This window comes from Micromesistius poutassou (assembly GCF_964030765.1).
Source record: "Micromesistius poutassou genome assembly, chromosome: 2".
NCBI lineage: Eukaryota > Metazoa > Chordata > Actinopteri > Gadiformes > Gadidae > Micromesistius > Micromesistius poutassou.
In genome coordinates, this window is record NC_140272.1 from 19,183,651 (window position 1) to 19,322,098 (window position 138,448).

General features: G+C 44.1%; 8 protein-coding genes across 11 annotated transcripts; 5 read left to right on the top strand and 3 right to left on the bottom strand.

Moving 5' to 3' along the window:
- Window positions 1–2,254: 2,254 nt before the first annotated feature.
- On the top strand, window positions 2,255–17,085 carry LOC311338495 (SRSF protein kinase 3-like). The gene is made up of 15 exons (XM_084463775.1): window positions 2,255–2,379; window positions 3,047–3,358; window positions 3,526–3,634; window positions 4,479–4,566; window positions 6,594–6,684; window positions 6,946–7,052; window positions 7,144–7,309; window positions 7,533–7,558; window positions 7,665–7,721; window positions 9,690–10,122; window positions 10,347–10,477; window positions 11,675–11,782; window positions 13,258–13,327; window positions 14,611–14,703; window positions 16,612–17,085. The coding sequence occupies exons 2-15, from the start codon at window positions 3,118–3,120 to the stop codon at window positions 16,800–16,802; spliced, it is 1,911 nt and encodes a 636-aa protein (XP_084319901.1). The 5' UTR covers window positions 2,255–2,379; window positions 3,047–3,117; the 3' UTR covers window positions 16,803–17,085.
- A 1,230-nt stretch (window positions 17,086–18,315) lies between these two features.
- Window positions 18,316–28,056, bottom strand: LOC311339011 (GDP-L-fucose synthase-like; the record flags this gene model as incomplete). Its single annotated transcript, XM_084464364.1, has 10 exons — window positions 18,316–18,371; window positions 18,795–18,894; window positions 19,063–19,142; window positions 21,143–21,209; window positions 21,399–21,463; window positions 22,169–22,302; window positions 22,480–22,553; window positions 23,791–23,919; window positions 27,638–27,752; window positions 27,902–28,056. 10 exons carry the CDS (start codon window positions 28,054–28,056, stop codon window positions 18,316–18,318), a joined length of 975 nt encoding a protein of 324 aa, XP_084320490.1.
- Window positions 28,057–49,736: 21,680 nt separating this feature from the next.
- Window positions 49,737–51,011, bottom strand: LOC311338411 (interferon alpha-inducible protein 27-like protein 2A). Its single transcript, XM_084463684.1, has 4 exons — window positions 50,914–51,011; window positions 50,764–50,796; window positions 50,472–50,633; window positions 49,737–49,957 (listed from the first exon to the last, which is right to left on the bottom strand). Exons 1-4 carry the CDS (start codon window positions 50,921–50,923, stop codon window positions 49,872–49,874), a joined length of 291 nt encoding a protein of 96 aa, XP_084319810.1. The 5' UTR covers window positions 50,924–51,011; the 3' UTR covers window positions 49,737–49,871.
- Window positions 51,012–60,661: 9,650 nt separating this feature from the next.
- On the top strand, window positions 60,662–68,264 carry comtb (catechol-O-methyltransferase b). Its single transcript, XM_084464086.1, has 6 exons — window positions 60,662–60,781; window positions 63,163–63,334; window positions 64,203–64,320; window positions 65,435–65,628; window positions 66,044–66,175; window positions 66,746–68,264. Exons 2-6 carry the CDS (start codon window positions 63,164–63,166, stop codon window positions 66,923–66,925), a joined length of 795 nt encoding a protein of 264 aa, XP_084320212.1. The 5' UTR covers window positions 60,662–60,781; window position 63,163; the 3' UTR covers window positions 66,926–68,264.
- A 2,398-nt stretch (window positions 68,265–70,662) lies between these two features.
- On the top strand, window positions 70,663–84,241 carry grm6b (glutamate receptor, metabotropic 6b). 2 transcript variants are annotated; one of them, XM_084463909.1, is made up of 10 exons: window positions 70,663–70,962; window positions 74,959–75,175; window positions 75,510–75,645; window positions 75,897–76,051; window positions 76,371–76,511; window positions 77,077–77,277; window positions 78,573–78,712; window positions 79,632–80,255; window positions 80,898–81,209; window positions 83,954–84,241. In XM_084463909.1, the coding sequence occupies exons 1-10, from the start codon at window positions 70,678–70,680 to the stop codon at window positions 84,179–84,181; spliced, it is 2,439 nt and encodes an 812-aa protein (XP_084320035.1). In that variant the 5' UTR covers window positions 70,663–70,677; the 3' UTR covers window positions 84,182–84,241. The 2 variants fall into 2 exon arrangements, with proteins under 2 accessions (XP_084320035.1, XP_084320036.1); XM_084463910.1 differs by having other exon boundaries at window positions 79,635–80,255.
- A 1,366-nt stretch (window positions 84,242–85,607) lies between these two features.
- On the bottom strand, window positions 85,608–91,451 carry traip (TRAF-interacting protein). Its single transcript, XM_084463760.1, has 16 exons — window positions 91,313–91,451; window positions 90,986–91,117; window positions 90,833–90,890; window positions 90,570–90,656; window positions 90,423–90,462; window positions 90,148–90,275; window positions 89,625–89,719; window positions 89,131–89,244; window positions 88,936–89,023; window positions 88,735–88,824; window positions 88,537–88,625; window positions 87,924–88,079; window positions 87,278–87,323; window positions 87,063–87,170; window positions 86,371–86,421; window positions 85,608–86,003 (listed from the first exon to the last, which is right to left on the bottom strand). The coding sequence occupies exons 1-16, from the start codon at window positions 91,339–91,341 to the stop codon at window positions 85,893–85,895; spliced, it is 1,422 nt and encodes a 473-aa protein (XP_084319886.1). The 5' UTR covers window positions 91,342–91,451; the 3' UTR covers window positions 85,608–85,892.
- A 501-nt stretch (window positions 91,452–91,952) lies between these two features.
- Window positions 91,953–97,674, top strand: mon1a (MON1 secretory trafficking family member A). Of its 2 annotated transcripts, none has more exons than XM_084463748.1 (6): window positions 91,953–92,090; window positions 92,471–92,631; window positions 93,381–93,815; window positions 94,468–95,236; window positions 95,527–95,674; window positions 96,675–97,674. In XM_084463748.1, the coding sequence occupies exons 2-6, from the start codon at window positions 92,502–92,504 to the stop codon at window positions 96,813–96,815; spliced, it is 1,623 nt and encodes a 540-aa protein (XP_084319874.1). In that variant the 5' UTR covers window positions 91,953–92,090; window positions 92,471–92,501; the 3' UTR covers window positions 96,816–97,674. The 2 variants fall into 2 exon arrangements, with proteins under 2 accessions (XP_084319874.1, XP_084319873.1); XM_084463747.1 differs by having other exon boundaries at window positions 91,965–92,125.
- Window positions 97,675–101,382: 3,708 nt separating this feature from the next.
- Window positions 101,383–121,400, top strand: mst1rb (macrophage stimulating 1 receptor b; the record flags this gene model as incomplete). Of its 2 annotated transcripts, none has more annotated exons than XM_084464078.1 (20): window positions 101,383–102,612; window positions 105,729–105,908; window positions 107,103–107,225; window positions 107,880–108,059; window positions 108,768–108,928; window positions 109,428–109,563; window positions 109,995–110,131; window positions 111,015–111,194; window positions 111,967–112,066; window positions 113,334–113,552; window positions 114,190–114,336; window positions 115,312–115,465; window positions 115,972–116,061; window positions 116,536–116,772; window positions 117,521–117,601; window positions 118,334–118,515; window positions 119,255–119,364; window positions 119,647–119,812; window positions 120,237–120,373; window positions 121,157–121,400. In XM_084464078.1, the coding sequence occupies 20 exons, from the start codon at window positions 101,383–101,385 to the stop codon at window positions 121,386–121,388; spliced, it is 4,182 nt and encodes a 1,393-aa protein (XP_084320204.1). In that variant the 3' UTR covers window positions 121,389–121,400. The 2 variants fall into 2 exon arrangements, with proteins under 2 accessions (XP_084320204.1, XP_084320205.1); XM_084464079.1 differs by having other exon boundaries at window positions 105,732–105,908.
- Between the last annotated feature and the right edge of the window lie 17,048 nt (window positions 121,401–138,448).

A 138,448-nucleotide genomic window follows, 5' to 3' on the forward strand; every position in this document is an offset into this window, starting at 1 on the left:
CATGAGCAGGTCTCCTGCCGAACTACAAACATTTTACGTATGAATGTTACCGATTCTGTTATTGTGATGCATACACACATATTATTCAAGTTACTGAGCTAGGTCGTTTAATGTCTCGGTTAGATTTGTTGTTGCAGTGGACATCTGATTACTGATACCAATGCGGAAATATTAACACGTCATAAGGTATCTGCCAAAAAGCCATTCACCTCTGTTCTTCTGTCTGGTCCCCCCGCTCGTTGCTATTTCTTCGCTCTCTCTGGGCATCTTGATCTCATCTGAATGTATTTGTTTTAGATGTGTTCAAAGTATCAAATGCAAACAATTTTCATTATTTTTTTTGTTTGAACTGGAAGTAGTGACTGTAGCGCCCAGTTGATTGTGGCGCAGACGCCATGTGTTCATTCTGTAGCCGAGCGTTGAATGACTCCTGATATCAATGACCAAACTGCTGTGCACTGGGGACCCGACTACTTGTATTTTTCATATAATGTACTCTGTAAGTTGAGAATAAATGACATGCATTTAGCTATGAAGCAAAAAAGTATCCAAACTATATTGTCTATTTATGAACCTGTAACATTTTGTAGTTATCTAGCTCTTTCACTTTCGCGTCGAGATGATTAACAAACGGATATTAAAAGCTTTTTTGTTTAGTTGTATAAATTGTATTATTTGTATTTTTGATTTTGAGATATTTATTCCTAGTTGTTTCTTTATTTCTGCCTTTCTTCTTCATAAGTAGGCCTAGCTAAAGGGTGGGCCTGTATATGTGATTGTGCATTGATTCTACTAAATAAAGTGTCATGTTATAAACACAAATAAACATAAACTGTAGCCTAATTATTTCCAAAACAAAACGGATTTCAAGTGTCTTCATGTTACTAAAATGTGTTTTAAATTATGTGTGCATGATGTATGTTGCTGTTTGACACATTATTGATATATAAATTGACTTTTAAAATCAATGTATATACAGAATATAAAGTATATATACTGTACACAACACAATTTTATATTAAACTAGAAAATGTAATCCCATGCATAAGGGATATGTGCATAGAAATGCCTGTTATCTGTTTTCTGTAGGTAAGATGAGGGAGGTAGTCAGATATGCTTCTTAAAATGTAAATCACAGTCATACTAGAAAACGCATTTCCTGCAGAAAATACGGTGAGTGCTGTAGTACAAAGTGAGGTTGAAAATATGTTTTAATAAAGCCACATAGATTAGACGTAAAGAAACGTTAAATGGCTTAAATCAAGTGAAGGGATTTGAACAGAGTTCAAAAGTCTCAATTGAGTAAACAATGTAAACATGCACACGATTTAAAAAAAACAAATAAACAAATAAAACAAATAAAGTGACAGCTGCATGAAAAGCGCAAAGCATTGCTAAAAAAAAATGCAGAAATGCAAATGGAATACCTCAAAAAGTATAAAGTTTACAAATCTGAAAAGTCATTGCCCAAATGTATGGGCATAGACCTTTGTGACAGATGTTGAATGGAATCGATTGGTTCGGTAGTTTTGGCCACATTAATTGCAAAAGTGAATAGGGATATCAAGATCGTGCATTCCTGTGCACAATAACTAACATGGGGTTTGAGATTAATGTGTTTCAGAGTCATTCATCGTCGTCACTTGAGCTGTCTAGTGCCGGAAGGTTCAAGCGTCGACGCGGATCCAGCGGCTTCTTCTTCAGTTTCAGTTATCAGTCGAGAACAGTTGGCTCAACTCCGAGCGCTCGCTCTTAACCACAGAGGTTTTACTTAACTTTGGATCTTTTGAAAAAAAAAAAAAAAAAAAAATGGATGAATTTATATTAAAATATTCATATAAAATAGAAGAGGCACTAAATCCAATAAAACGATTTATATATATTTTTTTTTATTTGTCACGTGGACTCGATGAACTCGATGGGTCGCATGACATGGGGCTATGGACAATTAAAAATGAATTTTCCATTTAAATATTCATATAAATAAGATTAGGTGTTTTTCATCCATCTGTATTGATGTATATTGATGACGGTCCTCCGTGACACCCCTGCGGTTGGGATCGAGCGCTGGGAGCCGGAGGAGGTGAGCTCTCTAACTCATAACTTATATCTCATGAGACAGCTGATCCGTTCAAATGAACTACAGTACAAGGTCTGGGACTGAATAATGTCTTCGGTGTGAACTTGAAGGACGCGGGACAGTCCAGCTTCCCTTTCCGCTCTACGCGTCAACTCCGCTCCTTTGGCGCAGTGTGTTTTTTTTCCCAGCGCACGCCACGCGGGCCATCAAATCAAACTGAGGCGAGAACGCAGCGCCAATATCTGCGGGTAAAGTTTCAAAGTTACCAAAGAGTAGGACTAGACATCTTTTCCACCAACGTAAGTCGATTATTGGGACGGTAACAGCATGAGGTGTCAAGTATTTCAGCATGACTGTCTGGTTTAGTGTAGAGGCAAATTAGTTGTCGGAGTTAAACCCGCCACAAGTGTTGAGGATTAACGGGTCGCTCTGGGTCTTCGGTGTTTCCATGGAACTTAACCCCCATTGAAGAACACAACACAGGCCTATTAGTTACGGATACGGGAGTTCAATTATATTGGAAATACTTTTGGGTGACTCAATTTGTAGGATTCGTGGTCACAACTAATCGTGTTACTAAGTGTCAGAGCTCTAGGTAATATGTAAGGATAGCCCTTAATGAGACGTGTAACATGGCGAAGAGACATATGCCTATAAAGCATAACGTTAGCAGATAACGCAAAAAGTGTTTAGTTCAGCGTTCAGTTGCGACACATGCCAGTTGCAGGGGCTATTTACGTTGACATACCACTCACTGTAACCCATCTAAAAATAAACCCACGGCCACCCCTTCAAATGTCATCGCCAACAGCCTATCGGGAGTCACTTGTAAAATGTATGGCTATCGACTCACGACTGCCGGTTCAACCCCTGCTGACCCTTACCCACCCACTACAAGCACCCGAGGGACACTGACTGCCCAGCGCTTGTGTTTGCAAGTATCCCGAATACCCTCTTTTGTTGTAGGTTAGGAGTTGAGAACCACACAGCCCCCACTAGAGCCGCCTTCGTCTCCTTGACTTGGGTCTTTTTTGACCATGTCCTCATATGCTGCCGCGTTTTCAGCCCTGTCCCTTAAGCCACAGGAAAATACACAGCCCCCTCCCAGCCCCCCGCCTCCCTCAGACACAGTGGTTAGTGTTGTTGTTAACGAGCCCCCCAGCAAGCCCGACCATCCCACAGTTCACCCACCACCTGTGGTAGATCCCCGAACGACCTCCCCGGAGCTTTTAGGACTCGAGGATGAACAGCAGGAGAGTTCAGAGGATTACTGCGTAGGTAAGTAAGTTGTACTCTTTTTGACAAATGGAACAGTTTAAAAACCCAGACCATTTCATTACATTTATTTAGCTGAGGCTTGGGTCCAAAGCGACTTACAGGCCATGTGGCAGAGTGATGGTGACGGTGATGGTGATGGTGGTGGTGGGTGGACATTGTGTTTGTAGGTGGCTACTACGCTGTGGACATTGGGGAGATCTTCATCGACCGCTACCAAGTGGTGAGGAAGCTGGGATGGGGCCATTTCTCCACAGTGTGGCTCTGCTGGGACATGGAGTAAGTCAGCCACCCACACAGTTGTATCATTCATTCGTTCATTCATTCATTCATTCGTATTATTAAAGTCGCAATGTGTCGCACGCAGTTCAACTAGCTCGTAGCCGAAAGTAACCTGGACATATCTGTAGTTGATGCCAATAGATCAATAATGTAATCAATAGGAAAATAGGAGAAATGCTGGCGAGGGCCGTACCATTCTTTGTTTACAAGAATCGTACTATCGTACTGCGCTTGCGTCACACAATTGCACAGCCAGTTTGAGTGTGCTGAACACTTATTGAGGGTTTTTTGATTCTGAAAGTCTCCTGCCTACTTAATCTGAGGTGCTCAATCTAACACATTGCGACTTTGATCTTAAAGACACAGTGTGTAGAATTTAGTGGCATCTAGCACAACCCACTTGGCAGAAATGTAATATATCAAAGACGTTTTAATGAGTTTATGATATCATGAAAAGAACATGATAAGAATGGTGTTTCGGTTCCCTTGGAACGAGCCCTTTATATCTACATTGGGGAGCGGGTCCTCTTCCGTCCTCTTTCCTCTTTGTAAGCTATGATCTATACTTTTACAGACAAAATTACTTTAAAAGTTTAAAAAATCTATCAAGGAACCTCGTCACTCTATGCTGTGGTAGACGATGACATCATGTTGGAACAGTAGAGGCCACCGTAGGTTCTCCTGCGTCGTTGGAGCGGGAGAGGTGTGTGTGTGTGGGGGGGGGGGAGTATTCAGTGGGTTGTATGCAACCTCACCGCTAGATGCCACTAAATCCTACAAAATGCACCAGTTAATGTGACTCAACACTGAAGGTGTCGTTCTTTAAATGATTTGTGTTTAGGAAGAGCCACTTCGTTGCTCTGAAGGTGGTGAAGAGTGCGACAATATTCACAGAGACGGCTCTCGATGAGATCAAACTGCTGAAATGTGTCAGTTGGCCTTCTTTCTTCCTTGGTTATTCATATCAAATCATATATATATATATATATTATTCTAATCAAAGTCAACAACATTTTGCTAAGTTATTTTATTTGTATACATTTTGTATCTGCCATTAGTAAGCTTGTTAAATCCTGTATTGTCTTGCAACAACATGGTAGGAAAATTGTTATTATTAATACATTCTTCTACTATTAATGCTACTAACTTCCACTATTATTGCTAATAATAATAAACAGGAAAATAGTTAATATAACTATTCATAAAATGTATGAGTCTAAATAACAAAATATATATTTTTGGATTACATCCCTACCAAAATGCATAATAGCAAAACTCGCAAAGTTCGAAAACAAATCTTCTAATTAGGACTCCTTAGAAGTGACAGCGACGTTGCAGTATAGGAACAGATAATGTCCAAACAAAGGACCTACAAAGTGGAATAAACCTCTGAATCCCTCAGTCTCTTCAGGGGCTGTTAATCAACAACAGTGATCATTGCGATGCTGATAACACAATGTCATTATTTACACCACTTGAGAAGTGGTTTCTAATTAAGAAGCTGCTATACAGAGGATGTAGAAACAGCTGCTGTCCTCGTGACATGATCTTTATCTCGGGAACGTGATGAACAGGCCATATGAAGCTGTCTCCGTGCTGCAATATGAAAAATCCCAATAATTATAATGTTAGATGTATTTTAGGGGTGTGCATCTCTCCTTTATAGGACGGTCCGATACGTCTCTAGATACATGCGCTACAATACGATTCAGGGACGATACACTTTAATATGGAATGATTAGATGCGATTCGATTCAACGCTCTAACGATCTGATGCGATCTGATTTAATCTGATAGATACAGTAAATATTTGTTGAATTTTAGCACAAAATATTTATTTTTTCGACTCTTTTGCTCTCGATTGCTAGAATATATATATTTTTCAACCAATCTGATTCTTTTCGAGGGATCTGATTGGTCCTAAAAAATAATATTTAATGCACAGCACTAATAAATACCAATTGAACACTTGATGGCGTTTTTTTTGTTTAAGTCAGTGACTTTCGATGTTCGCCTTGTTGAAAATAAAGAGTACATTAAAATGTCCTTTAATTTGATTGCTAATAGTTTCTGATTAGTCAAAAAATAAAACGCAAAGGACTTCCACACGTTTGATCAGATTCATATTCGCTGGTGCACTGAAAATAGTTTTAACCGTTTTTGGACATGTTGTATTTAAGCAATCTTACACTCGATGGCGTTCTTGAATGTCATTATTGGTACGCGAAGCACAGCCGTAGGAACAAGTTACGAAGTCCGGTGCTTCAAGTACCAATAATGACATTCAAGAACGCCATCGAGTGTAAGATTGCGATTCAATAACACAAACCATCTTCATTATCAACAATATTGTAAAATATTTTCATATTGTGGGTTAATTTGCCCTCAAATTCAAGCTGAAATTCAACCCGAGTTCATCTCCATCAAAAAATAATTCCTATAGTAACGATAGCCGACTCTTGGTCAGTTGAACGTTGTTATGGAAACTAGGCTCATGAAAGTAGTTTCGGCTAGTTAGCGTAGCGATACTTTCTGTAATTAGGCACGCTCCTTTTGTCCGTTCTTTCACCAGGCATTTAAACACGCTTGAGAATGGGAATTGACCAATCGGAGTGCTTGCTTAAACTTGCGTGTTATTGAATGTTCTATTTTTAATATGGTTGTTTTTCGCACGCTCACAAATCCAGTAGTCGCATCTGTGTTAATCCAACCGGTTACCGATTTGTATCCGTGAATCATTACACCCCTAATGTATTTAGTATTATTAATATTATATAACTAACGTGATTCTGATTCTTTGATATAATTAGGCCTACTATCATCATTTATAACACTACAAATGCAATCGGTGTTTCATTAAAGTTCAATCCCCTTTTTAGTCCAAAATCATATCATGTATTTGACTCTGAATCACTTGTTTAGCGGTATTTTGTTAAGTTTTCTGTTATACTTTAAGGTGAGAGACAGCGACCCTAAGGACCCTACGAGAGGCAATGTGGTACAGCTCATTGATGACTTCAGGGTCAGCGGAGTGAACGGAGAGCAACGTATCCTGTACTGATTGAATATGTTACACATCATGAACATTTCATAGGTCCATGATATATTACAGATCATAACTATGTCGAATACTTTGTTGTTTTCAAACAGTAGTGCTAAATATGTAGCGCTTGTAATGTATCTGCTTCCATTGCTGCCATTGTCAGGGGTTGGCTATTAGGAACTGTGTGTGTGTGTGTGTGTGTGTGTGTGTGTGTGTGTGTGTGTGTAACTCTGAGAGTGCTTCCTTGATTTGATTGGTTGGCCAGACGTGTGCATGGTTCTGGAAGTGCTGGGCCACCAGCTCCTGAAGTGGATCATAAAGTCAAACTACCACGGCCTCCCGCTGCCCTGCGTCAGGAGCATCATCAAACAGGTGCCCCCGTGCGCTCTCATGACAAACTTGGATTTCAGTGTGAAACTGAAACTGAAAGTGATACTGAGTCCAATTGTTGTTCCTTCTGCAGGTTCTGCAGGGCTTGGATTATTTGCACACAAAATGCAAGATCATACACACGGACATCAAGCCAGAGAACATCCTTTTGAGGGTGGATGAGGTTTACATTCAGAGACTAGCGGCCAACACCAAACTGTGGCAGCTGCCCAAATCCCCAGCGTCATCCAGCTCCTCACGTGAGTGACGCCTGATCTCTCATTTATTGATGAATCTGCTGATGGTCTGTTTCTTTGGTATTACTCTGTTCATGCAAATTGATGCAAGAAATACTGAAACATTATAAAAAAAAAAAAAAAGACTTGAATATAACATAAAATGTAATATAAGCATTCATGTTTGTTTTAAGCATATATTTTTTTTTTTAACATTGCGCATATGTTGACTCTACTTCCTTACTAGAAAATACCAGCACAGGAGAGAAACAGGTGGGTATCTGAAAACAAATATTAGGAGTTTATGAGTGACAGAGGCTTGAATTGGTATGTGAAGGTGAAGGTGTGTCTTGTTAATCACGGCGCATGCCCTCCACAGAGCCTCTTCAACCTGCTGGGGAAGCTCAACGGGGTTTTCCACTCATTGGGAACGTGGGTAAGATGTCTTCCGAGCGTTAACCCAGATCTGTCAACTCTATTGAGTTTCTGAATTGGTCTAATGAGGGCTTTCCGACCTCGTGTGCCTTATTCATACATGGTTGTTATTAGGCCTGGGGCGATATGGCTGAAAGACATATCACGATATAACTTGATCACATTGATCGATATCGATAGCTATTGATAATTGTAATGACCTAAAAAGACTAGGAATTAGCATGCTGGATTTAAACACTTCTGGTTAACACTTAATACGACCTTCCACTGTTCTTCACTGATAAATACTCCAATGTCGACACAACAATGAAAAACACTCAAATATTTTAAATAAGTACGGAACCGTGTTTGTGTAACAAACCCAGCTGCTAGATTCTGTGGTCCAGTCTCTTATCGATATATATATATGGAACATGTTTTATATTGATATTGATCAAAAGTCTATCACGATACGATAATTTATTGTTTTATTGCCCAGGCCTAGAAACTCTAGGTTGAGAAACTAGAGTTTCTCAACCTCTAGTTGTAATTAAACCCAAAGCTATAATGTGGAAACCCTGGTCGATAATGTAACAAATTTCTGAGCGTATAATTAAATAATATTTTGCCTATATTGTATAACATTTTGGTTCACCTATTACGTAATGAAGCAAGCGTAATAATATTCTCCTTACTTATGCAGGCATAATTATTTTATTTTGCATTGCATTTGATCACATTATAAAATGAGTCAATTTATGGGTACAACATGGGTAATTGTTCAATGGAAAGTGTACTATGCATGCAAATCAATTATTCAGTAACTTTTACTTATTTATTCAGGGCTCAAAGTGCATTGACATTTTTTGAGTGCATGGCAACGACTATTGGTTGGTTGAAAATAATAATAACAAACAGCTTCTTCTGAAACATAAAAATTGTGTTCATCTACAGAAGCACTTTAGTGAAAGATTGCGGATTGTACATTGGCTACCAGACGTGAGAGTTTACAATGGCATTTTATTTAGATTTTTAACCAGAAAAATAAAAAGTCATTGAGATTAAAAAGTGTCCTGGCCGAGACAGGCAGCAGGAGCCTACAGTCGCACATAGCCAACACACAAAACATTAGAAAATAGACATTAAACACAAACATTAGACTAAAAAAACTAAAACAGTCGGCAGGGGGAGGGGGGATATCAATATCGCAAGACATTTCGGGATGCTCAAGGAGGCAAGTAATAATAAAAAAATTAATAAAGTTGAGCAAAAAAGTGTAGTAGTGTAGTGTATAGTAGTAAGATGTTATTGTGTTAAACCTTATTTCATCCATTTGGCTTAAATCGACTGCACTCCACTGCACAAATACATGCAAAGAAAAGGTTTCCGAAAAGGGGTGACCTGTACAGTGTGACCTTCCTGCATCCAATTATATTCACACATAATGAGCAGGCCTTTTTCAAGATCGAATGGGCCAATTAAAGTGTTTCCCCTGGATTGTTTTGTAGCAGCGGTGCTGTGAGTTGGGTCACAGCACCTGGGTCCGGGGGCATGCCCCCCCCCCCCCGGAAGGAAAATAACCCTTTAAATGGTTACATCTGGTGAGATTTCTTTGGGAACAATTTACAGATTGAGCTTCCAAATATGACTTAACAACCAACAGAGTCAAGGTATCTGCTGAGACCAGATCATTGTGCAAATGTGCCTTGCACTTGGCAGAAACTAAGTTAATCTTTTATGTTCATTTTCAGCTATTTCTTTGATATTTATCATAAGCCTTAGAAAAAAATAGATGAACGTAAAATAGATTTTTTTTTTTTTGCAATATATATTTTTTTGCAGTGGCGCTGACAATCCAGCAGCGGCGGTGCGCCACTGCTGGATGCATATAGGAGGAAAACACAGAATTATTCTTAATGTTATGAAATGCATTCATATAACAACACATTCTCCGTGGCCGTCTGCCCCCGTCCCGTCCCTCGGCCCTCAGACGGGCAGGGTCTCCCGGCGCCAGATGACCAGACTGAGCAGGAAGGAAAACCGGAAGCGCGACGGCGGCGGCGATGGCGGCGGCGACGGCGGCGGCGGACGGGAGGGCGGCGGCGGGGAGGAGAGCGCGGCCGGCCGCGGCCGTGGGTTCAAACGCCACGTGTCGTTCGTCGATGACCTCACGCCGCCCGGCACCCCTAGCGACGACCGCCCCCCGGAGCAGCAGCGACGCCGGCCGCAGGACAAACCCTTTCACAGGCGGAGCATGACGCTGTTGGAGGACCTCGACGACACGGAGCGGAGCTACCCTGACACGCTGCCCTCCCCCTGCCCGCTGACAGCAGCACGCCGCCCCAAGGCCTGCCCCCGATCGCTGTTGCTGCACCAGACTGCAGAGAGCCAGCTACAAACGCCGCTGTCTTCGTCGTTACAAGGTCAGAATGCTACGATATACAACGATACCTTTGTCTGTTTTGAGTCATTTGTAGCTTTAAGGCCACGTCCACACTAACACAGGTGTATTTTGATTGAATAGATTTATTTGAGCAGTTTTTGGCCTTTTATCCAATTTATATGGCTTATCTTTTTTTAATTTTTTTATAAATGTTTGTTATACTAGTTTGCTGAATGTCTAATTCAACAAGCCTTTGTTATACAGGTCTGGCTGGGGTGGGCGCGGTAACAGGTGGAGACACTGTTGACTCTGACATGCTTGTGAACCTGCTAAAGCCACAGAATGCTGACAAAATCTTAATTAAGATCGCCGACTTGGGGAACGCCTGCTGGGTGGTGAGTGACACAGTCCCAACACAAAGATTTCCAAAGGACACTGACAAGTTGTTGAAACTTGTCAGTGACCCAAAACATTTTACGTAAAATACAAAAGATAATGTTGGGTTAGGAGTAGGCATGTTAGCACACGAAAGATATTTCTAAACGGACTCAAACTCAGAAACTCATGTTACGTCGTTTTTTTGTGTTCAGTTTAACAGCTGTATGTAAAAGCTTTTCCTCTCAGTGAGGAATAGCTAAATAACAATAATATTGTACAGGGGGATGTGTCTACTACACACCTGCCGACTGTCTTGTCAGGAAAATGTCAAAAGGTATATAAATATACCTGCAAGTTGTGTGATCTGAATCAGTGCTTGTGTAGTTTGTACTGGGGGAGTGTAAGCCAGGAGGAGAAATAGACTCGAGAGATTGCAATGGATTTCATGGAACGTCATTTTTTGATGCTTAACGCAAACCTAGCTGGGGGGTGCTGTCGGCGGCCTATGACATTAGACTGCATAACCCGTAATAAAAGATTTTCAAACCTGAACCAAACGTATTTTTATTCAAAGATCAACAGTCTGTCATTAGTCTTTAGTCTGCCACAAAAAAACAACATTAAAATCATGAACTCAAGTGTCACTGTGGGAAAAAAACACAAGCACTGTTGTAACAGTGCGGATAGAATAAATCGGACCTTACAGGCTATAGCCCTAACGCTAATAATAAGCCTTGCCAAAATTATTATTACAACTAAATTATCGAAATAATTGTGTTGATGATTCGCTTTGTGTAAGTTAACCCGACGTCACACAGAGCCACGACCAGTCAATCACTGCTGGCTGCTGCAACTTGCGCTCTCCTCATCTAGGGCCTACTGTCTTAATTGTAGAACGTCAAAAAAAAAGAAACAAAATAGATACAGCGTAGCTGTAGGGCTGATGCAGCCAGACTCAAACCTCTCTACGGTCAGTTTTAATGTTTATCAGACAATAACTACTCAACATTCTGCTTTAGTATAATTTTCAGGACTATTAGGGCCGCGGATTTGGGATTCGGGACAACAGCTTAGATTTTTTGTCGGGACGTCTGGTCACACCTACACGCAGGCCGTACGATCCCATCTCAATCCCATTCTGCTTGGCTAGAGCCTTTGGTCGGGGCTAAAGGAATCCTGAATAGCCCCCTCATCCTCCTCCTCTCCTCCCTCAGAACAAGCACTTCAGCGAGGACATCCAGACGTGTCAGTACCGCTCGGTGGAGGTGCTGATCGGCGCAGACTACGGCCCGCCCGCCGACATCTGGAGCACCGCCTGCATGGTTCGCCCCCCCCGGCCGCCTTGACTTGAAATGCGTGTGATTCCCCTGGGCCGTCACACGCATTTCCACGCATTTCACACGCATTTCCACACGCAGAACCACGCCTAAAGCACAGGCACCTGTCTCAAGGGCCTCAAACACTTCACTTAAGACATATTACTGCCAAGTATCATGCCTTCTCACCCTTTCTTCTGTAGCGTGATTAAGAGACTTAAAGTGATATAACATAACCTTTATTATTCTACGTCTCGTTTAAGAATGCTTGATTCTGATTGGCTGTGAGGAGGCAATTAACCCGGCAGGTTGCCCGCTGACTGAGCACAGCGTCGTCAAATAGTAGATCAATACGCCGCTTGTAATTTTTTTTCTATCACAGAAAAGTCAAACATGAGGTCCATTGTAAAGATAAACCTTGTTTTAAAAAGTTTCTAAAATGTGTCGGAAATCTATCGGAGGGTCAGTCGATACATGTTTCGCAAGCGAGATACAATGTAGCAACTATGTCATTAAACTAGTGATCCGATGCAGCCTTGTGTTGTTGCTATAGAAACTAATAAGCTACAGCTGAGCTAACGGGGAGCGTACCTATGTTCCCCGGGTCCTATGTTCCCCGGTCGCGACTGTGTTTTTTCGTAGGCGGAATCCGGGAAAGGTTCCGCCTCAAGCGCTAGGATTGGACAGGCAAACTCACACGCTGACTCCTAACCCTAACCCTAAACATAACCGTAACCCTCACCCTAACCATAACCGTAACCGTAACCCTCACCCTAACCATAACCATAACCGTAACCCTAATATTCATGATTCTTCCGGATTCCACCTACGAAAAATTCGCTAACGTTATTCACCGTGGTTCTAAAGGGGACTACTTTTTGAGGGAGATGAACTCAAACAAAGTATACATTTATTAAGCATGCAATTTGAATAAGAAAAAGCTGAATTCTTAAAGTATTTGAATTCTTTTATTATGTTGGCAAGCAAGAAGTAGAATAAACGGGATAATCACCTCAAGGCAGGGCAATAAACAGTTTGATCCGGCTAGAATAAACAGTTTGATCCGGCTAGTGGACGGTTACCGTCCACTTGAATTGAACTTGCCCGAAACGAAGTCGAGGGCGGTAACCGTCCACTAGCCGGGCCACTAAACAAACTGTTTATTGCCCTGCCTTGAGGTGATTATCCTTTACTTATTTACATATTCGTTTATCGGCCAAACCAGTTAACGTATAGTCGTTTCTTGGCACCAACGCGAACATTTAACTTTTGGCAAAACCAGTTAATGTATAGTCGTTTCTTGGCACCAACACAAACATTTAACTTTCGGCCAAACCAGTTAACGTGCAGTCGTTTCTTGGCACCAACACGAACATTTAACTTTCGGCCAAACCAGTTAACGTGCAGTCGTTTCTTGGCACCAACACGAACATTTAACTTTCAAAATGTTCGTGTGTGTGTGTGTGTGTTCTGATTGACAGGCCTTTGAACTGGCCACGGGGGAGTATCTGTTCGAGCCTCAAGCAGCTGATGCCTTCTCACGAGATGAAGGTGTGTGTGTTTGGATGTGGCGGGGGGGGGGGGGGGGTTACTCTTCATTTCAGGGGTTTTCTCCGCTGCTGCTCCCATGATATTTACTACCACTATTTACTATTGAGTCATGTAGTAGACGCTGTAGTAGAGTTGGTTTTCACATACAAGGAATTTGTTTTGGTCTCGGCGGTGCATCACAATATACGTGTGGATTCATGGCGCGTTTCCAGCGGCGGGTACGCTTCGGCCCAGCACGCCTTGGCCCAGCACGCCTTGGCCCAGCACGCCTTGGCCCAGCACTCCTTGGCCCAGCACGCCTTGGCCCAGCACGCCTTGGCCCAGCACGCTTCGGCCCAGCACGCCTTGGCCCAGTAGTGAAGGTGCGGTTTGGCCCAGCTCAGTTACGGCTCCCGTTTCCTCCACCGCCAGTCAGTACCCTTACGGTAGGGCGGGGTTTAAGCCGGACGGCGATAGCCCCCGGCAGCTACGTAAGCATCGTGACCTCACAGCAGCCCGACACAGCGTAGACGGCTAATAAATCTAATAAAGGAAAAAGAAGAACACAATGCGACACAATGAACAAAGAGCAACAATGTAGGACGTCCAAGAAGGACGGCAAACTTTTGCCCAACATTTTCTTCAATAAACAAAGCTTTCGGCGTTGTCCAGAAATACTTTGCGGGTAGTACTGTGTTTGTTTGTTATTATCCCCCTGTCGCACGGGAGTGACGATTCTGTCGTCCAATCAACGGACGGCGTGTGTAGCTCGAACTTGTCGGCACCCTTTCAGGCGTCTCAGTACCCCGACGGGAGGAGTACTGCGTGATGAGTACGGCTCATCACGGCTCAGTCCGGACCCCGCCCACTTTTGGCGGTGGAAACGCGAACCGTGCCGCTACCTTTGAAAGACCGAACCGACCCGCACCCGCCGGTGGAAACGCACCATAAGTGAATGTGACTAAATGGACTGAATTCATACAGCTCTTGTACCAAAAGGGCTTTACGATATTGCCTAACACTCACCCATTCATGCACACATTCACGGAGGTGTCAGCCACGCAGGGCGACAGCCAGCTCGACCGGAGCAGTTAGGGTGAGGGCGTCTCGCTCAGGGACACCTCGACACTCACAGCTAGGAGGAGGAGGAGCCGGGGATCGAACCAGCAACTTTGCGGTCACCAGCCAACCTGCTCTACCTCCTGAGCTACTGCTGCTCAAGTCCTCACATGTTGAAGTGAATGTGATGAAGTTAATGTGTCAGCCCGACAATGCTCACAGACCCTTACTCCGTCTCCCCCCAGATCACATCGCCCACATCATGGAGCTGCTCGGACCACTTCCCATACAGTTTGCCCTCTCTGGGACCAGATCCAAGCACTACTTCAACCGTAAAGGTGATTTTGTACATCCTAACGAGTCATTCAGAAGGAGTTCTTCCACATAGTATTTTGCATTACCATTATGTGTAAGTAACATTGATCCCTTTGACAATTCCTTTGATATTTTAAATAACAATCCCTAAATCCCTTAATTGTAAAAAATTGTATTGCCTTCAATTATTTATTAATCATTAGGTACGTTTTTTTCCGCCAAATTGGGCTACTTTTGATCACGTTTTAATCACGGCTGGAAAAATTTGCATTGGGCTGGTTTTTAAAAAAAACTGGAAGGATTATTATAATTATTTTTACAAACATCAATCAATACCAATAGACGTGAGGTTGATGTTTCGATTTTACCCAATAACGTTAGTATTAAGGGGTGGGAGCTGAGCTCCTGTCCAATAGGGGCGGGGGAGGGCCATCAGACCTGTCACTATGTACATTGCCTGTACATAGTTCTCCGGTTGATGTTCTTTAAGTTCTTGTAGGATTATTTCAAGTTGAAGTTCTACATAATTGTAAGATCATTTTATGTTTGACTATTTGACTACTACTATATGTCACAGCCACAGTTAAATAAATTGAACTCTGGCTCTCAGAAGAGGAAGGTGAAGAAAGACAGGGAGAGAAGACAAAATCTAGGAAGTCAGGTTCTGACTAACTTATTTTCTAAGAAAGGTGAGCACAAACGTTTAAACACACAAGATGAAACCCCATTCTTAACTACCTCTGTTATCGTTGCTAAACAAACAGAGACAACCCAAAGCAAGAGCAGACAATAGGCTACACTTTCAAATGATGAGGCCTTGGTTATTAAGGTAAAGGATAGATAAAGTGTACGGTAGGCTAATATTGCAACAGCAGGCTACTGATTTGAAGCAAGCTAATATTAAATTAATACTAAGCGATTATTAGGCTACATGATAAATAATTAAGCAATCTTACACGAGATGGCGTTCTTGAATGTCATTATTGGTACGCAAATTTTAATTATTCCCATTAAATTACTTTTAAATTACTCTTAACTTATTGTAACAGATACTTTTAACCATTTCGCTTATTTATGTTTTTTAAAAATTAATAATTCATTCTTATTGTATCATCTTAATGTGGGTTACAAATGCTTATTTGTACATTACTTAATTCAATCAATGCAACCACCAGCAGCTCACTCGTAATGATATGTAAATTGTATACTTAAGCAATAGAGCACGACAAATACTGATAAAACGGTTACGTAAGTATGGCGAAATGAAAGTCATAGACACCCTCAATTTTGAAAAAGCTAGAAAGTTGGAAAAGCATTTTTTTTAACGAATACAAAAAAGTAGTCCCTCCTGGCTGTCGGCAAAGTGTACGGTGGTTGCTATGCAACACACCGTAGCGTCCTTCAGAGAGAAGGCTAAAGACAGTAGCTTGGTTCGCCGGCAATTTAGCCTACTATCGAGTTCACTCACTGTGAACTCTGTGTATTGTACTGTGTACTGTGTACTGTACTGTGTACTGTGTACTGTGTACTGTGTATTGCTTTACAACATTTCCACCCTCTCCATCAATCAATGTTTTTAGGCTTCAGTGAACTATGCTATCGCTTTTATATATAAACAAACAACAGTTCAAGTTAGGCGCGGAGTGATACTGAACTCTGTAAACTGAACGGGCGTCATAGCTGTGTGTATACGCTCAATATACAACAGTTAGGAACCAATCAGATTGCTTGATTTAAGTTTTATAATAGTTTTATAAAGTTTTATAATTTTATAATTTTTTGTTATATTATTTAATTGCATTACGCTCCCCATCTATTTATTCTGCCGTGACTTTCACGTGTGTGTGTGTGTGTGCGTATTCATCAAAGCTCTGGCGTAGCCCGGGAATTTGCCTCACGGGACAAATGAAGTGTTACCTTTATCTCTTCAGGACAACTGCGGCGCATCTCCAAGCTGAAGCCCTGGAGCCTGTGTGAGATCCTCCAGGATAAGTTCGAGTGGCGCCGCGAGCAGGCCGCCCAGTTCAGCTCCTTCCTGCTCACCATGCTGGAGCCCCAGCCGGGGCGGAGGGCCACGGCGGCACAGTGTTTACGACACCCCTGGCTGGTGGCCGCCTCGTAGACGTAACTTCTCACTATGCACACACTTGTTTTGCGTTGTGGTGGAATCATCGATTCGCTGTTTCCCTGCTTCCGCCATGTTGCGACTTCCGGCAATTTACAAAATATTGGATAGGGTTAGCCAGAAGCTCGGGAAAAGTTGTTTGCCGAACGGTGCGCTTTCTCTATCATTTAGTTCCCAAAACCTTGTAGTTTACCGCAACTGCGATGCATGAATTATGCTGACTGCTTTAATATAAGCCTGATGACATGACCCATGACGCTGGTTTCGTAATTTGCAATAAATCGACTCATTATGAACAGTGTGTTTATTTTTTCTCCTGCTTATTCTTCTTAGAACGACTAAAGACAAAAATAAGATAATATCTAGAATGACGGAAGTGAAGTGATAATAGCGCTGTTACTCCATAACTGCAAAAATAAGACCTTGCTGATCAACAGTAGCCGTGTAGTGAAAATCAGAGAGTGTCTAAATATATATGGTAAGAATACAAATTGGAATAACTATATATCTGGCCAATCAGGGCATCTCTTTCGTGATTGACTTGCGGAATCCATCTGGCCTGTCAATCCCATTTCCAGTCGGTAATTTTACTACCAAGTACTAATATAGTATTACTATTATAGCTACGCACATAGCCTACTGTTTGAGTGTTTATCTGCATATGGAGAATAAAGCAGATGACAGCAGAAATCAGAGTCCTCTGGAGTCTCCTCACTCGCTGCACGGTCGGAGCAGATAGCTTCAAATGCACAAAGGAAGGAACCGATATTAAGGTCATCAAAGCCAGAAATCACTTGGCTTTTCATGCCCTTCATGCGGCCTGTTCTGAACAAGCCACTTCGCCAATGCTGCTGATTCTGTTCACAAAGTGACAGGCCCGATGAGTGAGAACAATTAAAATGCAGGCCTTTGTAATGTGTGTGTCATTCCGATTCATAAAGTAATAACACATGCATCATGTACACTTGAGGGGGAAATTGTTTTCATTGAATGTCATTTATTTTCTTGTCAAACGTTTCTGTAACATTTTACAACTCCAGAAGTGTGTACTTAAGAAGCGGGTTGGAGGATGTCAAGCTCATCAATCACTGCAGTGATTCAAGTTATCACGTGACTGGAGAAGATGGAGGAAGTGGATAACTTGGGGGAGGAGCTTCAAGGTTATAAATATCTTAATCTATGTAAAAATATTGACTCAAGGTTGGAGGCAAGAACAGCAGTGAGTGCTCAAAAAAGATCTTGGCCAGGTATGCCCTTTTGCGTAAATACACACCACACACATCAAACCACAAGCAGTCATTCCTTGTTTTTTCAAGTAACAAGTTACTTGTTACATCCCCCCAGCGTTAGCATGACTTGCCCAACTGCATGCTTGATATTTGACACTAAAATGACACCATAGTATCATCCGTTTACCCCAGCTTTGGTGTCTTATTGATGAACCACCACACCATTACCGAAGAAAACGACAACAATGTTGACCTGCTGCGTGACACAGTTCACCGGTCGGCTATGTCCGAGCGTGGTCATAGTTCTTCACAAACCAGTCACAGGTCAATTTGACGCCTGCAAGGAGGGAGGGGAGGAAACGAGACAATAAGGAGGGAGGAAACGAGACAAAATCATGATGAGGCACCTGACACTGCACACAATGCAAACACCTAGTCTAAAGACTTTGTTTTGATAGGATGAAGGATGCAGACGTTTTTTTAACGCACCATCTGACACAGTTGGAAACTGTAAAAGCACTGTACGATGTTTATAGACGACTGATGATATAGGAAACAGATGAGTTTATAATCCATCTTCCATGTAACGTTGAATAACACTTTAACGCTAACCCGCTGTTTAAGCTTTGGGTGGGACATTTTTAACCACCATAATCATCATGTTAATTACTGGTCAGTGTACCACAACGTCATTGCTAGATTTAATCTCTAACAGGACCCTGTTGTCTGGTGAGGAAGAGTGGAAGTCTTGATCTCTGACCTTCTCTGAACGGTGTGAAGGTGAAGTCTGGAAGGTAGCGTCTCAGCTTGGCATTGTTGGCTGTCTTCTTCAACTGGCCATCAGACAGGCTGGTGTCATACTGGTGTCACGGGTCAAGGTGACTGGGCAGGATACTGTGGAATGAGGTTGACCTAAAATCTGCACTTTTTCTAGACCCTTTTTTTTTGTGGTCTCTTGTCTCTGCAAAATTGGATGAGAGATTGGAGGGAAGGGGTTGCTTACCCTTTAAGAGTTTTTTAAAGGATACCTCTATCTGGCCCTTGAATTCCAGTGCCTCTGCAATCATTTCCACAGCCTGTCGAATCGACACCTCATCCTCTTCGCCCACTGGATGAAAAAGTGAACGTTTGTGTTTAAGGAATGTTAAGAAGAAGCATATACGTCCAATCAGGGACCCCTCGACAATTGGAGCATCAAACACTTAATTTCCTGCCTTCTAGGCAAGGCAAGGCAAGGCAACTTTATTTATATACCACTTTTCATACACAAGGCAGACTCAAAGTGCTTCACGTATAAACAGTGTCGTACAGTAAAAGAAAATAATAGATAAGTAAAAAGTAAAATAGATAGAAAATAAAGGCAAAGTTAAAAAAAAACATTTTAGAAAGGCAGAGTTTAAAAAAAATGCATTTTAGAAAGTGAGAAAATAAAGGCAAAGTTACTAATAAAAAAAAAATAGAAGCATTGCAGATTTAAGATTTAGCAGAAAGCTAAAGCAAGCATAAAAGTCTTCAGTCTTGTTTTAAAAGCTGTCAGAGTTGGGGCAAGTCTTAAAGTCTTAAATCCTCAGGGAGTTCTAGGTTATTTTATGCACCAAGTTGTGCCTTTTCTGCATGGAAATGCCTTTATATTTATGGCGAAGGAAAACAACAAGATCTGATTCCTTCCTACGCCATGTCACAACCAATTTCACCACCAATCATTGTGTTCATACACTCTTAGATACTGCATGGCTCTGTCTTTGAGATTTGCTTCATTTTAGAAACAAATTAAAATCAGTATTAAAGTGACGTAAAGTAAATAATAAATACAATATAAATAATGTATTGCGCAAAAAAATTATATTCACGAAACCAGTGCATTCGGAAACGATGTAAATAGGGCCTATTCAATAGGCTATTCATGTAGTTATATTCTTGTGGGCTTTTTTGCAATGCTGCAAAAATATTGGCAGTGCAATAGTATTTGTGTTTCTTTTTTCGTAGCCACCACTAAGGATGGGCCGCGCCCCTAGCATTTGCAAAGCTAAGCCATGGGCTGGGCCCCGAAACTCACCCTTGACTTGAGGAGAAGGGGCCGTGAATCACTAGACAAACATGAAGGTCCAGGAGATTATCAGCCTAAGTCCGTCCAACCCCCCCATACGGACAGGGCAGTATGTTCAGTGGAATCGGCTTGTTTAATTTTGGGCCCTAAGCCATGCATAGTTTTTATTTATATGTACACCAGTATTCCTTTATTCTGGGTGAAAGCAACTTCCTCTTTTAAAACAAAACCAACCACAGAGATAGACACAGGCAGGGGCATTCTCCACTAAAGCAAACCAACAAAGGGACGATTGAAAACCTCTTACCAGAGAGGATAATGAAAACTCTTACCAGAGAGGATAATGACAACTCTTACCAGAGAGGATAATGAACTCTTACCAGAGATGATAATGAAAACTCTTACCAGAGAGGATAATGACAACTCTTACCAGAGAGGATAATGAAAACTCTTACCAGAGAGGATAATGAAAGCTCTTACCAGAGAGGATAATGAAACCTCTTACCAGAGAGGATAATGAAAACTCTTACCAGAGAGGATAATGAAAACCTCTTACCAGAGAGGATAATGAAAACTCTTACCAGAGAGGATAATGAAACATCTTACCAGAGAGGATAATGAAAGCTCTTACCAGAGAGGATAATGAAAACTCTTACCAGAGAGGATAATGAAAACTCTTACCAGAGAGGATAATGAAAACCTCTTACCAGAGAGGATAATGACAACTCTTACCAGAGAGGATAATGAAAACTCTTACCAGAGAGGATAATGAAAACCTCTTACCAGAGAGGATAATGAAAACTCTTACCAGAGAGGATAATGAAAACTCTTACCAGAGAGGATAATGAAAACCTCTTACCAGAGAGGATAATGAAAACTCTTACCAGAGAGGATAATGAAACATCTTACCAGAGAGGATAATGAAAGCTCTTACCAGAGAGGATAATGAAAACTCTTACCAGAGAGGATAATGAAAACTCTTACCAGAGAGGATAATGAAAACTCTTACCAGAGAGGATAATGAAAACCTCTTACCAGAGAGGATAATGAAAACCTCTTACCAGAGAGGATAATGGGATCCACTTCATCGTATTCCCTCAACACCCAGACCATCAGTCGGCCTATGTCCTAAAACATATTAAAACACGCACACACCACGCAACCCACACGCATGAACGAATACACACACACACACACACACGCAAGGACGGACACGCATACACACAGGCGCACAGATATGTTACTACATGAATCCTACATATATATGTCATTATTTCTGTATTGTCCAAGTCCTGGCATAATGATGGCGTTCCTTACCATGGAGTAGATGAACTGTCTCAGGGGTTTTCCAGAGCCCCACACATTCAGGGTTGTGTTATTCCCTTCAATGTATGGAATATAAGGTAGAGGTGTGAAGACACATTGGGACATCACTGTTGCATTGATGATTAGAGTAAAAGTAACTCCACACTTACATAAAAAAAAACATATAGCTAAAATGAAACATGCCTGCATTGATCAGGAGGATTGACGCCTCTGACACCATTTACTCATCTCTTTCCCTCAAGGTTTGACCCAGTGTCAACTAGGTTGCTCGCTTGGGAACCAGATGAATCGTTTTATTTGCTCTGGCATATGCCTGCTATAGGAGCATGGTGGAGGGATTTTCATACACAATCAAGTGTATGGCTGCCACCTATGTGTCACACGTTTCGTTGCTCTGATTGGTTGCAGGTCCATCTAATTGCGTCCCTAAGCCTTTTGACCTGCGTCCGTTTATAACGCCCCTTGGAAATCTAAAACGAGGTTCCGGACTAATATGCATTTTTCGAATCGTCCGTTTAATAGTTTGTAGCAGTCATTACTGATATTACTGTGTTGTTCACAATAAATGACAGTAAAAAAAAATGAATCGAAACGTTACCAACGACTGGAATTGAAATCTGCCCATCGTAATACTCTGTTTCAGATTGAAGATTGAAGATTGCATTGTCATCCAGATTGTAGAGCACGGTGTGGCCATTTGAGAGATGTTTTCAAGGTGTGTGTGTGTGTATGTGTGTGTGTGTGGGTACTGTTTCACTCACGCTTGGCTTTGTACATCTTATTCATAATAGCTGTGAGCACGTGTCCTTCTTCCTCATTGAAGTTGTCATGTGGCCCAAACACGTTGGTGGGGATGACTGCCGTGTATCTATGACCATACTGGGCAAAGTACGCTCTGTGAAAACCAACAACAACACACACACACACACACACACACACACAGACACACAGACACACACACCGTAAGGTATCAAAGGCTTACTATTGCTGTCAAAAGAGACAAAAGCTCAGTTTAGTGGAAATGGGTTCCGCTTTCACACAAACTACTTTGCATTTCTTTCAAAAGAGATACCTGTTCTGTACATCAATCATCCTCTTGGCGTAGGAGTAGCCGTAGTTGGACTCATGCGGAGGGCCACAGTGGATCTGATGAAAGTATTTGAATTGTAATCGTAGCAAGAATCCCAGAAACTCTGAAACACGCATTCAGTTGTTATTCAGCCTGAGGTATCAGAACATGTGTGCGGAATGTTTCATGTGACCTTCATCCCAAACGGCGATACATTAAGTAAAAACCAGTTTCACAGGTCATGATTCGGCCTTTGTCTCGTGAAATCTGTGTGAATACAATTTCCATAGTGACAGTTGACACGCAACCCCTTTCTGGGTTGTCTAGGATGAAATAGAGTGGTTGACACTGACATTTGACTATTGGTCCTGTCTCGGGTATTTGGCTCATTTAGAATCGTCCTGCCTGCTTCAGAATGGCTGGCTAGGTGCATGCACAAACCTGTCCTTAAAACAACCCTAAATGTTCGTTTTCAGAAATGTGCAACTCACCGAGTGGTTAGTGGTGTTAGTTGATGTTCCAAGTCAAGTATCGTAGCGAAGTTTCTGTCGTGTTTTATTTGGCATTTTGTAAATTCATTGATTTCTGTTGGGAGACTCATTGCTCGTTGATCGGAAAGGGGGGCTGTTTACGTTTGGTTGTTGTCTTTTAGCTTGGTTCTCTGTCTCAACAGTAGGACTAGAACCGAACGAAAAGACTACAACCAGCCCCCCTTACCGTTTCCGGTCAACGAGCAATGGGTCTTCCAACAGAAGTCAATGGATTTACAAAATGCCAAATAAAACACGACAGAAACTGTATTTCGCTATGATTCTTGATTTGGAACATCAACCAACACCACTAAGTTTTAAGGACAGGTTTGTGCATGCACATAGCCAGCCATTATGAAGCAGGCAAGGCGATTCTAAATGAGGCAAATACCCGAGACAGGACCAATAGTCTAAATGTTGGTGTCAACCAATCTATTTCATCCTAGACAACCAAGAAAGGGGCCTGAATGTTCAAAATACCGGAATTGTCCTTTAACAATGAATTACCAAAGAACGAACAAATAAATAATACCTCGAACATAATAACTAACATTCAATGCTTACAGAAATGAGGGGTGATGTGACGTTGCGATGTACAAGCCCTTTAAGAAAAGTTGGCAAATGTAGGATTTTCACCAACGTGTCCGATTATAGATGTCAAAAACATGTGCTGGTTCATGTGCTGGAGCAGAGCGAGTGCTTTGAGATCATTTAAGAAACCTTTTCGTTATTTAAAGAAGCGGGTGCAGGGGCCGAATCTCAATCCACCGGTGGCTAAACTCACCATGCTCTCGTCGATGGGGTAGGTGGTTTTGTCGGGGAAGATGCAGCTGGACAGGCAGGACACGACCTTGGTGACCCCCGTCTCGTGGGCGGTCTGCAGCACGTTGTCGTTTATCCGGAGGTTGTCTCTCTGTCGGACGGTCGACGCGGTCACGTGTTACTTAATGGTCAAGCACAGTTGACAACAACAACAATAACAACAACTAACAACAATGCGCGCTACAAGACTTTTGCATAGACGAAAAGTCTTGTCACCCCTCATTGTAGGGGCTGCTAGATTATGGAAAAAAATCATAATCACGATTATTTTGGTCAATATTGAAATCTCGATTATTCATTTTGAATTTGAAAACATGATGCATTTATTCATAATTTCTCTCCAGAAAAAACACTTTGTAAATGAGAACTTTGAAATTTCCCCTTAAAAAATATACGCAAAATGGTCAAATAGAAAATAATGTCCAGATATGAATCCAGCTGTTCTGCAAAAAAAAAAAAAAATCTTTTTTTATTTTTATTAAATCGTTTCAACTCGATTATATTCGTTTGGTGATCGTTTCACTCTGAAATCGAAATCGCGATCAAAATTCGATTAATCGCCCAGCCCTACCTCATTGTCTGTCAAAATTTAATTCTGCCCGATGATATTACACAGGAGGGTTGCCAGGTTGTGAGGATACTCGGGGGCATCCTCCCCTGTATTTCTGTTTATTTTTTTAAACAAGCTTTTCTATACTAGTGGTGGCTTGTTCGCGAACGAATCAGTTCGAACGAACGACTCTTTAAAACGAACGAACCGACCTGATTCGCCGCTCTCGTTCGTCGTCGTTCGTCTCGTTCGTTCGCCGAGACTCGACTCCCAGCTCCACCCACTAGTCGCTGACTCGCGAGTCGCCGTTCGTTCGCTGACTGTGTTTAGCGGTGAAGACTCGAGGACTGAGACGTCACGAGAGCCAACCGGGCAACAATATCCAGATTCCGAACATGAAGCACTCCTCAGCTAAAAGGAACTTAAAAGGAACTGTCTATTTCAAACGAGTTTGAAATAGACAGCCATGAAGTCGAAAAAACGGTGTGCATTATAACAAAAACATAAATAAACATAAGATCTACCCCCACCCTTCACCTTGTTATTAAATGTGCTTAATAAATAGATTTGATTTGATTAGCATTTTACAGACCCACACAAAGGATAGGGCGTTTAGTACGGTCCATCACCGTTGCTTCTTTCCCCATTAAAAGCTACAGTCAGTCTTTAATTACGTAGATTTACCTTTGGGCATTTCCTATTATAGGCTACTGTGTAAAAGGCTGTTTAGAATTAACGTTTGTATCAAGAAAACAAAGACCCGCCCCCTGGGGGTCACACTTTTCGGTGGGTCGCAGAATTCGGTGTAACACCGGTAGCGCTGTAGTTCAAGAGGTGGCAGGTTCAAGACCAGCGAGCGGTCGAACCGGCCTCTGCTACACTATCATGGATTTATGTTTACATAAGTATATGCGATTATTAAATTTTCACACAGACACACACACACACACGCACACAGAATTTTTTTTTTGATTTTCATGTTCCCCTGAAGCCACATTGGGAGTCGTACAGAGAAGTAATTTAATGGGCTCTCAGAAGAGGAAGGTGAAGACAGACAGGGAGAGAAGACAAAATCGAGGAAGTCAGGTTCTGACTAACTTATTTTCTAAGAAAGGTGAGCACAAACGTTTAAACACACAAGATGAAACCCCATTCTTAACTACCTCCGTTATCGTTGCTAAAACAAACAGAGACAACCCAAAGCAAGAGCAGACAATAGGCTACACTTTCAAATGATGAGGCCTTACATAGACCAACAGAGGCGTAGCCACGGGCGGGCCAGGGCGGGCCTAGGCCCGCATAATTGTCAGTCTTGCCCGTCCAATCAGAGTGCCTTCCTTCATTTACGTTCACCATCTAAAAAAGGCGAGCAAGTCAGCGCTCAAGAATCAGAGCTCAAGAATCAGTCAAATCGCGAACAACCGGCAGCTCCTCCCCCCTCCCCTCCTGAACGTTTCTGTGAGATCAGAGCCCTCACACTTTACAAATATAAGAAATAAAGAAATATAGCCATTATGCATTTGGCCCACCTGTCTGTCGGTCGAGGAGGACTCTCTCTCTCTCTCTCTCTCTCTCTCTCTCTCTCTCTCTCTCTCTCTCTCTCTCTCTCTCTCTCTCTCTCTCTCTCTCTCTCTCTCTCGCTCTCTCTCTGCGTGTGTGTGTGTGATAAGTTTTCATCTTTGCAGTAGGCTTGTCTTATATGGCCAATCTGTTTCAATTTGATGTTGTGATGCACACCAAATCTACGTTCATGCAGTTTTGCGCAGGTTTAAAATGTTTAGCCTAACGGCGAATTGTCAGCTGTGACCGAAAGCGTTGAAGCGTTCAATAAATGTGACGCGCCGATGCATGGGTTCATGCAGTTTTGCGCAAGTTTAAAATGTTTCCGCGTAATTTGTCAGCTGTGATCAAATAGGCCTACCTTTAATAAATCCCACCTTTATGTCATAAATATAACATGCCTTTGATTAATGTTTGTATGGCGCATCTAATCTAGGCCTATCTTATGTTCAATCCAATTGGCTTTGCCCGTCAGTTTTTTTTCTGTGCCCACCTATATGGACATTTCTGGCTACGCCACTGTAGACCAATTTGTGGCGCAGCGCCACAGATTCAACAACGAGCGCCACAAATTGATTCCGCTTTTTAAATTTTTTTTATTTTAACGCGATTTTTAAATATAAATAGCTCACGCTCTCACGCACACGCAACAAATGTCACGCCAAAAAAAGAAAAATACCCGTACCAACCCCGCCCCCCCCACCCATAATTAGTCTAGTTTATTTTGTTAAGCCATATGACGAATCACAAATATCATTTGTGAAAATCAACATGTCTAAACTCCAGCATGATCCGTGTAAGTTAGCCCAAGCAATAAAGTAACCGCTTCTATTTTTTGTAGCATCATAAGCCAGTCCGACGCTGAAGAGGCAAACTGGACAACATATTTCATGTGGGCTAACATATAAAAGACAAGAACAAACGTGATAGATCATAGTCAATTAATTTAAATATAAAATATTTGGTAGCCTCAGAGCAGCAGTTCAGCCGGTCTGATGCTGCTGGTGAACCCGATAGACAGGTAGAGAGGACAGTAAAAAATGTATTTAAATTATTTGATATAACCCACACAACTGACATGATTCATTAAAAATGATCCCATATATATATATATATATATATATATATATATATATATATATATATATCCCAAATTGATAGTTAAAGTAAGTTTTTTCTTATAAACTGATCCTTGAGGTGGATTTTTCATTTGCCAAACGTTGATCCAATATATAATATATATTAAAAAGGGGATAGTAGCCTAAGTGTTTTGCGCTGTTCATTTATTCAAATTCTTCCACCTGAACCTCCCGCGCTGAAAAGGGATCACTCCGGCCGTGCTTATGACTTAGGCCTACAGCAAATATAATGCACAAAAGAAATGCAAATTTGAAAAATTAAAATTTATAATTTACTGCACAATGCCAACCAAAGGCACACCTGGGTATACAATTAGGCACCGCATAAAACAATAGCAGGAACGTATGCATAGACTGGGACTGGACCTTTTGAGCAACACGTTTTTTTGATTCAATTTAGAAATTTGTAAATTTAGTCATCTGGCAACTAGACTAAAAGGACTATATAGTCACGCACACGCACTGCGCTTCCCTTTTTAAGTGCATTCTGCCAACATCAAATGTTTTGGCCTGTATTTACCTATAGTAGGCCTATGTATAATATTGTCAGGTTTTCTTACCAGGAAATGCAGATTCTCCCGCATGTGTAGATAGAGCCCCCCGACTTTGGCAGCGAGGTGGATGACGTGAGTGGGCCGATGCTTCTCAAACACAGCCCTGGTCTGCTCAACATCCCTGCAAGTGTAGGTCGCGCGACATGCTTTGATGGTCTTTATTCCGATTTGAGTAATTATGATATTACTAACCTATAGCTATCTAACGCGCACCCAGTTGATACTGACAGCTTAGCTTCCAGTCGAACAAAGGGGCGCCATGAAACTTACAAGAGATTGGCGTCCTTAGACGAAATGAAAATCCACTCTTCTCCCTCGTTTTTCTCGCCGTCTCTCGTCACCACCTGCTCGATGGCCTTGCCGATCAAACCCGAGCCTCCGGTAACCAGCACGCGCATTGGAGCGCTCCCGTTCTGCGAATCCATCCCGTGTTTCTGCATCATCAGCTCCTAATTACGGAGGTGCTGCGCGAAAAAAAAATTGAGCTCGATCTTTAATTCAACTTATTCTGTATGATATAAGTAAATGTTGATCGCATAGTCGGTTAATTATAATAGGCCTATACAAACCAGGGTATCAACAGAGAGAGTTGTATAAGAGAGCCTACTGGACGATAATTAATGAAGTAATTCATTAATTCAGACTTAATTCCTTTATTCCCACTAGTCTGTTACTAAATGTGATGAAATAATAAACAAAATGCAGTAGTAGCCTATACTACTCCTTATTCCTTAAATCCATTCTAAAGAGAAGTGCGTGGGCCTCTTACCTGTAGTCCTTTGGTATATGATTGAAGTGCCTGCCTAGTGTGTCAGCTGTGAAGTTATACCTGAGCTCAGCTTGTGGGCTGGGACTACAGGCCAGGTGAGCGGCAGACCAGCGAGGGCCGCTGCCCCCCGCCCCGCCCCGCCCCTCGTCTGCTGGCTGAACACAGACCCCTTGTCTGCAGCGCATGATAACCGGTCTGGTGCTGCCACATCCATCCTACTGAAGCCTTCTTGAGATCGCGGCACGCTAGTCCCTGCCCCGCAGCCAGCACCCCCTCCTGCACCTCCCCTCTCAGGGTCTTCCACCAGTGAAGCTCAAACACACGGAATCGCTATTCTCTGTTCCTATTGGTAACACGATACCAAACAGAGCTAGAACCATGTAGTTATTGTTATTATTTTTTGCATTGTTATGCTTTATGATAGAGTGAGATTGACAGGAAGGTATGGGAGCTAGAGGGGAGGACGTGCAGCAAAGGACCACGTGGGGCAGGAATCTAAGAGTCGCTGCGATCAGGACTGTGCCTAAATGGCACACTCTCTACCCGGTGAGCCACTGGGACGCCACAGAACCATGTTTTTTTTAAAAATATTTAGGTGTGCCAGGACAACGCTTGGGTGTCCCAGGCACACCCGTGGGTTACACTTTAATTATAAAACGGGTGGCATAAATCAAGCGATCTGATTGGTTCCCAACTGTTGTATCTTGAGCCTATACACACGGTCAGCTATGGCTAGTTCAGTATCACTCCGCGCCTAACTTGAACTGTTGTTTATTTATATATAAAAGCAATAGCATAGTTCATTGAAGCCTAAAAATATGTTGATTGCTGGTGAGGGTGGAAATGTTGTAAAGCAATGTGAGTGAACGCGGTGAGTGAACTCGATAGTAGCAACCGCTGTACACTTTGCAGGCAGCCAGGAGGGACTACTTTTTTTTATTCGTTAAAAAAAATGCTTTTCTGACTTTCTCGCTTTTTCAAAATGGAGGGTGTCTATGACTTTCATTTCGCTATACTTACGTAACCGTTTTATAAAAGCAATAGATCACTTCAGTCAGTGGTATACTCTCATTATACCACAGTTAAGGGGCGTTGTCCGTCCCGATGCGCAGCGGAGGGATGGCTTAAATATCAGTGAAACGCAAGCGAAATCCCAACTGGTCCGACTCCCAGGACCCATTGCTACTGAGCTGATTATAAAATAAATACAATAAATCATCTTACAATAAATGATTAGATAGTAGGCATAATCATAAGTAAGAGTAGTTATGTTATTTTTTTACTTCAAACCATTTATTCCTATTATTATTTGAAATAAATAATGATGATTAAAGTGTTGTAGGGGAGAGTGGGGTGAGTAGTGGGGTGAGTAGTGCCACTTTTTACCACTTTTTACCTTACCGTCACTTTTAAAGTGACTTTAAAGTGAGGCCATGACAGTAATGTCTCCAAATGAAATATGTATATATTTCAGGATGTGGTGCATCCCTGGCAACAATAACTATGGATCTGAAATAAACTGTTTAAGAAATAGCTTTCAGAAAAAAAGTGGTCTCGTGGCACAACTTGTCCCCGGTGCAGGGTAAGTTGTGCCTTTGGAGAGAATACGTTGGGGTAAATTGTGCCATTGATACATATCTCATAAACTGTAATGCTATATAAAAGCAAGACAAATCCATTAGAAAATGACTAATTTAAGGTTTATTTAAAGTAAATATAGGGTTCCAACCAGGATAATGCTGAACATCCTTTCTTCTACACCAAGAAGAAGACAAGAACACAAGAACAAAATGAGAAAGAAAACAAGAACAAAATTAAATTCAAAATCAGGCCTTAATTGACTGAAAACCATAGATCCGGCCTACTACTTAACATTCCCCTTGTCGATGCTGCAGGGGAATATGAACTTCTCCCTTCTGGCTGTACCACCAAGTTTTTTTGGTGTTGGTAGTTTTCGGAGCACATCACCTCTAGGGATTGTCTTTAAATGTGAAGGGCTTTCCATCCACAGACCTCTTACAACTTTGTCTTAGAAATTTTGCACTGATGTCGGCATCATCAACCTTCTCCACCAATCCAATAATTATAGGTTGTAGTTTTATCTGCAAAGCTCACAATGACAAAGTCACTGGCAGACAGATCTTTGACCTGTGGCATGGGTTGGCTCCTTATGTGATGGTACAGGCAGGTCAGCAGCAGCACTGGTGGAGGACTCTTCTGGGTTTGGTTTGGGTGTTGTCTGTTACCATTGATGGGGCATAATCTTCATCTGGGAAGATATCCCTGTTCAACGGAAATATGCCTGTTGCTCTGAAACCTGATGTGATGTGTGTGGCATTGCAGGCATAAATGCTTGCTTAACAAGTTCTGCAACCTCGTAAATCAATACGGTTCGACCAGGATGTGTGCGCATCCAACCATCTGTCGCTCTGTTGTAGTAGGTTTTCAAAAGGTTGGCAAAACTCACCCCAACCCTACCATTTTGCAAAACTAGCATGATTCAGCAGTTTAGGGATAACATTGTGCTAACTGTATAGACTCATAGTGTAGCATACTAAAGCACTAAAACATGTGTCAAATGTTTTCAAACTTGTCTATAATTGTTCAGATGCAACAATCAAAAAACCTTGAAATTTTACTTTGAAAGGCAAAAAAACGTTTTTTGAGCTTAAATGTGCAAACCTCTCATTCCATGTGTCTTCCTTCTTTGCAGGATGAGTCCAATGGATGGCTCTTCAAAAGAATGTGGTCACATGACCAATTTTTTCTATGGTTTTCTAGAAACAAGGGGTGGCACTACTTCCCCACTGGCACAACTTACCCCACTCTCCCCTATTACTATTAATACATGAGACAAATAATGATGGTTTAAGTGATTTATTTAAATTGATATATAAAATAATTAAGGATGATTAAAGTGTTATTCACTAATTCAACCACAAGTTTTTTTACCCTCACGATTTTGCCTATATCTCCTTATCAATTCGCAGTCCTTCATTGTCTCCAAAGCATTCGGTCACGTTGCAGCCATTTACATATTCTCTGTGAATAGGTCTTAGTGAGTTAGGAGTCCTCTCGAGGACTTTTAAGCTCTCCTAGACTTAGGACTAAATTAATTGCTCCTAGGCCTAAATTAATTGCTCTTTAAAAAAGAAAATAGGAGTCCTAGATGCCCATTATTTTTAGGAGTTACTCATAAATTCGCCACTTATGACCTACTTCACTAACTAGCAGAGTTGTAAAAGCACTTTCCACCCTTTTCAGTGGAGGAATTGGACTCCCCAAGTAATGTTATACTTGAAAGGAGCAAGTAAGTTACATATTAATTGAGTCTTTCGGCCTGTTGCATAGAATGTGAAAAAATGGACCCTATATAGGACATGATTTGCATCAATATCAGAAGAACAACCATGTGTCAAATAGCAATGGCTGGTGGGATGGCCATAAAGTACAGTTCAGTTCAGTTCAGTTTAACTTTATTGTCCCAGAAGGGAAGTTTTTCTTGCAGTCAGTTACACCTAAATAGCACAAGATACACAAGGACACACAACAACAAGATAGACACAGGCTAATATAAGTTAAAAAAAAGAAACTGCCATACTTATCTAGTCATCAGATTCAAATACATTTACAGGTATGTGCAAAGAATTGTGCAAATTGAGCAAACATATTGTGCTAGGAATAAAATAGTTCTTTGTCCTATTGGACTTATAAAAAGGGACTCTTTTAGTATCCGGGCTGAGGGAAGGGCCTCAAATGAACAATGAAGGGGGTGATTTTTACAGTCAATATAGACATTGCTTTCTGAATAACCTGCTTCTCATAAATGTTCAGCAAGGATAGGTAGGTAGGTAGGTAGGATAAGTAGGTGGAGGGGAACAAGATTGGTTTCTTCTAAAATCAATGGCCATATCGTTTGTCTATGAGTTGTTAAGCTGAAGAAAAGACTTGTCACACCAACTGACAAACTCATCAACCACTGGCCCATGCTGAGATTCATGTCCATGCAGTAAACTAATGGTGACGATGAAGTGTGGCGTCTGCGCCTTTAGTCTAGTATTGAGGTGTCGCCCGGTGCGTATAGTCTCCAAAAAACGTAATACTCAAGTGAAGAAAGGGGAGATCGCACACAAGGTTTATGTGGCCTGTAATTGTTGTTTCGGCTTTTAAAATACACTTTTGGAACTTCTCAGCCCTTGTGTGCGATCTCCCCTTTCTTCACTTGAGTATGCAGTAAACTAACAATAACTGTGTAATATCAGCACATTTCAGGATGTCTATTAATATGCTGACTTCCATTAGTGTAGAGGATGTACAGTAGAGGGGAAAGTAAACAACCCTGGGGAGAGCCAGTGGAAGAGACACGCCTTTCTGAGAGACAACCATTTAATCGTTGTGTGTTCTGTTGTAAAAAAAAAAAAGCATAATCCAGCTCACAAGATTACTCTCAAGATTAAATTCTGAAAGTAGTTTACTGACTAAAACATGTGGCTGGTTAGTATTAAAAGCAGAAGAAAAATCTAAGAAGAAGAGCCTGGCGTGTGTGCCGAGATTTAGTTGTGTAATGTGGGCAACATCCCTCTGTTAGCCCTGTATGCAAATTGCCTTGGGTCCAGGGCCATTCATCTGAACATCAATATCAAATATTCAAGTCATGAATATCAAAACGTGAAAAAAAAAGTGTTAAATGCTTCAGATAAATCGCTATCACTCTTATACATTGGGATATGGACTGGCTTGTTTTGTGTTTTATACAAACCTGTCATTCTTTTAACACCATCCCATGCTGCCTTCAAGTTGTTACTGCCCAGTCTCTCCTCTGTCTTATTTTTATATTGTAATTTAGCCCTTGATTTCTGCTCTGACCTCCTTTGTTGCCTCTCTATTTGCACCCTCATCCCCATTGTGAAAAGCACTGTTTTTTCATTAGCACTTGTTTCAGGGAACTAGTGACCCATGGCTTATTATTTGCATACACTTTTACATGTTTTTTTTTTTAGGAATAACAGAATCCTCACAAAAAGAGATATAACAGCATACAGTGTCAGTCAGCTCATCAATATCTGAAGCAGAGTCAGTGAAGACAGTCCAAAATGTGAAATCAAAACAACCTTGTAATTGAGAAACAGACTCATCATTCCAATCCAATCCAACTTTATTCGTTAAGCCCTTTAAAACAACCACTGTTGACCAAAGTGCTTTACAGAGAATAAGTGAAAGCATCACAAATACAAGACAAGAAAAACAGCTCAACAGGACAACATAATTAGTAAGGTGAAATACAAATAAAATAAGAAAATAAGAAAAGATAAGTTTAAGATAAAAGATAAAAAGATTTAAAAAATAAAGAAAAGATAAGTTAATGTCAATGTCTTCCTAAGTGTCAAAAGCCAAGGAAAGGTGGGTTTTGACGAGGCATTTAAACCCAGACAGAGAAGAGGCCCCTCTGTGATGTGCTGGGGCAGAGTGTTCCATAGTTTTGGAGCCACAACCGCAAAAGCACGATCGATCCCCTCTGAGCTTCCGTGTAGTTCTGGGCACATTCAGGAGCAGCTGATCAGGGGGGGGGGGGGGGGGGGCAGAAGGGAGGCCTTGTAAGCCTCCTTAATATAGCACATGCCCAAAGTCTTATTTTTCCTAGTTGGGCATGTGACGTATTGATAGAGGTTGAGACTTTTACTCAGTTTGCAGTTATTAAACTCTCCCATAAGGAGACACGGGGCATCCGGGGAAAGAGATTGAAGTCTTTGAGTCACCTTGTGAATAGTATCGGCAGCAGTTTGTGTGTTAGCTTTGGGGTGCATGTACAGTCACAAATATCTGGGGGAATTCTCTTGGGAGATAGAACGGGCGAACAGAGATAGAAAGCAATTCGATGTCAGCTGTGCATATTGATTCCCTGACGGTGATGTTGCTACCCCACCACTGGTTTGTGTATACGCACACACCACCACCCTGAGATTTCCATAAAGTTTCCATAAAGTCCATAAAATGACAGCGTAAAATATCTCCATGGCGACTGCTTGAATGAACAATCGCATTTAGTCCATTTTCAAGTCAAGCCCTGCAAGTCAGGATGTAGGCTATAAATCTGAATGAATTTTTAGATAGTGGCCATCTCCAAAATGCAGTAGAATACAGGAAATCAAATCTACCAAATACATTTTTATTTTTTAATTTAGTTTCAATGCATGTTCCCGTAAAAGGGGTGTAGGCCTATATCACGTCATTTTACTCACCTTTACAAAAAGGATAGTTCAAGAGCAGTATATTTTACTCAAGAGGAACAGAGAAGTCATAATGAACTCCTATGAGGAGTTCAATAATCAGATTACAGCTAGGGGCAGCTGCTGGCAAAAAATAGCCGATCGTGTAAATTCGTAAGTGAAAAGATTCTGCATGTTTTCTATGAAATAACTATGCCAAATGCAGAATTGTTCGCCATTAATTTCATTTAATTTAATTTCATTTCAAACCTTTATTTACACTCGTAAGGCATTGAGGTTTCCCTCATTTTCAATGACGACGAGTTTGCATCAAAAGGCCAAACATAAAAAACACATAAATAAACTAAAAACAGTTGCAATTTGACGAGCAGAGATTCAATAGTAAGCATTTAAAAATAGTAGCAGATGGGAGTACCTCTACTTTTAGTGTTTGTTGCAGAGCGTTCCATGTGCTAGGGGCATCAATGAAGAAAGCAGTTTTGCCAAGATCAGAACGCGCATTAGGAACCCTGAGAGTGAGCCAATTGTTGGATCTGGTTTGGTAAGAACCAAGATTCCACTGCAATAGGGAGGAGATATAGGGGGGAAGTATACCACTAACAGCTTTAAAAACAAACAAGTGCCAGTGGTAACTGCGCCTAAGAGATAGAGAGGGCCAATAGAGTGATGATGATTTCAAAATGCAAAAACAACGTCCAACCTGCTTTATTCTATCATTTAGGGAATACACTTTAAATACACCCTAGGCCTATGTAAAAAATGAATAGCATATGTTTTCAACTGCTGAGACGTTTCGGGGGTGGCGTAGTGGATAAGTATGAGACCCGAACGCCAGTGACCGGGGTTCAAATCTTGCCTGTCCATTATCATTCATTATCAATCAACATTACGCCTCATCTAGATGTGGTGCCGGCACGGCCTTGGGAACATGGGTTAAAGTTCGAAATAAGCGCAAAAATATAATTCCATAACCTTTAGTGAATAAGTATTCCATATGACATAATCATTGGGACTTTTAAAGCTTCACTTTAATGCACATCACTTGGGAGACGAACCCCGCATGCAGAAATTCAAAACTTCCTCCACTACCTCCACTCTACCACAAACACATTTAACATTGTATTGAGCGCAGCTACAACATTGCGAATAGCACGGCACACCATATTTTTTATGCTTACAGGCCTGGCTTTTCCCCCATTATTCTATGTTGTTGACACACTGGCATCAAGTGTCATGTGTCAACATGGGGGATGGGGAGTCCACTACAACAACGTGGGGTTTACAAAAGTAAACCAAAGTAAATAATTACTCGGAACACTTTTGTTCACGGTTCGTTGTGTGTGTTCAGTGTACCGTACCGTAGGCTGACTGGAGCAACCAATAACCATTCAATCACCTAAGAATAGAGTTTAGAGAATTGTCACCGGCAGAGGAGCCCCAAAAGGACCACTGGAAGGAAGCCCGACGACGACAACCGCTCTAATCCAAAAGCAACACTACATAACGCACAATACAGACTGTCATTCAATGTAACAGAGTTACAATGAGAGACATCATGAAGGACAATGGGAAAGAGAAGAAGACTACAGTGTCCGTTTTGATACTGTACTGTGTCTTATTAATACTGGGTGGAGTGACATTTAATGTTTAAAGTAGTAAATGTTAAGTATTTGGCCAACTATTCATGTGTTTGTAACACGGAAGCAGTCTTATGGACACATCAAATGTTTTGATGACTGTTGAATGTATTGTAACAGATGATTTCATTGGGATGATTATGTGTATAATTATCAAAAGGGGGGAATGTAATGGGAAAAATCAGTTTTCACATTCTGTGTATCTGTTGGTAATGTGGCTGTTTTCGTGACACCTTCGGGGGAATGTGTTCAAAGGTTGTATTTGACCCCCTAGGGCACGGCCTGCCAAAGCCTTTCGTTCAGCCCGCGGAGGCAAGGGCAAAAAATAAAAATAAAATAAAAAATAAAATAAAAAAATAAATTATTTATTTATTTAATAAAAAATAAAATAAATATAAATAATAAATAAAATGTTAACAAAGCATATAGACTAGCCTACAATATAGTTATACAAGCATAAGTGACACATTTTGAAACAAAATGAATTAAGGAGAAAAAGGTTAATTTCCTTTTTGTTTACTTTGGAATGTTGAGGGTCACAATGGGGTAGCCTAACCATTGACGGCTAGCATGGCATCCGCCAAGAAACAAAAAGGTTGATAATGAATGTCGTGTTTGCCAAGAAAAATGGACTGATGATTACTTCTTTGTTGTAAGTAAAGGGCAGGCCAGTTTGCCCTGTGTGTGGAGAATCGCTCGCTGTAATGAAAAAGACCAACCTGGAACGTCATTACAATACTAAACATGCTAGGCTAAGTGAATTGCAGGGGCAGTTACGCAAGGACAAAATAAACGCACTTAAGCAAAGTTTGGGTGCCCAACAACAAGCAGCTTTCGCCAGACCAAATTTAGAGAGAAAATGTTGTGCATGCAAGTTATGTGGTGAGGGAGTTGTTTTTATAAGTCAGATGTAGTTATGACACTGCATACTTATGAATAATTATGTTATCAGAGCTTCCAACTCTCACCGTGTGACACACGCTTTTGCCTGCTTAGCCACGCTCACACGCCACACATCCAATTTCTCACAGCAACAAAAATCTGAGACGCGTTCGCCCCCCCCCACACACATTTCAGTACATATAATAGCTAGGAAGTAATATCCTCACATAGCCACAGGGAGCAGTACAGAATAGGGTGGATTGCCCTAATGTGGGACACTGCCTAATGTGGGACACCTAAGCTCCAGTGGGTGTGGCTCTTCCCCAAACAAATGAGTGTTATGAAATGTTTGTTCATAAAAAAAAATAGTATAGCATGGTGTATATTTAAACTATATCTTTGTCCTAAAGTGGAACAGTATAATGTGGGACAGTTGTAAAACATCAACCCAGTCAAGAATGTGTGGTGGAGCATGCTTTATGCAACAGTCATGGTTATTTACATGTTCTTAGTGATCTTTTGCAGTATTAAAATACTTTATTACTACAGATATTTAAGGGCAAGGGACATTTTTTTACGGCAGGTGTGTGTGTGTGTGTGTGTGTGTGTGTGTGAAGGGAGTAGGGAGTAGTCTTAAAGAAAATAGCAGAAATAGCAACTCAATAAGGCATTTTATTCCATAAATATAGAGTTAACTTTAATAAAAATGTATTTCAGATCACAACGGCGAAAAGCGAGAAAGACACAGGGAGAGAGGCAGGCAAAGGATAAGACAGGGAAATTAAATCTGCGGAAGCAGGACAGGATGAAAGGAGCAATAGAGGAGTACAGGCAGGTCATTGAGAACGGTGTTGTCCCTAACCTGAGACTGCCGGCTACAGGGCATGGAACGTGCCCAAGTCTACTCTCCATCGCAGGGCAAAAGGTAATGGTCACTCTGAGCACACAATAGGGAGAAAGCCGTCATCATCGTCAGCAGTGAGGATGAGGTAGAGCTTGGGGAGATGATAGTCACATTAGCAAAACGAGGATTCCCCCTGAGGATGAGTGATACACAACAACTGGCCTACCAGTTTTGGCACAAAGAAAGGAATCAGGGGATTCAGTGAAGTAAAGGAAAAGGCTGGTTACAAATGGTTTAGGTTTTTTTTTTTTGAGACGCAACCAGAAACTCAGGATCAGGAAACCAGAGGCTCTCTCAGCCCAAAGAGCTGCTGGATTCAACCCCACCGTTGTGAATACGTGGTTCAAAAAAATATCAGGACACAATTAACAGACTGGGGTTGGAGAATGTTCCAGATCATATCTGGAATTGTGATGAGACCGGGCTCCAAGATCACTTCCTCTCCACCAGGGTGGTTGCCGAGGCTGGGTCACCTTGTTTTGAGATCACTGCTGGGGAGAAAGGAGAAACCTCAACCTGCCTTTCCAGCATCAACGCTGGTGGTGGGTATGGGCCAATCCTGATCATCTTCAAGGGCAAGAGGATGAAGGCAGATTGGCTTGTAACAATCACCCTGATTTCTCTTTCAGGGAGATTACCACTTTTTGTTCGGAAAACGACAATATATTTCAGTTACATATGTAAACTTCCACCAAATCACATTCCCATCAGCCATCCAGTATATTCCAAAACAAAATACCCCCTAAACACACTGTTTCTCAAAAACTTTTGTATTTGATTTTGCAATTGTATCAGTACATCAAATTGTCCAACAACTTTTATACACCATACGGTTTTTCTTTCTTCACCCTTCCCCAAGTCTCCCAAAGTCCAACACCCAAACCCTGAAAGTCCAAAACCCCAAAAAAGTATTCCACCAAAAACACGTAAAAAGTTTTAAAACTTTATGTTAACTGGGCACTGTTTTTTCCATACAATTTGTACCATTTCTTTCAAACACTTCATGTGGCTGTGTCACAGATCCCCCCCCCCCCAGCCGGAGGTGTGAGGGGCTGAGCCCCGAAATAAGATTTCAGATTACCCACATGTACCGTGTCCGTATTGTCAGTGTCTTGCCATTTAAGCCTATAATTGAGAGGCCCTAATATTTTCATCACTTGTGCTGGCCCTGACCACTTGGGTGCTAGCTTTGATGAAAATTTTTCAGAGGCCTTAGACTGAGGGTGTGTTCGGACCCAGACCAGATCTCCCACAAGAAATTGCGCAACTCTCCTATGGGCATCATAGTATCTGGCTTGTCTGTGTCTGGCTACTCCCACTCTCTGTCTGACCTCCTGTCTCATTTGGTGTTGTCGTTCCAGTAAGGAGTATTGGGATTCCTGTGGATGCGGAGCTGGAGCTTGATGTATAAGCCTCTCCAAAGGTCCTTTCAGGTGTCTCCCAAGGGCAAGTTCTGCAGGAGTCCGTCCTGTGGTTTCATGCTGGTTGTTGTTCAGGGCGAACCGGAACTCCGACAACCACTTATCCCAATCCTCATGATGTTCTCCTACATAGGAAGCAATCATAGTCTTCAGATTCCGATTGACCCGTTCAGTTAAGTTTGTCTGTGGATGGTAGCTTGTGGTCAGTTTCTGGATGATTCCCCACTTCTTGCAAAGGGCTTGGAGAAGCTGACTAGTGAATTGTGGCCCTCGGTCTGAAACGATGTATTTAGGCACACCCCACCTGGTTAGGATCTCATCTCTTAGCAGCTGGCATAGGCGAGGTGTTTTACTATCCCGCATGGGGAATAGTTCAACCCATCGGGTATAGTAATCCACTACTACGAGGAGGTAAAGGTTCCCTTTCTTGCTCCGTGGTAATGGTCCCATGAAGTCCATTCCCAGCATGTAACCGGGTTCTTCCACTTTAGTTGACTGTAACAATCCAGCAGGTTTTTTGTTGTCTGGTTTGTACTGCTGACAGGTTGTGCATTGTTTGACATGTTGCCACACATCTTTCCTAACGGTAGGCCACCAGGCCACTTCTAGGATACGAAGTAAGGTCTTGAGTCTTCCCAAGTGTGCCCCCAATGGACTGTCGTGGAAGTATTGCAGGAAAAGAGATTTCAACTCCTCGGGCACTACCAATTGATATTTCAGTCCCACTCCTTTGGTCGGAATTGTTCTATAGAGGACATCTTGGATCACTTCCCATCCAATACGGTCTGTCCGCCTGACATTGGCTATCACTCCCGCTCGCATCTCTCTGACCTCTGGATCTTGATGTTGTGCCTGTGCTACTTCAGCCAGAGAGGATGGTAAGTCAGCCGCACAGGAGGATGACTGGGTTGCCACATAGGAAGCCACCACAGGAGGTGACTGGGGCTCCACTGCCCGGGATAGGGCATCTGGCACAATGTTCGTATATCCCTTCCTGTAATGGACTTCAAAGTCAAACTGCTGCAACCTCAAGGTCCAACGGGTCAACCTGGAACTGGTTTTGGGACAGTTGAAAGCCCAGGTTAAGGCGCTATGGTCGGTGAAGACATCAAACTTGCCCCCTTCCAGGTAGTGGCGCCATTTCTCTACTGCCCACACGACTGCTAGGCACTCCTTCTCAGCCGTAGAGTAATTGTTTTCTGCCCCACGCAGTCCCCTAGAGGCATACGCAATCACTCTTTCGCCCTCTGGCGTCTGTTGAGCAAGGACGGCTCCCAGCCCCACATCGCTTGCATCTGTCTGAACCTGAAAAGGTATTGTGGAGTCTGGTTGTGCAAGGACGGGTGAAGTCTTCAGTGCTTGCTTGAGTTGGTCAACACTGCTCTGACATTCTTCCGTCCATAACCACTTGACGTCTTTTCGCTTCAAGTTGTTCAGAGGTGCAGCATGTTCCGCGAAGTGTGGGATAAATTTATGATACCACCCCACTAGGCCCAGGAACCTCTGCAGGGACTTCACATCCTGTGGGGTTGGATAATTGGCCACTGCTGTCGTTTTTTCCGGGTCAATTTCCACTCCCATACCAGACACAATGTGTCCCAGAAACTTGAGCTGAGTTTTAAAGAAGTGGCATTTTTTCAAATTGAGGGTAAGGTTAGCTGCTTGCAGCTTGGAAAACACAGCATGAAGATCTTTAAGGTGCTGTTGGTGATTGGGGGAATATATGATGATGTCATCAATGTACACCAGACAGACACGCCCTCTTTCCATCAACCGCTGAAATGTAGCAGCAGCATTCTTCAATCCAAAGGGCATGACTTTGAAATGATATAGACCCATAGGTGTGATGACGGCGGTCTTAGCCTTGCTTTCAGGACTCATAGCCACTTGCCAATACCCAGACTGGAGATCCAAAGTGCTGAAGCAACTCGCCCCATGCAAAGACTCCAGGATCTCATGGATAATTGGCATTGGATAAGCGTCCAATGGGGTCTTTATATTTAATCTCCTGTAATCTATACAGAAGCGATGAGAACCATCAGGTTTCCCTACCAGTACCACAGGAGATGCCCATGGCGACTGAGATGGTTCAATGACATCGTCTGCCAGCATCTGCTTTACGTGTTGCTCAATGATGTTTTTCTTGAGTGGAGACACCCGGTAGGCCTTTGCACGTACCGGTATCTCGTCGCAAGTGTAAATATGATGCTGGGTAACGTTGGTCTTCCTAATTTTAGCTGCACATACTCCCGCTACGGACTGGAACAACTCCTGCATCTCTGGTGAATGGGACTGCAACAGCGCTCTGTGTGCCTCTAATGCATCAACTGCTCTCGACTGAGGGGATTCAGCAGATGAACACACCGCCATGTACAGGTAAGCTTTCCCCTTGAGCTCTTCAATGGAGTGCCAGCTGCGACTATCAGGTGGGTGATTTAAAAATGGAAAGTGAGAACATTTCCCCCTGATAGGCACACCGTAAGTATGATCTCCTAAGTTGAGTTGGGCCTGGGTTTTGGTCAGGAAGTCTAGCCCTAAAATTAGCGGAAAAGCTAGATTTTCATCCTTCATGATGTACGTCCCAATTGTCCAGACAGCCCCATGCCAGGTGTAGGCCAGGTGTGTCTTCCCCTTGGCTTGGTGTGATTTTCCATCGGCCAACACAAAATGCAAAAGATCTTCCGTGATCAGTGAATCTCCAGGCCTGGCCATCTTCTGCCAAAGGCTTCTCTGCATCAAGGTGAATGTGCAGCCCGTGTCTAGCACTGCTTCTCCTTGGAGTCCCCGGGTCTCAATTGGAACTACCAGCAGCGTTGGAGTCACTGCTTTAGCTATGATCATATGCTGTGCTCCTTTGTGCTCTTGAGCATTAGTGTTGGGACTTTTCCCATTTCCTTTTTTTTTTGACTTGTCATTGGAGGCCTGACTATTCACTCTGGCCCAGTAATCTTTCTTGGCAGCCCAGTCGCGCTCCACCATGGATCCCAACTTGACAAGCTGTTCGACAGTGTGTACTGTTCCCCTTAACCCGCTAACTAGGGCTGGATTGCAATTGTTCATGACACGTCTGACTAACTCTTCTTCAGTTATATCAGACTTCCAACGCAAACAGAGAGCCCTGTAATCATAAACAAAATCTCTTATGCATTGGTCCGCTCCCTGAACTTTAACCCGCAATTGCTCTTCCACCTCATTCTGGTAGTCAGTAGTTAAGAAAGCTGAAAAAAATGACTTTCTGAATTCGGACCAATTCTTAACTTTCTTTTTCTCTGCTGTCCACCAACTCTTGGCAGGTCCTTTAAAGGTGGCTGATAAGGTGGCCATCAGTTCTCCATCAGTAAGCGGCCTCAGGGTTAAAAAGTTCTCACACTGTTCAATGTAATTAAACACTTCTGTTGCTTCTCGGGATTCTCCAAAGACAGGAAACTGGAGGCGGACAGGAGGCTTGACAATGAGAGAAGGAGTAGCAGACACCTTTCTAGACGGAGGAAGCCCAATATCACTAAGATCAGATGGAGGATATCGAAAGGAGGCTTGACTCAATGGGGTGCTAGAGCGTTTTACTTTACTTAATTCTTTTCTACTTAAAAGTAGTCCACTAACAATGCATTGTGAAAAAATGGAAGGATCTCACCGGTAAGGCAGGCTCAAACAAATATACTCAATTCTTGTTGTCTGTACAGCGTGGCCTTCTAAGGAGATTTGGTGGGGTTTTAAGATATCCGGATCCCTCTTTTCCTAAACTCACCACCACCCCCTGGGCCATCCCAAACATTTTTCCTTTGTTCCTCTGCTTCCTGGTACCTCCCTGTAACTCCTCCCCTTGCCCCCTAAGATCACCTAGCTTAAAGTCCCAGTAACCTTTTTGTCATGTCCTCCCAGCCCAAATCACATGTCGCTGGCACTATTATGGCTTTTCCACATCGGCAAAACACACACACAAAACCAATTAACAGGTAACCCAAAACATTATTTAACCTTGCAAGGATTTAAAACTTTATGTTAACTGGGCACTGTTTTTTCCATACAATTTGTACCATTTCTTTCAAACACTTCATGTGGCTGTGTCACAGGCTCTTTGGGGCTCCGGAGAATACCTTCCTCAGGATGTCGGATAACGGGTGGATAAACACGGAATTATTCACTGATTGGGGCAAGTTTTTTCTCCAAAGCCTGCCTGAAGATGATCCACGACCCCACTTGCTCCTTGTTGATGGCCACTCCTCCCATGTGTACAACATTGAATTTCTGAATTTGATGAAAGACAACAATGTATGTGTGTTTAGCCTTCCCCCTTCACACTACACACTATCTGCAGCCTGCTGATAGAGCTCTATTCAAGAGTTTAAAGCATTTCTGGAGGATTGAGGGACGAAGGGTCAACAGGAAGAGTGGGGGGAAGCGTCTTGACAGGGCGTTGTTCATGCCAAGATCAAGAAAATTATTTTCATGCCATCAGAAACTACGGAGAGACCCTTTGAGCCTGCATGCGCCAACTCCAAGCCATCCTCCGTGTGATGACAACAACGGGGATGATGATGATGATGATGATGATGATGATTTCTACGATCAAGAAATGTTCAATCTCCCAGAGCACACCCACCCACCCAGCGACCCTCTGCATGGTGCTGTTCAGCCAGCAATCTCTCCTCCTCCACAATCTCCACAGCACCTTCTTCTGTCCGCCATTGTGACCCCGCCACCTCCTCTGGCACACGAAGTTGAAGTGGTGACATAGCCAGAGGTCTCCTTCAAATCTCTGATCACCCTTCCGGTCAGAGAACGGCCAACTACCAGCCGCCAGAGGGCAAAGCCTCCGTCATATGATCTTACCAGTGATGACCACTTTTCTTTCATCAAAGAAAAAAGCAATAAAAAACAAGCAAAAGCAAAAGCCAGCAAAAGAAAACATTAAAGCAATCCACAGCAAAGAAAACACTCAAGAAAGTCTGTCAAATCAACCAGGATCCGTGTCTGCCAGCATGCTTGTGGCGACTCGAATGACCCCCAAGTCGACAGAGGAGTGGGTTTCTTGTGTAGTCTGTTCCCATTGGTTTCATGAAAGCTGTGCAGAGGACAATGGGGTGATTGACGATGACGATGCCTTTACATGTAAAGGTTGCCTGTTCTCAGAAATGTAGCGACTTATTAACTTCTGCGGGCCATTTGTTATCTGCTGTTTTTATCTGCTGTTGTTTGTTATATTGTAATAGGCCTATGCAACATTTTGACATTTTTTATATATTTATATATACAAATTTTAAGATATTTATAACATTTTTATATATTTACCTTTTAAATATACTTCATGAGTTCATAATAAATGCATCAAAACCATCATATTGTTTTATTTGCTTGCTGATGCTCAATTTTCCAACGTTCATCATAGGCTAAGGTTCCTGTTTTTTTAACAGGAACAACATTGCAAATGATAAAAAGACTGAACATCAAAATAACCTACAGAATTACTTATTGAAGAAGTTTAACTATCATTCATGAGTGAAGGTGCACCATGGTTTAGACCTTTTAACATAGACTTTACACTGTCCCACACTAGGCAAATGACCCACATTAGGAAGCTGCACATTTTCTCAGACAGTTTGGCACTAAGAGCACTGATATCTATATCATTTTTTTTATGAATGTGTTATCTGCATTTTCTCTTTTGGTTTGATTAGGACACCCCCTGAGGGTTTCAAAAAGGTATTGGATGTGGATTTAATGTGTTGCCTTCACATCGTAATATTCTACAGAAGTCTGAAAAGCAAAAAATGTCCCACATTAGGGCAATCCACCCTACATATAATATAAGCTGTAACACTTGCACATAGCCACGAGGGGGCAGCAGCTGATCACACATAGATGAAGGCGGCGGGCTTTTAAAGCCACACAACACGCCCACCCTTACCTGCCTATTTAACCTCGGACTCAGCTTTCAGACTTTAGAATCTCCTGAGCAGCGTATCGATTAGATATTCAGCTTGGAGACGCTCCGCGCGTGTCATATACAATTCCTCTCCTTTTGCTTCATAGACAATAGACCAAAACCTTTACCAAATAAAGTGAGTTAAAAGCGATCCTGTTTCGGCGGCCTTTTCTGAAAAGAACACAACAGAAGTCAGAGCGTGCAGTGAGACAGCGTGAGCACGGCATGACCCGCCCACCCATCATCGCATTTGCAACGGTGTCATCATCCCCACCCCGGCTCTCCCTTCCCTAACCCCCCAGGCTTTGAATCTAGTCTAGCACATGACAGCAAGATTTGTAGGGACCCTTGGTTTGACACAGGTGTGCTGAGTACCACTGTCTTGAGTCTTCGGTGTAATTGAATATAGCTTTGGGATAGCATTCGCATTCAGTTCAGCCGCTTCCCCTGATCTGCAGCATTATGGTAACCTAGCTCCTTATTATGTGACGAGAATACACTTGATTACTGATAGTAACATGTCAAAAGTATAGTCTACACACTCAAACAATTTTTAGGCTGACGGGTTACCTGGAAGTGTGCAGACTGAACGGTTTGCACACTTGCTACAATATTGCTGTGTTACTGGCACAGTGGCACTCCTTTTTAAGTAAGATAGGTCTACTATGTGGAACACATTGGATCTATTGTAAAGTAGGCTAATTAAATTAAAAGTGTATTCTCATCACTCACAGTAGATACTGCAGGCTACTGTCCCTGTGCGAGTCTGTGGAAGCGGCCAGTGACGGACTGGGATCAAAAAACGGCCCTGGCATTTGCACCCATCTGCGAAACCCTGTGTATCACGTCATCCGAATCCAAGTTCATAAGGACCTCTTTCTCTGTCAGTAGGCCTATAGCTTCCAACTTCCAACTTCCACAGTGTCTTCCGACTTCCAACAACCCCAATCACGCAGACGCGGTCTGGCCTATTCCATTCGGTCTTGAAATTCCCAGAAGTCATTGCTTAATTTAAACTTTTACAAACAAATAATCAAATACCAAAAATACAGGTAGGCCTAGATTTGTTTTATTTCAAACCATGCACATTTTTTTTAAACATCTGAATAAGAAATGTGGCTACTAAACAATGTGGACCGATGTAAAAGTTGAGGGTAACCATGACTGTGATATAGAGACCCATAAATCTCTCGTATAAATACTGATCTTTTTTCATGGAAAACAGGGGTGAGGGACTTGGGAGAAATTTGGCTGTCGGATGGCCATAGAAAATGATTGACGCTTGAACGTGGGCCGAGATGTTATGGGGCCACCACCGTTTGCGATGGAAGGGCCGCGCGGCTGTGACAATCCGCTCACACGGCCCACCAGAGCCCGCGGCCCCTCTGCCATTTGCCAGAATGCAGCTAGACCGCCCAGCCCAGTCCGTCACTCACTGGAAGCGGCTCATGGATAACACATGCTAACCCAGCAAACAACCCTCTGGATGCACAATGCAGCCTTCTAGAATCAAAAGACTTACCAAGTACTTTTAGTATGTAACTGTACTTTGTGCTGCTTTTCACCTTCAAATAAGTGTAGCCTACTCAATAAGTCTTTGGGTGCTACTTGAGTAGATTTTAAGTGTAAATAGTATTCTAAATTGTCACAACTTTTTACAAACTTTAAGTGTGATGAAATACACTAGTGAAAATCATGATTCGTTGGCATTCGAAACACTTAGCCTAATAATAATAATTGTACAATTGTATTATTATTCTAGCATGCCTCTGTAATATTTAAAGGCGTAAGCCTTGTCCTTTGATACAATTAAACCTTCCACGAATTTCCAATTGGCTGGTTAATTAAAACTGCCTCGGGAGCTAGAGTATTTAATGATATGGGTTGGGTGAGTATACGTAAATGTTTGTACCGTATTTCCCCACAAGGTGGCCACACTTGATTGTGTGATGGCCGGTCTGCATCTGGAGGCTTGGCTCGTGGTGCTAAATGCTCTAAAATGCTAAATGTATACAGAGCATATGCAGAGACCATATGTTGGCCCATGGCTTTTAAGACCTAACTTTGTCAACAGTGTCCAAGAGTTTATACATCTGATATCAGGTAAGCGTTGTAATGTAGATATAAAACAAATCATATTTGGAACTCTTAATATGACCCACTAAAATCTTCCAAAAAACGTACTCTACGTTGAATACCAAACACGTTATGAGTTTGGCGTTGCTGGGAGTGCGTCCTGAAGCTAGGCTTTATATATACGTGTGAATACATTGCAACTATTTTGATCATATTTATCTTTTCACTACACACAACACTTGCCATATATATTATCCACTAAAAAATGAAGATACAGTACATTTGCCTCACATTTCCCAGAGTGAACCTTGGCGTTCATCACAGACATGAAGCCCTAATTCAGTTCTGTAAAGGACTCACACACCTTCTTTAAGTATGGATATAATTTGCACATGACATCAGTGGGATTAAAAGAGGAATGGCAAATATTTCCAGTAAAACATTTAAGGCTTTGAGTATCACGCCATGTCGACATCAACCTTTGACAAATGCTTGTTGGCAATCACCCTTGCACATGTCCATTGTGACTTCAACAACCCGGTATCACGCGATTTGAGGCTAGTAGTCACGAAAATGAATCTATTGAATCATGTCCCAGAGCACGATGGTCCAACTTTTTCATGGGGTGGATAGTCCAGTCATTTTAAGACAAAATGGGGGTCAACCTAGAACAAATTGCAACATGAGCAAACTCAACTGATTTTGTATCCTCAATATGTCCTGAGTTAAGGGAAAAAAAGCCCCAAAGAATTTTTCTCACGTGAATAGGGTAGAAAATGTAACATTTAGATATCACCATGAAAATGACTGAGTCTATTACTTACATCAAGACAAACAAAAAATATATTACAAGTTTTTGAAAATTGTTTGTTAACATGGGCAAACTGTGCATAATCTAATTATGTACTTATTTGCATAAATACCACAACAGATCCAAACATTGGGTTAGCCAGGTGAAAAGGTCTTGACATCTTACAGTAAAAGACAGGCAAACAAATCTGTCTCCTGTTCTTCCGTCAGACTCCTCCCCCAGAAACAGTCCCACGTACCCAGCCCCAAACCCCATCTCTGCATAATAATTAATAAAGACTGGTTTATCTTCCTGCCTCTATGTATTAATGCTCATGCCTAAAGCCTAAACGGGTTCCATTCAAACCTTAACATTAAGTCTTGTACTGTAAGATGTCAGCAAGACATTTTCACCTGGCTATACCAAATGTTCAAATCTGTTGTGGTATTTACGCAAATAAGCACCTACGTGATTAGATTATGCACCGTTTGCCCATGTTAACAAACAATTTCAAAAAACTTGCAACACATTTTTTGTTTGTCTTGATGTAAGTAATCAACTCAGTAATTTTCATGGTGATATCTAAAGGTTAAGAAATGGACCATATTCACGTGAGAAAAATAATGAATAGGCGTATGAATTGGATATATTTGGGTCTTTTTCTAAACTTTCCCCTAATGGGATTTTTCGCTTTTTTTTCTTTACTCAGCACATATTGAGGATACAAAATCAGTTGAGTTTGCTTCTGTTGCTTCTGCAATTAGTTTGACCTTTTTCATAAAATGACTGGACTAGGAGGCTATAGGGCCTGTTATTAGGTAGCACAAAGTGTGAGGCAACCTATTGTAATCGTTAGTGTTATAGGTGCCAAGCACAAAGTGCGAAGGCAACCTATTGTAATCGTTGGTCTTATTATTCCGCCACGTTTGACTTACACAGACTAAACCGCTCGCACGCTTTTTATGAAACTTACTACAGCTGTAGAGGCTGACTCAAGATTAACAGAGAGCAAATGTTACACTGATTGGCCCAAAGGTGGCGCTATAGCAACAGTCCAAAAATGTAAACTTTGAACAAGCATATCTCGTAAACGCTTTAACTTACAGTCATGAAACTTTGATGGGTTTACATTTGTGTAGTAAATATATATATTTTATATGATAAAATATATAAAGATGATTACATATATAATATATAAAGATGATTACAACTCAACCAGCCAAAACACTTTTTAATGAGACAAATCCTGACATTCACATTAAACTGTTGTGCAAAAGGCTGATATTTGGCTACCTTTAAAAGCATTGTTAAGCTGTACTTCAAGGAAATTATTGAAGAAAACGCATTTGCTTAAATGTTTTAATGGAATATAGTTTCAATGGTTACATTGTGCACACAGCATATACCTTCAGAATATTATTTGACTAGGCCATTACGATTATACAGTCACCATCACCATTCCACAGTTAGCAAGGATTTCTAAGGAAATGGGGAAACATGAAGATTTTTACTTGAATTGTGAAGCCTTAATTCTTCACAAACACCTCAATAACAAATTGGTTGGAGAAAAAAGCATAGAGCATCAAAGAGCATCAGATCCAGATAAAATTAGATAATTATAGACAGTAAAGCTCCAATTGTTCCCCCAGTAGCAGCGGTTGCAGTTGTAGCAGCTGTTCCCAGACCAAGCACACCTACAACCACGCAAGACATGAGAGAACAAATATGAGAAGACATCACAAATTGACTCAATTCTATTCAACAGAGTATTGACACATTCTTAGACACATACTTGTCATGTAATCACAAATAAAAATGTAATCACAAAACAAATGCAGAATTTAAACTATTATCCAAAGCATCTTGTTATTGCACTGCAGCTGGCTAGCGTGGTCTGAACTTCTTTATTGATTTAAAGGGTGGTGAGGCTGATTGATTGCAAGCCATTTCAGAATATATCCTATATGGGGACAGCAGAATTCAGCGACTCCCCTATAAGTCCCCCTTATAATGACTCAAACATTAAGTAGGCTTACAATTCTTAGTAAAATTAATCCAAGTGCCTCCCTCCCAGCCCAGCAAAAGACCCTTTCGGTAATTCAATGGCATAAAGTAAGAGTCATCTGTTGGAGGGTTAGGGTTAGCAAATTAAGAGTGTATTTCAGAACCACTTTAATATAATGATTGTTTAGGTGTGGTTTTGCCTACCTGCTGACTGCAACAAAGCCACCATACCGCCCGCTGCGACCCCACCTCCGTTGGCGACGGCCGCTGTGGACATCAGACCTGCAGCGTAGGACCCCGCTGCGATCCCCAATGAGGTGAACCCGACGGCCCCCAACACCACGGGGGCAGCCAGCACGGCCCCCCCTCGTAGCAGGGAAGCAAACACACACACAGCACCTTATAATACGTCTACGGTTTGTTAAATATAGGATGGGCCTCTCTCAAAACTCTTTGAATGGGGTTTATGTAAGCCGTGTTACAGGTTTCTACATACCTCCACAGACAGCAGCAAGTGCTGTTCCCGTAACTAAAAAATAAAAACAAATAATCACTTTAAAATAACAAAAACAAACAAACAAACTACTTGCATTCCGAACATAAAGCAAACTTTTCCACAAACAAATGTTAAGGAAGTGCTACTTACGAATTCCCATGTTTGTGATTTGAATTGATTTGAATTGACGCGGAAGACGTCAATCTGTTTCCCCACAGAACTTACTCCGTTTATAAAGGGATGGGGATCGGTTTCTGCAGAATCGAAAGCTGTGTCCTATCCAATGAGCGACAGGCCGCACCTCAGTGGATGGCTGGTCTGTGCTGCTCCTCGTGGCAGATAGTAATATAGCGTTCGTTTCTCGAGAAGCCGAAACCCTTTAACGTCGCATGACTAATTCCCATCTGTTCCTCATTGGGACGCAGGGACAGGGTTGCAAGATTGGGCCAAATTTCCTGGAAGCTGAGAGAAAGACCAAATTACGTTTACGTTAACAGGTATAAGTAGGCTTATACCTTCTGCCTACCTTTCATAGCGGAATAATACAATACATTGTTGCATTGTTTATTGAAGAACTGTGCACAACATGCTGCTCTTTGTGAGAGTCAGGTAGAGAGAGAGAGAGAGAGAGAGAGAGAGAGAGAGAGAGAGAGAGAGAGAGAGAGAGAGAGAGAGAGGCAACATTCTCTTATAAGGTCGTGGTGTCATCACACGTGGCTCCATGCCACATTTGGCGCAACAGCGCCTCCTCCTGAACAAATACAGTTACATGCATTCATACACTTATCCACTCTCAACAACGTCATTTTAAATGCTGTGCAATGGTTGTATTAATTATAATTACCATCACGATTGTATAATACACAGCAAACTTGTTTAGTCAACCATTGACAATTCACACAAGGAATGCAGGTTGTTTTCTAATCAGAAGCATTGTTGACTGAGCCACAACCAAACTATACGAGTAGCAGTGAACTATTCACTTGAATTGTATAACACAGACACACTGTCTGAATACAGTCAGGACCCGCTGAAGAAATGGAGACTTATTCTCTTGGTAAAAACAAAAACATATAGCAAAACAGGACTGGGATTTTAGTGTTTTTTGCTTTGAGGCCATTATTTAAAGGATCAGATATTATTTTCTGAGACATATACCGTGATCTGCGTTGGCGCGTCACGTAGACCTACACAGAAAATACATTGAATGTTCTATAAAGAAATCCAATGAAATTTAAAATAAACATCGCTGGATATCCACCATTTCAAGAACAAGACTTTTAAATACAAACAAATACAACAAATAAACACATTCACGATCTATTTTCAAATAGATCAATAGGCTCAGTTTATCCTTAATAACGCTATGGACCGGGTGAACAGAAATAGATGACATACCATCAAAAACGAGCCTATAACAACGGACCAGCAGATGTCGCCCTGTGTCTGAACTCTGGGGTCTGTAGAGGGCTATGGGCGGTGTCAACGTAGTTTTGAGGAATATCCTTTTATCGTCTTTTATATATTGTAAAGCTTTACAAATCAGTATTATCTCCACACATAATTATGGAATCACTCACCCCAATATGGCCCAATATGACTTTCAGACTTCATTAGTTAGTATTTTATGTCGTTTTATCCTTTTTTGTCGTTTGTTGCATTATTTTCAATTATAACATTATTATTATTATTATTATTGTTGTTGTTGTTGTTGTTATATAGGCATATTCATTTTTTTAGGCTTCTGGTGTTTTTTTTTCTTCTTATAGTCCAACCACCTGGACACGGTAGTCTAGTGGTTAGGCTCTACTCTTCTCAGCACAATGTGGTCGGTTTAAACTTACTGACTAGTGTTGGGTCAATTTAAGGTAAATTAGTAAACATTTCCTTCAAAATACTTGTTCTCTGTACTTTCCTTTTCATAATGACTGCTATTGGGTCTAAATACAGATTTGCGACGTACTGTATGAACCCTGCTTAAGGAGTTCTAAATCCAGTCGGACAAAACAGTTTCTGTTATTTGTAGAGCTGTCTTTGGAGATGGGGACCTTTGAATAAAGGTCACAAGTACTTTTTGCAAACTTGTGGCTACTTTTCAGCAGACAGATCATAACCAGCTGTTCATCCACTCTCCGGCCTCTCCCTGCATTATGAGCTGCAATGTTTTCCATTGAGAGATATTTTTTTCTTAAATGATCCTTGAAAATCAGAAAAAAACTAAATTTAAATTACCACACTGGACCTCAATGTGTGTTCATAGACACACATAAAAACTAAAGGTGGCTTCACCGCTTTTGGTTCTGACAGTTGGTTTTGATAAAAGCAGTCTGTCTTGGGATCTAAGGGGTCTAGAGGGGGTGTGCTATTGGAGGAGGTCTACAAGATAAGTGGGCCCCCTCCCAGTTAGTGATTTAAAAACAAGCAGCAGTACTTTTGAATATATTCTTTGACTGACAGGGAGCCAGTGTAAAGTTCTGAGTAGGGGTGTGATGTGGTCTGACCTCGTGGCTTTCATAAGGACCCTAGCAGCTGCATTCTGGATCAGCTGGAGCTGCCTGATATTTTTCTTGGGTAGGCCTGTAAGGAGACCATTACAGTAGTCAAGCTTGCTAGATATAAAGGCATGAATGAGCTTCTCCGGATCTGATTTTGTCATGAGACTTCTTAATTTTAAAATGTTTTTTAAATGCTAGAAAGCTGATTTAGAAACTGACTTGATATGGTTGTTAAAAGTGAGGTCACTGTCAATTTGGACTCCAAGGTTTTTTTTTTACAGTGGTCTTAACCTGGTTAGAAAGTGATGTAGTTAGTTCAAGCCTATCCTTTTTGTCACCAAATACAATCACTTCAGTTTTCTCCTTGTTTAGCTGGAGAAAATTCTGACACATCCATATGTTGATATCTGCAAGACATTGATATAGAGCTTGTGGGTTTGAGTCATTGCGTGACAGAGATAAATAAATTTGTGTGTCATCTGCATAACTATGGTATGAAATCTGGTACTTTCGAATAATCTGTCCAAGTGGAAGCATGTACAGATTAAAGAGTAGAGGACCCAAGATGGACCCTTGGGGGACACCACATGTTAGTGGAGAGGATGAAGAGGACCAGCTACCAATAGTCACAGTGAAACTCCTATCTTCAAGGTATGATTTAAGCCAGTTTAAAACTGTGCCTGATAGCCCAACCCAGTGTTCCAGTCTATGAAGAAGAATGGCATGGTCCACTGTGTCAAATGCTGCACTAAGGTCCAGTAAGACTAGCACTGATGCTCTTTGTGAGTCTGTGTTAAGGCGAATATCATTTAAAACAACATTGTACTAATACTATAATCTATAATACATACAACTAACTAACATAGTATACTAGTACTACAACTACTACTTCTACTAGTACCGCCACTACTATTGCTAATAGTACTACTATTAATACATTATTGCTGATAATGCTAACTTCACAAAAAAATCTAAAACAGGAAAATACTTCATTCATGAAATTATTCAGCAAATTATAAATCAAGAGCCTGAAAAGTAATGCAAATAAATGAATAGCATCACAATCAAAATGCAAAACAGCATAGCTCACAAAGTCAGAAAACACACGCTCTAAATAGGACTCCTTAGAAGTCACAGCAAAGTTATTGTATAGAAAACCGAGTACCAAGTGACCAAAGAACCAACCTCAGAATATAACAGAATAACAGTGGTAGTGGTGTGTCCTGTTAACGGAACAGAACCGTCCCTGAGTCTCCTCAGGGGATGTTAATCAACAACAGTGGGCATTGTGAGGCTGATGACCAATGTCATTATTCACACCATTTGAGAAGTGGTAATTGAAGAGGTTGTTTTCTAATTAAGAAGCTGCCATACAGCAGGATGTGGTTAGCGCTGATGCCAACAGAAGATGTAGGAACAGCTGCTGTCCTCGTGACATGATCTTTATCTCGGGAACGTGATGAACCGGCCATATGAAGCTGTCTCCGTGCTGCAATATGAAAAATCACAATCATTATAATGTTAGATGTATTTGATATTATAATTAATATTACCAATTTTGTACACTTTATGAATCATAGCGTTTCATTACGAGTCATACACTTGACAATGTAGCTCAGTAAGAACAACTCAAGTACCGCCATTTGACGGGACTATATGCTTCTGATTCTTTGATATTACTAGTACTATCATACCATTTTATTTCATAACAGGATACAATCAGTTTTAAAGTTCAATCCCCTTTTTAGTATGAAATCATACCATGTATTTGACTCTGAATCACTTGTTTAGTGGTATTTTGTTAAGTTTTCTGTTATACTTTAAGGTGAGAGACAGCGACCCTAAGGCAATGTGGTACAGCTCATTGATGACTTCAGGGTCAGCGGAGTGAACGGAGAGCAACGTATCCTGTACTTTTTCATAGATCCATGATATATTACAGATTAAAACTATGTAAAATACTTGTCGCTTTCAAATAGTAGTGCTACCAAATATGTAGTGCTTGTAATGTATCTGCATCCATTGCTGCCATTGTCAGAGGTTGGATATTAGGAACTGTGTGTGTGTGTGTGTGTGTGTGTGTGTGTGTGTGTGTGTGTGTGTGTGTCTGTGTGTGTGTGTGTTGTGTGCGTGCGTGCGTGCACAGTGGAATTATGAAAATGCTTCCTTGATTTGATTGGTTTGCCAGACGTGTGTAACCATGTTCTGGCAGTGCTGGGCCACCAGTTACTGAAGTGGATTATAAAATCCAACTACCACGGCCTCCCCATGCCCTGTGCACGACAGGTGCCATGTGCTCTCACACAAACTCAATCTTAGTCTGAAACTGAATCTGAAAGTGAAAGTGAAAGTGATACTTTCATGTTGTTATTCCTTCCAGTTCTGCATGGTTTGGGTTGTTTGCACCTCAGATACAAGATCATCGCAATGGACATGAAGCCAGAGAACATCCTTTTGAGGGTGGATGAGGTTTACATTCAGAGACTAGCGGCCAACACCAAACTATGGCAGCTGCCCGAATCCCCAGCGTCCTCCAGCTGATCCAGCCTGATCTGCAGGTGTTTTTTCGTTTTTCGTTATTTTTAAATCTGTGCATACTTATACTAGAAATACTGAAACATTGCGTAAAAATACATAAATATATTATATATATATAATATAAACCAAAAATAATGAGCTATTTTTCTTTTTTTATCCTCCATTAAGCATATATCTATTTTTCCATTGCAGATGTGCTCCTTCCTTGCTAGAAAACAACAGCATAGGAGAGAAACAGGTGTGCATTTGAAATCAAATATTAGGAATTTATGAGTGACAGATGCTTGAATTGTGTATTAGTTCAGAGTCGAACTGCTGGGGAAGCTCAACGGGGTTTCCCACACATTGGGAAAGTGGATAAGATGTTTCCTAAATGCCCCCTTTGAATCCTCCTCAATCCTTAACCGCGTGTGATCTGTCACTAAATAGAGTTATTGTTTCTGAATTGGTCTAATAAGGGTTTTCTTTTTCTTTTTCATATATTATATGCCTTATGCACCCTATTGTTTGGAAATTAATACATTTCAAACCATTTTACATGTTTGGCTTAAAATCTACTGTACTGCACTCAATTATATGCAACAAAGATTAATATTATGAGATGCATACACATATAGTGTTTGTTTTGCTTTTCTATTGCAATTTCTATTAGTTAGTTTTCATTCAATTCAATCTGTTCTTCCACTACGGTGTCACCACTGCGTTCATCCAATGTCACCCTGAGCCACAAGCATGCAGCTGTTTTCCTGATCCACCACACTGCTCTGAAGCGTCTCTCTCCCTGTGTTGCATTGGGCACCGCGCCGGCTCACCCGGCTCTGTCCCTCGGTCCTCAGACGGCCGGCAGGGTCTCCCGGCGCCAGATGACCAGACTGAGCAGGAAGGAGAAGAAGGAGATGCACCGCGAGTGGGTGGGGGTGGGTGGTGGGGGGTGGGGGTGGGGGGGTGGGGAGAGCGCAGCTGGCCGCGGTCAGGGATTCAAACGCCACGTGGTGTCATTTGCTGATGACTGCACGCTGCCCGTCACCACTAGCAACGACTGCCCTTCGGAGCAGCGACGGCCGCCTGGTCACACCTTTCACGGACGGAGCCTGGCGCTGTTGGGAGGACCTCGACGACACGGAGCGGAGCTACCCTGACACGCTGCCCTCCCCCTGCCCGCTGACAGCAGCACGCCGCCCCCCCCCCGCCAAGGCCTGCCCCCGATCGCTGTTGCTGCACCAGACTGCAGAGAGCCAGCTACAAACGCCGCTGTCTTCGTCGTTACAAGGTCATGATGAGGAATGATTGCAACGATATGATATTGTAACGCTCACCCCACAGTGGTGCAGCGTTGAATAAACAGGCGATGTCTGGCTTGCAATCCTGCTCTTTATTAGCAGATAAACAGTTATCCCCGGTCACTGTTGGCCGTGACCACGCCGTCCATCCAGCCGAACCAAACTCACTCAAACACGTCCCTTCCGGACCCCCTCACGTAGTCCTCCTCCCCACCCCCTCTCGCGAGACGATCCCCCATTAACCTCTACCAATAACATTAGTGCATAACCCAACACATGTGAACATTTGCATAACTGCTGAACGCATAATAACAGAACCACATTAACCCAGCTCGTTACAATATATATATATATATATATTTCAGACCATGTGTATTCTTCAGGCCATGTACACAAACTAATATGGGTATATTTGAAAGTACATGATTTTTTATTCTGATGTTTGGGAGTGTAAGGTCATGGGTCACCCACTTGGCTACAGAGCCAGGAGGAATAATGGACTCCACCCGATAGGTCTGTTTGAAGGAATAAAAGGAAATCAATAGATTGAGATGACGTGAGGTTGCAATGGAATCACGGAACATCCTATTTATTCTGATGCTCAATGCACACCTTGACAACCCTTAAGAACATAATTAGATGTAAATACAGATTTTCTCTGGTCCGACACTTCAATAGTTGTCAGGCAGCTCAATTTCAGCTACTATTAACATTTATTAACAGCTATATAATAATATGAGGATTTCAACGCACTACCTAGAGCTGTATGTACAGAGTATCCAGGCTTCCCCATCAGGTTCACAGTAAGATACATAACAACATATGTTTTTTCTTTTAGCACAATACAATTGTGCCAGTAATTCTACCAAGTATTGCTTGTTATATTGAGTTTAGATTGAAAGAATACAAATATCCTGCCTTCCTGTTGTCTTAGATTTAGGATAGGAGGTTTGTTATTACATACGCAGGCAATATGAGCTGCCCTCAGTATCCGTCAATCACGTTTATTCTGGGGTTTTTGTTGCAGAGGACACATTCTACTTGGCTAGAGCCTTTGGTCGGGGCTAAAGGAATCCTGAATAGCCCCCTCATCCTCCTCCTCTCTTCAAGCACTTCAGCGAGGACATCCAGACGTGTCAGTACCGCTCGGTGGAGGTGCTGATCGGCGCAGACTACGGCCCGCCCGCCGACGTCTGGAGCACCGCCTGCATGGTTCCCCTCCGGCCGCCACCACCACCACCGCCACCTGACGGCCCAGGGGAACCATACGCATTTCAAGTCAAGTCTGTTTTATTTGTGAAGCCCTAAAGTACAGTTAGTCTATAAGGCCCCCGTCCACAGGGGCGAAAACGATCCGTTTTCCTTTGATGCGTTTCAGGAGTATCTCCGTAAAGATGGACTCGTTGCAAAAAAACGCGTCGTGCTGTAGAAACTCTGTAGTACATATTCAAGGCCACTGTGTGGCGCTGGTTCTCCACCAAAAAAAAGTGGAGCGGTTGCTAAACCTTTTAGATTGAGCAGAAATACTTTTTAATGTACAGTTAGTAATTCAATTTACCAAGGGGCTGTATTTAAAGCTACAAAAATAATACAAATCAAATAAATAAATCAAAAAATCAACGCAACTCTAACGTCCCCAGCTGGTGTGTGTGTGTGTGTGTGTGTGTGTGTGTGTGGGGGTGGGGGGGGGCCCAAACGTACAAGACTTAAAGGGCTCAAACCATAACACTCTCACCATTTCTTCTGTAGCGTGATTAAGTGGCCCCTTATTATCCTCTCTATCCTGTCTCCTTATTAGGGTCCGGGCAGCTAGGCTGCCGGGAACCTATTGTATTCCTAGGAATTCTTTCTTCTTCTTCTTCTTCTTCTTCTTCTTCTTCTTCTTCTTCTTCCAAGGAAGTCATACTTCCCATGGGTGAAAACTCACCAAACTTTGCACAAAGGTCCAGTCCCATGCCAGATTCACTCAACTCCAAGGACATGTGCCCCCCCCTCCTAGGGGGGGCACAATAAGCGTTTAAATTTAAAAACTTAAAAAATTCCTACCAAACCAACGGTAGATGCTACAGTGTTGAAACTTCACCACAATGTAGCCTCAATACTGCTGAAACTTTAGTCCACTTAAACTCATTACAAATTATGAAGTCCATCACTCTGTTTTTTTCAATAACTGTAAAACTTTTAAAATGTATCTCCTCCCACAATTTTTGCTCAATCGGATTTTTGATTAAGCAAAAATTGATCCTACAGTGCATGAAAACGTATGACTGTAAACAGTACTGTAAACGTATACCATCAAATTCTTGATAAATACATTTTCAATCTTCCTGAAAAAAATTGAGAATATTCTGGAGTCATGGTTGATGAAGTTTGGCAAATATCAGAATTTTATCTCAAAAACTGAATTTTTGAGAACATTTTGAATTCTGCTCTCATGGGAACAACTGCAGCCAATGTGAGAGTGGAATTTTTAAACATCATATTTTCTCTTATGAAGCAAAACACTTATCATTAAAAACAAATCACCAACATTTCCATGCTGTCAAGATGCAATTTATGTATTATCAGATTTTTGTTTAGATGACTGAATTTCTGAAATTTTGACTGCACGACAGTGAATGGCTTACTCAATTTGTGAAGCCACTGTTGAAATGCCACTTGCCAATTAGCTTAGTGCGATAGACAATGGTCTTTGGTTCCAGAGGTTGTGGGTTCAATCCTCAACTGGTGCAAATTGAACATTATAAGGTCAACTGTCCTGTCTTCCTATTCTCCTGTTTGTTGCTCAGAATTTGCCAAAATTAGCCCGGACCCGACCCATTGCTGCGCAGCAGCTATAATATTATATTTTAATTCTGCCATGACTTTCACTCTTGTTTATAAGTAGATGTATTTCACTTGAACCAGAAGGATCAATCAAGTCTTACCTTTATCTCTGGACAACTGCGCCGCATCTCTCTAAGCTGAAACCCTGGCAGCCTGTGAGTGTGAGATCCTCCAGGATAAGTTCGAGTGGGGACGCGAGCAGGCGGCCAAGTTCAGCTCCTTCCTGCTCACCACGCTGGAGCCGGGGCGGAGAGCCCAAGTGTTTCGGAATTATCAATAAATCCGCATTAGGCCTATAATGATATGTGTTTAAATGTTTTTTTTTTGTTTCTCCTGCTCATTCATCTTTAGAACGTCAAAATAAAAAAAATAAAAAATCTTTCTAAGAGTAATGTAAATTTAATAATGGCTCCGTTACTCCCATGCATTTAAAGTAAAGTTTTACTCATTAGCTACAATATTCATGTGATTTAAAGCGAATACAATAATGTGTGTGTGTGTGTGTGTGTGTGTGTGTGTGTGTGTGTGTGTGTGTGGGCGCGCGCGTGGGTGGGTGGGTGAGGGCGTACCACTGCATGTGACCTAGTCAGTTGTTCAAATTCTCAGGGGCTCTGGCCCTATGGTCTGCTGAGCATTAAGCGTACGGCCGGTATTACGAGGGAGGGAGGAGTTATTTTTCTCTTCCGCGCGCGTGAGCGCACGTCGCTGTGTGTGTGTGTGTGTGTGTGTGCGCGCGCGCGTGCGTGCGTGAGCGCGATAGAGAGACAAAAAGGACAAAAAGGCGTGCAGCAGCAGCAGCCAGCAGCGTTTACTCTGACCAGAGTTGACAGCGAGAAGAAGTACGAAGAAGACTGGGGACGAGTGTCTGCCTACTACCATGTAAGCCTGCTCTATTTTGGACCAATAGGAGGTTCTTTAAGACGGGTTCTACGGGTTTCTGTCATGTTGTTTACTGGCTGTGTTTAGCTTTAAGGGGCAGAGCCGTTATGTTAGCTCTCTCCGTAACAATGCAGGGATTAGGGGATTTCAGCCGTACCTTGCGCAACCGGCGGCCACTGCACCGGCGTCCACTCTCGGTGCGCTCGCTGTAGATTAGGAATACATGATAAACACGAGTGACACGTGTTAACTGTGGCTAAACAGAAGTGGAAACATACCGCATTCTCTTCTACCTAGTTATATTGTGTAGTGTGCACTGTGTGCACCCCAGATAATTTACCTCTCATTTCAAATATATCTTTAATTGTTGTCCAGCAAATAGCCATGGTATGTGTGTTGTTATGTTTTTTTTTTAAATATATATATAAACTATATGGGTCTGTGTTTTCTTTTGTTGTGTATGTTGAAGAACAACTAAAGAATAGCATTTATTGTTTTAGTCCAAGGATATTGACTTTACTAGTCAACAACACATCAACGCCACATTTAACCATCGTCCCCCAAGCTGTGTACAGGCGATGCAATGCAACGTGCCGTAAGCTGACAGTACAGTGGTGAATCCAGAATGAAGATGGTGGTCACATGGGGAGCTTTAGTCAGCCTCAGCACACACTCCTCAACCGGTTGCCACGCAACTCAAAGTCCAACTCAAGAGGCCTTTCACTATCGCAATGGCATTACCGGAGAAAGGGGAATAGGTCTTCAGCCGTGCTCTTTTCCAGCGCATATCTCTAGGACTGCTTTTTGTTGTGCTTGCTTGCTTTACAGACCCTCCCTCCCCGTCTACCCTAGTTGTCTAAGCATTGTCAACACTGTAGTACCTTCCTTGTTGACTTCACATTATTTCTGAGAGGACAAGAAACATTGAGCCACCTGCAAAACCAGTCAATATTTGTGTTTGCTGATAGTGACATGATGTGATATTGTTTATTAACTGACATACAGTCAATCGCCAAGCGACAAGATTCCTCTTTTCACTAGGAGTTCAATTACATATGATGACAAATGGACGCTGGTGCTAGTGTCATCCTGGCATAGTAAACACCCATCTGATTAGCGCCACACAAAGGAGATAGCAACGGTGGAGATGAGCTTATTTCCATAACCATTCATTTCATGGTAAAATGGCAGCTATTATGGCTGATATAGCAGCTTTATTCTAGAAAGAAGAAAAAACAGACATCATAAACATCTATCTTCGTCAGTTTTTTTTTCCTCTTTTCTATTGATATGTTTTCCATGTTTCCTTTAATCAGTATAGTGAGGACTTGGCCCATCTTTTTTTTAGCTTTATTATGTATTTTATAATATAGAACATATGGATTACACTTCTAACACGTCTAATTAAGCAATAACAAACGAGAGGGAGTGCTGCATCAGCAGATGATTTGTTTGTTTGTGTTAATCATCAATTGTTCAATCAATTGTTCCCCAACTGGACCGGCACTGGACTGCCAAGCGACACCAATTCCTTTCCCTGAAACTAGCTTGCTACCCTGTGTAGGTCTACATGCTACTGCAGGCTCCATTTCCATTTGTTGTGCAACCACTCAAATAAGACTCTGTTGACATTCTCTTTCTGGTTCATGGGGGATTCTGCCGGGTTACAAATGATCACGTTATTAATGATTATTAGCAACACCTGTAAAGCGGATTGATACAGGTATAGCAAATAGACCCAGTGCTGTTATTCTCTATATTATTCAGCACTCATGGTATCATGGCCTCTTTTCCAAACAGAAGACTGGGTCGGCACTTTCTGTTGTATAATTTACATTTATACCACAGCATAGCTGAACACTTTCAGCTCTGCTGATTCTGATTGGTCAATTATGTTCCAAGGGGATACCTTGTTTTTCAATAATCAATAATGGGACACCTCTGCCTTTTACCAGTTCTGAATCAATGCGCTACAAATCAATATTATCATCTATTTTCAAAGATAACTTTCGAGGTTTCCATGACAATGCAAAAACAATGTGCTCAAAGCGCAAGAGGAAGAACATTTGAATTTCAGCCCATTAGGTCGATTTAAAAGAAACGTACATTGTTGGAAAGTGGAATAAACAAATTCTAATAATGCTGTCCCAGTATTGAAAGTGATGCCGAGGCGGTGAAATGCCAAGCGCTTCATTTAATTCATCAACTCATTATAAAAGAACCCGTCATGGTTTAGTCCTTACATATTTTAATAGTTTGTTGGCTAACCTTGAGCCTGCGGGGGGAATATGCGTCTCTCAATCGACGTGTAGGCAGAAATCGATTTACTGACTCACTTCTATCTCTCTCTCTCTCTCCACACTCTCTCTGCTGCGGACTAGCATGCTGCTGGCCGTTGTCTACAGTTGTGTGGGGGGAGGCGTGGCGCTGTATGCGCTCTACCGCTGGATCATCCCCAACCTGTTGCAGTACCACACCGGAGCGTTGTTGTTCTGGCACGACGACCTGGTCCCCTGGGTGCGGGACACCCTCTTCGGCTCCACCCGCCCAGAGGTAGGGCGGTTGTGCTCTTTCTCTCGCTCTCTCTCACTCACTCACTCCCTCGGTCACTCACTCACTCACTCACTCACTCACTCTCACGCTTTTTTTTTCTGCCCCTTTTTCTGTGCAACCGTTACCCAGAACGGTGCAGTAGATATAATAAAACACACTCAATAGTTCATTTGTTTACCCATGGCATTTCCCCTGAACAGATTAAAGACGGTTGAAGCAAAGAAAGCGCAAATGTAAAACAAACTCATTATTTCATTAACGGTGTAAACTTGGTGTTTTGCATTCTGATAATATGTCCTTTGTCTGCTTCCCTCTCACCGATTAGACTTTTACCCCTCACTGCAGGCTGTGCATATCCGCTGCCAGCTCTCTCTTTTGTGCTGCCTGACAGATAGCTGGCAAAACAACGGAAACGCAAAGCCGACAGCGGGGGCCAAACCAGTGAGAAAGAGGGGGGGGGAGTGTAAACAAGAGGACATATCAACAATGTAAAAGACCAAGGTTCCACTATTGAACCAAATAAGTTGTGTGCATGTCATGAGTTTCTCATTTGAAACGTCATTTTTTTGTTTCAGTTTTATTCTCCCTCAAATTCTTTTTTTCGTTTGACATTGAAGACGCGTTGTTTGATTCTACTGAAACAAATCGGATTCCATAGCAAGCGATCAAACTCTCAAAATTCTATGATAATTACTTCCATAATTCTAATACACGTTTTAGCTAAAGATTTTTGTTGTTGTAAAACATTCGTTAAACTCGTTTACACTAAACTAATTAGCCCAAAAATCCCACCTAAATGCAATTGAACACTGACATGCTGGGATGCGCCCACACCCTTATTATCCGTCTCCCCCAATCACATGGCTAGCGCATTCTGGCCGAAGTACAGAGGAAGGCCACCAGGGGCGATGCCAGGAGTGTGGTGAACACTATCGACCAGTACTGCAGACATCAGGAGTGGGCCATGAATGTGGGGGATGAGAAAGGTAAGGTATTGGTGTCTTGAATATGGATTCAGGTGTTCGGTGTTCCTTCTCAAGGAAGCTCAATTTTCATTTCCCTTCAGTACTACGCTCTGGGGTTGAGGTATTTTCGCAGGTTTTCTGCAAAACATTGACGTTGAGGTCGTGCACTAGTTTGAGTTGTAGTCAAACGTCGAAAAGCGATTGGTTATGGCAGATCCAGAGTGGCACTGAGTGGCAGATCTAATAGTTTCAAACTCCAACAGACACCCGCCTTCAAGTTAGTTAACGTTTGTCAATGGAGAGTGGCCAGACTCTCTGTGTGCAAATGAAATGAAAGTACGAGATTCTGGTAGGACCAGAGCTAGAAGGGCTTAGGGTCAGGTGATCATAGAATGTGGATCTTTAAAGCCCTTTGAGAATAAACGAGGTCACATTCCACACATTCCAGAGCCACACAGCGCTGCACCGTGCAGCGTTGCGTAGTAGAACAATTTGATGTGTTTCATATAATGGGTTACCCTGGAAATCCAGAGTTATCGCGAGAGCACAATTTGAATTTGCTCAGCGAGTCACTCTGGGAACGAGCAATATATAATCCCTCCCCGATGCCCCTCTCCCAGCACATTGACCAATCACATCGGTGTATCTGATATAGGCGGGGCCAAAAGCGTTGCTGTTTTACCCATCGGATACGGCAAGAGTCTTACCTATTGGTTAGCTCCGCTGGTCTGGATACGTCACCCCTTGTGTTCTTCTGATTGGTCATAGTGTTATCCAATTGCGTGCAGTGATATTTTCTAGATGCGGCTCTGGATTTCCAGGCTAATAACGGGTGGCAATGGATGGAGTGTCCAGCATGGCTTGGAGAAGCGCTGGAAGTCATAGCACGGTGTCGGTCAGGTGACTCCATATGACGTATGCGCCGGTGACGGTGCTCTCGTTGAAGATAGCGGTTGGAATTTATAGAGCATCGCATGGCGACGGATGATTCACTTTCTTGTTTTTTTTTTACCTCTATAGCCCTTGGTGGCTGAGTGTCCTACGGAGTGGGTCTGTGACGCTTGACTTGACTGATTCAAGTTACTCAGCGGGTGCGTCTTTGTGTCTGTGTGTCGTTTATCCCACTTTCCTCCAGGCACCATCCTGGACTCTATCGTGTGTGAGGTGAAGCCCAGCGTGGTGCTGGAGCTGGGCACCTACTGCGGTTACTCGGCGGTGCGCATCGCCAGCATGCTGCCCCCCAACGCCAGGCTGATCACCCTGGAGTTCAACCCTGTGTTCGCCGCCATCGCACGCCAGGTCATCGCCTGGGCGGGGGTGGAGGACAAGGTGAGGGGGGGGGGAAGATGGTGTATACGCAATGAAAACAACAACAACTGAACACGTCTTCAGTGTGCATGTGTTTAAATGGGTTTCACCTTATTTCTGCACTATTTATTGTGTATTTAGTGTATTGCTTATTGAGTGTTTATATTTTTTCTATGCACTGAGAGGGAGATGCTTTTAATCTCATTGTACTTATGTATATTGACTATTCTATTCTATTATTAAATGCACAATATGACACAGGGTGATTCAGGACAACGAAGGCAAGGGTCAATCATGTGAAGAATACAAATACATAAAAAAACGATCTCTGTAAAAATATAATATGTACTAAAAAGGTTTACAAATAATTAAGATAATAACCGTAGGAATAGTTTTTGTCGTCATGGTCGTTGCGTTGTCGTGTTTCTCTTCCCAGGTGGTGCTGATCGAGGGGCCGTCCGGGGACTGGATCCCTAAAATGAAGAAGGAGTTCGGGTTGAATTCGTTGGACTTGGTGTTCTTGGACCACTGGAAGGATTGCTACCTGCCCGACACCAAACTGATGGAGGCAAGGCCAACGATAAGATGGCAATTTATTAACCCTGTCGTTACTTCAGCATAAGCACAGTGCAAATCGAATAAGATGAGTTTATAATAAAAGTTAGAATACAAAGTGGACTAACTCCTATTTGAGGGTAATTTGTTAGAAATGGCATACCCACCCATCAGGTATTCATGAGTGAAATTCTCATTAATACCTGAATTATTGTTTATTATTATTATTGGTTTCAAGCTCAGACCGCACAAGCCCGTGTATGAGACAATTATGATTTTATCCTGCTAATTTCTGGCAAATCAGGGCTTCTGTGATTGGTTTGGGGAATCCATCTTCCCTTTCCATAACATGTGCGTGAATTGCAACACTTCTCAATGCTGGAGAAATGTAGGGAGGGGGGAGGGAGGGGGGGGGGGACGGGACATTTTTTCCTTGGGTTGTTTAAGTTTCAAAATCTCTCTTTACAACTTTAAAAATCGTACCGACCGCACTTTTCAAGGCGACCGTTAAAGTATATACCAACCTCCAGCATGCAGCATAACATTGTTATTGATTTCCCCCCCACATCACAACACACCACAGGAATGCGGCCTGCTCAGGACGGGGAGCATCCTGGTTGCCGACAACGTCATCTGCCCCGGCGCGCCCGATTACCTGGAGTACGTGCGCGGCAGCCCGCGTTACGAGAGCAAGTACTTCCGGTCCCACCTGGAGTACACCAGGGTCGAGGACGGCATAGAGAAGTCTGTCTTCCTGGGCTAGCCGAGCTGCCTGCCCCTCTTTTTCTCACTGACTCAGACTCACGTTCACACTACTGACCGACTCACACTCACACTCTCTCTCACACACGCACACACACACACACACACACAAAATAATTAACAAACATAAATACGGATCTCAGACCCTCTCTGACCATTCTCATGGTTAGAGTCAAGAATATATACGATTCAGGCCAAACAATGTGTCAACCTTAGAGAATGATTTGTTCCTCTGGCGTCTTGACACTATTCTGAATTAAGGAGCTCACAATCTGATACATCTGGATGGTGTCACGAGGCTGATGTCCGTCAGCACTGGTCCTTTTGTATAACACGGGGGGTACGCTACATTCTCAAAGCTCCGCGTCACGTTTCCTCACGACTAGCTCCACCGGACACGTCGCAGAGCAGGAGCAAGAGGAGCCTAAAGGGCCCATCCATAAACAGCCAGGCGTGCTCTGCTTCATATGTTTTTTTCATTGTTGTTAACAAGTGGTTTGTGCATACAGTACATGTTTAGTCGTTTTACCGAAACAATGTTTTCATTGGCAATCTCTCAACCAAACTCACCTGAAGCTCCAATGGCCGCACCAATTGTCCTCAGAATGTTGTCTGTCCTGAAATTGTCTATTGTATAAAAAAATGTTGTGTGGTCGTACAACTCGCTGTATTTCCATGTCCACGATCGCATGTCGAGACTGGCGCGAAGCGGCGAGATAAACAAGTGGTACATAGTCTGCGGACAGACACATGGTTGTAGTTATATGGGCGTGGTTTTGTTTTGTACGTGATATGGAGGTGCCGCATGTTCCCACCGTAGGGTGCAGGTGGATGCAGGAATTGTATGCAGGAATGCGAGTAAAGATATCAGTTTTCCCCAATATCACAAGAGGGCATTTGTGTCCACGCAATATGCAACTACAACTGCTTGAAACAATCCATACATTTTACATTTTTTTAATTGGCATACAACCATATGTACTTCATCCGAAGACACGCATGTGCAACACTTCATTTCTATTTTAGCCTTTTGCTGCGCGTCTGTTGCGTGTCCCACGGTGTAGCAGCTCTCATTGATTAGAGGAGGAGCATCTCCCGAGGGCCCGGACGAGGCTACCCGATTGGCCGCTTGCGTGCCCGGTCTTGCCCGCAGGGTTAAGGCGGGATGTTTGATGCTGCTTCACATCCAAAATGGATGGCGTCTTTTTGTTGAAATAGCTCGCCTCGATACACTAGGGGGCAGTAGTGAACCTTTTAAATTTCAAACTCTGAACATGAATGAATGTTTTATAATCTTGTATAATAAAAAAAACATAATAAAATCATGTTGTATACGGCGATATTGGTTGTGAAAATTCCTAGTGATGTGTAATAATGCATGCATACAAATAATATATACTTCAAATACAGAATAACGAGTACAAGTATAAGTATGTACATATTATGTATATATACAGTATTTTACTTATTTAATCCAGTCATACAACACACATGTTTGTTTTTGATATTTGTGTTACTGTAAAAATATGAATGAACCCCTTTGGTTTATTTTCCTTACATTTAGCTTTTTCTTTTTGAAAATGAAGAATTAATTAAGAATTAATCAAGAATTAAGTGTAATTGTGAATAAGCGTACATAGTGTGTGTGTGTGTGTGTGTGTGTGTGCGTATGTGTTTGTCGCACACACACACACACGTGTTAAAATATCGGTGTGTATGTGCGTTTATGCCATGTGCAGCCTGTGTCATTATGAATCAAATCACTGCATGAATCTAATCCCTCAGAGAGACGGAGCTCCGTCGGGGGCAGGGGAGGGCGGGAGGTTGTGGTGGGTGTGTGACGGTCGGGTAGGGTGATGGTGATGGTGATGATGGTGATGATGGTGATGATGATGGTGGTGGTGGTGGTGGTCGTGGTGGGGGGTGGTGGGGCTGTATACAAAATATGGGCTAGTCCACCTAAGGCTTTCTTCTCAGACGCAAGCATGATAATCCCAATCTGTGACCATTAGTGCAGCGAGAGAACGTAGCGGGAAGAGATAGAGAGAGAGAGAGCGAGAGGGAATGAGGCAGTGAGGGGGTCGAGAGAGAGAGAGAGAGAGAGAGAGAGAGAGGGGGGAGAGAGAGCCTAGGACAGAGATGCAAGCCCACATAGAGAGAGGAGATAGAGTGAGAGAGAGAGAGAGAGAGAGGGCTTTTAAGGGATTTGGCTGTGTAGAATGTCACTGTCGTAATGGTTTTTTCTCCTTCTCCTCTCCGCTTCTGTCATGATGCTCTAAAGCCTCGAAAGTCTGCCTTGTTTTATCTTCATCTTTTTTTTATTTTTTTTTATCAATCAAACACCTTTTTCTCTCGCAGCATCATCACCACCATCATCATTTTTGGACGGCTCTAATTTGTTTTGAGTGACAACAACGCTGCACTTCTGACATGATAGAGGATTTACTTTTTCAGAGGAGAGGACAGTGTCTCTAAATAGCGTCAGATATCGTCGGACCATGGTGGTTAGTAGCCCTTCCAGGACTTGGATGTGATGGATACAATCAAGACCGGTCAATGAGGAATGGACAGGTGAGCCGGACCCTAACCCCTGTGCCCTATGCGTTCAAAGTTTTCCCCTGACTTGAGGAAGATGCAGAGAAAATTCACTAACTTATTCACTTACTTATTACTTATTTTTTTCAGATTTCACTCTGCTTTTAGGTTTAAATATCAGCCAAAGTTGCATCATTTGTATTTGTTGTGTGGACCAGTATTAACATCTGATAGTTGCATCTATTTAATAATACAGTGGAGTAAGGGAAATGCGGTTATTTCAATCATTCATTGTTGTGGGATCTCTAGTAAGCATGCATAAACCATGAGCCATCGTTACAGTTTGCTTATATTATGTCATACTGAAAGTTTTTTTTTCATGTCTATAGATCCCAAACATCTGGCAGTGTTACACTACACAGAGCAGGGTAGGGTAGGGCCCCTGAAATCTTTGCGGCACCTTGTATCATTACTCCATGCAAAACCTAGCACGTACAGGATACCTCCTTCCCTCCTCTCTCTGTCTCGATCTACCTCTGTCTGTCTGTCTGTCTCTCTCACTGTCTCGTTCACATACTCACGCACAAACACTCTCACTGTGTGTGTGTGTGTGTTTTACACACATGTTTGAACGTGACATTTTTTCCTGAAATGTAAATCTCGTGAGACAACGCCGCAGTTCATGGTCTCAAGGACTGTTGCATGAAGAACAACCAGACTACACCAAGTGGTGGTTTTCTACGTGTGTTGGATGAAGTCATTCTTAACATTGCATCATCCTCTCATCCTGATCAGCATTAACACGCATGATGTCATAGCATGTTTCAGCTCTCTCTCTCTCTCTCTCTCTCTCATTGGTCCTCAGGGGTGGCAGGTAAAGGCAGAAGCCTGCTGTGATTGGTTCCTCCGGCGGTCACCGCCATGACGCCACAGGAACTCTACCCGTCCCCGGCGCGGTGTCGGGGTCTCGCCGCCGCCGCCGCCGCCACGGCCGCGGCGCCACCGCTGGGCTTCCACACCGGAGCGTCCCCTCCGCTCCTCCTCTGGCTGCTGCTGCTGGCGGGCCTGGCCGGGGTCCCGCGGGCCCAGCAGGGCACCCAGCCCCACTCCATCAAGATCGAGGGGGACATCACCCTGGGGGGGCTGTTCCCCGTCCACTCCCGGGGCCCCGCCGGCGTGCCCTGCGGGGAGATCAAGAAGGAGAAGGGCATCCACCGCATGGAGGCCATGCTGTACGCCCTGGACCAGATCAACAGCGACCCCGACCTGCTGCCCAACATCACGCTGGGGGCGCGCATCCTGGACACCTGCGCCCGCGACACCTACGCCCTGGAGCAGTCTCTCACCTTCGTGCAGGCGCTCATCCAGAAGGACAACTCGGACGTGCGCTGCTCCAACGGCGAGCCGCCCATCATCCCCGAGCCGGAGAGGGTAGTCGGGGTGATCGGAGCATCTGGCAGCTCCGTGTCTATTATGGTGGCCAACGTCCTGCGGCTCTTTGCGGTGAGAAGTGTCCTTGTGGAGCCCTTTTTTTTTTTTTTGGCGTTGATAATAGGACCTAGCACCCCGATGGTCAGTGCGCATCAGAACACAGTCCCTTATTAATTATCACCATGCCACCTTTAACGCATGAAATTACATTTGAGCATGCCATGCAATATGCCATGCCAGTTTACAGCATGAAATACATATTAACATACAGCATGATATACAACATAACGTATCACCTTACAGCATGAAATACATATTAACATACAGCATGATATACAACATAACGTACCGCCTTACAGCATGAAATATGAATTAACATACTAGCATGATATACAACATAACGTATCACCTTACAGCATGAAATACATATTAACATACAGCATGATATACAACATAACGTACCGCCTTACAGCATGAAATATGAATTAACATACTAGCATGATATACAACATAACGTATCACCTTACAGCATGAAATAAGTATTAACATACAGCATGATATACAATATACCATGCCACCTTATAGCATGAAATAACTATACACATACGGCATGAAATATAATATAATGTATCGCCTTACAGCATGAGGTATACATGTGGCATAAAATACTCAATATCACATACCACCTTAATGCATGACACACAGCATGAAATACTTCATACGACATGCCACCGTACAACATGAAATACATTGTAACATATCACTTTTTGGATTGACCTACTTTGTTTCATACCACGTTACAACACGAAATGCATTAAAACATACCACTTTGCAGGATGACACATAACACATAACCACCATACCAGAGTGCATGTGCTTGCATTACAACATATCCCCTTACAGTATAATACATAGAGTATTGCTATCCAACCTAAGAGCAGGACAGTCTGGTCTCTAGGGTGTTAGCTGACCCCTCGCTGATAGGGGTCAGCTCACATGCATGTACCTCTGATGGACAAGCGTTCCCCCCCACCTACCGCCCACGTCCATATTCACTGTGTGTGACTCTGGAGCCAGACGTCTCCTGAAAACCCAACATTGTGATTGTAAACAAAGAGGATACAATACCTTGTTACCGATCCACGGTGTAGGAGTTAATTTTATCAGAGCGTTTCACAATCGGTGTCAACAATCATTTACATTGACATTATGTCATTTAGCAAATGCTTTTTATCAAAAGTTAATGGAAGTCACTTTCGGATAAAACGCTGAAAACCCAATCGATGCTGTCCATAATCCGTGTTGGAGCGTTTGCAAATGTACTGCACGATCACGTTGCCCACAACGACCCGATATGAGTGCAAGATAGCAGAATGATGAGAACCGATCAAGGGTTAGTGAAAGTATCATAAGAGTGTGATATGCTCAGCAATAATGTTGCAATTAAACTCACATCCAAATGTGTCATTATGGCAATCCTGTAAAAGATGTTCAGGTGCATTTGCGGTGCGGTTGAAAGAGATCCTATTGTAACTGGAGAGATACAAAGAGATACAAAAGGTTTGCTTTCCACATGCATGTAGGCCATAGGTCAAACCTCTGTATAGACCGATAGAGAAATTGGCTCGACGTATTTCTCTTCAGTCTACTTTAAGTTATACACTGGACATCCGCACTTGATTTGAACACTGCGGCTACGACCCCCCCCCCCACCCAAACAGAATCAGAATCATTAGCTGTGTTTTAATATTCAGCTGAAACTCCTTCCCCTCTGGTTTCTTTAATCGATTAAGCGATTGACCCGCCGGGGCGATTGATCACTCATGGCAGAGATAGGAAGCGAGGAGTGTGTGTAAATCCCACATCGTGTCACGTATCGCCCCCCCCCCCCCCTCGCTATTAATACGTACGGACCACCTCACCAGGTACCGCCCACACCACCCGTACTACCACCCCTTGACCCCCCCCCCCCGCTCCTCCTCTCCTGGCCCCAAAAACAAACGCTAGATAGAGATTTCCTCCTGTACACACTCCTGTACGGACGGACGGACTTGCTGGCGATGTTGTCCCCCAACCCCCCCTCCCTTGTTACGGATATGGGTTGAGAGCTAAGGAGTCATCCTGCGTACCGGGGCAGATGTTAACTACAGAATTACTGATCCCACCGTCCATTAAGCCCCTCTCAGCAGCTCAGCACACCGGGGGCTGAAAATAGAGCATCGGTCCCAGGATGTGTGGAACTTGTGAACTAGGACGACGCGGGATGCGGATTTATCTGGATAGCGGCTGAAGTGTGTGGCGTATGTGTGTGTGTGTTTGTGTGGACGTACAGTACGTTACGAGGAAAAAAAGAGAGTGTCTCTTATAGGAATGCACTGCCCTCTCAGTGAGCGATGCAGGGGATTCAAACTGATGAAATGTTACAAAGAGAGATCATTGAGTCGGCGTGAATTCATATTATTAATCCATTCCTTGATGAGTCTCACCGTTGATATGGAATTCCAGTCGAGATTTTTATTTCTAAACCTCTTCAAGACCTTAAAACGTGATTTTTATATATTCTTTATTGCAGATTTTATGCAGATTCACTTGAATGAGACCCAAGTCACTTGATTCTAAAATATGGGGAAAAGAAACGGCTGATAATGATAACTGATAATGATGGATAATGAAACAAATCTAGCAACACATCCACACCACTGTTGCATCAATCATCACTCAAATATCCACCGTGACAAGAGACTTAGGAGTGACGTACGCTGACCCACAGAGGACGTCACCACCTGTCCGTTACAACACGCAGGTACTCAAATACTTCACAGTAACGTCGACGCCGACAGCCAGCGACATCTCGGGCCACGGGAAATCACCAGTACTCAAAATGGCAAAACGCTCCATTGTGGTGCAGTAGGAAAATCACAAGCCGTGACCTTTTCATCCAGCGTCTGCCCAGAAGATCCTATGTGCCATAATGTGTGGGCCGGGCCATATATTGAGCTTGATAGGCTGAGCAACTAACTTAAGCCCCTACACGTGGGCCACCAGAATTAAATATATTGTATGGCTTACAGCTGAGGAATACTAGCCTTTTCTACTCTCCTGATCTCTGTCTCTCTCCCTCTGTGCTTAACGTAATTTGACTAAAACCTCTTTAATCCTTCCAGATAATCTGTGAAATGGTTCTCTCTCCTTCTCTCTTCGCCAACCCCTTGTGTCTACCTTTTGATTTTTTTTTCCGTTTAGAAGAACGAGTGTTTGAACATTAGCTCGGGTTGGGGTTGGGGGGGGGGGGGTGGGGCGGGGGGGGGGGGGTGCAGTCATTGTCCTTTAGGGAGTAGCACACACCACTAGATTACTCTTCTCATGCCGTTCTTTTATTTGTGTCGGCTGGTGGTACCATCTGTACGTGTGCATGTGTCTTTCCGGCTGGTGATGCGGTCTACCGGTATCCATAGCAGCGGCACAGAGCACCGCTGGATGGATCATCTACTCTACCAAGTTGTGAGGATTAACGGCTAGCTTCATCAGGGAGCAAGGTTCTCCTCTCTAATAGGAACATTTTGAGTGAATTAATTTTTGGCAACTTGTCATCTCATGGTATTAGCACTTTCCGGCATTGTTACGTTGTTGTCTAGACAATGGGCTGACTAAGTGGTCTATTTTTGAAACCCGGGGGGCGTGCAAACCTCAATAACACTTCATAGAGTCATCTGTCGAAGTACCGTCCGCCCTCTCACACAGCTCCGCTGCCTCCGTGTCTTGTCCTGGCGATGACCTGTGGACGAGCACTGACTGGTCCTGGCGCTGGGGTCACAGCAGCTGTCTGCGTCTAACTGATACACCCCCCACCCCCCCCCCCCCCCCCCCCCCCCCCCACCCCCCACCCCCCGGTTGCATGGAGTGACACCATGATGGGAGCGGAATCAATGAATTGACTATGAGCGCTGTCTGCACCTGCTCCCAGAACTGAGCCGTGAACCTTCCTCCCGTCTCTCTCTCTCTCTCTCTCTCTCTCTCTCTCTCTCTCTCTCTCTCTCTCTCTCTCTCTCTCTCTCCCTCTCCCTCCAGATCCCCCAGATCAGCTACGCGTCCACCGCCCCCGAGCTCAGCGACAACAGCCGCTACGAGTTCTTCTCCAGGGTGGTGCCCCCGGACTCCTACCAGGCCCAGGCCATGGTGGACATCGTCAAGGCCATGGGCTGGAACTACGTCTCCACGCTGGCCTCCGAGGGCAACTACGGAGAGAGCGGCGTCGACGCCTTCGTCCAGATATCCAGAGAGACGGGTGGGTGTGTGTGTGTCGTCTGCCGTCGTCGTCATCGGCCCCCGTGGTCGTCGTCAACGATCCAGCGTCCAGCGCCATCTCTGTTATCGTCGTCACTGCCGCGTTAGAATGTGTGTTCATGATGATTCGAGATGGCTTTTTGTTTGATTTGTCTATTTGTCGCCCGGACCCGGCCTGGCCTTTTGTCTGTATGCACAGAGATTTTTTTCTAAAAGTAAAAGGTCTCGTTTCCATAGGATCAATAATTTGTGTGTGATTGCGTGTGCATTGTTTGTTTATCTGCTTCTGTGTGTGTGTGTGTGTGTGTGTGTGTGTGTGTGTGTGTGTCAAACAGGGGGGCTATGCATTGCCCAGTCGATCAAAATCCCCAGAGAGCCCAAACCGGGGGAATTTGATAAACTTATCAAGCGGCTCATGGAGACGTCAAATGCACGCGGAGTGATTATCTTCGCTAATGAGGACGACATCAAGTGAGTGGCAAAGCGAGAAAGCGTTCATTACTGAATATGAATATGCATGAATGTGAATATATATAATCCCCTTAATGAGCGTTGAATCACGCTGATTTATTCACCGCTTCAACGGTGTTTGTTGTAGTAACACCCTTTACACTAAACTGCAGCACAAAACCCTTCCCTTAAGCGCTTAAGGGTTGAAGTCATAATCCATGGCTGACGTCGAGTCGCTCTTCTCTCTCTCTCTCTCTTCTCTCTCGTTGCAGGCGGGTGCTGGAGGCGTCCAAAAAGGCCAACCTCACGGGTCACTTTGTGTTCGTGGGCTCCGACAGCTGGGGGGCCAAGAGCTCGCCCATCCAGGACCTGGAGGATGTGGCAGAGGGGGCGGTCACCATCCTGCCCAAGAGAGCCTCCATCGATGGTAGGATCAGGGCCTGATTACTGACCACCGGTCCAGATGGAGACGATGAGGGTATAAGGTCATGATGTGGGATCTGGTGGAGAGAGGAGGAGAAAAAAAAAGAAGAAGCGTGTAATGAAAAACGATTCTGATTGAAATGATTTGACGAATCTATGAATCGTAACGTTAAATCCTTCGCTGCTTTCGTGTCATTAAAAACACCAATGTACATGTTTTTTAATTGTTGGTAATTGTTGCTGCAAATACAAATGAAACGGTACAGGATAGCCCTACTCCCTGGCTCTACAGACCTCCCTCTCAATCATCTTCACTGTTCCAGGCTTCGACCAGTACTTCATCTCAAGGTCTCTGGAGAACAACAGAAGAAACATCTGGTTCGCCGAGTTCTGGGAGGACGACTTCAAGTGCAAACTGACCCGGCCTGGAGTGAAGTTCGACTCTGCTCGGAGGAAATGTACAGGTGGGTCCCACGTCGGCTGGTCCAATCCAATCGGGCAAAACTGTGTTTCATTTGTAGAGCTATCTTCAGGGATGGGGATCTTTAAATAAAAGTCACAAGTTCTTTCTGAAAACGTTGATTTTCAGCACACACACCGCACATAACTATCCATTCCACAATTTCTTTTTTTGATTATTTTTATTATTTACATCAAAAGGAAATACATATACCATCATACGGTGTAATTTCATACTTCAATCAGCATACAATCCCTGGTAGTAACAGTACTCCTGTCCATTCCCACTCTTAAGCCTCTCTAGCCTAACTCCCCCCAGACTCCACTAAAGTCAATCCCAGATCAAAACGCACAAAAGGGAAGAGTAACCGACCCATACGGGGAAACCATATCAATATCAAACACAGGATCCACTTTTCACATGTCATATATCATCATATCTGGCTCTATGTATCCATCCCCGTTACACACAGCAGCAACAACAGTGTGCCTTTCAGTTCTGTATCTCAGAGGAAGCCTCCGCAGTAGGACACAGACTCATAACTCCCCCTCCCCTCGTCGTCTCTCCAGGTGAGGAGAGGATCAGCAGGGAGTCGTCGTACGAGCAGGAGGGCAAGGTGCAGTTTGTGATCGACGCCGTGTACGCCATGGCCCACGCCATCCACAGCATGCACATCGACCTGTGTCCGGGCTACACGGGCGTCTGCGACAAGATGGACCCCGTGGAGGGCCGCATGCTCCTGCAGTACATCCGCTCCGTCAATTTCAACGGTGAGAGAGAGAGGGGGGGGGGGGGGGGGGGACACGTGGTCTGGCTGGTGATGTGGAACACTTAGCTTTTTATGAGTGGCGATGCGATTCCATTGAGGGTTTTTTATTTTTATTTTTTTATTTTTTTCGTAAGAAAATGAATGACTACGGGTGCTTCTTGAAAATTGTGATGCAAAAAAAAAGAAATTGTTACATTACCGTCGTGGACGCTCAACGAAATGTGTAACTAATGGAATATACTCGGCTGCTGGAGAGAAAACGGCCACAACAAAACGTTGTTATTTGTGTGTTTTTTTTGTCTTTCGAGAGCGAAAAGCCAGGTCAGTGGGAACACGGCACTCTCACTCGCCGGCCTTCAGAATCTCTGGGCTAATGTACCTCGCCACACTACATACCGCATCCTTTAAATGCACCCCAGGCCCCCCGGGGGCCACACCACCACCCCCCCCCCCCCCCCCCCCCCCCCCCTCCACTCTCTCTCGCTCAAACACAACACTCCTCTTTTCATCGTCTTTCATACGAAAATAAAACAAGCTGCTGTCGGGAATGAAAGAGGCTCTCCATGAAAGCCCCTCGCGTTTACCTTCTTCCTCCAGCCGGCCGACCGTGGCTTGTATGGGTGGCTTTTCAGATTGAATGCCTGCGGGGATGTGGGAGAAACATTCAATCACGTTAGGGCAACAGACCAGAGAGAGTAGTGGAAGAATGTATGCGCCCGCTAAAGAGCACCTTGCACTCAGCTCTGACATGGGAGGAAAAAAAAACACACAAGCTGTCTCGGACCGTGTGTGTGTGGGTGTTTGCTGCACCGAGGAGGGGGTAGTAGCAGCATGTCCCTTCAGATCAGTTAGAAAACTCTCTGGACCGGGGCGCAGTGCTGGGCACAAGGTGTCCGGGGGAAAGGGCCTGCAGACTTTGGTGTTGAATTAGAGATGGGTTATGTTTAGGTTTGAGATGACATGCTGCTGCCAAGGTAGGCTTTAGATGGCCAAAGTCAACTTTTTTTTTGTTTTTGGGTGAAAGTCTGCAGTAAATCATCGGAAAGCAATGCATCATGGGAATAATCACCTTGAAGGGCTCCTCAAAAGTCTAGTTCTTAGTGGGTTTGACTCCGAGCGGAAAGGTTCTGCATTTGAAACCCCAATATCCACAGACAACAGTCGACTAAGTCTAGTTAACTTATCAAGTCAGTCTATAGTCAATAGTCAGTTCAGCTGAAAGTTGCTGCTCAAGTCACAAAATACAAAAAAGTTGTTCAAACCGTGTGTGTGTGTGTGTGTGCGTCCGTTCAACAGGCAGCGCGGGCACGGGGGTGATGTTCAACGAGAACGGAGACGCCCCGGGACGCTACGACATCTTCCAGTACCAGATCTCCAACGTGACCAACCCGGGCTACCGGGTCATCGGCCAGTGGACCAACCACCTACGACTCAACGTAAATACGCCGCGCCTTTCCTTTTGTCCCGCCTATGCCCGGCGATTGCCTTAGGCGAACTAGGCGATCGCCTAGGGCGGCAAAATGTGTTGGGGGCGCCCAAATGAAACAATCCCGATCGCCCCCCCCCCCCCCCCCCGTCAACAATCCTGATCGCGCGCCCTCCCGTCAACAATCCCGATCGCCCCCCCCCCCCCCCCCCGTCAACAATCCCGATCGCGGGGGCGCTCGGACGGGGTCTCGCCTAGGGCGCAATTCAGTGTAGAACCGGCCCTGGTCCTGCCTATGCCCGGGGTACGGTAGAGATGTGTTTCCGGCTACAGCTGCCTTATGTCACCGCGCTTATGTCACCTTACCTCCACCCCCGCCTCCTCCGGTGTGATTGAGTTTCCCCTGAGAGGATAAACACTAGTCTAATTAGTTCTGATCTGATCAGCATCGTCTCGTGTGAGGATGTACTGCAATCCTCTCCGGATCGATTCAGCGTCTTAGCGTTATCTCTGTCCATTCATAATTGAATGCAAGCGGTTGTTTGTGCCAGATGTTTTTGTGTGTGTGTGTGTGTTTGTGTGTGTGTTTGTGTGTGTGTATGTGTGTGTGTGTGTGTGTCAGCACTTGCTTGGGCCTCTCTGTGTGCGTGTCTGCCTGTAGGTGTGTGTGTGTGTATGTGTGTGTGTGTGTGTGCGTGTGCGTGTGTGCCTGTACATGTGTGTACAAGTCATTGTAAGTAAGTAAGTAAATAAGTAAGTAGAAAAGCGAGTAGGCAAAATGTATTCATACAGAAACTTCCACCCACTAAAAGTCGCATTGCCGCGTGTCCCGAAACACACAAACAAACAAAACACAAACCCAGGAATAAATAAACCCCCCATTCTGCCCCCCCACGCCCCCCCCCCCCCCGCCCCGTTTAACCCACCAGGAGGACGAGATGCAGTGGAACGGCGGCGACGTGCGCATCCCCGACTCGGTGTGCAGCTTCCCGTGCGTGCCCGGCGAGCGGAAGAAGATGGTGAAGGGCGTGCCGTGCTGCTGGCACTGCGAGCTGTGCGACGGCTACCAGTACCAGCTGGACGAGTTCACCTGCGACACCTGCCCCATGGACATGAGGCCCCTGATCAACCGCACGGGCTGCCGGCCCACGCCCATCATCAAGCTGGAGTGGAGCTCGCCGTGGGCCATCATCCCCGTGTTCCTCGCCATCCTGGGCATCCTGGCCACGTCGGGCTGCATCTGCACCTTCATCCGCTTCAACGACACGCCCATCGTCCGGGCTTCGGGCCGCGAGCTCAGCTACGTGCTGCTCACCGGCATCTTCCTCATCTACCTCATCACCTTCCTGATGATCGCCGAGCCCAGCACGGGCGTGTGCGCCTCCCGCCGGATGCTGCTGGGCCTGGGCATGTGCATCAGCTACTCGGCCATGCTCACCAAGACCAACCGCATCTACCGCATCTTCGAGCAGGGCAAGGTCGCCGTCTCCCCGCCCAAGTTCATCAGCCCCGGGTCCCAGCTGGTCATCACCTTCATACTCATCTCCGTGCAGGTGAGGGTTTGGTTGTTGTTTGGGCGTGTGTCCCCAGTGTGTGTGCGTGTGTGTGTGTGTGTGTGTTTGTGTGCGTATGTCTGTGTATGTCTATGTGTTGGTTTCCGGTCCACCGTTCGGCCGGATCCCGTTGTCGCACCACGGAACGTCCCGGGAAAACCAAACCACGTCCCCCCTTCCCCCTAGCCTGGCTCCGCCCGCCTCCGTACTTCCGCTCAATTTTCATTTCCCTTCAGTGCTACTGTCTGGGTTTGCGGTATATATATATTCGAAGGTTTTCTGCAGCCAATTCTTTGGCCATCCAAATCAGCAAACAGAGGGAGTGGCTGAGAACGTTGACGTTGAGGTCGTGCGCTGGTTTAGGTTGTAGTCAAACGTTGAAAAGCGATTGGTTATGGCAGATCCAGAGTGGCACTGGGTGGCAGATCTAATAGTTTCAAACTCCAACAGACACCCGCCTTCAAGTGAGTTAACGTTTGTCAATGAAGAGTGGCCAGACTCTCTGTGTGCAAATGAAATGAAGTACGAGATTCTGCTAGGACCAGGCTACCTCCCCCCGTCCACCCCCCCCCCCCCAAAAAAAAAAACCCTGATCTCTCTCTCTCCCTCTCTCTCTCCCTCTCTCTCTCTCTCTGTGCACAGGTCCTGGCCGTGTTCATCTGGTTCGGCGTGGACCCCCCGCACACCATCATCGACTACGAGGAGCAGAAGCCCCCCAACCCCGAGTTCGCCCGCGGGGTGCTCAAGTGCGACATGTCGGACCTGTCCCTCATCCTGTGCCTCAGCTGGAGCATCGTGCTGATGGTCACGTGCACCGTGTACGCCATCAAGAGCCGCGGGGTGCCCGAGACCTTCAACGAGGCCAAGCCCATTGGCTTCACCATGTACACCACCTGCATCGTCTGGCTGGCCTTCGTGCCCATCTTCTTCGGAACGGCGCAGTCGACCGAAAAGGTGGGTGGGGTGGGGTGGGGCAGTGACGGACTGGACGGTCTGGCATTTGGGCAGATTTGGGCAGAAGGGACGCCGGCTTCCCGTGGGCCGTTTGGGCCGGCCAATCACGGAGCGGCATGCTTGTTGGGATCGCTTGTTGGGCCCCTCCGTCGTGACGGCGGCCCCCGCATTATCTATTTCCACCCCCCCCCCCCCCCCCCCCCGTCAACAATCGTGTCTGCACGCACACCCGTGGCCTGTTATAATGTGCAAATGCCAGGGCCGTTTTTTGATCCCAGTCCGTCACTGGTGGGGGGCGGGGGCGGCGGGGGGCGGGGGTTGAGTCGGCGACAACGGGGGTGGTTGGTGTTGCTGGTAGCGATACGCGATACGTTTTTTTTTTATGTGGTGCGTGGAAACTGAGTGGGAGCGATCGACTGGACGCCGCTGCACCGTTGGAAGCCTAGCGACCTCACACGAGGTTGGCTACCGGGTCAAAATTAAACGAACGCAATTGTAGATGCGATTTTACTACTCCTTGCTACTATTTTGTTTACGAGAGGCTTTCCTCCAAAGTGACGTACAGTCAGTATTGTGCATGAACTAGTTCAAAAGAACTAGTTCATTGAGCAAGTTCATTTTTCTATGAACTTTGAACTGAACGTAACGTATTTTAAACTAAAGAACTTGAACTTGAACTAGTTCAGATTTTGTGACCTTCTGAATTGATGCTTAGGTCCAGATGACGTGTTTATTAAATAGGGTTACTGCCTTAGTTGTGATGAATGAAACAGGTGTACAAATAATATCCACAACAATCTGAGATTGTAGTGATGGGCAGCAGGTAATGGAGAGGATTCATTTTAAAAGATAAGCACAGAATATTCACTCCAACAGTTTTTCTTTGGTTTCTAAAAAAACTGAAAAACTGAACTGAACATGAACTAGTTCAAAACTGAATTGGTGAACTATGAACGTGAATTTATTCATTTTCTTTTGTATGAACTGAACTCTGAACTAGTTCATGTGGAGTGTGAACTTGCAGAACACTGTGTTCGGTGAACGCAGAAACACCTCTTGGAGGAGCAGCAGGCGGCTTGGCACCTCGTCTCGAAGATTATTTTTTCCCAAAAGTGTCCCTCCATATTTGATACGGCACAGAGCTCACCTACCGACACACTGCCTAGCACGGCGTCCCATTGAGATCTATAGAGGGTCGGCCAGAAACAGACACCGAGGTGCTTTTACCTTGTTATGAAATAACACAACTTACAGTCATTCGTCATTCAATTTGCTGGATGGGGGGCTGGGTGACGCGGTTCGCTCCATCACCCAGATGTAATTCCTTGCTTACACGTGAATGTCATGCATATTCTACATCTAAATCCCACAACTCAAACCAAGGGCGAAGAAGCCCTTGGTCTGAGTTGTCTGAACAGACATTATTAAAAGAACCATTTGAAAACCGCAAAGGGAACGCCCCATAAAGAAAGCTTTTGCTGAAGCTATTACTCCATCAATGCATCTATTACTGTGCTAGGATAGCAATGCCCTCTGTGGAAGTGTTCACTGGTTCACATTCAGCTGAGCTGTTAACACACAGAGGTTTGTCGATCTCAGATAGAGATTAGAGATTTATTTGTCCTTGCGGAAAATTGTTCTGCGCCATACAGTATGTCTGATACATTTATACAAAAAAAAAAAAAGACAATAAGACAGTTGGACAAGACAGGATAAACAACAGTTTCCCAACCAGCCGACCACCCCCACCCCCACCACATCCCCCCCACACTCAACATCAGGACAGAGGACACAAACCCACTATACATTATGAGTAGGATGGTAAAGTGCAGTTGTGCATACTGTGACATAACTGTGACTCTGCTTCCTACGAGAGCCCCCTACCATGGTATAGAGGCTATAGGCTGGATCTCCCCTAGCCTACTCATCTATGGGGCCAGGCGTAATACAGATGCTACATTAAAGGCGCTTCTGTCGATGGTCAGCCAAGCATCTCTGTTCCTTTTCATTGACACATAGGCCATTGAGTTGGAGCGACAAAAGCCTCCACAAAACGGACAAAAAGTACTCCAACGTGCTAACTGGACCGTGCTCAATATTGCCTATAGGTTCGGGTTGTGAACGGGGATTTTCTTGGGTAATTATTGTTTATTTATGGGACACAGCCAGACTTTGGGTTATTAATGACACATCCCATGTTGACCTCTTGATGCCATGCAGGCCTACGGTTTGCGTTTGCTAATGAGTCTATAATTCATGATGTAAAGCCATTGTAGGAGGGAAACGCTTTCTTCTGGTATCGCGGCCTGTCTACGGAGCATCGAGCTTACAATGGAGAGGGACCTGAGAGCTCCAGAACCATAAATAGAGCTCCACCTCTAAGTACATACACCCCGTCTCCATGAATCATTCATACGGGAAAAGGGGGGGAAAGAGATGTTGCCTTTCGTGCTTCCACATGATTACAAAGGCTTCAGTCAAAACCCTTGTGAGATCACGATTTCCGTTCTGTCTTTTACTGCAAACAGAGGGATCTGCGTCGGAACCACTGACATCACTGACTTTAACGAGGACAGACTTATCACGACATTCTGGGGGACGGCGGTGAACAGTGTGTCGGATCATCCCCACAGATCCATCTATTCAGAGTCAAAGACGCATGCACCACGCTTTCATTGATAATGTTTCGCTATAAGTAACCACTCTTTTTTTTTTTTTGTGGTGGTGGGTGGGGTCCGTTGCAGATGTTCATCCAGACCACCACGCTGACGGTGTCCATGAGCCTCAGTGCCACCGTGTCGCTGGGCATGCTCTACATCCCCAAGGTCTACGTCATCATCTTCCACCCCGAGCAGAACGTGCAGAAGCGCAAGCGCAGCCTGAAGGCCGTGGTGCAGGCGGTCACCGTGTCCAGCATCAAGGACAAGGAGAAAACCAACGGCGCCAAGATAGTGCCCGACCGGTCGCAGTGAGAGACGCACTCTGGACGGCGGCTGCCTGTCACTCAACCGTTCTTATCTTACCCCCCCCTCCTCCCCGTCCCCGTCCCCTCCTCCCTTCCCCTTCTCCTCCCCCCCCAAACCCCCAACCTCTCCCTATTTTTTTGCTCAATCCCAACACGCAACTTTGAAAAGGTTACAGAAGATCGAATGGAGGAGCACACTTAAAACAAGGTTTGGGGCCATGAAGGCGCCCCCCCCCCCCCCGCCCCCGCCCCCGCCCCCCAGGGGTTGATTTTCTTCCCTCCTTCAAAGAGACTCACCTTGAATATCCAGACAACCGTGCGTCAAGGGTACGATAAAACGTTGGAGCACAACGGAGGCCTAGTGCTGAGGCCCTGCTGCGGTAACTGGAATCGGTCTTGGAACAGAAGTGGGCTATACCGAATAATGACAAATTGTGTCGGAAAAACTAACACTTGGAAGGATCACAATCCCCTAGTGGACGGATTACAAGGAACACGACAGACTATGAGGGCATTGAGCACCTTGATCCACAAAGAGCGTTTCTTTTTTTCCGTCGATGATGTTGATAACCCCTTTCCCTGCCCCTTTAGGAGAATGTGTTTACAAGTCCCAACACTGCATGGATTGTGTGTTAGTGTGTTGTAGGTTGTGTGTTGACCTTTTCTACTCTAGCGGTAGGGACCAGGAACGCACCTCCCTCTTGCCCTGTATTCATTATTAATAATTAACGTCCATCAGAAAGATTGTACTACTCACTGAAGAACTATCGTCATTTACACGTATTTAACAACAAAATGGTACTAGTGCAAGCAATAGGCCTAAATCAAGCAATTTTATAGGTTTATTATGCTTTTGTGGGGCTGTAGAAAACTGTTTTTCTCATGTTATGTTTATATGAGCCTGTAAAAAACGTGTAGAAGGTAGGATACATAGCCTACTCTTGTGGCATCAGTTTTTCTATATACTCTCAATACATTTAGTTTTCACCACTTAGCTTGTTTAAACAATTCAGTTTCTTCTGGAAATATGGACTCACATGTATTGGTAAAATAGAGGGCAACTGAATATTAAAAATATATTTGCCAATAATTTGCAGTGAACTTTTTTGCTTTAACATAATGTAAGACTCTGGTTATACAAACATCTGTATTTGTTTTATCTTCCATCTTGTAACCATGGACGACTTACACATTTCTGACAGCAAGCTATGCCTGCATGGATAAGAGACAGTTATCTATACTGCCATCTGCTGGACAGCACACAAGTCAGTTGATGCAATCTTGCATAAATTCTTACATAAAGTGATTAAAGAAGACATTATAAAAAATATATTTATTTAAGACACAAAAATATATAAAAATACAACCCCAGCACTAAACTATACTACTATAAACTACTATAGTTTATAGTACTACTATATATATATGCCAGTCATGCCAGTATTGTGTAATGAAGTCATGGTAATAACTAAACTGACACACACTGACACACCATCATTCACTAATTTTCTTTCTGCCATACACATTAAACACAAAAGCCAACATACACAATTGACTACTTTATGATGGTTGTCAATTACTGCAATGCAAGATAAAGTGAAAAAAATTTGTTTTGTAGTTATTAAAGAACAAAAAGCTGCTCCCTTTCAATCATGTTCCACTGTTGGCAGAGTAAACCCTGTGTGCTGCTTTGACCTGACCAATTAAGTTGACTTTCTTCACTCCAGGAAATTGTCCAAAGTGAGACAAGAGGAGATCTTTCTGATTGGCGGTCTGGTCACATTCTTCCTCTTGGCTTTCATCAACGGACGGAGGCTGGAGATGGGAGACTGGGGAGGGAGACCGGGTCAAGGAGCACGGAACTCATACTTAAGAAGTTCAGGTGTCCTACTGCTGAACGCAGCAGACAATCAACTCGGACGTTACGTGTATTGAGGGGAGTTGATATTTGCACTATTGGCGTCACGATAAAACACATTTAACAGATTTCAAACAATATTCTATAAAATCTTGTTTATTTTATTACATTTTCCCCTTGAATATATATTACTTGGGCATTCCATTTTTTCCATGTAGTGTTTTTTTTGTAGGACAAACGCCAGCGTAGTGTAAACTTTGTATTTGGTGAATATACATGATAAATAAATTAACAAGATAAGTCAATTAGACATCAGTTTCCCAATATGAGAAGGATACGGGTTGAATGAATTTAGTCCGCCCTCCTAATCCATCGTAGCCAGACAGCACCTGAAACGAAAACAGCGTCTTAAAAATCATAATTTAAAAAAAAAGCGAAAAAGCGAGATACAACTGGTTGACTGAGTTCTGAGTGGAGCCCTTCAAATTCAGCAATGACCGTTGGATATGAACATAGATGCATCTAAAAAACACCAACTAACCAGTAAACAGAAGACAGTGAATTAATGTTAACATGCACCTAAAGCTGAAAAAAACAACAACACCAGACACAGAGACACAGAGAGTAGATAGAAGGACAGTGGAGGGTCACTCGAGGACCAGGGGACAGGTGACTTCAGACTTCAGAATCATTTATCGCCATTTATGCTAACATAGTAGGAACTTGTCTCAGCGTTCCAGTGTGTGTGCGTTTCAACAAATACATAAAGTGCAACAGGACAGGACAGCGCTAACAAGACATAACAGGACAATCAAGGCAACGGGTGATGAGATACACACTAGACAATAAAAAGTGCAAGTGCAGAATTAAGTCCAATGTTATTCTAGTCCTGGACAGGCTTCACGGGGGGGGGGGGAGGAGGGAGGGGGAGGGAGGGAGGGAGGGAGGGCGGGTTGGTAGCCAAAGTCGTTTACCAGCCTGAGGGCGGCCGAGGGGAAGAGACTTAAGTCTGTGACGGTGAAGGACTTACCGTTCCCGCCTTGGCTCTCTGGGGCTCCAGCATGCTGCCAAACGTCTTCTTCCTGAACAGCAGAGAGGTCCGGAAGAAGGGCTCCGTGGAGCCGTCGGCGTCCGGACCCTGGACGCGCCGACAAAGTGTTGAGTGACCACAATAACAACACAAATAACAACACAAATAAACCAGGGTGGGGTTGGTGTGTAAGGGGGTTGTTGATGTGTCACTACCTTGGTTCCCGTAGAGCTGTTTTCCTTGTGTCTGGCCACTGACGGGCTGAAATAAAAAATAAAAACATGTCTTTTAGGGGTGTGCATCTCTCCAATAAAAGACGATTCGATGCGTATCTCGATACATGGGGTACAATACAATTCAGGAATGATACATTTTAAAAATGGAACGATTCGATTCAGTTCGATTCAGAAGGATTTCGATTCGATTCGATGTGGCACGGCTCAATTCGAGAGGGTATGATGCAATGGATTTCTTGTTGAAAGTAAACAATCATTTCCCAAAATGAATTAACTTGTAAATGTGACATTTCCTTCAAAAAGATTTATCAAAGTCTAGAGAAGAAGTGTATTTGTTAGGGGTGTACATCACTCCAATAAAAGACGATTCGATGCGTATCTCGATACGATTCAGGAACGATACATTTTTAAAATGGAACGATTCGATTCAGTTTGATTCAGAAGATTCGCATCTTTTAAATCAAAATCGATTTTCCGATTCAAATCGGTTTTTGTTACACCCCTAATGTCTTTTTTATAATCAGTTCCTAGTGTGTTTACATCTCATGCCGTAGCAGAGACAACACATGAGCAGACTAATAACAAGGTATTCTTTGACCATCCAACACGGACGTTCTCCACTCACCCAATAGGGTCCAAGCGCATCTTCTTTGAGGGAGTGTGAGAGTGTCTCTTGTTGGCGTCGTCCGGCGTGGTGATGTCAAAGGTCATGTTGAGGTCTATGTCCTGGCAGTCTGACGGCTGGTGCAGCCTGGGCTGCTTTAGCTCCAGAGGGGCGGGGCTTTGGCATAGAGGATAGGATTGCTCAGCAGTCCATCAATCAATCAATCAACGCATTTGATTAAAGAAACAATAAACACAGTATTTTGATTAGACTGATTACACATGTATAAATTCCACGAGTACAGAGTCAACGAACCCAACTGAAATCATTTTATTGTATTTCTTTTCAATTCAAAAGAACAGCCGCCAACCAAACAAGGAGGTTTGGAGGCTAGGTATAATTAGCTGTGGGAGGAGCGACTAACCTTTACACAGAATTGGATGTAAAACCGAGTTATGAGATTGTTTACGTGGGGATGTGCTCAGTTAAAGCATTTAGAAGTTCAACCACCACAGTAGCGGATTCATTGAGGTTATAGATTTATAAAATCAACACAAGATTTCATATCGTCAAACATATACGCCAATACAGATATATCTGTGATAGGCAAATATATCAGCCTCTCAAAACATACCTCTCAAAAACCAGCCGGCTGATGGCCTCGTTGGTCCGTGTCGGCGTGCTCAGAGTCTTCTGGAGGATCTCCACCTTCTTCTTGAGACTCTAAAAGAAAAACACGCAAAAATAAACAAAGACCGATAGACAAACAATATAATCGGTGTCCGTTTTTTGGTCCGTCAGCCTCCTAACTTCGGAGAAGCCGTTGCCTTACGGAGATCTCCTTGTCGGCGTTGGCTAGATCCTTCTGCAAGGCCTTCATGTCCTCTTTGGTCTGGGACGCCTCCATGGAGGCTTTCTGCAACTGCAGGAGCACACGGGAGTAGAGGAGATAAGAACTACCATCACCTAGCTCCTACGACACACCATTTGTACCAGTTTAAACGCTTACTTTCGCTCAATGAACAAGTGTTACCTTGTTGTTGGAGGCAAACATCTCTTTCTTCAACTTCTCACACATGTCCTTTGAAGACCTGAGGCCGCCCTTTAAGTTATCATATTCCCTAGACACAGACATTATTATAATACATACGTCACAGACGCAAGCACCGGGGTGTGAATCGATGCGGTGTGTTTTGGTGGTGATGAACCATATATGGGCTTGCCTTACTTCTTAAGGGAGATGCAGTAAATGGAGAGCTGCTCCACAGCGCCCTGACTGACCCCCATGTCTGAGATCATGGACTCCACCTCCTCTCTCTGACCCTGTAACAGCCGGTCCAGACTGGACATGCAAAACAACATCAATGCACTCAAGCATCGTGAAATGAGTACAAAAGGAAAGCAACTGCCATTGTGAAAGCTTACTAGTCAATGTGGTTTGAAGAGTTAAAAGAGTTGTATTTATCAAATGCACAGTAAGACAAAGTAAGACAAAAATTGTACAGTAAGACAGAAAAGCACCCTCTGCGAAGTAGGTAAACAAAATGGAACAAAATACGAAATGTGCAGGTGTGGACATACATGTACATAGACATTCAATTAAACACAGTGGAGTACATCTCACTCACATATATGGTTAGGTTAAAGTTCAATTTCAAATGATGTCACTTCATATCTATCCACACAGTACACAAACACAGCATACATGTAGAGTATCATCACCTTTCATAGGTCTTCATCTTGGTCTTTAACCTGCGGGCCTCCTCCTTTGCCGACTGGGCGTCGTTCTGTTGGGTCTCCAGGTACGTCATCTGTTTCTGTATCCGACAGTACACATCACACATTAGAGCTGTGCGATTAATCTAATTTGATTTTTGTGTCAAAGGATCTCCAAACTAATATCATCAAGTTGAAACAACTTATTTATTTATTTTTTATTTGTTAAATGTTTTATAGCAATTGCAGCTAGATACATATTTGTATTTTTTTTTTTCTCGATTTGAACATTTTCTATTTCTATTTATTTTTTTATTTCAAAGTTCTCAGTTACAAAGAGGTTTTTTTTGGAGAGAACTGTTGAATAAATGCATCATGTTTTCAAACTCAAAAATAATCGTTTGAATAATCGGGATTTCAACATTGAAACCAACATAATCTGGATCATTGTTGGTATTGACGTTTGCTGCAGCGATGCTAAGAGCTGATAGTGGGAATTGGATTGCACCCGACAAAGCAGAGCCTTTACCTTGAGAGCAGTGCAGAGCATGTCCTTATCAATCATCTCCTTTCGCACTTTGTCGAGGTCTCTCCGTTGCTTCTCCACGGTGCTCTTCAAGCCTTCTAGGGCCTTCAGTTTCTCCTTATATTCCTTATCTGAGGAGCCAACGGAGATAGGCATCACCAAAGGGGCCAGTCATGCTGTATTTTATTTTTTGGAAATAATCTTGTTTATCATTTTCTAAACAAGATTAAGATCAATATATCACTGCAAGGGAAAAAGGTCTGTTTCATCTCTCCCACCTCTTGTACTTAAAGCGGCTTTCATACGGCCAACTTCATTCTGTAAAATGGAAGAAAGAAAATATGAATGAAGAAGCTGAAATCCAATTGGTGGATCAAATTAAACTAAGTGAATTATTTGGCTGTTGGTTTGGATGTTATTAGTACCTGTAAACTCTCTGGATCGACTGGTGCCCCCTCCTCTTCTCCACCAATGTCAAAGAACAGCTTGGTAATGATGTGTCTGGTGCTAACCTATATACAAACAAAGACAGAGATCAATCGTTGTTCAGCTGAGAGAGCTTTTATTTAAGAGAGAAAAAAGTACAATCATCCATGTAGAGTTTAAATGTACTTATTGTAAGTCGCTTTGGATAAAAGCGCCTGTTAAATGCCCTAAATGTAAATGTAAATGTTTAAAGTAATGTTACCTGTTTTCTGCATTGTGGGCATGTTTTGTTGGGGGCTGCTTGGAACCACTGAAGGAGACTTGAGTGCAAACGAATGTGAAACAGTTAATGAAACATGAATGAACACGAGTGGTATGATTGTTTCGGATATATAAAGCACTGTAAGCCCCTTACCAGTCATAGTGGAAGGTATGCCCACAGTGGATGGCAGCGACGTCTCTGTGATGGTCAAAGAAATCGGAGCAAATCGTGCAGTAGGCTCGGATGGGCATCTTAAAACAGGACCTCGAACGTAAATAGACAATCCTGGAAAGAAACAAAAACACGCACAAGGCACGACGTGGTTTTATTCGCTTATTTAAATGCATATGACCTTTCAGCAGGAACATAACACCAGTAGATAGTAGAGGTATCGAGGGCCGAGTGTGTGGAGCTCCAGCGCTAGCGAGGAGATCTCTGGTGAGCGGTAACGTTATGTCACATAGAATAACAAATACTTACCAAACATTAAGGTAGATGCATATTAACATGCGATTTGATCATGGCATCATCTTTAGTAAAAACCGAATGTGGCCACGTCGATAGCAGTAGTACGGTGGTGTTTATGTCCACACAGTAGCAGTATATTAATGTTGGTTCGGGGCTCTGTTGTGGCTGCCTGTCTCTGCGTCCTGGTTTCCGCGCTACGCGTTCGAAACGAGGCCACGCCCCTTATGTGGCGTTCAAGGGCCGTCAGTAAACTGGTCGACTACTAAAGCGAATTACCCGATCGCGCACCACTACCCATAATAAACTTGCCCACCACCGAGTTTATAACTCATCGTTTGTCAATGTTCAGTAGTTGGGACGTATATTAGTGTTTTTCATAAATGTTGAAAAAATACGCTCTCGTACAAACGTACATAAACTGAGATTGGGGTCTTGAAGTAAAGGCGTTTGTGTCCCATTAATGAACAATTTGTTGTACGTTTGAAAGCATTTAAAAAACAAAACTACGTGTTGGATTGAATCTACATAGTGTCTAAATATCACATTGGCCTCGTTTCAGTTGTTTGGGTAAGGTTTTGGTTTTGGTTTTTCAGTGAACATGGTCAAAATGAACATCATTTCCCACAAATCCTACTTCCGTAAATTGTAGAGCAGGATACTCAGACATGGATCTATAAAGAACCCAGAGCCCGACAGAACAAAGTATTTACTGCAAGTTTATTCTCTTGTCAACGGAAGGAACCGAATAACCGGCAACAACAGCAAATGCATTCATTTCTTTGGACGCATGGTACTGACCCATCGAACAAAATACACACTGGCAGGGTGGGTTTTTTATGCTGAAGTATACAATGAATATTGCTACGGCATGTCACGTTACTTTAGGTATGTGCTAAGTTAGCAGTGACAGCCAGTATTTGAGTATCTGATCAGTGACAAGTCAACGCATTGGGCATGTGGGTCAGAAAAGAGCAATATTGTAATATTAAACATATACGCTATTTATAAGACAATTTTATATTTTTGCAGTTTTTAAACAATCTTTCTTGACTCCTGCTGTGCAACAAGAAACATGACTAATTTCTTATCTCGCTAACTTTTAAAATACCTAAATAATAATTCCAATACAAAGGGGGGGACTCTTTGTCTCACTGTTGTCGTGTCTGTCAGTTGTGAGCCGCTGCTCTGATAAGGCTCGGTGATGGAAGGAGACGTTCACAACAAGGCGAGAGCCTCATGGGACACGGGCCCTCTGCCACCTGTACTAGAGACCCTCCGCATTGAGAGGTCGGACAGCCCAACTCCGGACCTGGTGGAAGGCACGGAGCCAGGTGAGCGCTTGTTGCACACACCCCATTCATCGTATAGTATATTGTTTTTGCCATATCGATGAATGAAATATGGAATAAAAAGTGGTTTGTAATCCTAGCTTTTAAGTGATGTTTTTCAAACATGTAATTTAGAAGAAACGATATAATTTCACAAATGAGTAAAACAAATGTAGCTATGGCCCATTTTGATTCACTGGTCGTTAATGATAATAGTTATTCATGTAAATGTCTGTTGTAAGTTACTGAGCATGTATCAAACCTGGCATATGTCATATATGACATGTTAGGAAGGGGAAGTATTATCATGGCTAGGTAAAATGAGAGCACCCTCTTTTCTATCTGAAAGCATAATGCAAGATGGCTGAATCGAAACATTCATTTCCTTGTTTTGCATAATGGATCCAACGCTCAAGGGAGAGATCAAGTTCCCTTATGATGTAGTAAAAGCTCGCCAAATGGTTAGATGAACCAATCAATGTAGAGATAATAAGACAGACTATAGCCTGACATTACCACAGAATCATTTCTGTGTGATCAACGCCAGAAAGTGTGTGTGTGTGTACTCTGTGTGTGTGTGTGTGTGTGTGTGTGTGTGTGTGTGTGTGTGTGTGTGTGTGTGTGTGTGTGTGTGTGTGTGTGTGTGTGTGTGTGTGTGTGTGTACTGCATGTGTGTGTGTGTGTGTGTTATTTCCACCTCAGCATAGCAATGCCCACTAGTTCCTTGACACCTCGTCCCTTGACCCATACAGGCGCAGGTCAACAGGCGGCCATGTTTGTCCACTCTCGGTCCGTGGAGGACCTGACGGCCGCGGTGGTGGACGACCAGGAGGAAGAGGCGTCTCGGGTGGAGCCCCGGCCCGTTGCCGACGGCGCCAACGGGGCCAACGGGTCCTCGGAGACCCTGGGTACCTCGGAGAACGGCCTGCAGGCGGAGGAGAACATCATAGAGGTGGTGCAGGCTCCCAAGGAGAGCTCCTGGGCGGAGGGCCGGACCAAGGAGGAAGACATCTGCAGCGACGGGTGGCGCAGCCACAGGAAGCACGTGTTTGTGCTGAGCGAAGCGGGCAAGCCCATCTATTCCCGCTACGGGACGGAGGAGGCGCTGTCCAGCACCATGGGCGTCATGATGGCCCTCGTCTCCGTCGTGGAGGCGGACAAGAACATCATCCGCTCCATCCACGGAGGTTTGCCAAACACGCTAAAAAAAATTATATTATTTATTCCACTAGACTTATTAGCCGTTTCTCGATTCGCGTACTCGTGTACTTGCGTTCTCGATAAACGTCATCAGTGGCAGCCCCAAGCACTGTTCCAATTCCAAGTACGCGAGTACGCGAGTACTGTCGTAAAACCTGTGTGTGTTCTCGATGCGTTCTCGATGAGGCCGTTTTCTACCGAGGACGCATCGGAGGTGACTCGTGTGGACTTGGGACCATTAAATATCCCAGGATGCATCATCGAGTCCGCTGCTGTTCCAATTGCAGAGCGCGTACTCGTGTTCTCGGAAGTCTGTACTTGAAAGTCCGGACTTGCCAAGTCTGTACTTCCAAGTCTGCGAGAACGTAGTCCGCGTACTTGGTATTGAGAAACGGTTGTGTACATAGGGGGAATATAAATGGCAGGTATTCATTTTCCCAAAAATGTTACATTCCCTCATTTGTTTTTGCACTGTTCTGTTGCTCCTGTAACATCTGCAGTCCAGGTGTTAAAGGTATAAACTTAGCTCAGTCGGTAGTCGAGTTTGCCATGCCTTGTCATGTGTTCCATGTTACACAACATCACGATCAGAAGGCTTTAAGACCGTGTCGACCCCCCCCGCCCCCTGCCTCCCCCCAGACGGCTACAACGTGGTGTTCCTCAGCAAGAGCCCCCTGGTGCTGGTGGCCGTGTCCCGGACGCGCCAGTCTGACAAGGAGATGACCCGCGAGCTCCAGTACATCTACTACCAGATCGTGAGCCTGCTCACCCTCACCCAGCTCAACCACATCTTCCAGGCCAAGCAGAACTACGACCTGCGGCGGCTGCTGGCCGGCTCGGAGCACCTCATCGACAACCTCCTGCGGCGGCTGGACCGCGACCCGGGCCTGCTGCTCAGCGCCGTCACCTGCCTGCCCCTCCCCAGCGCCCACAGGGACGCGGTGTCGGCCGGCCTGCAGGCCGCCAAGGCCCCCAGCCTGGTGTTCTCCATCCTGCTGGCGGGGGAGCGCCTGGTCACCCTGGTGAGGAAGAAGGACCAGTACCTGCACCACATGGACCTGCACCTGGTCTTCAACCTGGTGTGCTCCTCCTCCTCCTCCTTCAGGGAGGGTGAGGGCTGGACGCCCATCTGCCTGCCGAAATTCAACAGCGCCGGCTTCTTCCACGCGCACATCTCCTACCTGGAGCCGGCGTCGGAGCTCTGCCTCATCCTGGTGTCCACCGACCGCGAGGAGTTCTTCAGCCTGTCGGACTGCAAGCGGCGCTTCCTCGAGAGGCTGCGCAAGCGCAACGCCTACCAGGCCCTGAAGGAGGCAGTGAAGACGCCCAGCTACTCGGTGGACCTGGTGGGCATTCCGGAGCTCCGGCACTTCCTGTACAAGTCCAAGAGCTCGGGGCTGTTCACCAGGTAGGTCACGCTTTTGTAGCAAAAAAAAAAAAAGGTTAACGCCCAAATATCTTTCTGTCTGAAATGACGGGACACTGAAATGATGCCTTCTTTTTATTCTTAATATATATATTTTGCATGCTCTGTCATTTTTTTTGCATCGTTGTCCATGTACAAACAAAAATACATTCTTTGAACATCGTTTTTCAGTTCCCAGTTGAACTACAGCACATATAGATACCATATAGAAAAACAGACCTTGGTGCCCTGAGGTCTACTACTCTAGTAAGCGGGTGTTTTCATTCACCTAGTCCCGAGTTACCGGGCGTGTACCAGTCTGAAGAGGGCCAGGAGAGGCTGATGGGACTGTACCAGGAGCTGCACAGCCGCCTGCACCACTCCACCAGACCCCTGCTCTCCATCTACCGCTGTGGGGAGACCGAGAACCTCATGGCCTGGGTAAGCCTGCCGTCGCTGCGTCGTACAATGGCATCCTCGAGGTGTGTGTCTTTTTGTGTGTGTGTTTGGAATAGTGTTGTGAAATGCTCCATTTTTTTAGTTTTGTAAAACTATGTACAGTGGTCATTTCTTCTAGTAGGTTTTCTTTAGTTCTGTACAATACAAGAGTTCACGATAATAAATGAATCAAAAAGCAAAAGAAGTTAACAAAAGTGTTGAGACGCATGCATCCCATGTTGTAATCTTGCTGGACACAAATTTCCTAATCTTGTTTTCTTGGATGTTCCGTGTGAAACATTTTATACCGCCACCAACTAGTGGTAACAAAATGTATTTTTAGACCCCGATCGGTATCAGTTGTGGGCAGCTATTTTTTTTATCAGTTGTGGGCAACTATTTTGTCGTTGTTGTCAATGGGGAACCAAGAGATTTCCTCTTTTGCGCTTTTTTCTACCGGGAACACCTTGCAAATTGGGTGGAGCAACGCTATACGCTACGAGTCTAAACTATTTAAACTCTAGAAAAAACAACCAGTGAGTCTACACAGTGTTGAAATGAAACCGTTATAAACACCTTTTCACCGTTTTAAACTGCCGGCCGAGTTAGTGTTCACCAATGACGCGCTAACAGCCCTCCACCTCCAGCCACACGATTGGTCGAAGCAAATGTGCAGCATCCAGTCACCCAGATCTAAATGGTCCTCATTCATATAGCGCTTTTATCCAAAGCGCTTTACAGTGTTGACTGACATTCACCCATTCATGCACACATTCACACACTGACGGCGGCGACAGCCAGCTCGTCAGGAGAAATTACCACGACGCTCAGCTAGGAGGAGCCGGGGATCGAACCAGCAACCTTGCGGTTACCAGCCAACCCACTCTCCCTCCTGAGCTAATGCCACCCCGATCTAAGCTCGTCCACAGACTTCACATATTAATCGAATCGTCAGTGTTTCCAATCTAAGGGCTGACCTTCCACCTCTCTCCTCTTGACCCAGTTGACCAGCGGCTTTGAGCTCTACCTGTGCCTGACCCCGCTGGTGACCAAGGTGCAGGCCGTGTCTGCTGTCAACAAGCTGCTCAAGTGGATAAGGAAGGAGGAGGACCGCCTCTTCATCCTCAGCCCCCTCACCTACTGAGGCCCTGGACGACTCCCCCCCCACACCCTCCCACCCACCCACCCACCCTCCCACCCTGAGGGGCCCCCCGTCACAACACCCCGAGTTCTACAGGGAAACCGATCTAATCTGCTGGTGATGTGGTGGTCCGTGGGGACGCTGTGGTGGGTGCTGTGGAATAACTGACTCTGCACACACCTGATGATGGCACATAGTGTTTCATGTTGTATATCATCTGATACAAAATTAAGATGAATTGCAGCAATGATTTTTCAAATTTTTTTAAACTTTTAATGCAGTGTCAAAGTAGTAAATATTTGTAGTGTCCAAAAAGATATGCAGATAATATATTGTTGGAGTTGAATGTCACTATTATTTTTTCATCATTCCTAAAATCCAAGAAAAATTAAGTATTGACAATATTTTCTGAATTCAACAATGCACTTGGTATTACAAATAGTCTATCGTAATCGTATTCTTCCTTAAACTTGAAGTCTACTCCAAAATGATTGCAACTTTTTGTAATTGTGTGAGGAAAACTATAAAACATGCTTACTACATTTCAAATAAAATGAACATTTCCATGGCGATCTCTTCAATTCTAGTCCGACCAATGACAAAATCCTAAAACTTTCCTAATCTGTTCATGCTGCGTATACTAAAGGTTTTTACTATTTGTTTGTTCCTACCGTTTTGCTGAATTTGATTGAACCCATGTACCATGACCGTGAGTAAGCCAGCCTGCTACCGTACTAGTGCCTTATTAACAGATGCCCCCCTGGAGCGGAACATGTGCTTCTCGGGATCGGAGGTTGTAACTGTGTCCATGATGCTGTATTGCCAGATTTGAATGATGGCTATAAATAATAAAATACTAATGTCAATCCAGAACTTGCATTTTGGTTAAACTTTATTTTTTATTTTTTATTTGGTGTCCCTGCAATGGAATAGTTTAAACCATTCCGCCATGATTTCAATCATTTTAATACCTTTAATAGTAAGCCTACGCCCAAGAACATGACGTACAATCATTCAATTGCATCTGTAGAATCACGAACAAGAAATGGCATGCAGGAATTTGCAGCGCCGTAATGAAACTTAAGGGTTGCGGTGACTTTCACTTGTGCGCCAGTCAGAGAGGTGATGATGGCGTGGAGAGGGGCGGGGCCTTCACGCACGCTGTGGAGTGTGGAGACGAGACGGACGCTTCGTGATGAACACTGAGCTGTTGCCGAAGCTACGCTGGTGCACGCTTGGTGTCACTTCGCTAAAGTATTTTTTTTTTCTGTAACAAGGAAAACCATGCTCGATTATTCCCCCGTGGAAGTCAAAGCTCTTCGGGAAAATACGGTGCTTTGGATTGTTTTAGAAAAGAGCCTGACCAGTGTTTGCTTGGAACAGCTGTCTTCAAAATATGCCTATCCCCTTGACCTGTACAGGTAAGCCCCATCTATAACCGATTTGACTGTAGGCCTATTGTATTGACGATATCCAACAGCGTATAACTTGTGTTAAGTCCTTACGAATATTGATTGTGGCTGCATCTTCGTTTTGTTGTTAATTGTCTGCTCTTTACTTTACTGAAACGCTCAAGTAACTGCAGTGAATTAATTTATTTGCGACTGCAACAAGCGTAGTCAACGTACTCTGAAAAACATACACCACAGCACTATCAGTGTCCTATACCACAGTGATTCACTTTGTGATCATTAATATAACCTAGACGCATTAGTATCATTCCCTTGAGATTGTGCTGGGACGTTAATTTACAACAATGTAGGGAGAGTGGGGTAAGATGAGACAATTTTTACTCATGTCGGCAAGGCAAGGCAATTCTCTTTCTCTCTTTCTTGGCATGATAGCTTTTCTACAATGTTTAAAATATGAAAACTAAGTAATTTGTGTAATACTACATTGAAATACCACTTTATACTTGGCTTTAGACTGGCTAAACTTTTACCCCTAAACATGTGGGTCACTTTGCCCAACAGCCACGATTAAAAAATAGTTTAACAAATCAGGCTAATCTTTAGCTAAATGATTCCCATGGTTTTATAGCTTGGCAAATCACCAACATGTATGATTTTTACGCGTGGATAAATTAGCTTTGACATAGCATTCATTATGCCTCATATGTTAAAAACAAGCAATAAACAGTTTATTGTGAAAAAAACATACTTGCAACTTTACCATGTGCATCTCTCCATCACAGCCAGATATAAATTATGTGTGCTTCCTGAACTGATGGTCAAATGACAGCACAGTGTACAGTTGCCTAAATACAGGGGGTGGGTCAATTTACCCACTGGCTCATCTGCTTAGCCCACTATAGGAATACTAAATTGTATAATATTAGTTGGCCCAAGCGATTGTACACCCCTTTTTTGGCTACAGATAAACCCAAGAAGGAAAATAGAAAATCGATTTTCATCAGTGTGCTTATGTGCTTATGTGTGCTTAATCAAGTTCCTATGACAGGAACTTGATTTGACAATGCATGGGGGAAATTAAAATCTATTTACATTCGATTGGACAATATACCAAATTTATACTGTGACATAGCAGCCTAGCCTAATACAATTTCACTTATTCACTGACTTTCACTAAATTCACTAAATATGTTCAATATAAGTATTCTTCCTAGGCAGTTCTATATCTGGCTATAACATTATATATCTTTTTATATCTCTTTTGATTATGTGTGATTGCTTGTATATTGAAACACTGTGTATCTTAATACCTTATCCTTTCCCGTTTAATCCCATGTATGTTATATTTAGTTAAATATAAAATGGTTAATAATAAAACTAAAAGACAGTAGATATTGATAACTAAATATCTACTTTATCTTGTACATTGTTGGCCTTTTGCATGGGGTTCAAAATCAGATTTAGTCTTTGCCCTTCTAAATCAAGTAACACTAACCCTAACCCTTATTAAGTACACTAACATGCCTCCTTACCTTCTTTAAATTCTACTACTGATACTTTTCTAGCACAATATGACCTGAAGCTCTTTGTAGCCGTTCAATATACAGCTGCACTGTAAACAGCACTATAGGGAAAATGCCATAATGAATGGAAATGCCTGAGCTCCATGAAAGAAGGAAGGGAAAAGGAATGGAAAGTCTATTACAAGCCTTTGCTTTATTATCCATGACCATGAAAAAGTAAATCAGTGCCATTAATATGTGTACCCATGTCTTGTTGCCCTGAAACTCTAACTGCACAAGTTTTTACACAGAGTAGCAAATGTTAAACTGTAACACTCCATTAGTGGGATTCTATGAATTATTGATGCAGTGGAGATAGACACACACACACAAACACACACACAAACACACACAGACGGGAACCTTTCATAGTTAGCTGTTATTCCTAGAATATTTAAGGTAACAGTTTAGGATGAAGGTTCCTGTCACATCAACACATTTTGCTGCTGTCTGTTACTTGAAGCCGACCTGAATTGAACGACTACTTAGAAATTCCTCAACGATGTTTTCCGAATGTGCCCTCTCTACACCGGTGGCTATATGAGATGCACGTTGCGTGACCTTCGACCTGTATACATCTTTTCCCCTAGGAAGGCACGTAGAGGTTGTGACAGGAATACCAAGTAGGGAGAATAGGACCTTTGAACGTGTAAATTATCCACTCCGGTGCTTCTGTCGGGTGGGAGGACAAGGATCACAGGAGACAAGTTTGACTGTTTTTTAAGTTGACTGCCGATGGCTCATGTAACAGGTTTGACGAATCACAACAGCGACAAACCAAATTTTGTGTCGTCCTAAATCCACGCTACTGAACCGTCAAAAACATCATTGCCTTTCCCGTCGCTTATCAATCACAATCACACCCTCATTTAACCTACATATGAAGGCTTGGAGGAAAACAAAAGCGATATCCTATAAAACCTTACTATATGACTAGTGTCTATAGAACCTCACGTTGAGTATCCACATTATCCACTATGATGCCTTGTTGCAACACCGATCATCGTCTTTCATCAGGTCAACCCTTTGAGTAGTGGTGAGTCAGTAAAAGCTTTTACATTACCCACATTAGGACCACTTCAGCTCTGTCATTCTGGGACACAGCCACCTGAGATCCAATCGTGGGGGTTTTTATTGCTGGAAAACAATATAGAGTGAAAGGATGGTTGTGAGCCAAAGCCTCTTACTCACTGTCTGGTTGGTAGCAGCATCATGACCAGCTTTATCTCCTCATTATTTATATTTTTGCATTTCATAAAACAAACAAACCTAATAAACCTAAACTGAATAAATGTGAAAGTAAAACTGTGTCGCTAAAAAAAGGCTATTGCTAGGCATTGTTTTTTAAAACTACTGGGCAAATAATAATATTTGTAATAATAATAATATTTCAATGTTATGTACAGTAGTTGACGAGAACATATCAAACAAAGTCAAAGACATATCCGTGAGTGAAAAATATTGGTACAAATACTCTTTTAAGAACTTTTCTTTTCTCTTTTCTAGGCACTAGTTGGTCTTGAGGATGCGATTGGGCCAGCGACCCAGCAAAAGCTAACCTGTTGTCCCATCGGCCACCTCCACCTGACAGAGGAGATGGTCCTCTGGACGGCGCGGTGGGGGACTTATCTGTGGGTCCAGACGCTCCTGGCCACTGCCACGGCCAATTGTCCCTCGCTGGTTCCCAGCCCCACCAACTTCTCTGTGGTTTACGCCATGCCCTTCTTCCGGGCCCGCAGCCCCATCCAGAACATCGTCAACAACTCCCTGTACCAGGAGGTGTACGTCGCGTCCCAGAACGTCATCGAGGCCGTGAACCAGAGCTTAGAGAAGGTGTGGGAGCTGCCCACGGGCCCCGTGGGCAGCCCCGCGTGTCAGATATGCGACCTGTGCGACGTCGACAAGGACCCCAACTACCCGGAGGACACGGACAACCAGGTGCTGCTGCTGGACACGCTGTTCATGTACCTGTACTCATGCGGGAGCTCCCAGTACGGCGTGTGCTACTTCCACCAGCTCAACACGCACGGCGCGCCGCCCTCGCCGTCCAAGTGTCTGTTCCGGAAGGAGTCGAACTCGGCCGCCTACTGCCCCGACTGCCTGGCCAGCGGCCTGGGCACCAAGGTCACCATGGTGGAGGAGGGCCAGACGGTGTACTTCTTCGTGGCGGTGACGGTCAACGACAGCGTGACGCAGCGCTACGGCAGGAAGTCGCTGTCGGTGCGCCGGCCGCTGGCCACCGAGGACGGCTTCTACGGGGACGTGCGCGGCCTGACGGTGCTGCCGGCGCTGCGGCGGACGTACGGCATCCGCTACGTCTACAGCTTCTTCACGCAGGAGTTCGTCTACTTCCTGTCCGTGCAGCGCGAGAGCCCCGACCAGGAGTCGTCGCCGTTCCAGACGCGCCTGGGCCGGCTGCCGCGCAACGAGTGGGAGATGAAGCGCTACCGCGAGGTCATCCTGGAGTGCCGCTTCGAGCCCAAGCGGCGGCGTCGGCGCCGGCGCCGGCGGCGTCGGAACGGGTCGGGCGGCGAGCCGTACCGCGACGTGGTCTACAACGTGGTGCAGGCCGCCCACTTCGGCCGCGCCGGCCGGGAGCTGGCGGCGCAGCTGGGCGCGGAGGAGGAGGACGACATCCTGTACGGGGTGTTCGCCGTCACGGACGACGACGGGGCGACGGAGAACGACTCGGCGCTGTGCGCGTTCCCCATGGACAACGTGAACACGGCCATCGACGACGGCGTGGACGACTGCTGCACGTCGGGCCCGGAGCAGCTGTCCAGGGGGCTGTGCCACTTCCAGCCCTGCGAGAGCTGCCCCCACGAGGTACGCCCTGACCTGCCTGGAAGGAAGTTAGTGTGTGTGTGTGTGTGTGTGTGTTTTGAGTCACCTCACGTCATTCACTGCGGATGTTTTCCATTATTTTAGTCACACATTCCTCTGGAACCTCTTGAACGTTTCAGTTCCGCAGAAGCATTGTCCTAAAAGAACATTTGAACCAAAGTTTGAACCAATACCAGCGGCTGCTGACACATATACAAATACTGTGTTGGTGGCCAGACCAGAATCACTGTGAGGGTATTACTAAAGTATGACATTGTCCTCCATTTCACCGTGCATATAAACACCATCTTCATCTGTTCACGTCTGACCAGACAGTCTGAAGACGCCAATGGAGATTACAATTGTAGTGGCTTGTGGCTTTGTGTTATTCAGCAATGGGAAATGAAATATAAATAGGTAAAACCAGCTGTTGAATGACTTCACCAAATCGACCATAAACTAAACAATGGGCTTACGGAGCATCCCTGAAATAGGAACATGATTCGCAAAAGCATCCTGTTTAGAGACGGGGTTGGATGCTTCATGAGGATGATTCAATTTCTGTGCATGATTCACACACACACACACACACACACACACACACACACACACACACACACACACACACACACACACACACACACACACACACACACCACAAAAGTGCAGGTCACAGATCATGGTGGAATTTCCTTCATGCAGCAGAGAATAGGAGTGAAAATAAATGTAGCTGGTTTCGAACCCAGAATCTTTCGTCTGCCTGTCAAGCACCCTAACAACTACGACCCATTCCCTGCAAACACTAAAACACAAACTGCACTTAACACTCACTCGTTCAATGTTCAATAGATTTCTACAGGCTGTAGAGTTAAACAACATTGGTCTGTTTTACTTTGTATTTTACGAAGCGCCAAGATTGCCTTATTAAAATGTTATTTTGCTACATAGAGAAATACATTAGACACCAAATTAAAGACACAGCCTGGGCGTTCATTTCCCATTCATCAGCATTGATCATTAAGAAGTGTCAGTGCCGTGGATATTGACCATTCAGGACCATGATGGATGAGGGGTCAAAGGTGGAAAAGCCCAGGAGATGCAGGATTATGCAAAGCTAAGGGTTTGCAGGAAAGGTTGTGTGGTTCCTTTCGTTTATTTTCTTTCTTTTTCTCTTTACAAAAATATATGTTAACACATTGTACATATTGCATGGGATAAAATACACTTATCTTAAATATTTTAGTTTTCAGTGACTAAAGTGTAGGCATTGAATAAATCCATGTAGTATATGAACAACTCTTGGTTGAGCTACAATAACGACCCGGATTTAGTTAAACTTCTACCTACGATATAGTTAATTTAAAAATTCATTACCATTCAATTAAAAAGTAGTCAACCCAACATTTTCAATGTAATTCTGTTTTTTGTGCTTCACACATTCATAGCCAACTAGTGCCGCTTTACTTTAAGGCAAGGCAAGGCAACTTTATTTATATAGCACTTTTCATACACAAGGCAGACTCAAAGTGCTTCACATATAAACATTGTCATACAATAAAATAAAATAATAGATAAGTAAAAAGTAAAATAGATAGAAATTAATTTAATTTCAAAGACATTTCATCATAAGTATTCCTTGGCGGCTTCCAGGTTTAGACTATGTGGAATGTCCAAGAATCTGAAATCCTTGTTCTTCCACGTCGGAACGTGTCACACAAAACCACTGCCAGAAAAAACACAGTGTGACTGCCTATCATAACAACATCCACGGCAATACAATGTCACTGAAATAATAAACCACAAACTCTGTATTCTTTTTGTTCTTGCGCAGTCTATGATCTTCCTTCCCTGTGGGTAAGGTTGGCAGCTTAACTTTCCTTTCCAACATTGACCGAAGCATGGAAAAATGTAGACCACGGCACGTAGATCATGATCCAAGCTTAACAGAAGGTCTTCTCCTCATCATAGTGTTGAGGATTGGCTTCCATGTCCATGTGATAATCATGATTTAAGGCTATTAGAAATCGGGATGCATACCAAATGTAGTCTCTGAAAATAGTAGTCTTTATAGTAGTCTTTATTCGTATTCATAATTCCCCCTCTAGTGCAATATTATTCATAATGTGTTATATTGTTCCCATGGTTCTGTTTGGGTTTTGTTGAAGGGGAACACTTTAAAAAAATCTATTTTTATCTACTTTGAAAAAAGGTGACAGCATTACAAATATATTCATTTCATCTTCTGTTCTCAAGAGACTTGCTATGTGATTCATCATTCGGGTTTGAGCTGAGACAATCGTTCAGTTCCTCTTGGGACTGTCTTGGTGAATGACGACCCTCGATAATGTAATTGCAATGGCTACCTCAGTCAATATTGTGTTTTCACAAACCTTCTTTCACAAAGAAGGTTCTACACTGGTGATACCGGCCAGTGAGTTGGCTCCTTGTTTCTGTTTTCCCTCCTCCGCTTCAGTGTAAATGAGTTAGCCAATTGGTTGATATCGATATACACAATAAAGCCATTGGTCCACTAAATGATTTGTAACGGCAATTTAATTAGCTCCAAATTAAATAGTTACCCATGGATAACAGGGTTATATTTCAGTAATACCTCTCAACAGGACTGAAAAGCTTCCCTTTCAAGTGTACAGATTAATGTTTTCGGTATTTATGGAAAATATCTTCTGAATATGTGTGTCCATCTCTGTGTGTGTATGTGTGTGTGTGTGTGTGTGTGTGTGTGTGTGTGTGTGTGTGTGTGTGTGTGTGAATACATCTATTGTTTCCTGTATGTGTCTGTATGCATGCCCTTGTGTGCATGTGTGTTTGTCTCTGTGTTTTTATGTGTTTGTGTGTATGTGTGTGTGTGTCTCTCTGATTATCTGTGTCTTTTTGTATGTGTGTGTCCGAACGCATCTGTGTTTTTGCGTATGTGTCTGTGTGTGTGTGTGTGTGTGTGTGTGTGTGTGTGTGTGTGTGTGTGTGTGTGTGTGTGTGTGTGTGTGTGTGTGTGTGTGTGTGTGTGTGTGTGTGTGTGTGTGTTGGTGTGTGTGTGTGTGTTGGTGTGTGTGTGTGTGTGTGTGTGTGTGTGTGTCCTCTGTCTTTGTGTGTGTGAGCAGCAGAGCATGGAGCACAACGCCACGTGCCGCGACCAGCCCACCATGGTGTCCAAGCCCTACTACAGGGTGGACCTGTTCAACAGGCAGATGCAGGACGTCTTGCTCACCTCCCTGCTGGTCACCATCATAGAGAACAAGACGGTGGCGCACATCGGCACCTCCACGGGACGCCTGCTGCAGGTACGGCCACTCACCATTTAGCAACACACACCTTAACCAAAGGGGAGCTACAGTGGATATCTAGACACATTGAGGTAGAGCAGGGTTAAGATAGTGCATACAGAGACATGTCATTGAAGAGCAGGGTTAAGATAGTGCATACAGAGGCATGTCATTGAAGAGCAGGTTGGGGTTAGACAGTGAATACAGAGACATGCCATTGAAGAGCAGGTAGAGGTGAGACAGTGAATACAGAGACATGTCATTGAAGAGCAGGTAGAGGTGAGACAGTGAATGCAGAGACATGTCATTGAAGAGCAGGTTGGGGTGAGACAGTGAATGCAGAGACATGTCATTGAAGAGCAGGTTGGCTTTAGATAGTGATTAATACAGAGACACGTCAGTAAGGAGCAGGGCGGTCTTAGATAGTGAATACAGAGACAGGTAAGTCAGGAGCAGTTAGGGGTCAGATAGTGAATACAGAGACATTTAATTAAGGAGCAGGTAGGGGTTATATGATTTATGATTTATGATTTATTAGGATCCCCATTAGCAGCACACCGAAATGAGAGCTAGTCTTCCTGGGGTCCGAAACATAAAATATAGACAACAGACAATAACTTTGACATTATGTCAAACAAAAGTAAAAATAGCCAAATAATAAACGGCAGTGATTAAGAAACATCAGAATTATAAATAAAACAAAAGTAAAAAAGATATGAAGGCTACAAAATAAATGACAACATTAAAGATGTATACACATTACATATGGACCAGATGTTTATTGGTAGTTCATTCCATAATGAAATTGCTCTGTAAATAATAGTGTTTTTGAGTAGATTGGACCTTGGTCTGGGTAAGGCTAGATGTCCGTTACTTGCTCCTCTAGTTCTGTGACTATGTCTGTCAGACACACTGACTAAACCTTCAACAATAGTGACTATATATAGTGACTACAAAGACATGGCATTAAAGAGCAGTTAGGGGATATATAGTGAATACATGGATACATGTCAGTAAGGAGCAGGGAGGGGTAAGACATCCTGCCCCCTCGGACATGTGTTTCCTATTGGCTCATACTGGTTGGCTGTCAAGCACTTGTAACAATGATTCATCCTCTGTGTGTGTGTGTGTGTGTGTGTGTGTGTGTGTGTGTGTGTGTGTGCATGTGTGACCGTGTTTGTGTGTGTGTGTGTGTGTCCTGGGTTGTGAAAGCTGGTGCTCACCAGGTCCAGCCCGGTTATCTTTGCCAACTACTCGCTGGTGGAGAACCAGCGGGTGTCCTCCATCGCCGCGGTGTACTCCACAGAGTATCTGCTCTTTGTGGTCGGAGACAAAGTAAGGAACGTCAGTGTGTCCAATCACAGCATGGAAGTGAGAAATCAATGAGGTTTCTGACACGCCGTCCCATTCTTTACTAATGACGGAAAGGAGTGTCTTTGTTCGTTTCTTATAAGCAACAAATAATACCGAAGTATAGAATTATCATCAAAGGTTATCAAAGGAGAAAAGGTGGATAAGGCCAGAGGAATCGAATGTCAAAGGGTGTATCAGTGATGTTGGGTGCCGTCACTTCTGCTGGTATTTGAAGCAAGATCCCAAACAAACTGAGCCAGCTCACCCCCTCCCTTACGTGTTACGTGTGCATCCAGTAAAAACTATCATGAATAAATAGACAATAGGCAAATCAACATAAATGTCAAAATTGTCAAAAAAGTGACTGGGAGTGCTGTGAGTTGTTGACAGCAAATTCCACGGTTCTGATTGGTCAAGGAGTATCTGGCGGACCTATCAACAAATGTGAAGCGTTTATATTCAACAGTCAATAATCGGAAATCGCAATTTCTGTAGTGCTCCACTACCTGATGCCCCCCCCCCCCCCCCCCCCCTGTGTTTGAGGTTACAACCATAACAACAACAACAACATGTCCTCAGTGTTTATTCCTCCAAAACAACCTCTCTCCTCTCTCTCTTCCTCTCGTGGCCCCCCAGATGTTCCAGGTCCCCCAGCGGGGCCCCGGCTGCCAGCACTACCTGACCTGCGCCGTGTGCCTCATGGCCCCCAAGTTCATGGGCTGCGGCTGGTGCTCGGGGGAGTGCAGCTGGGAGGAGGAGTGCGGCGGCGGCGGCGTGCACTGGAGGAACGAGTCGTGCCCTCCAGTGATCACCGGGGTGAGCGCCCCGGTCCGACCTGCTCCTGCTCCGGCTGTCGATGTTCATAACCGGGGTGACGCTGTCACCGGAATGCAGTTTTGGCATCCGGACCGTTTTTACGTCACTTGTTTTTCTTTCCTTTCTGTATCGTGGCCCGATACCTGGGCCACGTCACCGGTTTAGTATTTGTTGTTTCGATTTAAAAATAAATGTATATATATTGTAGCAGGCAACCGTGGGTGTGGGGTTTCCACGCCACCAAGTCAAGGTGAAAAGAACAAACACACACACAGCAATATTATGTTCAGGGTTTTTTTATTACCCACGTGTTCCACAATCCATAATCACCAATGTTCAGTCCAGGGTTCGGCTCCAGAAGGGTTCTCAATACAAGCGGTCGGTACACAGTAGTCCAATTCAGTTCTCCTATTCTTACTTTCCAGTGCACACGGTGTTAGCTTCTCAGCGGCTAACTCTCCTCTCAGAGGCTCACACAGACACCCCTCTTCTTTCCCAGACCTAGCCTATCCCTTCCCTTTTAACCACCCAGCACTCCAGGTTAACGATCCTCAGGTTGGTCTCGTTAATAGGAGGAAGTCCATTTATGGCTTGGGGGTGGAGCCAGCAGGCTGCCACATATCTCCATTCAATTAAGCCTCCCCTCACTCCTCCCTGCAGTCTGCCACAATATATATATATATATATTTATTTTTTTTACCGGCACAGTTCTTCCCGAAGACGGCGCCCCCCGATGGTCAGACGGAGCTCACGGTGTGCGGCTGGGAGTTCCAGTGCCCGTCCAAACCGGACATCACCTCCAGGACACACCAGGTCCGGATCGGGCCCACGGCCTGCGCTGTGCAGCCCTCCAGGAGTAACAACACGCAGTGAGCACCAGAAGCAACCTCCTCCCTTTTGCCTTGTAGTGCAGCAACTGTGTCAGCCCCGGAGGCAGACGATCAAAGATTAACGATTCTTATTTATCTTTATTAGTGACATGACCATACATGTACAGGGAGTGCAGGGACTACGCAGACTGTACTGAGAAGTGTTTGGGAAAATAAAGGAGATGCATTTAATGTACAAAGTAATCTGTGAACATTATTAACAGTACATACATATGAATAATCTAGCCTTCTATCAATCTATCAGTCAATTATTCTTAGTGTCAAAAAGGCCCTACTTCACCTCGGGGGGAAAAAGTCCCTCGCTGTAAGCCTTGAGGTTGTGAAAGGTATTTTGCCTTCTTTTTTTTTAGCGTTGACTCTCCTTCAGCTCTTGTCCGGGCTTGTGTCGCATTACAACAAGTTTTTTTTTTAATCGCACGTGGAGGACGCTAATTACTAAACGTGGTTGATTGCTCTGCTTTGCTGTGGCTTCCCTTAGCTTGGTGTGCAAGATTCTCTCTGGGGCCGTGGAGCTGTCTAAAGCCCTCACGGTCAATGTGGAGGTGCATGAGGGGAAGGTGGACTGGCGATACTCCATCCACGGAAAAGCGGAGATGCCTGGCTTCATGTTTGTGGTAACGCTGAATCTCTAATCAGTCATGACAGCGGGTGGGATGAGGCTCCATGTGTGTGTCTTTGAGGAACATGTCCTCTTGTTTCCAAAGTCTGATTGGAGTGTCTAGCTGCCACTCGGATCACACGGAACGCGGTCTCCGGGAAGCAAAGGTCGACGTGATTGCTTGTTCTGATTGGCACAGAGTTCTTTCTGATTGGCCCCCCGAGTGTCACTTGACGCCTAATGAGATCAGCTGGTACATATTTCAGCCAATCAGAAACGAGAACAAAATCGACAAAGTGTGAGTGATGTCACTTGACACTCGGTGTGTGAGATCGGCTGGTGCTTAGTTTAGCCAATCAGAAACAACGGCGGCACCGTCTGTGTTCTGTGCCGTCCAAATAGCTCGATGTCATTCCTTCATTCCTATTTAAATGACTCCCCTTGCAGATTCCCAACGTCACGCAGATCCAACCAAACTATGGACCCCGGGTCGGGGGCACACTCATCACCATCACCGGGCCCCACCTGGACGCGGGCAAGACCAGGCGTGTCACGCTCAACGACCAGCCCTGCCCTATCAAAAGGTGGTTCTCTGCAACTGTGTTAAGGCCTCGTATTTCACCTCTCCGTTCTGATTAACGTTGCCTAACAATAGCACTCGTTTCAAACCATCGTGGGTGGGGCGTTGTCACCTCTGGCGATGCGGAGGTTGTCACCGTGCAAGGTTGACACCGCCGTTGATGTGTGAACAGGTGATGAATTTAATTGTATAGAACTATTTTGTCCAAAGCGTCTTTGACTTAACTTTGATAGAGTAAGCAGGTTGGGGAGAGGCAACTTGCTCATGCTTGGCACACTGTGGATATTGGAGATCGACCGCCTGGGCTGACTACCAAGAACTGAAAGTACCGGAGTGATTTCCATTTTTGCTACAGAGATATTCAAATGAAGAGAAACTCAGTTGCGAGTGGCAAGAAGAGGAAGAGGATTTCAGAAGAGGATTCTAATAAGTGTGTTTCTTAGAGTGGCCAGCCTACACAGTGTTGATTTAAAACCTTTACAGACATTCTCTGAAAAGGCTGGTGTCCGGTCCTATTCCACATGATTCTAACCCAGAAATTGTAAGAATCATGCAAGCTTAAGCTTGTCTTCCCACCTGCTACAAGAAAGGTTCACTACTGCTGGCTGAGTTTCTGCATCACTCAGCGATCCCCGCACCCAGCTCCATGACCGGTCGAAACAGATATGAACTGGAAAGAAAGTGAAACGCGCCGTTCAGCGACATTTGAGCTTGTCTTGCTATCAGACCTCGGATTAATCCGATTCAGATCTCAAGGCTGATTCGTGAGACTCGAGACTCTTGCTCCTGAGGGTTATAAAAAAGCGCTCTATAAATGGGGATCCGTCACCTCGGTGGACGTGTTACTGACACGTGTGTTTTCCTCCTCCCCCCCACCCCCCCCCCAGTGTCACACCCCCTGTAGGCGGCGTGTCCTCCATCGTCTGCCTGTCCCAGCCCATCTCGGAGGTGCGGGACGTGCCCCTGAGCGTGTTCATCGACAGGTCCCCCGTGCCCACCACCAAGGTCTTCTACTACAAGGAGAACCCCGAGATCACGGCCGTCCTGCCCGACTGCAGCTTTGACAGGTGTGGTGTGGTGGGGCCCCTGGAGGTTCCCCCCCCCTGCGTCCTCCTCTCACTGCTGCTGCTGCCCGGCCCCTCGTTTGATGACTCTCCCCCTCTCCAGTTTGCTTCGTGATGTCTGCGGGCGGGGGGGGTGGGGGGTGGGGGTTAATTTGGCTTCATTTTGTGTCTCTTTACAATGTCCAAAAAATATCAGGTATTACCAGGCCTGGGCGAAATGGCTGAAAGACGTATCACGATATAACACGATCATATTGATCGATATCGATAACTATTGATAATTTGAATGATAATTTGAATGACCTAAAAAGACTAGGAATTACCATGCTGGTTTTAAACACTTCTGGTTAACACTTAATACGACCTTCCACTGTTCTTCATTGATCAATACGCCAACGTCGATACAACGATGAAAAACACTCAAATATTGTAAATAAGTACGGAACCGTGTTTGTGTAACAAACCCAGCTGCTGGATTCGGTGGTCCAGTCTCTTATCGATATATATATGGAACATGTTTTATATTGATATTGATCAAAAGTCTATCACGATACGATAATTTATTGTTTTATTGCCCAGGCCTAGTTATTACTATGGTGTCAATCTGGTGTCAGACTTTATTTTATTGTATCACTAGAGCTTTTTACAATTCCGAATCTACTCGGATGAAAAACAGAACGTATGGTTTTGTTGCTAGCCCACTACTCTCTCCCCCCAAAAGTGTAGATATAGCTCTCTCGCTCTCTCTCTCTTTTTTTTGTTCTGTAAACTGCAGGGGGTCAAAGATCGTGATCGAGGGGAAGAACCTGGACTCAGTTTACCGGACCGCTGTCCACTTCAAGCCTGACGAGAGTCACCTGAGGCCTGTGTTCAGGGTATGACCTCTAGCTCCACGTGGGTATGACCTCTAGCTCCACGTGGGTATGACCTCTAGCTCCACGTGGGTATGACCTCTAGCTCCACGTGGCCCTGTCACTGCCGGTGTTCTGCCAATTTCTGCTCCCTTGTCAGATTTTGCTACCTAGTGGTTCTGCGCATGCGCATGACGACGCTATTTAGTATTGGTGTAAAATACACATACTGTACCTCAGTACCCCAGTACCTCTCCAATAAAGACGTTATAATACAGTATCAAAATATGCTCCCCGTATTCTTACAGTGTACATGGAGTGAGTAGTCGTGTAAAAAAACATGTTTCTGTAGTGGGAGCATTGTTTGATAGAGGCAGTTGGTCAACAGATTAAATACGCTACCAAAACACATAAGGTAGCACTTTTTGATAGGGTAGCATGATTCTATAGACTCTGATACTGTATTATAACGTCTTTATTGGAGAGTTAAGGGGTACAGTATGTATATTTTACACCAATACTACACCGCGGATCAATAGTGTCGTCATGCGCATGTGCAGAACCACTAGGTAGCAAAATCTGACAAGGGAGCAGAAATTGGCAGATCCAGATCCCAGATCCATTCCCACCGGGGGCCGCCCATGCTCAGATTCTATCAGTGTTGTGCATGAACTAGTTCAAAAGAACTAGTTCATTGAACAAGTTCATTTTTCTATGAACTTTGAACTGAACGTAACATATTTTTAACTTGAACTTGAACTAGTTCAGTTTTTGTGACATTCTGAATTGATGCTTAGGTCCAGATGACATGTTTATTAAACAGAGTTACTGCCTTAGTTGTGATGAACGAAACAGGTGTACAAATAATATCCACAACAATCTGAGATTGTAGTGATGGGCAGCAGGTAATGGAGAGGATTCATTTTAAAAGATAAGCACAGAATACTCACTCCAACAGTTTTTCCTGTTAATGAACTGAACATGAACTAGTTCAAAACTGAATTGGTGAACTATGAACGTGAATTTATTCACTTTCGTTTGTGTGAACTGAACTTTGAACTAGTTCACGTGAAGTGTGAACTTGCACAACACTGGATTCTATACACTCACGCCTTGCACGAAGGAGTCCCCCAAATCGTATAGATACATCTTTTTCAAAGTCGTCTCACATGTGAATAATGAAAGGACGGTGGAAGCACTTTCATGTCCATTATTATCCGTGTTCGTCATTTCCCCTTTCATCTGTGTCACATAAGATGTTTTTTTTCCTTTCCTTCTATCTCTCTTCCAGGAGTGCAAAGGGAAGTCCTTGCCCACCAAGATGGAGTGCCTGGCCCCGGAGTTCCCCCAGGACGAGACGGAGAAGGGCCAGCTCTCCTTCGACATGGACGGCGCGGTGGGGCTGTGGAACGGAGAGTTCTCCTACCACCCGTACGGAGAGCCCATACCCTTCGAGACCGAGGGTCACGTGCTGAACCTGTACCCGGGGTTTGACGAAGTGTCCCTGCATGTAAGGCCCGGGTGTACACACAGGAACACACGCACACACGCACACACACACACACACACACACACACACACATGCAGACGTACATACACTCACACACATGCAGACACACACACCCACACCAATGCAGACACACACACAGACAGACAGACATGCAGACACACACACATGCATGCACACACACACACACACACACACACACACACACACACACACACACACACACACACACACACACACACACACACACACACACACACAGAAATGTTCATGTGAGATTGTCCTTTACTGATGCCTCATTAATATTTGTCATTCATTTAGATATCTCTCGTATATGAATAAAACATGTCCAAAGTAATGAATGCTTAATGTTTAATTCCCTCTGCATTCGTATGTGATGTTATGTACTCGTGCGGAATAGAAAAATCTCACGGTGCCTCAAGTCATTGAGCTTAGTCAGTTACATTCCTGAAATGTTATCTGTGCAATCGGAACAGAACAAACTGACAGCCTCCGTGTTTAAAGTGAGCCTCTGCTACCCACACACTGCCGATGTACACCCACAAGTTAAAATACCAGAGTTTGACGTGACGGATTGCTTTGATATCCGTCTTCCTTCCTTCCTCCTCCTGCACCAAAGCACCAGAAGCTGAACCTGGTGAGCTCCTGCATGACCATCATCATGACCATGGCCGGGGTCAACTGCGACGCCAAGGTCCTGGACAACGAGATCACCTGCAGGATCCCCAAGAACATGACCATCCCCAGCGAAGGGCTGCCAGTGAAGGTGACCCCCGTCTGAGGGGGGTCATGTGGGGGGCCATGTAACTGACAGACAGGACAGACCGCTAGACTCTCCTTCTTAGCCCCCGGGGTCAAAGTCACACAAATGACAGACAGATATGCGTCATATGCAAGACTTTTCAGCTCAGGCCAGTGTCAATATCACATGAATGACAGACAGATGTGCAAAATATTAAATATAAAAGACGTATCAATAATTGTGACACAAGTTGATTGGTGTAATCCAAAAATATATATATTCAACATGGGCATTTTTGTGCCTTCATGGACAGGACAGTGAAGAGAGACAGGAAAGCAGGTTGGAGAAGAGAGGGAATGATGTGTAGCGTAGGACCGCAGGTAGACTAGGACCTGGCTTGCTAAAAGGCGTATTGCCTACATGGTTATATTGCGTTCCAGACTAAAGATAATCCATTTAGTTAACATTTCAGAGCGCCGGACATCAGTAACAACATCAAACATAGCGGTTGTCATCGTTAATGGGAATTTAATTATCGTCAAAAAGTGATGTTGACGTTTTAACATAATTTGATTTATTTAATTAGGCAATATGTGCTTTGTATCGTTTTATATTTTACTCTGATTGATTGGCAATAAGTGGAATAGAGCAACTTCATTTAATTTACATGCCAGTCTTCATGTAGTCTCCTCTCTCTTTATTTTCTGCATTCAGCAATGAGCCACAATATGCTTTACTAAATTGTTGAGTGGGAAAAAGTCCATGTTTCGAGTTGTTTTGATCACGTTACTAGCGCTTCTAGACCCATGTTCCCTAAGCAGAACCGACTGCTTAGTGGGTTCCTAGTGGGTCCTAACACAACTACAACTGTACTGGTTGCCCAAAAATTTATCCCACGTTCAGCCTGTGAAGATCTCATGTGAGTGACTGACTATCTGTCTATCATAACCAGCACCGCACTCTTTTTTTTTTTGTCAACCCCCTCCCCGGTGGCCCCAGATCTCCATCAACGGACAGGTCCACAACGTGGGCACGGTGGTGAGGGTGAGCAGCCACTACATGGTGGGCATCGTCCTGGGCATCCTGGCCGCGCTGGTGGCCGGTGCCGCGCTCGCCTTCGCCGTCATGAAGCACCTGAGGAAGAAGAAGAAAGGTCAGTGCGATGCTGTTAGATGAGTCATTAGAGGCCCCTTGCAGAAAAATGTGCCCCTTAGGTGTCATCACACACACACGGAAACGTCGACCCAGATGTATGACGGACAGATCAGCCTACCAGCCTAGCCAATGGACTGCGCAGAGTGGGAGTGTGGATCTGTTCTGGTCCACGTGGGTGGACGCCCACTCTCGCGTGGGATGTCACTATAGGGTCGATCTGAACATAATTAACATAGCAAATTTAATTTAGACATAAAATTGGGGGGGCCTTTAAAACCGGCGTTGTCCCATGTTCTCCTTCTCATTAAATTGACCCACGAGGGACAAACAAAAGTATTTTGAATTGAATTGACTTTGACCAGAGCAACTTTGACCGTCGTCTGCGATTAGACGAGGGCCCTCTTGACTGGAACGCCCTCTGTGACACTGCCGAGAGCGCGTGTAGGCGGTCTACAATTGAACTTTTGGTAAATGATTGCTGATGGGACTGGAATATTGTTTCAGCCTCCATGGTGGAGACCCGTCTGGGCCTTAACCCTAACCGCTCTGGCACCAACAATGGGGAGACGTCCCCCGTGGGAGACTACCGCAGAGGTTAGACACCCAACACACATTGTCAGCAGTCATTCTAATCATTTAGCTGATGTTGTTATACCCAAGGCCACTCAAAATGAACATGGACATGGCCTATACCCACAGGTAGGCAGCGGGCATTGTGGATTGAACCCAGAACCTTTTGGCTGAGAGTCTTAAGAACCGTGTCATTTAACTACCGCCCTGCTCTTGTTTTTTATTTTTTATTTTACATCTTTTTATTGGTGAGAAGTACAGTCAACCAATGGACCATTCCAGGTTATCAGGTCACCACCTCCCACCCCCGCTACTCCGTGACATGCGTTTGCTGATTATCACAACAACACAGAAGTTCACTTTTACCTCCTGAATCATTCTGCGACATCATCACAGAATAATTCCACTTGACTTGACATTAATTAACATCAGAATCCAAAAATCTTCAAGCTTCAATCACAAACAAGTTCTCCCTCTATCTCACGGCTCTCCTACCAGTGGCCTCCATTGGCCCTTCAGCGCCCATGTCCCATGGCCCCTTGGTGGTCTTCCCGGGCCTGGCCTACGGCGGCGGCGGGGGCGGGGGCGGGGTGGGGGACCCCACCCTGGCTCCCCTCATGCCCGCGGAGAAGATCTCCATCTCCAGCTTCAGGCCAGAGCTCCTGGAGGAGGTGAAGGACGTGCTGATCCCGGCCCAGATGCTGGTGGTCCAGCACCACCGCATCATAGGGAAGGGTGAGGAGAGAGCCAGCGTGCTACTGGCTACCGACGAACGTACACAACTATGGACACTGGACACTGGATATACATATATATATATATATACATACATACATACATACATCATAGGGAAGGGTGAGGAGAGAGCCAGCGCGCTACTGGCTACCGACGCACGTACACAACTATGGACACTGGACACTGGATATACATATATATATATATATATACATACATACATACATACATCATAGGGAAGGGTGAGGAGAGAGCCAGCGCGCTACTGGCTACCGACGCACGTACACAACTATGAACACTGGACACTGGCGATTCTCTGGATATACATACATATATATACATATATATATATATATATATATACATATATATATATGTCTGCTTTTTCTTCAATCATTTATTCGTTACACCGATTTATTCATTATCATTTAGTCGTTTATTTACTACAACTGACCTGTGCATTTCATTTCATTTTATTCCATATAATATAAAATAAATCAGTACATTTAATACCTTTTGTCTTATTATGAAAACGCTATCTTACTTTGCCGCTTTGACTTTCAATAAACTAAGCTAAGCATATCTAGAAAATCCAGTAATCTCTGGATCGTTGCCGTGGGGGGTAAAGCTGGAGGCTGTCTACTGAAAACAGTTTATTGCAAGTACTGTAACCGACAACAGTTTATACAACCAATATTCTCCTTTACTTTCCTTCTTCTTTGTCTATTTTTCGCCGTCACTCCTCCAGGCCACTTTGGGACGGTGTACCACGGCTACTTCACCGACCTTAACAACAGAGAGATCCACTGCGCCGTCAAGTCTTTGAACAGTTAAGTATCGCCTGCCTGCTGGCTAATGATGCAAAAGCTGACCGGGGAAGCACTGGGCAGTTGCTGTTTGTTTAGTAGCGGAGTGTGGAGATTTGCCACGTGACCGACTGAGTAAACAAAGCCTCTCGTGGACTAAACCTATAGGCACCACGCAGACCATATACACTTCTATCACCTTTTGAAAATTGTTGAATGTGTGACACAGAAAACAAAACAAGGGAATGTGTATGAAGACATCTCTCTCACTCTCTCTGCTTTCTCTCACTTCCCCTTTTTCTCTGCCCCCGGTCGTTTTCTGTCACACCCTTTCCTCCGTTTGCCTCGCTGTCTCTCTCTGTTGTGATCTGTGCCTCTCCTTTGGTGTGACAGCCTTAATATTACCCTCTCTAACTCTTTATTTGTGTGCCTGCATGTGTGTGTGTTTGTGTGTGTCTGTGGTTGTGTGCCTGTCTGCATGTGTGTGTGTGTCTGTGTTGGGGTTTGTTTGTGTGTGTGTGTGTGTGTGCGTGTGCGTGTGTGTGTGTGTGTGTGTGTGTGTGTGTGTGTGTGTGTGTGTGTGCGTGCGTGCGTGCCTCTGCCTGCCTGCCTGCCTGCCTGTGTGTGTGTGTGTGTGTGTGCCTGCCTGCCTGCCTGCCTGCCTGCCTGCGTGCGTGCGTGTGTGTGTGTGTGTGTGTGTGTGTGTGTGCCTGTGTGCGTGTGCCTGTGTGTGTGTGTGTGCGCTGTGGTACCAGGGATCACAGACGTGGAGGAGGTGGAGCAGTTCCTGAAGGAGGGCATCATCATGAAGGGCTTCCACCACACCAACGTGTTGTCTCTGCTGGGCATCCTGCTGCCGGAGGAAGGGCTCCCCCTGGTGGTGCTGCCCTACATGAAGCACGGCGACCTGCGCCACTTCATACGCTGCGAGAAGAGGGTAGGGCTTTTTAATTGACCTTTTGTTTGACCTCTGTTTTAACCGCTCTTACATTAACACACACAAAAACAAATATTAGATCATCACCAAATTTTATTTAACTCCCCTTTAAGCTGTAAACAATGTCTCAGACTACTGGTTTACGTGAATAACCTCTGTGAATATACAAAGAATAGACACAGAAATTGTGTGTGCGTGCGCTGGTGATGGTGGATTTGTGGTCGTGTTCTATCTGATGGATGAACACAATCTAGAGTCATCCATTCATTTCCTACGGCGGCCGGGAAACACCACAGGTGTTACAAAGTTGACTAAACCACTCAAAAGTCAATGAAAGTGGTGATCAGCAATTGTATATGTTCAAATGCCTATAGTGTGGAGGATATCATAAGGCCTTGAGACAATAAAATGTAAAACACAATAGTTATGATTGATGAAAGTAGGAAATAACCTCCACCACCTTTTTTCTTTTAAATATTTGTTTAAACTTCTTGTTAGTTTAAGTCATGGTTTTGAGATTACACAAGATACATTTATACATGAGAAATGAGAACGATGGAAATTAGAAGACATCTTCTGATTAATATGTTCATGAATATTAATTGATATGTTATATATGCATGCAAATCCTCATATATATATCTATCATATTTATTCATATATTAGTTCCATTTTTGTATTAACTGTTTTCTTTGATTCATTACTTATTTATATGATTTATTGTGTTTTTTCTCCCCAGAATCCAACAGTGAAGGACCTGATAGGCTTTGGTCTCCAGGTGGCCAGGGGGATGGAGTACTTGGCTCAGAAGAAGTTTGTACACAGAGACCTGGCGGCACGCAACTGCATGTAAGTCAGGGAACAGGAATCTGAAATGAAGGCAAATGAAAGTGAAAATATGGGCTGGGTGAGGGCAGGGCAGTGTAGTGGTTGACACAAGGTTCTGGGATTAATCCCACAAAGAGTCTGCAGCCTAACATGCTAGGATCCTGGCATGAGTTTGGATGCCTAACCTCTACCTGCATGTATGTGTCTCAATGCACGGTACGTCGATTTGAACAGAAGCCTTTGGCTGAACGAGGAGGGAATTAGACATTGCTTGATCACGTATGAATGACGCTTGGTGGTCAGGTTGGACGAGTCGTACACGGTGAAGGTGGCGGACTTCGGCATGGCGCGGGACGTGTTTGACAAGGAGTACTACAGCGTTCAGGACCACAGGAAGGCCAAGCTGCCCGTCAAGTGGATGGCCATCGAGAGTCTGCAGACCCAGAAGTTCACCTCCAAGTCAGACGTGGTGAGCTGGGTCGACACCGACCGCGTCGATTCTGTCGCCAGAGATAGTTTTAAAGTTGTCCATTCAACAACTAGGTGGGCTAGGAATTGTATGAAACACACTCATCATGGGAGAAAATGTTTAATAATCATAATGCATTATTATCGCAATCATTTTTTTCATCGGACCACAGTCTCAGTCTTAGCACATGCTACCGTTGCTATATCCAGTTTACAATATATCCATGCATACGATTTTTTTTTTATCATAGAGTAAGTCATTCAATACAAAGTATTCCATTGCAGGATATTGTACTGCTGTCTAACCTCGTAGGCGCCCGAGCAACCTGCCTGCCTGCTCCTCCAGGACACAGCAACTCAGAAGTGTGTGAGTCATAGCCGCTTTAGTAAACTTTAAACAGTAACAATACGGTCGCCTCGCGCAGTGGTCGTTTGGTGTGCTGATATGGGAGCTGCTGACCAGAGGAGCCAGCCCGTACCCGGAGGTGGACCCCTACGACATCACGCACTACCTGCTGAAGGGCCGGAGGCTGCCGCAGCCGCAGTACTGTCCCGACTCACTGTGAGTGTTGGTCCTCGTTTATCCACAGCGCTTTACAGTGTTGACTGACATTCACCACATTCATGCACACATTCATTCACACACCGGCGGCGGAGTCGACCACGCAGGGTTGACAGCCAGCGGGTCAGGAGCAAGTAGGGTGAGGGCGTCTCGCTCAGGGACACCACGACACTCACAGCTTGGAGGATCAGCCGGGGATCGAACCAGCAACCTTGCGGTTACCAGCCAACCTGCTGTACCTCCTGAGCTAATCCCCCCCCCCCGGCTCCTCGTCAACACACCAGCCTCCTTGTCCAGCACAGCTTCCACTACAGTCTAGTGTTCTATTAACGCAAGGAGCACGAGAGCGGCTCTTTGAGGGTGGGGACCGTCAACCTGCAGGGTTTGAACTGTAACGAGTTGCGTCAGACTGCGTGGTTAATGATCATTGCTGTCATTACCGCCAACGTTACGTGCACACAAAAAAGCACGTGCTTTTTTCCCCTCGTTTTTTTCTGGGAAAGAACTTCAGTCCCGCTCTGATCAATATCATTGGTCAAAACTTAATTTTTTTATTGTTTTAGAAATGGCCCTCTATTTATTTTGTCATCTGACCCCCCGAGAACAATTTCAAATGAAACATTTGAATTCATAGTCAGTATCTTGCTTCCAATGCCTTAGTTTCCCATTGTCCCCTCTCTCTCTCTCTCTCCCCTACTCTCTCCCTCTCTCTCTCTCTCGCTGTCTTTCTCTTTGTCGCTCGGTCTCTCTCTCTCTCTCTCTCTCTCTCTCTCTCTCCACCAGATACTCCATCACGCTGCAGTGCTGGGACCCGGACTCGGAGCTGCGGCCCAGCTTCGCCACGCTGGTGTCCTCGGTGCTCAGCATCCTGTCTGGGCTGGAGGGAGAGCACTACATCAGCTTGAAGGTCACCTACGTCAACCTGGACCAGCCGCGGCCCTACCCCGCCCTCACCGAGTCTGCGGACGAGTGCAGCTCCTCGGATGATGGAGACAAAGGCTCAGTGTCCTCCTAGTCTCCTCCTCCCCCTCCACCTCCTCCTCCTCCTCCTCCTTATCTGCTGTTAACGAAACTAGTGGGGGTTGTTAAAGCTGTTGTTAATGGAGTTACAGTTCTTATTTGATCTGGCTGCTAACGAGATCAACTAGCTGAGGATAATACGGTGTGTGTGTGTGTGTGTGTGTGTGTGTGTGTGTGTGTGTGTGTGTGTGTGTGTGTGTGTGTGTGTGTGTGTGTGTGTGTGTGTGTGTGTGTGTGTTGTATGTGCAATCGTGTTTGTGCTTGTGTTGAGTGTGGTTGTGTGTGTCCATGTGTGTGCAAGTATGGGGATATGCCCGGTACTAAATGCATATTTGTGTGTGTTTGTGTGCATGTGTGCGTGCGTGCGTGCGTACGTGCGTGCTTGCGTGTGTGCGTGCGTGCGTGCGTGGGTGCGTGCGTGTGCGTGTGCCTGAGTCTGTGCATCAGCGTGAGTGTGTATAGGAGACAGGTGGTCAGTAGTAGACTTGATCATAGTACAGTGGATCACTGAAAGCTAAGTAGAGATATGCTGCAATTAACTTCACAACATAGTGACCTGTTACAGTCGCACAAACCATTTGTATCTCACCATTGGATATCCCCGATGCTGCTTCCATCCGGTACAATGTCTTTACCAAGAGTGTAATAAATGAACATATTTATTTGTTTATAGAATCAAGTTTATGGTGTGACACCCAAGGACAATAAATTATTTACGTTAACATTAACTCAGGAATCACAGGTCCTCTGATGACCAGAAGGTTGCTTATTCAGTTCATGGTTTATTCTGTCTTAACAAAGCCTGCTATATCTATCTCTGCTGGTGGTCGCCTTGGTTCATTGACAATGGCGTTTTGACCTTTTTTTTTGTGTTCATTTGTGTCTTATAAAGGGCATACCTCTGTGGCTGTAAAGTTTAGAAAAACTGTATAAATAAAATGGACGTTATTTGTGTGCAACACCATTTTCGAAGCAATTAAAACATAATGTGTAAACTGCAAGAGGGAAAGGTTAACTCCAGTTTCCAAACCTTCCAATAGAGGTCAGTATTTATTCACATTTTCGCTGCACCGATCACGATGCGATGGGTACTTCGGACGTGACATTAGAGCGCGACCACGCAAGAGGTTGTGGGACGGGACTTTACCCGCGGTGGTGTCGAAACAAGCGTGGCAAAAGGTATTTAACTCGAACATGCATTTTTAAATACAACCCTAAAATGACAAGTCTGTCTTATCTTTTCTTAGTTACTTTAGATGTGCTTAGTTAGCTTAAGCTTAGTTTTACAACCATTTAATGAGGTCCCAGGTCTTTTTTATTCTTAAGTCCCATTCGGACATATTGTTTGCGGCTTCATAGTGTAATATCATTTTTAATTGATGTTAATAAATAACATGGAATCGCAGCCCACCAAAATCCCTGTACTCAACTCTTAAAGATATTAGAAAGCCTCCAGAACAAGTTGGTGAGCTGTAGAATACCACAAAACAAGCACTCAACAAAACCAAAATAACAGGGAGGGAGGGAAGGGAAGGGAAGGGAAACAAGTATAAAGTTTTCTCTCCAGTTTTTCATCGTCAAACAACAAAAGCCCATCCCCTGTTGGCAAGACCTTTGATATGCACTGAGAAAGACAGTCTGTGTGTGTGTGTGTGTGTGTGTGTGTGTGTGTGTGTGTGTGTGTGTGTGTGTGTGTGTGTGTGTGTGTGTGCGTACTGTAGTTATATATTGTGTGTGTGTGTAGTTGTATATTGTGTGCATGTGTGTGTACACTAGTTCTAGTGTGTGTGTGTGTGTGTGTTTGAGTGAGTGTAGTACTAGTATCTCTATGTGATGTGAGCGCAGGGGACATTTCTCAGGGTGGTTACCCTTCTCTCGCCATGTCTCTCTCTCGCTCTCTCTCTCTCTCTCTCTCTCTCTCTCTCTCTCTCTCTCTCTCTCTCACACACACACTCTTGCTCTCCTCTCCTCCTCTGTGTCTCTCCTTCTCATCTCATGCACTCCCCTGCTTCCTCTGGCGCAGCGGTGCAGCCCCGGTTGTACCAGGGCAGCAAGCACCTGTGAAGACGGCTGCCAGCTGTGTCACGCCGCTCTCAGCCCACTTCCTCTGGATGGGTTCCCTATGGGGTCGGGCTTTTCTTGGGGCCACGGGATGTTCATCATCTGCTCATCATTATTAAGCAAAATTACACTGGCTTGTGTTATGTAGCGTTGGTTTGGTGGATTGGTGTTCAGCAGATGCTGGAGAAACTGCGGCCACCGTCGGTCTCTCGGGAAAACCGATGCAGTCTCAGCTGTGTGCCGATTCCTGCTGCGGTTGTGATTTGTTTTTGTCAAACAGTAATTCTAGGAAGATGGGGTCGTAACGCGTTTGCCGTTTTGGACATCTGAACTATATATCTTGGTTTATACCCACAGAAAACAAGAGGGCTGCAGATTAATTGCAATCTGTTGGATTGTAACAGATAGACTTCCAGAAACATTTTAAACAGTGATGTTTTAAAAAAAATAACAGTCAATCGAATGTTAAGAGTTCACTCTTAAGGTCTTTAAATGGTGTCATAGCAAGATCTCCGGACAAAGGCAGAACTCGCCAGACTCTTCTTTAGGTGTAAAAATGTGAGGGAGGAAGAGATAGCCCTATAGCCCAAATCCATCCTGGCAACTTCAAAATAATTGCCTTTAGGTGTTTCTGGAAGGTTTTGTTCGGTGTATTCTACCTTTGTCCTTATAGGAACCGCTGCGAGGTGTCAAAGTGACAGGAGCTGCCGGATTATTTTATGTTGATCTTGCCGATTGAAGCAAGACAATGGCACCTACTGTTGCCTGGCAACTTTGAGAAGGTGGTATTCTAGGTGTGAAAGAGTTGGTATGCTTATCCTTTCCTCATAAGCCCAAAGCAAAGCATTCTCCAAACAAACAATTTATTTCCTTCTGCGTATGATCAGCAGGCCACCTCAGTGGATTGTAGATGGAGGACAAGGAGGATGAGGACCTAGCTATTATCGCATAGCTATCGGCTCTCTGATAGCACACTTGACATCTTGGGACATAATGTGCCTCTGCTTCGGGAGGCTATATAGAGAACGTTGTGCTTTGTAACTAGAAAACCAAGAAGCTGAGAGCAGAACATAAAGAAATATGAGGAAAGATGCAATAAAAGATGCAGGGGCATACATATTGCACCATGTTGTGTGGAGCATATATTAATTTAACATAAAGAGCAAAGAAAGTGAATTCAACAAAAAGCTGCAAAGCAAGGTGGCATTGATAAACAAAAAGAGAAGTTGGAACTCAACCATCCATAAAGACCATAGAAAAAGACCATCCATAAAGACATTCTCAACTCAACATGTATAACCTGTATGTTATGCTATGCAGGATGCTATACCTAGGTATTTATTACTGCTTGTAATAAACTGTTAAACCACTGAATGGAACTCTCAAGCAAGAGAGAACTTGCTTGAGAGTGTGTTCGCTTGCAGTCTGATCCTTCTATTGCCTCGAAAAATAACAACTGAAAAATGGTCACCTTAGAGAGATCTGGTCTGCCTCTTTGATTCAAGCCATTAATAATTTACCAAAGGCAGTCAATTCATGGTGAGGGACCGAAAAATTGAATAGTATAAAAATAAAAGATAAATATCTATTTTCACCATAGTGAGGGAGATTTGCTCTGACACACTGGGATGTGGGCTGCTGCTTTTGGTGATGGATTTGAAATATTCTATTGTTAAAAAGCTATTGTTTTGACAGTACCATGCCTGGGACATTTTTAAACAGGTTTTTTAAGGTCAAGGAGTACTTCCCTATCTGAGGTAAACAAAGCATGCAAAAGCAACTCAAAATGCAACTTTGGGGAAATTATTGGATTATTGGAATAAAAGCTCTGTTCCGGATTTCCTGGGGGGCTTTATTAAAGATAAGATGTGACACATTTCTTCAATCCCAGACAGGAGATTTGGGTGTAGATTGGAAATGTGGATGTAAAAGTAAAGTTTGGGTGTAAATGGGAAATTTTGTTGGATGCAGATACGACATTTGGGTGTAGACGGGTAGTGTGGGTGCAGATACAAAATGTTGCGTGTAACTGGAGATTTGGGTGTAGATGGGGAATGCGGGGGGCCGGAGCTAATTCGGCTGATCTCCTTGGCTTGCTGACCGACGGTTTTCATGGCCGTGACGACGGAACATGACGGAAGAGCGGACTAATGATTTCCTGCCGTCATTAAACTTTGTTCATCAGGTCAGGCCAGGGCTGGCCCTGCGATGACCCTGCATGGGAAGCAGTAAATTATAAACAGGACGCCGCCGTCTTGACGGAGCCCTTCAGGTCCACTCACGTCTCTCCCCCCCTGCGTGTGTGTGTGTGGGAGGGCTGAGAGCTGCCGTTTAAATCAGTGAGGGGTCAGCTCCGTGTGACAGGGCCCTGAGGGGCGCTTGCGGGGACCTGTGGAGAGCTCTACACTAGGCTTCTGACACCACCGCTTAATGTAGTGACCGGAAGGCTAAGGCCCTGTCCCAATTCTCCCCCTCCCCCTAGACTTGAGCCCTAACCCTAGATTTAAGGCCCTGTCCCATTTCTCCCCCCTTAAAACTTCCACTTGGTTTGGAGTGCCCTCAACAGTAAATCTTCCACTTCGTTTTAAGCCTGCGTCGGACCTCACTACGTTTTGAGGGTTGATTATGAGGGCAAAATAGCACCCCCCCCCCCTTGCTCCCTACAGTATTGGGACACCCTACCCCTACACGAGAATGCGCAAAATCTAGGGTTAGGGCAAAAATCTAGGGTTAGGGGAGGTATTGGGACGGGGCCTTTATGCGTTCCCACGAAGGGGTAGGGTGTCCCAATACTTAGGGGAGCAAGGGGGGGAGCACTGTTTTCCCCTTAAAATCAACCCTTAAACGCTAGCCAGCTCGGGAGTTGACTTGCAGCTAAGGGCACTCAAAGCAAGTTGTTCTTGTTAAGGGGAGAGAAGTGGGACTTGGCCTAAGAGTGATAAGATCATCAAGTATTTAACTATTAAGTCATTTAATGGACACTTTCATAGTACCCTGCAATAAATGCATGATTCAGCTGCAGGTCACCAAGGCGCAGTGAGGGGCTTACGCACCGCACTCAAGGGGGGGGGGGGGGGGGCTACAGGTAGGCTGCGGACACTGGGGATCGAACCTGGTACCTTTTGGTTGAGTCGTCCAACACGCCGGCCACTACACTACACTACACACTGCACACTATTTTACTCTCGCGTGTGACTGATCAGAACTTAATCATTTTGCATTGTCAAGCGACGTTGGATACTAAAACCGTTAAAGTGATTGGTCACCAGGAGACCTTTAGTTTATTGTCTGCGCTGGGATGTTGCAGAGAAGTGATTGTTACTCGATGTAGGGGGGGGTGCCTGTGACTGACTGACAGAGGTGCTTCTCCAGGATGGTTTCTTCTGCTGGATTCATTAAGGTGTGGATGGTCCTGTGACCTGTACTGTCTGTGATGCGGGTTACTCTGAGCTGCTGCATCGTCGACAACACAAGTTTCTGCCCAAACTTGTGTTGTCGTTTATCGACCTATTAAAAACTAATATCATGTTATGTAACAGCAATGTTGCCTAGTTCTAGTGTGTGTGTGTGTGTGTGTGTGTGTGTGTGTGTGTGTGTGTGTGTGTGTGTGTGTGTGTGTGTGTGTGAGTGTAGTACTAGTATCTCTATGTGATGTGAGTGCAGGGGATATTCCTCAGGGTGGTTACCCCTCTCTCGCCATGTCTGTCTGTCTGTCTGTCTGTCACTCACTCACTCACTCACTCACTCACTCACTCACTCACACACACACACACACACACACACTCTGGTAGTCTATGGATCCATCCCTGCTTGAGAACAAAACTTTGCACATATCTTTGCAAGACATAGTTTTTTGATGTGATCTCTCTTTTGACATTTGAATTCAGCAAAGTTTCTGAGCAAGGCATAACAAGTCCTAACCCTCTGATACTCCTGAAAGACAGCGGTAAAAAATATTAAAGGCATCTTTGATATAATTTCGTTGCGTTACCTTCGAATAAGCCCTTTATGTCTACATAGGCAGTGGGTCCTTTTCAACCAAGGCCGCAATGTTGCACCCCTATGTTTCTACTGTTGCCCATAATGACAAACGGCACTTGAGCGATTGCTTTGAATTTCTTTGAAAAGGAGCTGCAGGAAATATCCTATGAATTAACAGGTTTCAATTATAAAGTTTCCCATTTTAATCCAAGGGAAAAATATTGTTGCAATGGGCAGTTTGTGCTTGCAGCTTTCTTGCGGCATTTCACGAAGGCACGCCCCCTTTTGGTCGTAGTATAAACTTTCCCACTCGTAGTTCTGAGAGTAGACCGAGTTCAGTGAAGCTGACCGTACGACTCAACAACAAAAATGGCTGTGAAGAGAATTATTGTCTTTGTATTTGTACCACGTTGGTCATTTTAATGTCGATTTTAAATGCTCTTACACACTTGATTACATTGCGGTTTTATTCCGGTCACCAATTTATGCATTGCACGGTCTTGCTGTGCGTGCGATACAATGTAAAGCTGTGTTGTGTGTTTTCGAGCTGGTTTGCTAAAGAGGCTAATGTAGCTAACAATAACAACGACTAGCCAATGAGAAACGGGAACGCTATAAGTGCTGCAAGCCAGGAAATTACGTCACGTTCTCGCTAGAGCAGGTCGGACGTACCGGTGTACCATACAACTGGAAAGCACCATTAACCCATGTTTTGGAGATGTTAGTGTTTTAGGTTCTTTGTCTGATCTATAAAAGTAGGCTATCACTCTTTCATAAAAAGATAGTATCCAAAAGCAAACTATTGCGAAACAATTACACACCGTCATGATGCGTACCGCGGTGCACGCTGGCCAAACACTGGCTTTTAGTGCCGAATGCTATCGAGATGAATGATCAATACAACAGATAGTGCTAAATATGCAATGAGAGGACTGTATGTTGAGAAACGCAAAATTGGTAATTTCCTCAGCCATTTCCTACAACATGTACAGTGACTATGCTGACTTTGACAAAGATACTTGATTGAAATTGGTAAAACCAATTATAAAATTTATTCGCATCGAGCCATCAAAAATCGACCATTGCACGATCAAAATCCATGTTGCTTTTTTGTAAAACGGAAATACCTACTGGCACCTTACACAATATATTCAGTGGGCAACCTCACTGCTAGTTGCTACTAAATTCAACACACTGGAGTTTTTAATACAATCTTTATTGAGTTGGAACGTCTACTGAAACTTTATCTCAACCTTACGAAAAACACACACAGGGTAATTTGTCAATAACCTAGTTATGGGGAGTATTGCATTATTTCCAACTCCACTCACAAAATACTTTTGAAGAGCAGGTAAATGCTGTTGCTGAAGAAGCTAAAATCTAAATGGCTGGTCTGAAACTGATTTCCCGTGAATAAACAGTGAACATGGGGCCCCCATTTCATTAGGGTGGGATAGGGCCTTGCAAGAGCTGGGCCCCCCAATAGTAGCAGATCAGCACGGAACCCTGGCAGAAGATTCAACGGCTGGATTCTCCATGGTCCCTTTGTCAGATTACTGGTACTTGATCACAACCAGCCCCATGGGGCCAATGAAAGTTCATCCCTTTCGCTGTATGCTAAAAAAGCACATGTGGTTTGGCTGAAGAAGAATTTTAAAAAGCTATATTCCCTGGTGCCCCAAATCGTATTGTAAAACAACAGCACTGTGCTACACACACACACACACACGCGCACGCACAAGCAGTATCTTCGTGTGTTCCCTGACATCCGTGTTTCATTAATAAGCCAATAGCTGCCTGTAGCATCTGTGTCAAGTACACGTTCACAGTGCGTGATGCACAGCTATTCCATCCTATTGCTGAATAATTTATCCACTCTGGTCGTATACGTAGCCATTCAACGTCTCATTGGCTTCTTCCCATCCTCAAGGTCTGTCCCTTTTGTTTGGCCAACAGGGTCCGAACGGAATCACTGAGAACGCGTTCCAGGGAACTAATGGCATGCGGTGCGTCCCACAGAGCTCTCACACAGCGCCACGGCCCTGCGCGTGCCATTTCCTGTTCAGCTTGTTATTGTATTTTCCTATTATAGAATATAATAGAATAGGATATGCTTTTATTGTCATATCCTGCATGAAAATTATGCTGCGGCCAATTAAATGATAAGTCATCTTCTGTCTTTTTTCCGGTCCCGCCTATAAGGTTTGAATCGGAGAAACCCTAGGACGCAATGGCAGCGGAAAACCTCTGGTATTTGGCTCTGCTTTATAATTGCCACACAAAGAGTATTGGAGGTTTTTCATTGACTGTGGCATTTGAATTACTGAGGCCGTTGCTCTATCCGGTCAGAGAGATTGCTTGATTAACAGAGGAGCACAATCTGCTGTAGCATCCACATTATCATAGCAGTTAATCACAGCCAAGGCGGTGCCTTTTTCCACACATTAGACTCGGTTAAGCGTTGCTATTGTCGCTCATTCCTCGAGTCGGAAGAGCTTTTGAGGCTTTACCAGGATTTGCAGAACACAAGCCCCTCTCATCACTGTGTGACCCCGGGGGGAACTCAAAGATCCGGGGGTTCCAAATGCATTTAGCATTACAGCCGTTGTGTCTCTATGAGGCATGAGTTTCACTTTCACTCTAATCAAAAGATGAGCAAGAAATTGTGTGTATAACCCTTCCCTTCTCTAGCAGCAGGATTATGTCCACCCTGCCCAAAGGAAGTAGCCACTTTTTTGGCATACTCCTCCCTGAGGGGCATATCCAATGGTAGGAATATACCATGAATCTTATGCCCTATACAGGCCCATTATTCCTCCATACGTATTTTGTAGATTGGATCTCAACAATGTCCCATTTAGCCTTATCGGTACTCCTTAGAGGTTTTTTTTCATTTCTACCAGCTGAAAACAATCATTCATCACCTACATCTCCTCTTGAAGCGGACTGGGCTCACTCGCCTCTCACTTGCCGTAATCGATGACCCCAGAGAAGCCCGATATTGCCTACGACGACAACGTCGATTGTGACTGCATGTTATTATTATGCTCATCATCATCATCATCATCATCATCATCATCATCATCATCATCCTTATTATTCTGTTGGCCTTTTCCTTCGTTTGTGAGTTAACGGCAGAACCACGCTGACATGCACCTCTGCTTCGCCGCAACGGCATCCATTTTTAATCGCGGTATCTGGCCCGGGCTCTGCTGCTGCTCATCAGGTGCTTCAGAGTCTTGTCAGAGTGTGGGTGCGCGCGTATGGGGGGTGGGGGGGGGCGGTGGGGGAGGAGGAGGGGGGCGGTGGTGGTGTATAAGAGCACTTACCACTGTTCTATGGAAATAGATTTGCAGCGGGAAACTGCCTACCTTTCCTGGGCCATCTGTGGAGTGGCGCGCTTGGATGAGCATTACGTAAGGCAGACCCCTCGCTTTTTTCCCACACGATGTGAACATGCCCTTCAGATCCTCGTCGTCGTTCCAGTTTATGTTCTCTGCTTTTTCCATGATGGCCGGTGTGCTGTGGTTGGACCCTAGGCGGCGCTGCTCTTACACAGGGTAGGGGTGTGGTTGAGATTGAGAGTTTGTTTCTGTGTTTACCGCACAGGTTAATGTCGTAGGCCTATATATACAAAACACTTAAGCCCTGTGCAAAGTTTTGCAGACACTTTGCTTGAGAGAGAAAAACAACCTTGTGCGTCAATGGACGTATAATTACAGCGAGGAGATGATGCCTAATTGGAAAACACAAGTCAAAGAATATTAAAACGGTAATAATTCAACATTATCTCTAGAAATAACACATCAGTCACAGGAAGCTTCCTTTAAACGTGCAAGCCCGAAGGTATTTCCCTGTGACGGTAGTGTCGAGTGAGACCTCTGCGGGGAAGACAGTCATGCATTAGTGAGCGTAATTACAAAGAGTTGTTCACTCAAAAGGCCATCCAAATTGAATTTCCTGTTTAACGGATCTGTAATTCAGAAAAGTGAGGCAAGCGAGCAAAAACGTAAGTTAATAAAATAAATTGATGCTTTAATGTCACTGCTAATATATATATATATATATATATATATACTTTTTTGTTGTTGTTCTGTATTCTATTGTATTGGTTTGATTCCAATATTTGAGCCTCTCAATCAAAGGACGAGATTGATACACGATAGATCAGGTCACGGTTCTGGACTCATTGGTGGTTTTTGATTCACGTTCGGTCGTTGATTTGTCACACAAACTAAACACCACGGCGAGTAAGTGCAACAATACTCTGGAAGCCATGCTAACAAACGATGCTAATGTTTTGTGGTTAGAATTCATCTTGTTAGTTGCTTTGCTTTGTTCCAGGCTCAGGACTCTTTATATAAGGATTTTCTGAGACGTCAGTGATGTGAATGGACGGGATATTCAATGGAGCTGTTCAAGAATTGGGCGGACACTGCTGAGCGCTAGTCTCAAAGGTGGGCGGGCTGGGGCTGTACTGTTGCATCTACAGTATGTAGCGGATATTGACGTGCACAAATGTGGATAATAAAGTGGCATTGTATTTTATATGCTTATATGCTATGTATTATATATGCTAATTCTGACCAAACCAAGGGAACAATCTGTAACACCCCAGCACAAACAAAACTCAAAACACACACATACATAACCCCCACACCATCACCACCACCATCATCACCCACATAGACAGATACACTCACACCAACATGGCCTTCTATGTCATTTCCCCCGTTTGAACTCGGAGAATGGTGCATTCTGTTCTTTGTTGTTTTCCCACTGGAGACTAGGGGAACAATGGGCCGATCACAGCTCTGTGGAGAACAACAGCGATGTTTCATTTCCAAGGCGAAAATTACCACTTATCAGAGCCGCTAATGAAGTCCTGAAGCTCCTTAAAAGCTCTAATTGCAATTAACATAATACTTAATTGTAACATGGCAATGACAGTGGGGGAGGACAGGCTAAAATAACCCCCTGCCATGGAGTTCTGATTCAGTGTTGTAAGGACAATATGGCTTCTGACTTCCTGGGCCACTATTTGGGTTTACAGCCACTGCCTCTTCTTTTGTTTACCATAATCACCTTTCTCAGGGTACATCGCAAAGACATGCAGGTAACGCAAGTTTGCATTTGAGGTTATTGTTCTTTGCCGCGAAAGAACTTGAGAACTGGAGAAAAGGAAATGATTGGCCTGGTTATTATTTAATATATCCGTCTGTCTGTTATATTTTTGGCCTGACGTCAGAAAAAGAGTTGGATCTTTTTTTTGGTTGTACTTTGAACAGTTGTTGACTTAGAATTGCATCATGGAAGCTTCTACACCCCATAGCAACGGCTCCTGGAGGCAATTCATCCTGAGGCTCCCTAGCCTGGCTCTTAACACCATCAGGATCATTCTAGTAGCAATATAGCTCTAACACATGTGATAGCTTCCACTCAGGGTTCATCATCCACCCTGGAATCCACACGGATTCTATGGACATTAAAACCAGACTTGTTAAAATGGCTGTACTGTTTATTTCACCCTTTTGCACACCGTCAGCACTTTCAAACGGCGAGGTTGAATTAAGTTAAAAAAGGGCCATTACGGAGGCATTATCTTATTAGATAGAGACTGAAAGCAGTACACTGTTTTCATTCTAAACAAACAACACCTACAAACGAATACGCTGATGTTCCCCAAATTTCCGGAATGCCAGATTCCCTTCAAAGCAAAAAAAAATGCTGTAATAAGAAATATGCATGAACCCTTCCTCTTATTATACTTTAAAATATGCAGTGGGTCTGGTCTCAACCAATTATCCTTGAAAATCTTCATAAACACCTTGTTGCCCATAGCATATGGAAAATTCCTAATGGATCACAAAATAGAGAAATGTAATTGACTCGGTAAGCTGCCTTAAGGCATGCCTACGTCTTACCTGAATTATACTGCAATATTTGACCCCTGCATTCCGTACTGCTTTCTGCTCTAGCAGAGGTTATGGGGGCTCCAGCTGAGGGAATAATATATGCAAATATTGTTTGTGAGTATGCTCAGGTGAAGGCATGGTAAAGCACTGGCACAATGTGGGTTTAAGACACGCCTTGGAAAAACGGTCAAAGAGACTCATTTATTTATTTTCACAGTTTCTGTTCAACGAATTAGGAAAACAACTTTTAATAAAGGTTATGGAGGTTATGATGGATTCATCGGTCAATCACTGAAAAGAGTCACAGATGGCCACAGCCAGACAGATTCAGCATTTACTCTTTATGGCCTCTAAGTGTGTCAGGGTTCTGGGTTTTTGTGTCATGTGATTCACTTCCTGTTCCTTGTTGTCCCAGTCATGTGCTTCGGTTTGGTTTGTCTTTGTGATTCTGTGTCTCCGCCCCTCACCTGAGTCCGGTTATGAGTTTGAGTTTGATTATTGTCTTGTCCAATGTTAGCCTGCCTCTCGTACCTTGTTCCCTGCCCACCTGTGTCTTGTTTAGTCCTGTGTATTTAAGTCCTTCCCTTTGTTCAGTTCACTGCTCTGTCGTTGTATGTATTGGTCACGTTGCCGCCTGTTCTTGTCTTTCTGAGTAAGTAAAGCCTTTTTTGAAGATATAATCTTGTCGTGCACCGGGGTCCTTAAAGTCCTCGTGGCAGGACGTGACATAGTGTTTCTTTAATCGACACAGCAAGCTGGTGGCATTTCGGTGTACAAAATTGTTACCTACAAATGTTGAGTATGTGTAAACGATCAGAAATAATCGCAGGGGGGGATTTGGCTGCCTGTAACCTTTCAGTGAATCTGACTCACTGGTCAGGGCTAAAGCACTGGTTGAATCATCCATCTAATGGACTCTGCTGCCGTCTCCAAGCATCACCTGCCTTGACGTCTGCACCACGAGAAAACACTTGGGAGGGTTTCTCTTATGAAATAAAATTACATAACATTTTAGAAATCGAATGCGTGCAAATTATTGAATTTGTCGCCTGAATAATCGATTATAAACACAAGCACCTGATGTTCTCTAGCCTCAGTGGATGATGAGATGCCATTTGAGATAATGTCGCCTTCGGCCTGTCTCCACGTAATATGCAGTTAATTCACCCACCCATATCACGTAAATAACACACAAGTGACAGCGATATAGCCAGCAACAAACAGACACCCAGGCGCCCGCCCGCCCGCCTCACCGCCCTGAGCTCCTTTCCTCAGCTCGGGCTCCGGCGTCACGTGAACACGGCCTTCATATAACCTGTGCACCATCATCTCATACATGGTCCCCTCTGGGGGAGTGGGCTTCTCCATATGTTAATAGGCAGTTCAAATAGTCTCTTTTATTATTGTTCTAGAGTTTGCCCGGATCCGTAAGCAAGCGTGCATTTTCTAAATCAATAAATCCACGTCACAGGACATTGATTTATTGATTGAAAAAATAATTGTGTTTTTTGGGTTCATTAGGTGGAACAGACGTGCCAATAGTAGGAGTAGTTGGCAGCATATGACACACAATGCACCACTTTGAAACGATTGGTGCGATGTTAGCAGCAAAGATTGGAAATGCAAGTGAGTTGCTCACACGGAAACTGCGGCGTGTTTCACAACAAGGTATTGCTTCACTGAGCCTTTGTTCCCCTACCCAGGACATCTTCCTTGTTGTTCTCCTGACAAACAGCATTAACTAATCCCGCTGGGAAACCCACTGCAGTCTCTTTTCTGTTTGACACCCATGGGTCTGATGATCCCACCACTAATTAGTATTAGACGCAGCATTGACAAAGCAGACCAGCCGTCAACACTCTTATCTTCGAGCCTCTTAAAAATCGACCTCACAATTGTCATGTTTCGCCCTGCTCCTTAAGTAATGTATTATTTGTTTAATTCTTGACTTGTGTCATTGCTTTTTGTGTTACTCTTTATTTACTCACATCTCTGGTTTCCGATCCGTCCCTCCTGCCTCGTGTTTCCTGCCTGTGATTGTCCTCCCTCACCTTGCTTGTCTTCACCTGTCCCTCGTTATCGTTCCCCTCTCCCTCGTTATCGTTCCCCTCTCCCTCGTTATCGTTCCCCTCTCCCTCGTTATCGTTCCCCTCCTAGGCCGTGTTCCGATATCCATACTGTCCGCACTCACTATGCTTAGTTTGAGTAGGTAGGGCGTTCCAATTCAGATCGGGCAAAGATAAGTGTACCTAAAGGACCCGGATGGTGAACTCAAAACGGTCAAACCGCAAAGTGTGGACAGATGCACACTTTTCGTACTCAACGGCAGCCATCTTAGCTATGTAGCGGAAAAGGCGGCGCCGGGCTGAGACAACATTGGCAGATTTTCCACATAGCCCGCATTAATTTAGTTATTTTGTAGCTTTTATAGCTTTTTATAGCTACTATGCGTAAAGAGATCACAGTTCAAAGCGGGATGTTTATTGCGGGGTAGGTGCCACGGCGGCAGTCGCGATCGTAATTTCCGGGTAGTGCACCACGGAGTGTTCGATTTGGAACGACACTGACACCTGAAAATCAGCGCACTTAGTCAGTGCGGATAGTGTACTACGTGCAAGTGTACTCATGGAAGTATGGATATCGGAACACAGCCCTATAGTGTCTCTGGCCAGTGGGTTTCCCTCCCTCTGAGCCAGTCCAGTCTTGGTACCTCCATGTCTAGCGTCCCGGCGTTAACTTCCCTGCCCCTCGACTCTTCTTCCGCCCAACATATTTGTACCTCTGCCTCGATTGTACCTCTGCCTCGATGGCCTCCAGTAAAGACCACTCTCTTTGTTCTCCCTTTTACTACCTGCCTGTATAATCTTTTGCTTATCAGTTGCTCAATTGGGTGTATCCATACCGTCCATGTCACTATTCCATAATGACAAGGTTGTTTTTGCGGACTTGGGCAAATGGAAAATAAAATAACTGATTGTACTTTAATGAGAGCAGTGTAAGTCATTACATGCGCTGAGAAAGCAATATTTATGCACACACATTTGTCATTGACCAATACATTTAACTTTACATTCAACACTCCTTTTGTTGATGTTTTAGTAATGTGGTCGATTTTTATTAAATTATTTATTTTCATCTTAATATAACCAAAAAAACATTTGTTGATGATTGTATTGAGCCTTAGTCTAGTCTGTGTAATAGGATAACAATATCAGGTGACGGATTCAGCACATTCAATTCTCACAGGGTTTAGAAGAAAAGGTAATAACAAAAATTTCAACGATGACGTTAACGTCATCATTGTCAGATTTCGCGTGTTGGCAACTAAAGTAATATGTTCCTCTGTGCTGTGCCTGTGGGCTACATCTTGTTTGTTGCGACGTGCGGAACGGTTCGAAATAATAGTAATTTGATTTTGGATGGGAACAGGCTCAGCCTCATCAGATGTTGTTGTCCAGGTTCTTCCAGGACAGTGTCTGTGTCAGCCTCTGTCTGAGCCTCCTTGTTAGGGTCTGGAGACTGACACCGAGACAAACACACACATGCAGGCATGCACACACACACCCATACAGACACACTGACACAGACCATCAGCCAGACCAATCCGAACACTTTTTCCTTTGTTATTATTTTTTTTACAATGTTTGGCTTTTCCACAGCGAGGAACCAAGTTTTTTTTCCTGTTACAATATTTTCGATATTAATATAATAGCCTACATTGCATACATTGCATTAATGCAATAATAATAACCCTATCTTTAGTTTGATATACTGTAGCTAGCTGTATCTTCAAAATTACTGATTGTCACTGTTCTTTTGGTTTGAGGATTCTCAAACTCTTTCTTGAAAGTGTTTATCTTTTAGTGGCTGATTACATATCCAAATTGTACCTTGTATAAATCTGTGATTCTTTTTATGAATGTGTTTGGTGTGGCTAACATTTAATCATGCATATTTAGTCTCATATTGTTCATGCTTGTTCACCATGGAATGCCTGATGTAGGACAAAATACTCGAATACTGAATTCATGTGAAGACATCACTTATTAGCAAAGTAAAAGCCCAAGGTTACCTGGGTCTAATTGCAGTGGAATTGTATTTTACCATACCGTAAAAAATCTTCTATTTTTTTGAAAAAAACCGTCTGTCATTACCAGTCTCTTGTCATTACCTGTCTTAAGCAGTCCTATGTACTTCTTAATTATACGATTTAATATTGCAAAGGTGCTCACAACTGTCTCTTGTCATGAGAGCATATTTTCGAGAACATTCCTTAAAAAAAAAAAAAAAACCTCAAATGCCTGAATTGCAGCGTAAGCTTGTTAGAGAGTGGTCTTCACGGCGGCTGCTGTGGCAATCACAAGATGAGTGTGGCTGCACACGTAATGTCCTTGATTACGTAAATCCATCACACGGCCAAGCCCGCCTCACGCTGCACACCGCTGTTTGTTTGTCTCCCAAGATGCCCTTATTGTGGTGCGCTTGTTACCAAGGTAACAGTGTTTTCACAATGAGGATGTGTAGGCTGCCAAAAGCAATGCCAAGCAATGGGATCAATATAGATAAACCCGGCATTTTGCCGAAGCGCACTGGCGACGGGGATTTGTTCAAGCAAATAAATACGTTCTGCAAATGGGGAACCAGAGTTGTAGTAAGATCAAACTGTGTGTGTGTGTGTGTGTGTGTGTGTGTGTGTGTGTGTGTGTGTGTGTGTGTGTGTGTGTGTGTGTGTGTGTGTGTGTGTGTGTGTGTGTGTGTGTGTGTGTGTGTGTGTGTGTGTGAGGGAATCTCGCCTTAAAAACAGTTGACAACATGTGGCTTGTTGCTACAGCGAGTGCAGTAGGGGTCGTGAATAATGGATAAGAATCCATACAGAAAGATGTGCTATAGACCTGATGCTCAGATCGAACCAAAACAATGTTATTTTCCGCTCATGTTTACGTGCTTGTGGCTATTTTCAAATCATTTATATGGATTAAGCAGAAGGTGCTTTAAAATAATAATTCATATAAACACAGAAACCGTGTCATGTGTTTCTACAGTACTGTCCTTCATCTACTCCGTTGCTCCCACTATTCCCCCAGCTGGTTCCTCTGCC

What these genes read in the sequence shown, in the direction of transcription:
- LOC311338495 (XM_084463775.1), top strand. Translation starts at nt 3,118, where the DNA reads ATGTCCTCATATGCTGCCGCGTTTTCAGCCCTGTCCCTTAAGCCACAG. An exon ending in AGATCAAACTGCTGAAATGT is followed by an intron (nt 4,567 to 6,593) that starts GTCAGTTGGCCT and finishes TTATACTTTAAG; the next exon opens with GTGAGAGACAGCGACCCTAA. An exon ending in AGCGTCATCCAGCTCCTCAC is followed by an intron (nt 7,310 to 7,532) that starts GTGAGTGACGCC and finishes CTTCCTTACTAG; the next exon opens with AAAATACCAGCACAGGAGAG.
- LOC311338411 (XM_084463684.1), bottom strand. An exon ending in ACTTGCTGCTGTCTGTGGAG is followed by an intron (nt 50,634 to 50,763) that starts GTATGTAGAAAC and finishes CCCTGCTACGAG; the next exon opens with GGGGGGCCGTGCTGGCTGCC. An exon ending in GGCTTTGTTGCAGTCAGCAG is followed by an intron (nt 49,958 to 50,471) that starts GTAGGCAAAACC and finishes GCGTGGTTGTAG; the next exon opens with GTGTGCTTGGTCTGGGAACA.
- comtb (XM_084464086.1), top strand. Translation starts at nt 63,164, where the DNA reads ATGCTGCTGGCCGTTGTCTACAGTTGTGTGGGGGGAGGCGTGGCGCTG. An exon ending in GGGCGGGGGTGGAGGACAAG is followed by an intron (nt 65,629 to 66,043) that starts GTGAGGGGGGGG and finishes TTCTCTTCCCAG; the next exon opens with GTGGTGCTGATCGAGGGGCC. An exon ending in CCGACACCAAACTGATGGAG is followed by an intron (nt 66,176 to 66,745) that starts GCAAGGCCAACG and finishes AACACACCACAG; the next exon opens with GAATGCGGCCTGCTCAGGAC.
- grm6b (XM_084463909.1), top strand. Translation starts at nt 70,678, where the DNA reads ATGGAGGCCATGCTGTACGCCCTGGACCAGATCAACAGCGACCCCGAC. An exon ending in CCAGATATCCAGAGAGACGG is followed by an intron (nt 75,176 to 75,509) that starts GTGGGTGTGTGT and finishes TGTGTCAAACAG; the next exon opens with GGGGGCTATGCATTGCCCAG. An exon ending in CAAGAGAGCCTCCATCGATG is followed by an intron (nt 76,052 to 76,370) that starts GTAGGATCAGGG and finishes TCACTGTTCCAG; the next exon opens with GCTTCGACCAGTACTTCATC.
- traip (XM_084463760.1), bottom strand. Translation starts at nt 91,341, where the DNA reads ATGTTAATATGCATCTACCTTAATGTTTG. An exon ending in TGTTTGCCTCCAACAACAAG is followed by an intron (nt 88,825 to 88,935) that starts GTAACACTTGTT and finishes GTGCTCCTGCAG; the next exon opens with TTGCAGAAAGCCTCCATGGA. An exon ending in ACAGCTCTACGGGAACCAAG is followed by an intron (nt 87,171 to 87,277) that starts GTAGTGACACAT and finishes CGGCGCGTCCAG; the next exon opens with GGTCCGGACGCCGACGGCTC.
- mon1a (XM_084463748.1), top strand. Translation starts at nt 92,502, where the DNA reads ATGGAAGGAGACGTTCACAACAAGGCGAGAGCCTCATGGGACACGGGC. An exon ending in CATCCGCTCCATCCACGGAG is followed by an intron (nt 93,816 to 94,467) that starts GTTTGCCAAACA and finishes GCCTCCCCCCAG; the next exon opens with ACGGCTACAACGTGGTGTTC. An exon ending in AGCTCGGGGCTGTTCACCAG is followed by an intron (nt 95,237 to 95,526) that starts GTAGGTCACGCT and finishes TCATTCACCTAG; the next exon opens with TCCCGAGTTACCGGGCGTGT.